Source organism: Equus asinus, chromosome 10 (assembly GCF_041296235.1).
Source record: "Equus asinus isolate D_3611 breed Donkey chromosome 10, EquAss-T2T_v2, whole genome shotgun sequence".
Lineage (NCBI taxonomy): Eukaryota > Metazoa > Chordata > Mammalia > Perissodactyla > Equidae > Equus > Equus asinus.
The window spans coordinates 67305907-67444268 of record NC_091799.1 but is presented as its reverse complement, the minus strand read 5'-3'; the positions used below and the strand labels follow the sequence as shown (position 1 = coordinate 67444268).

The 138362-nt window shown below is 41.2% G+C and overlaps 1 protein-coding gene across 2 annotated transcripts; it reads right to left on the bottom strand.

Moving 5' to 3' along the window:
- Window positions 1-28427: 28427 nt before the first annotated feature.
- On the bottom strand, window positions 28428-125296 carry ANKRD55 (ankyrin repeat domain 55). Of its 2 annotated transcripts, XM_070519643.1 has the most exons (12): window positions 125176-125296; window positions 124787-124877; window positions 96821-96943; window positions 91273-91403; window positions 87159-87268; window positions 77164-77224; window positions 65649-65777; window positions 48115-48299; window positions 42467-42634; window positions 38658-39319; window positions 31120-31212; window positions 28428-28906 (listed from the first exon to the last, which is right to left on the bottom strand). In XM_070519643.1, the coding sequence occupies exons 2-12, from the start codon at window positions 124842-124844 to the stop codon at window positions 28785-28787; spliced, it is 1842 nt and encodes a 613-aa protein (XP_070375744.1). In that variant the 5' UTR covers window positions 124845-124877; window positions 125176-125296; the 3' UTR covers window positions 28428-28784. The 2 variants fall into 2 exon arrangements, with proteins under 2 accessions (XP_070375744.1, XP_014715856.2); XM_014860370.3 differs by lacking the exon at window positions 125176-125296 and having other exon boundaries at window positions 124787-124906.
- Between the last annotated feature and the right edge of the window lie 13066 nt (window positions 125297-138362).

Below are 138362 nucleotides of genomic sequence, written 5' to 3'. Positions count from 1 at the left end.
CCAACACGTGGATTTTGTGTTAAGGACAAAAGAAGAATTCGCTGGTAGTCTTTGGAAGAGTTTAACCAGCAGTTGATCTGGAAAATATGTTAACCAACCTTCAAAAGTATTTCCGTTGCCGGAAGTCTTCACGCTCCCTGTGACTATGCCCTTTGTGACATTTCCACACATGTGACCTTCACACTCACGCCAGCAGAGAAGGCGTGGTCAGGGGTAAGGCTGAGCTTTATAGAGATGTTAAGGTAAGACTTTGAAGCTGCACTACTTTTATCAGTACAGTCTGAAAAACAATCTCTGTGGTTAAGCATGTTAATCCCCCTGTGCTCTCATAGCGGCTTGCTGGAGGTTATCACTACAAGGGCTGGAGCGTGAGTGTGAGATAACCTAGACCAGAGCTCCATCCCTGAAATGAGTTCAAAGGAGCTGCTTACCTCTGCATTTTAGCAGAATCTCATAATCAGATATTATTCTGTGCTTTGTGAAAAATACAGCATATAACAAAGACTATCAAAGGCAAGTGCTAGCAAGGCTTTGAAGCAACTGGAACTTTCATATATTGCTGATGGAAATGCAAAATGGTACAGTCGCTTTGGAAAACAACTTGACAGTTTCTTATAAAGTTAAACATACACTTAGTGTATAACATCATAATCTCACCCCCAGGTATTTATTCAAGGAAAATGAAAACACATATTCCCGGCAGGGAGCAGAGCGTGAAGTGGGAACACAGTATTCAGGCAGAGGAAACAGCAACTCTGAGAGTGTAACAAGTCAGAGGAACCGAGTATATGGAACATGGAGGGCTGGAGGAGGCAACAAAATGAGGTTGGAGACAGCCAGTGCTGGGCTCTGTGGGCCATGGGGAGCATTTTGGTCTTCATTCTGAGATTGATGAGAGACTATCAAAATGTGTTAAGCAAGAGAATGACATAATCAGATATGACCTTTTAAAAAGAGCTGTCTAGCTGCAGTGCAGAGAATGGACTGGAGGGAGACAAGTATGACTGTGGGGAGGCGGTTGAATTGCCTGGGAGAATTCACGATGGGCCTTGAGTTGGGGTTATGGCCTTAGAGATGTTCTCTTTTGTCCCCCCCAAAACCCCTGAGTTGGTTTGCACTGATGTCTTTTGTATAGTAGTAGTTCTAATAGAAACAAGAATGACTAACTGCTTCCTTTAAAATTTGTTTGTTATAAAATATTCCATATATAAAAAAGAATTTATGCAACATTAAGGTAAATTATAGAACATAATAAAAAGTATGTGAACTCGTTTCCCTATTTCAGAACTAGAACATTATGATCATGAAAACCTTCTTAAACAAGACTTTGCTCAATTTTAAAAAGGGATTGAAAACTCTCCTTGGAATGCAGTGATATCAGGACTTTCTAACAATTAGAGCTTTTAAGCAATAGAAGAGGCTGCCTCAGGAGGCTGCGGGAGGCCAAGCTGCAGTCTGTGTAAGAATGTGGATGAAGGATTCCCAGGAGGGCAGGAAGGTTGGGTGGATGTCTACAAAGTTGCCAATCCTAAAATCCTCTGCCACGATGCAACAAAGAGAATAAATATATGTTAAGAGCAAAATTTTCAAGGGGCATTTAAAAACGTGAAGTGTTGGTTTCTTACAGTTAATTGTGGAATTGTAGCTACTTTTTTGACAAGTCCTTTGATTTTTGGAACAAATAAGATGGAACCATGTGCATATATATATTCACATATATAGCAATATATGTGGCTGAAGTGGTTTAAGTTCTTGAGCCCCAGAAGGAGTGGGTTAGGAGCAGGATGGGAAACAGTTACAGCAGCTCTATTTTCTATTCTGTTGCAGAGCTTTTGGGCTAAATGCTGCTTGTTTTTATGTGACCCAAGTGCTAAGAATGGTTTTTACATTTTGTCTGATTGATTGAACTTTTAAATTTGAGATAATTGTAGAATAACATGCAGTTATAAGAAGTAATACAGGAAAAAGTATCTAAATTGGATTCATCAAAATTAAAAACTTTTGTGCATCAAAGGACTCTATCAGGAGAATGAAAAGGCAACCCACAGAATTGGAGAAAATATTTGCAAATCATGTATATAAGGGATTAAATCTAGGATACATGAAGGATTCTTACAACTCAACAACAAAAGAACAAATAACCCTATTAAAAAATGGGCAAAGGATTTGAATAGATGTTTCCCCAAAGAAGATATAAAAATGGACAATAAGCACATGAAGAGATGCTCACTGTCAATAATCAGTAGGGGAATGCAAATCAAAACCACAATGAGATACACTTGACATTCATTAGGATGGCTATTAAAAGTCAGGAAAACAAAACAAATTAGAAAATAACAAGTGTTGTCAATGGTGCAGAGAAATTGGAACCCTTGGGCACCACTGGGGATGTAGAATAGTACAACCGCTGTGGAAAACATTATGATGGCTCTTCAAAAAGTTAAGAACAGAATTACCACGTGATCCAGCAATTCCACTTCTAGGTATAAATCCAAAAGAATTGAAAGCACAGACTTGAACATATAGTTGTACACTCACATTCCTAGCAGCGCTATTCACAATAGTCAAAGGTGGGAACAACGCAAATGTCCATGAGAGGATGAAAAGACAAACAAAATGTGGTACATACAAACAATAAAACATTATTCAGCCTTAGAAAGGAATGGAATTCTGATGCATGCTACAATGTGGATGAACCTTGAAAACATTATACTAAGTGAAATAAACCCCAGACACAAAGAGAGATATTGTATGATTCCTCTTATATGAGGTATCTGGAATGATCAAATTCATAGAGACTGAAAAGAGGTTGTGGGAAGGGAGGAATGAGGAGTTATTTTTTAATGATACAGAGTTTCATTTTGGAAAGCTGGAGAAGTTCTGAAGATGGATAGTGGTGATGGTTGCACAACATTGTAATGTACTTAAAGCCACTAAATTGTGAACTTAAAATTGGTTAAAATGATAAATTTTATGTTATGTATATTTTACCACGACTAAAAAAAAAGTAATACAGAGAGATCCTGTGTTCTCCCCAGTTTCCTCCAATGGTGGAAAGAAAGCTTCATATTTTGTGAGACTTTAAATCAGTTTAAATCATGAGTACAGACGTATTTGTACCAGCAGTTAATCAGCAGAGAAACAAGTCTTTATTGAGCACCTACTATGTGCCAGATGATGGAGATATAGCAGTTAATTAAACAGAAAAACCACCAGCCACCATGCAGCTTAGATTTTAGTAGCAGATTCAATGTGTTAATGTCTAATGTGCCCATTTTCTACAGAGTGAATGTTTGTGTACCTTCCAAATTCATATGTTAAATCCTAATCCCCAATGTGAGGGTATTTGGAGGTGGCACTTTTGGGAGGTGATTAGGTCATGAGGGTGGAGCCCTCATGATGAGATTAGTGCCCTTATAAAACACACTCCAGAGAGCCCCTTGCCCCTTCTGCCACATGAGGACACAGAGAAGATGGCTGTCTATGAACCAGGAAATGAGCTCTCACCAGACACTGAATCAGCCAACACCTTGATCTTGGACTTCCCAGCCTCCAGAACTGTGAGAAACAAATTTTTGTTGTTTTTAAGTCACCCAGTCTCTGGTACTTTGTTGCAGTGGCCCTAAGTGACTAAGACACCACTCAGTGTCTCCTTCCATCTGGGTCTTAAAGAAAGTATTTTTGATTGTTGACTTTCCTTTCTTAAGTGACATAACTCAGTAGTAGTCATCTCCATTTGTGGGTGGAAAGAAAGCACTGAGATCAATTTGGTTCATGCAGAATCTCAAATTTACCCACAGCTAACCTACCCCCTCTTTTTAGGAATAGGAGAAAAAGTCTGAGAAAGGTAACTCTGATTCAAATGGGGAAAAGAGATCACTGGTATCAATGAGAGGGCTTCTAGGAGAGTGAAGTTTGGGGGTGGGGATGCTACAAGAGGGCAGTCTGGGGCCTGACTACTTACATAATAGGGGCAGTTGGGGCAAAAGGAAATTAGAGCTAGAAATTTGGGGTAATGGTGAGCGTCTCCTCTTTAGACTCTCTTCTCATTCTGACCTGGATCTGAACTCCTGAGTGATTTGAAGTTTGAGATGGGGGCTATTAAGGTCAGACTAGTCTAGAGGAAGACTGACCTGACCAGAGTTGACCCTAGCAGAGTTAGCCCCTGTCTCTGCTAAGTAGTGGCTTTCCCCACCTTCAGGCCACCCTGGCACGTCAGTCCTTGCTTTCTTCTTCAAGGAGGTCTAGTGTCTCCACAATGGTAGCTCAAGTCTTGACAAATGTCCAGGGAGGTTGGGCCTCCCCCTTCCATAGTCATATGTCTTTCCTGTCTGAATGATCTGTGATGCCATTCTTAGGGACAGAGTATCTTCACACTCTTTCAGATTCTTGAGAACTTTCTCTGAAACTTCATCTGTATCTGTCTGCCCCGAGTGCATTTGATTGATGTCCTGAGTACACTTTGGATCTTGGTAAGTACCCTCAGAGCATCAGGTAAATTCTGAGTGTGGCAAAGATGGGTTAGAAGTAGATGCCACCATAAGTGTTTCCTGAGATTAAATGACAGAATGCTGGGAGGATGTGCAAGGCACACTTGACACAGTCGGTGAGGAAGCAGCAGTATGAGCGTGAAGAGGGGAAATGGGAAGGAACAAGAAGGATGCTTCATATGTCAATACTTCTCCTTCGAATTTTTTTTTTTGGGTGCAGTAAGTAAAAAATTTTTGCAACAAATCCATACACCTGTGATAAAACTATAACCAGAATGCTTTGGAAAGAATGTTTTATTAATTCAGATTCCTACTCTCTTGAGAAAGGATATATAAAATGCAACAGTATAGAATGAACAATTAGAAATAAAGGAAGAAACACAACATAAAACAGAGCCAGGAATATGACTACAAAAGCATACCATAATTACTAGGCTTGATCTAGCTGCAAATGTAACATTAGGCTTACTAGCAACCAATTCAATGTGGGAAGTGCAGCTGGTTATACAGTTCACACAGTTGATAAGATAAAAAGGCCAGTGGCCCCAAATAACTAAATCATTCTTGGGACTAAGACCAGACATATTCTTTGGAGAGTCTCCCGGAATAGGACAGTCTGAAACGCCAAACAATGGGGCTCAACTGTATCCTTCTAGGAGACCCGATGATAAGCTCCTTCTAACAGCATCCTTCAGTGTAGCAAATTCTCCTCAGGGGCAGGGTGGATGTGGTGGTGGTGGTGGTTTCTTTGAAATATCAATGTGTGCTCATACTTTGAAGAGCCACAAACACATTTCCAGTCTAGGACATTTTGATGTTTCAGTGAGAAAAAAACATAACTGCCCATTTTCTAGAAGAAGGAGAAAGTCCTGCCTTTGGAGCCCTAATATCACTGTTCCCTTCCCCCAGCAAGACATACACATACATACACACACACACTTTCCTCTAAATTCTCATTTCATGGCTTGGCTGAGTGAAGGAAAGTTTATACTATAATAACTGTTTTTAACATTAAAAAGGAGCCACCAATTAAGGAAGCTAGGCAATAAATTATAATGAAAAATGATTCATTCTTCTACAATAGTGGAGCCAGATTTTGTGAGTCCTGAAGCTTATACAATTTTGGGCACTCTCTTTAAGGAAAATAATACAAAATTATGACTATAAAAATTGCATGAAAATAAATATACAGGAAGAGAAAATAAATCATAACAAATTGCTGGAGCCATTGAGATTCGAGTCTTTTTCTTCTGAGAGTAGGCGATTTACCAGAAATGCTTACATAGAAGTGTTTCCTGATTGCAACCTGCTTTCTTTTTCCCACCAACAACAAACCCCCAGCAGTCACAGAGACCTGTGCAAGTGAGGGAGGGGCCCTACAACCTCACCTTCATTAATTCGTGGCTTTATAGAAAAATCTTCTCAGTTCCTGTCACTACATTCATCATCTTTTCCTAGAAAATGAAGCTTCTCCCTTCCTCTGATAATGAAAACTTTGAACTGCTATTGACAAGACCTCAAATAAAATCAACGCCTTTATTTCTTTGGAAATGACTTCATATCCATCTGGAAGAAAGAATAGCTCCCAGTTTTGTTCTTTTTAAAGTGATCGTTGCCCTCACTTCCACGTCGGTCTCTAAATATGGGTATCCTTGGCTGTCACACAAGAGAATTTCCAGAGAAGTGTTTTGGGGCCAAACAGAAGGAATGTGAGATCTATTCTGCTCTGTGAAACAAACAGCAGGAAGCTGGGAAAGTCTGGTATCTCTGAATGTATTCTCTCTACATCTTGTCCTCTATTCAAAGCAATTTGACTTGTATTTCTTGGATGAAGAGCTATAATCAAGTTGCCACCGATATGCTGTGAGAATTTTGACTTCAGCTCTGTAACTAATGAATTAGAAAGTGGAAGAGCCAGATGGAAAAACAATCTCCAATCTGAAAAGTAAAAAGTAAAATTTACTTCTAGAAAAATATGGCATATGACTTGGAGAAAAATTAGAATTATTTAAAAATGAAACCTCCAGCACACAGGTTGTGCTGAGAGTGTTTCCTCTTTGCTTCTTGTAATTTCACTCTGGGATTTAAGCAGTGTTAGCATATTTGCTACACAATAGATTTCCTGTAGTAAGAGGAAAGAGTCATAGCTTGAATTTATCTAAAGGAAGGCAAGGTCCTCTGATGATTAACACAAAATGTAAAGTGGTCAAATTTTTTATCTTTAATTTTTGTTTTTAAAGCTTGGCACCTGAGCTAACAACTGTTGCCAATCTTTTTTTTTTTTTTTCCTGCTTTATCTCCCTAAATCCCCCCTGGTACATAGTTGTATATCTTAGTTGCAGGTCCTTCTAGTTGTAGCACGTGGTACGTCGCCTCAATGTGGCCTGACGAGCGGTGCCATGTCCGCGCCCAGGATCCGAACCAGCAAAACCCTGGGCCGCCGCAGCAGAGCACGTGAACTTAACCACTCAGCCACAGGGCCAGCCCCCAGATTTTTAAAAAGTCAACAATTAGTTGGACACAGGAAGATTCCCCTACGTGGCATGGTGCTTTGGAGAAACTGAGCTCCTGGCAGCTGCTTCATGGCAGTGATTCCCTCCAGGTCCCTGGAAGCTGTATGTGATGGGAAACTTGGTGAGCGTGAGGGCCCAGGGGAGGCAGGGCTCTGAGCCAAGGCTGGAAAGCAAAGCCTGGGATTCTCAGGGCTGACTATTTAACCTCCTGGTCCACGGGTCTCTGGAGAAATTGGGGAAGCCTTTTAGAATTGACGTCTTTGCTTAGGAGGCTGCAGAGCTGCCAATGAGAACACATCGAGCTGATCCACAAATGTGTCTTATAGAAAACTATGTGTGGGAGACGATGCACAGGAAGGAATCAAAAAAGGAAGAAAGAAAGCAGAAATAAGTTCAAGCCCAAAGTATGGAGAAGAAACACTGACAGACTGTTTTGAAACATACAACTACAACGAACCCTCAGTAACTCAGGATAGTGTCAGAGGTCTGATCTGGATCCAAACTTAAACTATACATTAATTTTTAAAGTAAACATAAATTCATTATTTTAAGGCATATTCCTTAACAGTTAAATAGCTGAGGAAACAAGTAGAAATCCTCCTGGGATTGCTTAATTGCCTAAAGGAAAAAAAGATTGTAATTGGGTCAGTTAAATGTTCTTGTCTAAATAGATGCTGTTAAAATTACTATCAGTACTTGAAAACAGTTTGTTTCCTTCAAAAGGATAAACATGATTTCAGCATTTGTTTTGCACATCTTACTCTTCAAAATGTTTCTTTGACAGACTTTGACTATCTCTTGAGATTATTCTGTACTCTTTCTTTTCAGCAGGTTGAGAAAGAATGTAGTCTTATTCTGTCTGGAATATGTTAGTCTATTGTAGCAATAACAATGTAACAATGATTCCCGCTTAGGTTGTAAGGCTCCGTACTGATCTATTTCTGGATTTGCTTTTGAAATTACATTTTTTTAAATTAGTAACCTCCACCAACTAAACAATTTAAAAGAAATTGAAGGGCCTAGAATGAGATGATGTGTATAAGATGTACGTGAGATGTACATAAGATGTCTTCTGTTCTTAATCCCTAATCTTGCCCCAACAGTCCACCACAGCTCACCAGGCTCTTACATCTGCCTTCCAAGCTATTACGCTGAGCATTTAAAATATATGATCTCATTTAATCCTTGCTACAACCTCACGTGGTAACTACTATTACCATCTTTATTAATAGATGAGGAAATTGTAGCACAGGGTGTACTTGACCCAGATCACAAGAAAATAGGAGAACCAGGATCAGAACTCACATTCGTTTCATCACAGCTGAACTTCCTCCCCATTATCTTCACTCCAGATGGCCTCCAAAGCTGGACTCTACTCTCTCTTTCCCCATCTGTGTGTCTAAAGCATACCTATCCTCCAGGGCCCTGCTCAGAACAATAATAATAATAGCATTTACGGAGTGCTTACTATGTGCCAGGCACTTATATACGTGATCTTATTTAATCCCTGTAACAGCCCTATATGGTACGTGCTATTATTATCCTCATTTAACAGAAGTGAAACTGAGCCTTAGAAAGTCACACAGCTAGTAAGCAGCCGAGGCAAGACTCAGCCGCGATGGTCTGATCTGAGGCTCTTGACTCCCATCTCGGACCCACTCATCCTGAAAAGCCGTCCCCCAACCCCCCCCCCCCCCCCCCCCCCCCCCCCCCCCCGCAGCCTGTAGTGATTTCACTCCTCCCGGAGAGCCCGAACACTTCTCCTCACAAACCAAGATGATATCTGCTTGCAAATTGTCCTGTACTATTTCCTGGCAATTCAGCATTCTAGATTCTTCTCTTCCTACTTTGCTGTCTGCTCCTGGAGAGCAAAGATTCTATTTTTAATGCTTGGTAGTAATGCTTAGCAAGTACCTGGTGAATGATAAGTGTGCAATAAACAATTAATTTACTTATTATAAAAAACATTTTAGCTCCACGTGAGCAGTTGTAGAAATCCTAACGAGACCTTACAAAATAGAACAAGAAAATGGACTAATGAAAATTGAACTCTTTAAACTTCTTTCTGGAATTATGTCATCAGCACATTTAACTTTTAAAAAATCAATCATCTGTACACTAGAAAACGTGAAACAGGAAAAAGGGCAACTTAGCACGGTGATTCTGTCTGTCGTTGCTCTCCCAGCGATCCTGCCTCCAGGTGGGCGTATCCCAGAACGCTGGGACTTACCTTCACTGGAGGGGTCTCCATTCTAAGGGCTTCTCAGAGTGATGTACCTGCTCTTTGAATGTGGCTCTGCTGTTTCCTTGTGCTTTTTTTTGGTTTTTGTTTTTTAAATACAACCCAGCCTTTAAATACAAGTTAACTATTTTATCTGGTGTTCAACTGAGGACATTGACCTGGGTTCAATGCTGGAAGATAATTCAACGACATGTCCTACTTTTAGAGAAATTAAGGGATTTTAATTTGAGCATATACAGTTTCTATTTTTGGAACCTAACCCCAATCTGAGATGTGACTACCTTGTACTTACAGTTAAAGGATGGTCCCTAGCCAGAAAATCTTCAGATCCCTCGTTTACACACTAACAATGGGGCAAATAAACTTGAAAACTACTTTCCACAGTGAAAAAAGATCTGTTTGTGAAATGGAGTTGTTTTTGTTTGTTTTTTCTGTCTCCAGTACATGATCTCAACTTGCAAACTAACCCTAATCCTAGGTGTGGCCTCTCCTTCAGAGGAAGACAGCAGCACACTCCGATGATGGGTCAATTTAGCATTAACTTTGAGGTAGGGGGCTCCTGCTGGGTGGAAGATTGAATTAGAAGTTCCCCAACTTTCCTCCCAAACCTCACACTCTATGAAGTATTCCAGCAGCCCTAAGGCCCTGGTTAAAAAGGTCTTTTGAATAATTTATGGCTCTTCTTTCCTTTACCCAGGCACATGAGCTGCTCTCCAGAGGACTGGCTCTTTCGGTCCTTTTGGAAGTGACAGGGTGCTGCATCATTAGCGACACTGGGCTGTGGGGACCACTGCCTGACCCTAACCTGTGAGGACAGACTTAACTTGCTTATTCAGGAGGGGCCCCAGCACTTACTGCTCTTGTCTGCCTCTTGTTAGGTCAATGTATCCACAGGAGTGGATTAGTTAAAGTGAAGGATAGAGTGTTGTTTGAAAATATTTGAACCCTGGAACCCGAAGCAGAGTAAAGATTTACTTTGGAACCCTCTCTGAAAGCAGAACAGACATCTGGAGCTCAAGAACATGGCCTCTTGGTTAAGAAAGCCAGACACCGGGATGGGTGATGAAGATTTGCTGGGGAAGGCTACCAATCCCTGCCTTGACCCTTGGGGCTGCCAGATAGTCTCTGTGTCCCTTTAAAGCTGTCTTTGCCTTGTCACCCATTTTTGACTTTTCTAAGAAACGGCTTTCTTGGCCTGTGACCCCCTACCTAGAGACCCTCGGTTAAACTTTCTCTCCTCTTCTCAGGGGCGTATTAAGCTAGGTTGCCAGGAATGAGCTTAAAAAGCTGTTTCCTCTAACAACCTCTTCCCTACAGCCCCCCTTTCCACTCACTGTTTCAACCTTACCCCCCAAGTCTTAGAGTGCTTCCCCGCTGGAGGAGGAAGTCCAATCCTGCCACTTCTCCACCCAGTAAGCCTTCACAGTTATCAAGCCTCAGCCCAGGTATCATTTCCTTCGGGAAGCACCCCTCCACCCCCTGCCCCAAGACGGTCCACCTGGGACCATACTCCTCCCTTGCTCCCATAGCCCCTGACACATTGCTCTGTTTGGGACACGGTCTGTCTATTTGTCTGCCTTTCACACTGGGCTGTTACCTCAGCAACTGGATTTTATTCATCTTTGCCCGTTCTCCCACAAACAATGTTTCGGAGAATAATTGATCTGCATGAGGAGTTTTCTCTTCCCACCTTCCTAGACTTTTTTATGCTTTTAAACTTTTTAAATCATCCATTTTCATATACTCAGAAAAATGGAATAATACGTAATGAGCACTCATTTGCCCAGAATTACCTAGATTTACTAATTGCTTACATCTTGCCATAGTTACTTCACCTGTTCTTTTTGCCTAACTATTTCAAAGTAAATTTCAGATATAATAACATTTCACCCTCAAATACTCAGGTATGCATCTCTAAAAATAAGGACATTTTCTGACAGAACCATGATACCATTATCAGACCCATATTCATATTAAAAAACCCAATAAAATAAACCATAGTTCCCAAATATCACCATTGATCCCAGAAGGTTTTTTGCAGCTGGTTTATTCAAACTAGAATCCACTCAGGGATCACACCTTGGTTGGTCCCTGACCAGTCAATTGGAGACATTCGGTTGTCATGACTCTAAATCTCTTTGAACTTAAAACAGTCCCTTCCCTGATTTCCCATCTTATTGACTTGAAGAAATCCTGCCAATTCTGCTGGAAGTCCCACTTTCACGGTGCTGTTTGACTTCCTCAGACTTCTGACATGGAGCTGACCTAAGGAAGACCCACAGCCACCACTGAGGGAGTCTCCTCCTCGTGAGGGGCCCTCCACTTCTCGCCTCTTCTTTGTTTGCGTCATCCAAGCACAAATCCTCAGGGCACTAAGACTCAAGACTTGCCCTGTGCTCTCACATCTTCTGCTTGCATATCCCTTTCCTGGCCTTGCCGTCCACGGGTGTGAACTTTCCAGTAAAGCAGGGACTCGCATAGCTCTCCCTACAGCCGCCAGCAACAACCACATGAAGCCCGAGCACCCATAAAACACGCTGGGGAGAAAGGCTTTGAATTTGGTGCTCTGAGTCTTCATTGTGGGTGGCAGCAACCAGCAGCCCCCGTTTTTGAATGAAGTTAAAACTCTGTCCTCCTAACTTCCATGGACTCAATAAACCTCTTAAATTTATCCCAGAAAAACAACCTGTTTTCTAAATGATGTCAGATCCAGCAGTGACACCTTGCCCCAGACATAGGATCTATTTCCAGGCAGAAAATCATTCACATTGGATGGTTCAGCAGGCAAAAAAGAAAAAAAAAAACCAAGATGTTTCCATTGATTTGACTGAGAAATGTGAGGGCTTTGGGCCATAATCTCTGCGGTAATGTCAATAGGGAATTGTCTTGGCTGAGATGCTCCAGCAATCAGCCAGGAAGAGCAGAATCTACTTTTCATTTCAGGAGGAGGGGTGGGAGTGGGCACTGGACAGGGAGAGAGCGGAGTTGGCGGGGAGGTTCAGAACAGCCATGAGTTTAGATTGGAGGCCCTGGGGCAAAGGCAGGCAGAGAACATGAAAATTATGGGCACAGAGAGGATTCCTAAAAGTGTTGGTCCCCCTTTAGGTCAAGAGAGAACTGGAGGAATGGAGTCAGGGCAGCAGCGGGTGTGGGCTGGAAACTCTGAGCGGACAGTCTCCCAGCCTGATATGAACATCTAACTGTTGACTTTGGCTCATTGGATTTCTATTTGTGTTTATTTATTTATTTTTATGAGGAAAAAACTCTCCAACAGCTACATTTCTAGTGGTGGAGTAGGCCCTGTTTTTTTCTTGCTGGACGTGGGAAGATGCTCAGAAGGTAATGAAGGGGAGAAAAGAGAGAACTGTACGATTTTACATGAAATTCTCAATGTACGGGTCAGTTAAACCTTTTCACTTTCTGGCTCTTCCTCTTAATAAGTCTGTTTCCTGTTTTCCCTTTTTTCTGTGATGCTGCCCTCCTTCCCCCACCCACTCCACTCTCTTTCCCTACTTTGATTTAAGCGGCTGGCAAAATCAGAATGTTATTTGGTTTTGAAATAGTCACTGCGGAAGTTTATGAAATCTTGTTCTCCAGAGATTTTACTAACGTAGGTCTTACTGAGCCTCTCTTTTTCACAACAGCTTAAGGAGAGTGTGGCTGTGTTGGGAGTTGGGGTGGGGGTGCTGATGACAGATGGATCCGGTGACCTCTCAAGGACTCCCCTCTTTGTGGTACACAAAACTCCTAGACCGAGTCGGGGCAGAAGGGCGGGGTGTAAGCAGCGTCTGTGTTTCCTCCTCAAGATCCAGTGGGAGGCCTGGCCATTTCAGCAAATAACTTGGCCACCAGTGTGTTATGTGCTTGATTTGGAAAGCAGATTGCTGAGAATGACAAGGAAAGCCAGAACCTTGAAAACTGCTCTTAAGTGAGGGCCCTCCTAAGGCACACTCTGGGATGGGGTCTGGATCACCTTGCATGCAGAGGTACCTACAGCCTTCTGGTGTCAACTATGTGGGGTGGGCATTCCCCTTCCTGTGTAAAGCCACAATGGGAAGTAGAGCCTGGGAGTCTGAAACAGCTTCAGCTTTCTGAGAGTATGTCATGAGGCCAACTAAATAACAGGAAATAATCACTTGGGCTTTAAAGCAGATTAGTGCTTTATTGAAGCCAGTGAATACAGAAACTCGTCTAAAGAATCATAAAACAAACATGCAACTCAGAGAGAGAGAGAGAGGAGATGAGTTAGCATCTTTAAATTCTGGATACCCTGTGGTGGGGGTTTCAGGAAGTTGATTGGGGTCTAAGAGTGGATTCCACTGGCCCTTTCTGGACTTCTACCTTCAGAAGTATCTCTATCTTGTTTCCTTCTCTTTAGCTTTTGCTTTTCTGAGGTCAGCCCCTACATTTTCAATAATCCTTTCCTAGGACCACCAAATCCTCTTGGGCTTCAGAAAGCCCTCTTCTCTGTCCTTCTCAATGTTCCAGTGATTGAAGTCTCACAGCCATCACACCTATGATCTGGGGTGGCGCCCAAGCTTCATCAAAAGCTGTTGTGATCCCCACACTGCTCACTGGAGTTTGGCAAAGGCATCTCCCGGGCCTACAATTGGTGGCTGGGAGTTAACACCTACCTTAAAGGAAGAAAAGAGAATAACTGAATGACAAACTTTGTTTTGTCTTGTTTTCTACTTGTAAGTGAAACCACAATCAGAGAAAACTTGTGACCATAAAATTGGCATCTCTCTCTCACTCTATTTTTAATCAATCTTCCACTAGGGAATTTTTCTTCTACTTTGTAAGAGAAAAAGCCATCGGAGAGAAACTCCCGTCAAATTCTTGCACAAGCTTGCCTGCAGACATGCGCATCCTTTCCTCCTCTCCCTCCATTGTAGTGGAAGAGATTGCTCATTGCCAAGGTCAGCTCTAAGGCTCTGTATTTCTCTTGCAGTCTGATAGACTTTGCTCTGTTGTAGGTCCCTTCTCTCTCCTGCTGCCTCCCTTGATACCACTTCCTTTCATCAACATTTAAACAACCCCAAGTTTCTCTCCTAAAAATAATGCCCTCCCTTGCTTCCACATTCCTTTCCCACATATTAACTATATTTTCATAATTCTGTATTTTTGATGCTCTGGCATTTGAGGCCTTACTCACCAGGGAGGGACTGCCCCTCCCAGGGTTAGCTAATTCCTAGAGATAAGAAACCACTCACCTGAAAGTCTATCTTTCCTCTGTAAACTAACCAGCAGAGCCCAGACCCCATGCACCACTTAATGGCCTCTCACAAGGCTCTTATATTTGGAGCACTGTCCTCTTGCCCTGATTACCCCAAGGCTGGGTCCCAGATAGCTAGAGACAGCCCCTATGCTCCACAGCCTGCTGAAATTATTCCAACTAGCCAATCCCAAGCCTGCTTACTCTGCCTTGCCTTGCCTTCCTGTGAAAACCGCAATAAGGTCTCCTGTCCATGTTTCCCCTCTCTCCCTCTGCCTCCTGAGGGATCATGGCGCTTCCCCCATGTGACCCTGCATGCCCTGGCGTGCCCACTCCTCTGGGGAACTGTGAGTAACAAACTATTTCTTCAATGGCAGTTGTCTCCTGATCTGTTGGCCTCACATTACTAGTGTAATAGTGAAACCTACATTTTAAAACATCCACCCATTTGCTTATCTGGTTCCTTTTGGCTTCAGTCAAGTATATTGAAACAGGTGTCTATATTCACCATCACCACTGCCTTACCCTCCACTCTGAAATTCTCCTGGAAATCTGGTTTCTGTCCCAACATTCCTATGACACTGCTGCTGCCAAGATCACTAATAATGTTGTTGCTAAATTTTAAGGCTGCTTTTCCAGCATTATCTGATTTGAGCTCTAAGCAGTATCTGATACTGGTGATCACTGTCTTTTTGAAATTATCTTCCCTTGGTTTTAGTGATTCCATCTTTTTCACCCCAACTTCTTAGAGTCCTTGGTGGGTTTCATTTCTGTTTATCTGTTCATTGTAGAATCCATAGAAAATTCAATCGTGCACTTGTCATCTCCACATGGATATCCTCCTGGCATTTTAGAATGGGCACTTCCTAAATTGAGCTCATTATCTCTGTCCCCTGAGCCCACTCCCCCGTTGTATTCCGTTGCTCAGTAAAGGGCACCATCATCCCTCTAGGTGTCCTCCTCAGAATCCTGATGTCATCTTTGGCTCCTCCCTCTGCCACATCTAGTCAATCCTCCCTCTGGATTCCCCACATCCAGTCAATCACCAAGACCCATCACTTTTACCTCTTAAATTATTTCAAATTCCTTTGTTTCTCCCTACCCTCGTTGCCCCATGTTAGTTCGAGTTACTGTCGCTCTCACCTGGTTAATGCAACAGCCTCCTAACTAGTCTCCGACTCCATTTTTGTCCTTTTCCGTCCATTCTTCACACTGCAGCCAGTGCTCTTTCTACACAATCACATCAGAACCCTCGGCCCCCTTTCCTCACTTTACACCCCTTTGATGGTGTCTCCTTACCTTTAGGACAAAGTTCAGATTTATCCACATGACCTTCAGGGACTTTCCTCTTGTGTTCTTTGCTTGCCTCTCTGTTCTCTTTTCTCATCACCCCATCCCCACCCCATCATACTGAACTGTTTGCAGTGTCCTGAATGCCCTTTCTCATCTCCTAGTCTTTGTCTGTGCAGTTCCTAGGACTCTCCTCCCTTCTCCTCTTCCTGGATAACTTGAGCTCATTTCTTAGATCCCAGGTGAGAGATATGAATCCTTCCTTAAAGGCTTTTCTGATTTTTAGGTGCTCCCAGAGCCAACGGAGTACCTCCATCAAAAGTCTTACCACACTCTCTTCTCAGTGCCTGCCTCCTCGCTTGTTTTCCTAACAGTTATAAGTCTCTGTAGGGCAGGACTGTGTCTGGTTGACTGTACCATTTCCAACACTTTGCATGGTGCTGGCACAAATAGTTGCTGACTAAATGACTGTGATGCCAACTAAGGCTTGTGGGCAATAGTGGCTCAATGACATGGCCTGTCCTGAGAACACTAAAATGATTGTCTTCATGCTCCTTTTGTCATCAAGAATAGTATTCGTTGAACACTTACTGTGTGTCATGCTATTTTTCCAGGGGGAGGGAAAGAAGCCAAACCACTTCCTTATTTCTTCCATTAAACGCTATTTAAGTAAAATCACTTTCTTGTTTCTTTTCTTTTATTTCAGTGATGATTAACACTGAGATCATTCTTGCAGGGGTTGGTGTATAAAAGCCCCAAAGACTTATCACTGTCTTTAAGCAATGCTGACCTCAGGGTGATAGATTTCCTGGTTATCCATGATATACATTGACCATATGCATCTAGCCATTCATTAGATATCTGGAAATGTTGATGTCAGAACACCACCGCTTAAATATGTACTTGTTTAGGGATTGTTGTTAAACTTGTTAAGCTGGACCACATGTTTCCCAGCTCTGGTAATTAAATGAGTAATAAACTAATGAGCCATCTTTTGGTTTGTTTGTAGGAATGCAATTGCTAATGTGTACTTGGAAAAAGGGGGTCATCATGGGGCACAACAAAGTCATTATTTATGAGTTGGTGGAATTTTTGATGGCTTCCTGAAGCAAACAGACGTTTACATGTCTGAAATTTTGAGCATGTCTGGCAGAGGCTGTAAATAACAATGTATTAACAAATATGACATGTGTAGTTACCATCTCAGGACTCTATGCTCACATTTGTTATAGAGTAGTTTACAAAGACTTAGCAGGAATAGCCAGGCACTCCTGGATTAAAGTAATCCATTTCATCTTCATAGAGAAGTTGTACCATTTAATGCTTCCTTAGACCACCATTCAGACTGGGGAGACAAAGCGTTGTCTTAGTCCCTTCAGGCTGCTGTGACAAGTACCATAGACTGGGTGGCTTATAACAACAGAAATTTGTTTCTCACAGTTCTGAAGGCTGAGAAGTTCAAGATCAAGATGCTGGCAGTTTTGGTGTATGGTAAAGCCCTGCTTCCTGGTCATAGACGGCTGTCTTCTTCCTGTGTCCTCATATGATGGGTGGGGCAAGGGAGCTCTCTGGAGTCTCTTTTATAAGGGCACTAATCCCTTTAATGAGGGCTCCCCCCCCCCGACCTAGTCAAAGGAGACGGTTTTAGTAGGTAGGGCCTTTGGGAGGTGATTAGCGATTAGGTCAGGAGAGTGAAGCCCTCAAGAATGGCTTTAGTGTTCTTATAAAAGAGATCCCACAGAGCTTCCTGGGTCCTTCCATCATGTGAGGACACAATGAGAGGTCTGCAGTCTGCAACTCAGAAGAGGGCCCTCACCCAACCATGCTGGCACCCTGATCTCAGACTTCCATCCTCCATAACTATGAAAAATAAATTTGTTGTTTATAAGCTACCTAGAGTGTGGCATTTTGTTATAGCAGCCCGAACGGACTAAGACAAATGGATCTTGTCCAAGAGAACTGCCTCGAGTAGAGAAAGGACCCCAATAGAAAGATGGGCAGTCAGAATCTCAGGGCTGGTGGGAAGACGTAAGCTGCCGGCCAGAGGAGAGTTGTTCCCTGCAAGGGAGATTGAGGGAGATCAACCCTAAGAAGTCCCACTGGAGAAAGAGGTACCTATGCCACAGCTAGCACTTGGAGGGCAGAGGCCAGAGTGCAACTCTATTAACCTTGGAAGACTGCATCTTTGCTCCTTCATCCCTCTCTCCAGGGGTCTGACTCTGAGGGGTCTAAAACATTTGCCAGGGAGTTGGAAAAGAGGTGGAGAAAGGAGGAGAGTAAAAGCCAACCACACCCAGTTCTCCACTGCAGGCTTCCAAGCCCAAAGCCAACTCAAGCTAGAAGTTTAGATGAGAATCAGGTTGGAGTTTTGAAATTAAACTGTTCTGAACTTTTAAAATGACAGACTGATCTTGGGCCTGGAAACGCTGTGGGACCTGCCTGAGATTTCATCTAGGGCTTGGAAAACCGGTCTATGTTTGCTCTAGAGTGGTGGGCGAGATTAAAATTGCTTTCGTGTTCACACTTTTTTTTTTTTTTGAGGAAGATTAGCCCTGAGCTAACATCTGTTGCCAATCCTCCTCTTTTTGCTAAGGAAGACTGGTCCTGAGCTAACGTCCGTGCCCATCTTCCTTTACTTTATATGTGGGACGCCTACCACAGCATGGCCTGCCAAGTGGTGCCATGTCTACACCCAGGATCCAAACCGGCAAACCCCAGGCCGCCGAAGCAGAATGTGTGCACTTAACCGCTGCGCCACCCGGCCGGCTCCTATGTTCACACTCTTTAGAGACTTACTCTTCGAAAAATGGGTCACTTATACATTTTGGAATGTTTGATAAAAAAAAAAATTCAGCTTGACGCTTAATAACCTCTTTTTGTGTGTATCATATATATATAATTATAGAACTTTAACATTGGAAGAGTATTTAAAGATATTCTCATCTAACATACTTACTTCATAAATGAGGAAAGTTTCTTTAAGATCTCTTCCAGTTCCAAAGTTCTATGATTTTACGGTATTGACAGTTACTGATAGAAGATAGTGAAATAAGTCACACTTTTCTCTTAGGGTTATGCATTAGACTACCTTAAAACAGGGTGCAGGAACCTCTGATGTTGAGGAGGCACTCAAGATATTAGTTGGCTCATTGCTTCTTCAGAAGACACAAGATGATTACTTTTGTTTTCTTTTTTTAAAATTAGACTGGGGATCTGCACTGCAGTACTTAACCAAGAGCCAAGCCTGGGAGGCCGAAGACAGAGTCTAAAAATTGCCCTTGTTTTAGACAAGGTCATTTCTATTCACCTTCAGAGAACATTTGGATCCTATCCTGTCCAGGGATTTGGGCTTGCAGGCTTCCAAGATGTCAGTTTTTCCATAGAACCTTGGCTCTGCATCCCTGAGTTTTTCTCCCCAACCCAACGGCAGAGGCAAATCCAGAAGGATCTTTCAAAGACTTTTAGGCAGGAAAACAGAGGAGTAGGCAATGGCTATACTCCATTAAACTCATTTCCTTCTGAGTTGTCCATTTAACATCACCAAATTGCCTTTCTCTTACGACTCATGAACCACTTATCATGTGTATTATGGTGATCGGCAGAATGTGGGAAGAGAGAGGTATCTCTCTTGCAGCTTGGCGAACATTCCACGGTTGATAGCGTACCAAAGATCCCAATCCCACACCCCTTCTCTTCTTAGGCCCCCAATGCTCTAGAAATGGCAGTAGTGATTGAATGGTTCAAATAACAAGGTAAAGAGGCAATTGTCTAGAGCTGCCAGTGTGTCAGGGCCTTGAATAGTCAGACAAACACTGAAAGCAGTGAGAGAGCGTGTAACTTTCCTGGAGCAATTCCTTGAGTGATATGTAATCCCAGAAGTCCAGTGTCTTAATGACCTGGGAGACTGAAGGAGAAGGAGGCCTGAACACAAACATCTCTGTTTCAGCCTTGGGGCTCCCCCAGCACAGTTTCGGGTTGACTCTACTAAGAGACTCAACTTGTACCGGCTCCGGGCTAATAAACCTCCTTGGCCTCCAGGAGTGCACAGGTTCCCAGTTGCCCAGGTTGCTGGTCACCAAGAATTCTGCAGAAGTGTGAGCTCTACAAGCAAAGTCAATAACTACTTTTGCTGAGACTTTCCTGTATACTTAGTGGCTATTGTTTCTCCTTTCTCTTGCTGTGACTTCAACCACAAATGTTATTTTCTAATGTTCAAGGTCCTCCACTGACCTGTACCTGCTTCTCCTTTTCTGTCCTGTTCTCTTCTTTGCTGCAAGTTGGATGGCTCTTTCTGTTCCTGATTTTTATTTCCCTCTCCATCATGCACCCTCCAGCTATAAAAGTCTTCTTTATTTATGCTCCACCCCGTAGCCTCCAGTTCCCGCCCCACCATCAAATACCTCCTAAAAACTTCCTCCTAATGAAACATTGTCTTTATTGCCCATTTAAAGAATCTATCTATATTAATTGGAATGGTCCCCTCTGGTTTTTTATTTTTTCCTTCTACTATTGCATCAATTCTCACAGGAAATAAAACCCAGAAGAATCAGGGCTATTAGCAGCAGCAATGCCAGTAATTGAGAATCAGATTTTATGGGGTTTCTGCGATATTGATGGGACAGAGTCAGAAAATAGAACCTGAGATAATGAACAGGTTTTTTTTTTTTTTTTTTTGAGGAAGACGAGCCCTGAGCTAACATCTGCCGCCAATTCTCCTCTTTTTGCTGAGGAAGACTGGCCCTGAGCTAACATATGTGCCCGTCTTCCTCGACTTTATATGTGGGACGCCTACCACAGCATGGCTTGACAAATGGTACGTAGGTCTGCACCCGGGATCCGAACCAGAGAACCCCAGGCCACTGAAGCGGAACATGCGAACTTAACCGCTGTGCCATGGGCTGGCCCCTATAGACAGGTTTTGTAATTGCTTTACCTGCATAAATGCAATCTGGAGAATTTGGGTTGGCATCCTTGTAGACAATGAGCTTTATGAGAGTAGGCATTTTGCTTTATTCATAACTGTAGCTCCCTCACCAGGAACAGTGCACATAATGGATGTTCACAACTTTTTTGCTTAAATAATCAATCTTTATCTGGAGAAAGGAGAGTTAGCAGTAAAAGTGAACTGGTAAATGGGAACAAGGGAACATTTATTAAAGACTACTTAGTTTCTTCTGATTTTCTCCACTGCTACTTTTTATGGTTTTTTTTTTTTTTTTTTGGAGGAAGACTAGCCCTGAGCTAACATCTGCTGCTAATCCTCCTCTTTCTGCTGAGGAAGACTGGTCCTGAGCTAACATCCGTGCCCATCTTCCTCGACTTTATATGTGGGACGCCTACCACAGCATGGCTTGTCAAGCAGTGCCGTGTCCGCACCCGGGATCTGAACCAGCGAACCCCGGACCACAGAAGGGGAATGTGTGCACTTAACTGCTGTGCCACCTCCCGCCCCGGTATTTTTAATTAAAGGATTACAGTCATTAATACCAGTATTTTTCTTTGCATTAAAAAGCACACCCGTGGGGCTGGCTGGTGGCGCAGTGGTTACATGAACACATTCCCTCTTTAGCAGCCCTGGGTTTGCCGGTTCAGATCCTGGTGCAGACCTACGCACCACTTGGCAAGCCATGCTGTGGTAGTGTCCCACATATAAAGTAGAGGAGGATGGGCACGCATGTTAGCTCAGGGCCAGTCTTCCTCAAAAAGGGCTAGCATATTTTATAAAAACATGTGTCTTCAGGATCTAAATGATCGTTCTTATTTATCAGATTATTCATTTTCTCTTAAAAATTATCAGGAAGACACATTCTCCGGATTGAGTTTAATTGAAAAAAGACCATTACTCATATGGTCATATTGGTGAAATTTTAAGGTAAAGAAAAATCGGAGCAAAGCATTACTTTTTATTAAATTAATCCTGATTTTAAAATGGTCTGTAAAGTTAACTTTCAAATGCCAAAGATAAGATACACTTAAGATGCTTCTTTATGTTTTGTTTTCAGCTTCCTATAAGAACCAGCATTATGCTGAAAACACAGTAAGAGACTGATTCTTTTTCTCTTGTGCTCGATGTCTGCACGTGCACGTGTTTGGGTCTGCGTTACATGCAGCCAATTCTCCATCGTCGGGGGACAGCTATGAAAGCTGACAGTTCTTCCAGGCCCCTCTCCTTCCCTCTCCGTCTTCTGGAGTTCGTGAGCACCCCCGCACGATGGGTAAGTGGTTAAGAGAAATGGGAACATGGGAATCAGTTTGTTTTGCTTCTTGTGAGCAGTTGTGTTAAAAGGTTTGAGTGAAGAGAGAGAAAGTAGTAGGTAATCCATTAAAACACTGTGCCTCAGGAGTACCATAAACGCCTCTCTACTTTCTGCTGGGGTGATTACCCTGGAGGGAGATTGCTGGATCTTGCTGCTCCTGCCTCTCCACCCTGAGAAACTTAATCTTGGCTCCTGGGCTGGGCTGAGAATGGCTCCCGCTGGGTGTGGGACTGACTGGCTGGTGAAAGGATTAGTTTGCACATCCCTCTTCTTCTCTTCCCCGCTTCCCGCAGAGTCCCCGAGATCAGCTCTCCTCTCCCAAATAGATCTACTGATGAAGAAATGAGGTCAAATTAGCATGAAGTATCACTTTCAGAAAGAAGTAGTCAGTGAGGCCCACACTTTTGAGACCAGGGCAGCTTTGTCAAATAGGTTAAGATTTCCTTTTTGTGTAACCAATAGAGTTACCACTTCATAGAACCAGTCCAGATTTCCCCATACTCTGACCTTGAACCAGCTACAAAAAGACTCTGGCTTAGAGCTTTAGGATCTTTGTTCATGGCTAGAGTCTATTTTTTTTTTAGGCTCTGAGACTGTGACTTTGGGAGTCTGTGGACTTATAATGGAAGGATAAAAGTAGAGAAACAATTTTGAGACTTAATATTTGGTTTTATTAAAAGATAATTTATTGGCTTCAAATCACAAAAAAATAAAGAACCAAACCAGAGTAAATAGCTTAAATAACGACTTTTTTCCTCTAATAAATATAGAAAGTCCTTATCACTTAACCTCATATAAATTTGTTATATCCTTTATACTGTGTATATTCTTTATCCTACAGCACCTACCATAGTGCGAGCAGTCAATAAATGTTTGTTGGAAGAATGAGTGAATGTATAAATGCATTACAATCGTCTGCTGCTGATCCAGAGCAAGCCAAGGCAAGGACAGAAGCAGGTGCCAGAAAAGGAGATAATTTCTAGATCTTGGCATTAGAACTGAATACCTAAGGGGCAGTCCTGCCTATCTGCGTGATGTCTGAGTCCTGGGCCCCGTGCTTTAAACTGACCTTTCTCCTTGGCAACAAATTGTGAAAGGTTATGCATCTAGTTGAATAATTCAGACCCATATACATCCATTTTTGCACAAAATATCTAGACTTTGCCTGGCTTGTAAACGGAAGTAGAACCCTTGTTCGTCTCCTTGATTCTGGGAGAGCTGGCCTAAAGAAAGTTATTGTCATGTCCATTTCCTAACTTTCACCCCTTACCACGAGTTAGTGTTTATTTCTTAGCTCCCAGGGCAGTTAAGGGGGAACATGTGCATTTCCTGAGCGTTATGGGGTGTGAGTGTGGTAACAAGAGCAGACATGAAGTCACAGATAGTGCTGCCTACATTAAAACCGGACTACACATCTTGAAAAGAACTGGCTAATAGGCTCAGAAGGTAACAGGGAAAAACAGTGTTCACCCATGAATACTCATTAAGCTGTGATTTGGCTCATGAGGAGCTCTGAGGGGAGATCCCATTCTGGGTGCAGTCTTGAGGCGTGCAGGCATGCATGCAACCCATACTATGTGCATTTCATTAACCCTTGGATTAAATCATTTCCCATGAAATGTTACAACTTAATACAGTAAAACCTAGGCATGTCATGATTACTCTTGAGACAAGAGTCCTGTTCTCCAGCATCAGTGTTAGCAAAAGCACATTTAAAAGAAAATGTTATTTAATTTAAAGTGTTCTTAATTCTGAAAGACTTCCAAAAAAATTTTATGTATGGTGTTAGCTTGTAAACCAGATCCCAAATAAAAGAAAGCCCTGATTTGTAATGTTTGCCAAATTCCATGGTGTAAATATTTCCACCGTGGCTGATTTCAAGCTACCAATGGTTGAACAACCGGTTCACAAAATTCCTGAATGCTGGATTTAACAATCCATTTTTTCAAGTGGCTAAGAGCTGGTTCCAGCACATCCATGGAAACAAACTATTATTCACTTTATAAGCCTTGACTGGAATAATTCAAGGGGCTCTATGGAAGTTTGAATCTTCATTCTGTGCTGATAGGATGTGGCAAAGAGGAAGTGGTGCTCAATAAACTTCCTGCTGTGGAGATTTGATGGGCTAGATCTCAGGGACTAGAGATTCAAGGGAGGGGAGAGTCCTTAGATATTTTCAATTTGTTTTTTCTTCGTATTTCTGTTTTTTTCTCCTTCAAAGTCACTTGTTCAGAAAACGCTGGGATAGATGTCTTAGAGCGAGCTACTTAGGCACATGAGAACATCGCCTTGGTTTTTAGCTTTTCTCAAATTCAAAGTCTTGCTTGGCTGTCATATGGATCTGAGAAAACTTCTCTAGTAGCCTCCTCCTAACTGTAAAACATAATGCTGATTGGCCTCACCTTCTGTTCATTGTTTTTCTCTTACATACTTTCAGAAACTCTGCTCTTCTCACCTAGCTCAGCAGCTTGAATAAGTTATACTTTCAAATTCAGTTAGTGTTTGGCTCGAAGTGATGCACCTGAAGTCCAATTACGGTCTTGAGCTCCTTTTTGAACTTGAAGGAGCATAATGCTTGTAGCTCTGCCTCTCATCAATAGGCAGGATTCAATTCAATCTAACTCTTGAGCCCTGATGCAGTAAAGAAGTTATGGTTGGTATCATGGGTGAGCCACGTCTCAAGTGTTAGTCATGGAAAATGGTTCTTAGCCTCTTGAGGGTGAGGCCAGGCCTTGATTTGCTCATTGCAGAGGAAAATTCTTTGGGCTTTTAGATGTGCCTTTGCTTCCTCATGATCTGTCTTTTTATTATCAGTGTTTATATAGTCTGTAAATATAGTTGTATTTATATAAATATAAAAAAAGCTTTTAAAAAGCTTTTTGGTGTACCTTTATACGTTAGATGAATACAAATGACAGAGATAATTCCTTCCTTCATTCCTTTATGTTAACCTTAGTGCGCCAAATATTGTTCATGGCCACCTGTTTGTATCTGGGCTCAGTTCTGGGATTCCTGCCCATGTGGGGCCACCCACAGTCTCCTCCACCCTCCACCCCACCTTCCTGTCTTACAGCTGGCTCCACATCTCCAAGTCTCCAAAACTTCAGCTTCTTTTTGTTCAAGTCAACAAGTTAGATTCTACCTTGCCCTCCTAAGGGAACTGTCAGTCTTTGTTTTGCTCTCAGTTTTCCTAGTCTGTGGATTACTAGCAATTGCAAGATGATTTACCATTCACCATTAATAAAATTTTTACTGGAGATTTAATAACGAACAAGTTATTTCCTGTTTTTCACATATCGATGTGAAAACTATCTTTGTCCTTCTGTTGACAACTGTGCTAGTATAACATGCTGACTGGAAACTCAATTTTTGAGACAATTTACTCATTGACTTCCCAGATTTGGCCTCTCAGGATGTCTTGGGACTCATTCAACTGCCCAAAAGACCAAGGTTGGACTAAAACAGTGGTCAGAATGGGAAGACATTTGCTTTGGAAAAACAATAGCTTTGATAGAAACATAGTTTGTTGACAATCCTCATCTACCAGTACTAATATTTCTACGTCAATGTCTAGGAAATATGTGGTTCTGATAAAATTTCCTGATTTTAAAATATCATTTCCCCCCGAAAGCAATAAAGTCTAACTGCTACATGTGAGAGCTGCTATCATGTTCCTTTATTAATTTAGTTTTTGGCTTGAGTGTAAGATTTCATGCTAAGGTCAAATATGTTCCTTCTTAATTACTCCATTTAAGCCAGCGGTGGATTCCAAAGGGTTGTTGTCAAAAGTCCACCTTCAAAATGCAGGATGCACTTGCTTAGAGGTATGCACCAGTAAATTTCAGAGAGTAGGGGCAAAAGCAAAATCAAGGGTTATGTTTGTCTTTTTGGGAGGCACCGTATGTCAAATCAGTGACTTGGTGGGGTTTTCTAAAATCATATTGTGTGTCAAGCTGTGATCTAGTAGAGCTGGAAGGGACAATAACCTGGAGTTACAGAAATCTATTTATATTGGCTTAATTCTAGGAAGATGAGAGCATTGGAGTTCAGTGTTTACTGAAAGAAATAACACCTGTGTTAAACCAGGTGACTACCAAAGGGAACCAAGAACTCTGGGGTGGGAAGACCCTAACTTTCAACAACTCTAACAGGTTTAGCACAAATTACTGGGTTGGTTGACTCTTCTCACAAATATTAATAGTAGTTCCACTTTGCCTGGTTAGTGTATAGGCTGAGTAAATAAATTCAGAAAGGAGGCTTTGCCAAAGGTATACCACACCTATGAAATTTCTGGAACAGGAAAATGATGATTTGGGAATTATGTGTGTGGACTAGGGAACAAGAGGGAGACATCACTTCCAAGCCCTGCTCTGTCGTTTACTAGGTGTGTGACTTTGGGCAAATTATTTAACTTCTCTCTCTACCTTGCATTCCTTGTCTGCACTTGGAGGTTGATGCAACGATCCAAATGAAATAACGTACGCAAGGTTATGATTTTTATATGTGTAAATAAATATATCCTTAGCAATGAAGGGAAACACAAGTGGTAAAATAAGAAATAAAATCCTTTTAGAAGAAAAAGTTGCTTGAAATTTTTGAAAGTTGGTGATTACCTAATATCTGATTTGGTTAGTAAAATATTTGCTGAAGATGAATTTACCCCAATAAGCAACTTTACCTGGTAGCACAAGGACAATTGCTTTATTTAAAGAAGTGGTAGTGGACAGCATATTGCTTCTCCATAGCTAACAAAAGATTCTTAAATCAACTTGGATGGAAAGGCCCAACATTAGAAAATTCTGTATGTGTGTGTGTGTGCGTATAAGTGCAGATGTTGGGGGATGGTGACTTTTTTCCATAGCCGTATACACGTTTTTAAAAAAATTGCTTTGACCTCTTGGCTATCTACTTAGTGGAGGAGCATACCAGTGTACTTAAATGAGCACTTAGGGCCCGAGGTTTGGTTCATGTGATAATCTTTTGGATAATTCATAAATATTCCAATTCTCTCCTTTCCTGACACATGGAAGGATTGCATTTCTCACCTCCTTTGAAGTTAGGCATATCCATGTGAATTGATTTGGCAAATGAAATGTAAGAGGAAGTGATAAGACTCACCTCTCATTTCCTTTGTTTAGGTCACAAAGGAAGTACATGTTGAAATGGAATCTACATTACCAACTCTGCCAGCTGCTGTGGGACATGTATTGTGAACAAGAAAAAAATTGTGTTAGCCAATGAGATTTTGGGGTTGTTTATTATCGAAGCACAGGCTAGCCTATCCTGACTAATCTACTCGCTGTAGGGCCAGGTATTCACTCATGGAGGGACATGGATTCAGAAGTAGCCAGCGACACAACTGAACAGCCCAATTGATGCATACAAAGAATGACTCTTCAAAGACAAAAACAGCCCACAAACAAAACAGAAAAGAAAACCGTTCAGAATCTATACTTCTGAGAGTTCTTCCATTTGTACCAGGATTTGTCCTCCCTCTAGGCTCTGTCTAGCTCAGGAGGTTGATCCATACTATCATGTGGATACTATGATCCATATGATAATCTCTGATTCAGACAAGTATCATTGTCCAAATGAGATTGTGGACTAATAACCTCTTTCATTACCACTTCCTGCATCTCTCTACCATGGAACTTCCTCTCTGCTTCCCTACTTCTTTCCCTTCCTTCTTTTCCTGAAAAAAATTAAATGATTGAGTGCCCATTATGTACCAGGCACTGTAACAAATTTCTAGAAGTGCAAAGCCACTGCTTCTATTTGGTTGATGGCAGAGTCTGACATCATTTAGAGAGCTAAACAATTAATACTGATATAAAATGGTAAATGTTATACTTGAGATATTTACAAAATAACATGCAGGCTTGGAAATAACATGGAGTGACTATGAGCTTATATGGCTAAGCCTTGAACTTTATATCAATCCAAACAACACGCAAACATCTTAGTAAGAAGATCTTTCATTCTTTGCTAAGTCATAAATTTGGGAATGTCTTGAGTAGGCAGAGGCCGTTATTTTGAAACAGGAAAAAGAATGATTACATCCATAGAGTATTTGAGGAATGTGTGAGAAATGTTTATTCTATTCTGTTAGGCCAGGATGTGGACCTTTCCAATTCACATGATCTTCTTACTTTTGGAACAATCAATCGTATCTGAAAATGACAATAGGTGGAAATAATTAAATAACAAGGAAGACAGATAAACACTGTCAAGTGATTTGGGCTGCAGCCAAGAACTGACAATGTTAGAAAGTATTTTGCAGAAGATGGTGCATTTAAAAGCCTTAAACGGTGGCTGATTAAAGGAATTTGTTATTTTCATTTTAATTGTTTCATCAATCCACAGCAGAATTACAATAAATGCGAAGAACAAGTACAGAATGTGCTTTTTTTGTTTTTTATTCAGCAAAACATTTTTTGAAAACACAAAATCATTCAGCCAAAAAAAAAAAAAAAAAGGCAAACGTCCCACAAAGCAAACCAAAGAGCTAAGTTTCCCTGCTGATAACACATTTTGACTTTTTATTTTGGCATGTAGAGGTCACAGAAACTCACAAACTTACAATATATGCACAAAGTTTCTAAGTGCTTATTTGGGCAATATCTTTATTTGGAATACAGAATTTTGAGTTATAAAACTGTGAATGGCTTATAGAATGCAATTTACTAAATTAGTCTTTGTTCTTACAAACCAGAGTAATCTCATCCTTTGACAGTGAAAATATAGATTAAATATATTTCCGCAGTCTGCGACCCATGGTTAATTTTCATCCTTGGTAGGACCGGCAAAGTTGTCACTCTCCTTGGCTGGTGTGCTGTGCCCCCGTTGGCTTGGAATAGCAGGAAGCACTCGGTTTGTCCGTAGAGGTTCTCCTGATAGAACTGGGGAGAAAGAACAGAATGAGAGACTTTCAGGATGTGCTTCTCTCCCAGTCTCACGAATAATGATGGCAGAACTGTGTTATTTCTTAAGGAATGCAGGCATTTCTGAGAAGCTTGTCTCGGTGAGAGCCAGACTGCAGGAGAGAGCAGTGTCCATAAATCTATTCAGGCTTTCCACATGTAGTCAGGGATGTCAAATATGCACGAATGCAAGATTGGGCCAAGTTTGATGAAAACACGATCAGGCTGTGCGTGCCTGGCAGAGCTCTCTCTTCCTTGGGTGGAGTAGCCATTGATGGCTAAGTCAGCACAAGGCTCTAAACAAGTCCCAAGACATTTATACTGTGCTTTTATGCAAACCTCAGAAGGTTATCAGGTTTCTTCTAGGAAAAGCAATGTGTACCTTTCCATTTCTTTTTCATAGAGCTAAAGTTGATCAATGATCTTTATCTTCCCTTCTCTCCTTAACTTTAACTGTGAAAAGCAAAGCTCCTGGGCTCTGCCAAAGAAAATCCTCTCTCTTTGGCTCCCCCCACCCCAGGATGCAAGGCTGAGTGACTCTTTCCTTAACTAGATGTTCTTGTGACTGTGTTTCTGCTTAAAGACAGATCAGGCTTGAATTTCACTCAATGACTAAATTCACACCATCCAAAACTCTCACTTTACACAAATCAGTAGGGGCAGAGGCACTGATCTGTCAAGGAAGAGATCTTGGTTTCTGCTACTAACTCTTTGTGTGACTGAATATCTCTCTCCTCCTCTCTGTTTCCTTATCTGCAAAAAGATGGGGTTATACTAAGACGTCATGGTTCATCATGTTTACCTAAAGAGTTCTAGAACTCTTGGTTGGTCTCCTCCAAACCGCAGCCTGGGGGAGGAAGACATTGGATATTTACTCTGTGCAAGCAGTTGCCAAGAGTTTTACGTACATTATCTCATTTAATCCTCCCACTAATCTTATCAGGCTGGCGCCACTGTTAGATGCAAACTGAGGAAAAGAAGTATAAAAAGGTTAAGGAAGGGGCCGGCCCGGTGGCGCAGTGGTTAACTTTGCACGTTCTGCTTCGGTGGCCCGGGGTTCACTGGTTTGGATCCCAGGTGCGGACATGGCACTGCTTGGCAAGCCATGCTGTGGCAGGTGTCCCACATATAAAGTAGAGAAAGATGGGCATGGATGTTAGCTCAGGGCCAGTCTTCCTCAGCAAAAAGAGGAGGATTGGCAGCAGATGTAAGCTCAGGGCTAATCTTCCTCGAAAAAAAAAAAAGGTTAAGGAACTTGTCTGAAAAAGTTAGGGCTGCTCCTAAATCATCCAACCTGCAGATAAGAGGATGTGGAGGGTATGTGTGTGTGCATGCACACGCATGTGCACATGTTATAAATGTGTGGGGTGGGATAAGAAGAAAAGGAAGGAAGGAAGTTAGAATCCACTTGGTCCTGCTTGTTTCATGAAGCAGTTGACTCAGTATCCTGTAGTTTTGCTCCTGGCTCTGCTACTCACTGCCTAAGTGAGGTCAGGTAAGTCATATGACCTCTCTGAACTCAGTGTTCTCATCTGTACAACAGGAATAATAATAGAACACGCCTCAGAGTACAGATAGGAGGATATACAAATGCCAAATTTCTGGGTGTGGGGCTCAGGAATCTACTTTATAACAAGCATCCCAGGTAATAATGAGGCAGACTCAAACTTGAAGATCACTGGCCAAATAGCATATATTAATATTTTATATTGTGAGAAATTTTTGTATAAAATACAAAGTGAATCAATAATGCCAAAAGTAATACTGATGAACAGCATCGACTTGATTACTCCTTTCTGCTTAGGAATCCACAGCTTGTGAGCACAGAGGTGGCACACATTTCTATCCATCCGACATCATAAGGAAACCAATGTCAAGAGGCCAGTCTTAACAGAAGAATTTTTAAAGCACCTTCTTAAAAACATGAAATAGTACATAGCAAAATAAACTTGTTATTGTTTTTATAGTCCAAGCACAAAAATTCCTCAAAGGGGGGGGCTATTTTTTTAAAAACAAACATTACCAAGTTGGATGAAGCTTTAAAGACTTTCTACTCTATTTTCCTGTAATTTTCAAGTCTTGGTGCCTGATGTTCCCTTCAAAAATGAAAGTAAACTGAAAAAATAACATTTAGTTGTGTCTAGACATGTTAACACTTGCAAAGGAAGCTGAGGAAGATTCCCAATACTTACATTTTTGGTCCGGTAGAGGAGCTAGGTTGTTCCGGGTGAAAGGAAGGTCCCTGATTTTGGGTCTGTTTGGGGAAAGATGCTGAAAACTTTGTCCTGGAGACAAACATATTTGCATCAGTTATTTGAGACTCAAGTGCAAATATAAAATCCAATGGATAAGAGACTCGTAAAAGTCGTTAGAGATTACTAAATTTAAGATACTTACAAGAAAAACAATAATAATAGCTACACATTACTATTATTTCTATTATATGCCAGTCACTGTTTAAATGAAGGAAAAGATTTCAGAAGTCATTTCTTGGATGAACTAGTTTAAATAACATTTTATAAACAAGCACAGTTGGCCACCCACTCTATAAAACATAAAAGTTTGAAAAATTAAAATAGGGCATTAACGCATCACATAGTTGTCAAATCTGTGAGAATGAGCAGGTGATGAATAGGATGTATTCTTGCAGAGCAGTGTTTCTCAATCCTGGCTGCACATAGGAATTATGCGAGGAGTTTAAAAAAAATGCTGCGCTGGCTAAACCCCAGATCAATTAAATGAGGATCTCCAGGGTTGGGATAGGGCATCAGAGTGTTATGAGCTCTCAGGTGATTCTAATATGCAGCCAGGACTGAGAATCAGTGACCCAGAAGATGGGAGCTGGGTGCAAGCACCTGGCAAATTGCCATTGTCTAATTTAGACTATAAGCCTCGCTGTGCTGGAGCCCCGCGTACTGGCCCTTGGGAGCCGTTGGGTTAAATTTTCAGGGGTTTTGTGAGCTGGTTGACAGCACACTGGTGGCTTGACATTGGCCATGGTGGAAGTATCTACACCACGGGAATCAGCAAGCACTGATTTTCTCCTGGGGAGCCAGCTATTAAATATTTACCAACACACTACTGATTACAAGAGATGAATGTTCCAAATATCTGAAAATAAAAGAGAGTACACAAAAGTGAAGTCCATTTAAAAAAGTGATCGAATGGTATAAGGAACAGCTCAGGCTCCGGGATCTGACAGGATTAGGCTCCCGTGATTCTCAGCTCGGGCAAGCAAACCTCAATTTCCTCATATATAAAATGGTGAAAAGAATTGTATCTGTGTTTTTCAGTGGTCATAAAGATTAAATAGGAGAACAAATGTAAAGCATTTAGCTTCCAGGGTAAACACTCAATAAACATTAGCAGTTATAGTTTAATTCTGTGGAGTACTTAACACAATCTCCTGGACATGGGGCAGGTATTCATTTGACCTTTTGCCTAGTCCCCTAGTGGAACCAGAATCACTATAGTAACACTCATTAAGGATTTTAGTCTTCTGTTTGGGCGAAGGAATTCTTAACATAAGGGAAAATTTTCAAAAAGCATTAGCCAAGATCCACCTTCCACCTGCTTAGGCGAGTCCAACGGTAGACTTGTAGGGGCAGCCACCTGAGCAGTGTCATCTGATGAAGCTGGAGCAAAATTTCCAGTCTCCTTGGTGGACATTTTGCCATTATATTTTTATTCCTTTGAACTCTGAAGGTCAAATAACTTCCTGAGCCATTATTGTAAAAGGAAACATTCCTGAGTAGAATGACAGTAAACCTTTATCAGTTCATCCCTTTTTCATCCCTGAATACTTGAGCAAAAATTTGCAAAACTAAGAAATGAGATAATGATATATAATCTCATTGAATCCTAACAATCACCTTCTCTTGTGAATAGATACTGTTATCAGCCCCATTTTACAAATGAGGACACTATGGTTTGGGGGAGTTCTGAAATGTGCTCCAGGTCACATAATGGGAAGCCCGAGAGCCTAGGCTCCCACTTAGGCCTGTTTGACCTTAACACCCATGTTATCCTGCCTCCCTAAGAGCCAAAGCAATATTGATAGGATGAGAGAAGTGGGCCCAGAGGGGCTGTGGCAGTGATTTGGGAGGTGGGAGGAGAGTTAAACTACATTGCACTTTGCTCAGGTTTGAAGGACAGGGTGGAGCTGTGCACAGCTCAAAGCTCTCTTATCTGCGCTGCAGGCACCTTTACAGAGTGTCCAGCCTGTGGGGACAGAGTTGAGGCCCACTCGCCTGGAATAAAAAGGCAGGAAAGGTTTTCACAGTTATAGGAAGGAACCAGAAGTGAATGAAAGATTAATAATAATAATAACAAATAAATAAATTCAGCATTCATCCACTGCATACTCACTGTATTCCTGAGCCTAGGATACAAAGAGGAGGAGGCAAGGGGCTCAGGAGGGGCTCCCAGTATATGTTGGAAAGCAGACAGGTAAACTCGTACTTTTGAAGCTCAAGAGTAGAGCTGTGAGGGCATCACAGAGGAGAGCGGGGTCCAGAGAGGTCAAGGTGTCTTGATTCCCATACACCTCGCTCCAGTGTCTGCTCCACCACTTCCTAACTATCTCTGTGGCCTTAAGTAGGTGGGCTGACCTCTCTAAGCCTCAATTTCTTCATTCTAGAATGGGGATAAAAACTCCTCTCCAGCAGTGTTGTTGAAGGGGAAGTACCTAGTTCACTGCCCTAGGAGAGGCTCAACGGGGTGGAGCTATTCTTTTATGATGAACAGTAGGAAAGAGCCACACCTCCTACAGAGGTCAGAGTGACTTTCACATAGAAGGTAAGTTTTGAGCTGGTTCTTAAAAGCTTGTAGGACAAGCACAGTGGATAGAACACAAATAACATGGGCAAAGGCGTCATAGAGTGAAAAGGTGTGGGGTTGTCAGGGAATTGAGAGCTATTCCAAGAACTGTTTAAAGGGGATGGGGGAAGAGGACTGAACATGGGAGGTGCAGAAACTGAGAATGGGAAGTGAGGCCAGGCCACGCTGAAGAATCCTGCCTTTGTCCCGGAAAGATGCAAAGCCTCTGCTGGGTTTAAATAGAGGGGTCATGGAATCAGACACACACAGGGAGGAGAGGGCATTGTTCCTAGGATAGTCTAGAAAATTCTGGAGAAGTAAGTTCTCTCTTGAGGGAGAGAGGAAGCCAGCACTTTCTTACTTTCCTTGTGATGGCTTGTAAATAACCAGGCTGGTAGAAAACACCACAGAGTTTTCTGTTCCATTTTCTCTGAGAGCTGCTGGCCATGAATTAAGCTGATGTGCTCCAAATTCCCTCATTAGGATAAGTGCCTCACCCCCCCATCTCTCTCCATCTAGCCCACTGACAGGTCTCAATAAATGTTAAGCAATAATCATTATAGCTAAATGTTCAGGGTTGCTGATGCAAGCACAGGATATTGACTGCCAGGAATTCAAACAGTAGCACTGCTAGCCCCTATTATTTCTATTAAACCTAGGGCAGGAAAGCAGAAAATACAGAGTTAAGGGGCTATCTAGGTTCCAGTACGATTGACAGTATTCGATTGCTCTACCACGTTAGCTTTCACGTCAAATATGGAAGCTCAGTGTAGAAATCTGCTGAGTTTCAACCCACTTAGACTAACAACTTAAACCACTTAAAGGAACCTTCCCAACTGTGTCAGAAGCCTCAGAAACTCGAAAAACAATACTTCAAAAAATGTCAACAGAAATAAATCCATAAAGGAGGGCAAATCTTTTTTATTTTTGGAAGGACAATATAGTTTCCAAGAAAATTGCATTGTAGGTAATTGGTAAGCATAGTGACAACTGGACTTTGAGATTTAAAGAGAGAAAGACATTGCCAGGGTGATGCCTTCCTCTTTAGAAGATCTGGATTCAAGTTCTAAATATGTCACTAATTAGCTGGGAGACTTTAAGCAAACCATTTTAACTTTTCTAGGCCACGTGAGCTAGAACTAGAAAAGGGCCCCATGAGACAAAATGGTCCCAGCCTCTGTATCCAGAGGGTGAGAAAACTGTGGCCCAGAGAGATGACATGTTTTGCTTTATCAATCAGGGATGCTCCAGGAAAACAGAGACCTCTCTCAGTCTTTGAAACAGAGGGAATTTCATACAGAAAGTTGCTTATACTGGTGATAGAAAAGCAGAGAGGCCAGAGGACAAGGTAGAAGGACAATTTAGAGACAAGCCACAGCAGGAAGATGAAACCACATCTAGCCTGAAAGGATAAGGGGAAGAGGTGGTAAAACCAAGGCCCAGAAGCTGGTGGGAGCCAGAACCAGAGAGTAGGGGCTGTCTAGGAGGAGCTGGTGCCACTCTTGGAGACTCCACAGGAAGCAGAGGGACATTGTGTAGAACTACACCGTTTCCCTCTTTCTCCTGCCCTTACTCTTCTGTGTGCCTCCTAGTACTTGGCCCAAAGCACCTGGAAGCAGCTGCAAGGGAGCCTGGGAAGTGTAGTTCCCTGAGATTCAGCGTAGAGTGGAGGGAAAAGACTAGGTCTGAGAGCAAACAGGCAGTTGACTAGCACATTTACTTAAATTTCATCATCTTCAAAACAAAGGTCATCTCTAGCTTATCTCTAGGGCATAGGGCCTGGCATAGTTTTAAAAAGAAAACCAATGCGTGTGTGTGTGTTTAGTACGATGTTTAAATCACTGTTCTAAGTAGTTTACCTGTATCAACTCATTTAATCTTAAAAGCAATCCACAGCCCTATGAATTAGGTATTCCCTCCCATTTTTCAGATGAGGAGACAAAGGCTTAGAGAGATTAAGCAACAGCAAGTAAGTGGCGGAGCCAGAATTTAAACCCAGACAGTGGGCTTTAGAACCCATTTCACCCACTGGAGTATGCTGCCTCCTGATAAATTAGGATGACAGACACTCAATAATCATTTAATAAATGAGTGAATGACTAAGGTGCTTTCCATTGAAAAACCCTATGATCTTGTATCTAAACCTGAGAAGAAAATCGATGCAAAGTCAGTTGCACAATCATTTTAGCAAATCCATATCCCTTAAAGCTCCTTTATAGGCTGAAGATTCTTGGGGGAGTTATCTTATCATGACTCAGTTGCCTAGAATGATTCCTAGTTATTATCAGCACTCAAGAACATTGGCCAAAAAAAATAAATGCTTTGATAAAGACACAGCTGATTATTTAAGTTTCCCCATGGAGAATTTTGTTTCTGCTTTTCTGCCCCCCCCAGGACCTTTCAAGTTACTTTTCACTGGAAAAGTGAAGCAAATCTTCAAACCAATTTTATTGAATTTCCTTTTATTTCAAATAATATAGGAAGTTTTAGGTGGCTCATGTGACAGAATCTACTAGTTCTCTATCCAATATCTCTTCTCTCCTCTCTCTTAGAAACAAAAATCCAATTTTGGAGGGACAGCCATGTGCCCAGATAAAAGAGTACAATGCTCAGGCTCCCTTGCAGATAGTCATGACCATGTGACTAAAGTTTTGGCCCATGAGATGTAAGCAGACATACGGGACTTATGGGAGATGACTTCTTAATGAGAGCTGATTCAGCTGAGAGCCATTCATCTCATTCCCTCTCTCCACTTCCTTTCTCCTGCTCTGTCAGCCATTATGGACTGTGAAATAACCTGAAGGATGGAAGCCATATGTTAAGCTGTGAAGCACACAGATGGGAGGAACCTGGCTCTTGGGTGATCATGGGGCCACCAAGCACCCAGGAACCACCTACTTCCGACTTCTTTCATATGAGAGCAATAAACTTCTACATTGCTTAAACCTCTCTTACTTTGGATTTCTGCTACAGGCAGCTGAACCCAATCCTAACTGATAACAGAAATACAGCCAATGGTTGTCTTGGGAACAGAAAAAAACAAGACTTTCAAAAATTTCGAAAGATTTTCAAAAGAGAAGGTATTAGCCAGGACAGGACTAACTCCAGAAAGCAGGCTGGGTCAAGGCCCTGGAGGCCACTAAAGTGACAAAAGATGGCAGACCAATATCTTTCCTTCCTTATCCTTCCGCGGAACAAAAGTGAAAACATTACCCATGCCACCAACGAAATGGTTCAGCGTTTTGTGGAGGAAGTAAAATCTTGAGTGGAGTTTTTCTCAAGCACTAGGAAATAGCCTTCATGTGCTTATCCATATTTATCCTGTGCTTAAATGCATATGAATATGGAGGGAAGCCATACTCTACCTCACAGGTTTGAGACACCAGGCACACATAAGTGAGTGAGGAGAGCCAGACTCGTGCTGCATATTAAACAGGACAGAATGTTTCCTATTTCCAAAGATATATGGCCCTCATCCACTTCTTAAAATACACATAGCCCTCTTCGTCTTTCATTCTTCTACTTTTGGCAGAAATATGAGTTCAAGAAATGTATCATTTTTTCCTCTTAACCCTAGCATAAGGAAAACAACAACACATTGATAAAGAACTGACACTCCACGGAGAGATGCTAGAGAGTGGTATGGACTGGGCTGGATGGGGGATAGTGATGTCTACGTGGTGTCCAAGGGGATAGTGGTCACTCAGATCCGGGCAGTTATTGCCAAGTGGCATTTGGGTCCTGTGGTGCCAGACTTTTCAATTTCTCCAGAGAAGCTGGAATTTTATATTTTTGGGTAAAACTTTATGATTTTTAAATATTAGCAATTAATTCACTTAAAAATAAAGCAAGATACGCAGTAATGAACTTATTTTGGGAGGCTGTTTTGTAGCCTCTGCTTTAGAACAATGGTTTCCAGTCTCTGGTGTGCATCAGAATCACTTGTGCACCATTTAAAAAAATAAAAATAAATTTTTCAGGGTGATGCATTTATTTTAAAAGGGGAGAAATAGATATATATTGCTTGTATGTGTATAAACATATAAATTCTTTAGCGTGATACATCTATCTAAAAGGGGACTATATATACATATGTATACATATTTCATGTATAGATATGTGTATAAAGTATTTTTGGAAGGATAAACAAAAAATCAATGCCATTGGTAGCTTTGGATGAGGGGCACTGGATAGCTGGGGGAAGAGGCAGGAAGGAGAGTTGCCATGTAGCCCTTTGGTGTGTGTGGAGACTTGAATCCTAAATTCTTGGTTGTCTTCTCTTCCTACACGTAGATAGAAGGCATTGCCATTTTCCCTCCTCCCTCACCAAGATTTTGCTTTGGTAGGTCTGGAGTGGAGATTGAACACCTGATTTAAAAACAAACAATAAAACAGACAAATCAACCCTTCGTAGGTAATATTGCCACGCACTCCTGGTTAAGAATCCTTGCTAGTGGAAAAAGTAATATTTCTGCTCTAATCTGCCAGTTATCACACATATTTTCTGGGAAGATAAGGCACATACTTTTACTTGATGATTGCTCTCAGGATGAAAAAGCAGAATGCGTCCATAGCCCGGAAATCTTGAATCCAGTGGATTCAAGGAAAATAGGTGGCCCATTTTGTTCTGGCCCTGTCATCCAGGCTATTGTCACTCCAGGTCCCAACCCAGAACTGTATGAGACTTTTTTCCTGAGGAAGATTAGCCCTGATCTAATATTTATTGTCAATCTTCCTCTTTTTTAGCTTGAAGAATATTAGTCCCGAGCTAACATCTGATCCGAACCTGCGAATTCGGGCTGCTGAAGCAGATGCACCGAACATTACCACTATGCCAGGCCACAAGGCCAGCCAGAGACATTTCTTGTCTGGAGCCTGCCAGGAAAGAGGAAGAAAGAAGCAAGAACATTACCTGATGATGGATTATGTAGATAAGGAAGGTGTGGTGGCCCTGAGACCTCCTGGTGACTGGACCTGCTGGTGAGCAATCTGTCTAGCAGCTTATCAGAAGAAGACACAGTCCAAGTTTTGTAGAGCACCTGATTAGAATCACCTTTCCAGGGGTTATCTGGCAATGCCTGGCAGCCAGTTCTGTTATTCAATAAATCCTGCTCACTTCGACTTTTCTGAGATTGCTGGGCCATATGATGAGTACCAGAGCTCAGGCCGACATGGGAAGTGGCCCCCTGGGAGGTCGTTAGGAAGTTATTGCCCATGGTGATGGGTGGGAGACTCTGCGTTCTGATTGGTGGAAGCCCTTTCCGAGCCAGAGGCTTCTTTTCTGGCAAGAGATATTTTGAATTCTCTGAGGTCCTCTTCTTAAAGTCGACCATAGCCACCTGATTACCAGGCCGTTCTTGGCAGTTGGTATCCACGATGCTGTCAAAGGTGGTGATGATGTCATCAACTTCCGAGGTGTGCTCCCCACTGAGTCGGTCCCTGCTATGATCCTTCTGATAGGCTCTCTGCTCTTCTTTTTTGTTCTTGCAGAAGATTTGGTTGAGCATGCTGAACCGACCCTCCTTCTTCTGGGGTCTACTGTTCTCGGAAGGAAGGGGTTGAGCAGACTCTGTTCTGTGGGAATATAAAATAACAAGGATGCTATGTGAGCATAGGAAGTGGAGACAGCACCATGAACCCAACAAAATACTTCCCTCTACTCCATCTGCTTGAGCAAGTTGTCTTAGATCATCCAAAGACACCCCAAAGCCATCTCAAGTCAAAGGTGATGTGCAAGAACTCGCCACACCCTTGGCAATCCCCTTCCTTGCCATGGTCTGTCTCAGCCCAATAAGAACATTTCTTAGCCGGATTCCTCTTGCTTCCTCAGGAACCGTTCTTTCAAAATTTACCCCTAGATAATGTTTTCAGCAGGGGATAAACTAAGCTGAAAGTAGCTTAAAGCATTACTATTCTGACTTCTTAAGGACAATCAGTAGGAATGTAAACTTTAAGCAAAAGAGATGAAGGCCAAGGGTTGAGTTCAGTAGAAACGGTGGAGGTTGCAGAGGTGGGGGAGTGTGGCTTGAGGCTTTCTCTGAAAGGGATCCCAGGAGCCCCGGGCAGAGCGCTGACATTATCCACCTCAGGAAGCCTGCCACTTTAGGCTTCTTGTGTGTTCGTTGTTTCCTTTTCAGTTTTTACTAAATTTTCTATTGAAAAATATTTTAAAAATAGTATACTAAAGGAAGTCAAGGAAAGAAGCTTTTGTCTGGGCTCGAGCTGCAGAAGAGGAAGTGTGTATGCCAGAGGTCGGGTGTGGCTGCCGAAGAGAAGTGAGCGATGCCCAATGGGCAGGCAAATTCTGAAGGAAGAAAGGTCAGCAGTTGTCCGGCTGGCTCTTCTTTTGTGGAGAGTTTCCCTGAGGCACTAATCTGTTTTTGTTCCTTGGAAAATTCTGTTATTCTCTTTTGAGGCCACAATTGACTTAATGCTTTCTGTGGTATGAGTTAATGATGAAACCTGACCCATGTGTATGCCCTAAAAGCCAGACTGCAGCATTACTCTTTGGCGTGAGATATTGTACTCTGTAATTTGAAAAACATCACCACTTATTTTGGTTTCATATAATGAATGTTTTCTCTGCAGGTCACACAGTGCATAATTGAATCTTTATTCCTACGATGTATTTTTATCTTCCTTCTTTCACCTTCCAATAGGCTTTTTGAAATATTCAACAGAGCTTCTGAACTCCTAATACTACCAGACAGAACCCCTGGGGATCTCGAACATTCTGTCACGTTTCTCTACACAGAATACGCCCCTATGCTAATTCATGCTGCTTCAGCATCTTCTACAATCTATCTTCTGCTCTTGTTATAGGTTGTGATTTAGGCCAGTGGGTCTAAAGTGTGGTCCACTAAATCCCAGGGACAGGGTCCCTGACAGTCTTTCAGGGGTTTCATGAGGTTAAAACTATGTTCATAATAATACCAAGATGTTATTCATCTTTTTTGGTGAGCTGCCTTTTGTACCAAGGTGTGCAATACAGATAGTGGGTGAAACTAGCACCAATCAAGGCAGTAGCATCAATGGACTTGCATTAAAAAATTGTCATTTGACTTAATAATGTCCAATGTTAACTTTATTAAATATTGATCCTCGAATACACATTTTTTTTACAAAATAGGAAGTACTCATAAGCAATTCTACTACATACTGAATTATGATGGTTGTCTTGAGGTAAACCACTTGTGCCAGCTGAACTAGATACTTTTTTTCACAGAACACCATTTTTATGACTTACAGACAGACTATGGTTATTTGGAGTTAGGAATTTGAAGAAATTTTCTCAAAAATGAACTAAGTGAGCCTGTCATTTCAAGGTAAACAATTGACAGTAATTGTTGCCAATGACAAAAGTTTAGCTTTCAAGTAAAAACTAGAATTTTATAGGGGCTGGCCCCGTGGCCGAGTGGTTAAGTTCATGCGCTCCGCTGCAGGCGGCCCAGTGTTTCGTTGGTTCGAATCCTGGGCGCGGACATGGCACTGCTCATCGAACCACGCTGAGGCAGTGTCCCACAGGCCACAACTAGAAGGACCCACAACGAAGAATATACAACTATGTACTGGGGGGCTTTGGGGAGAAAAAGGGAAAAAAAAAAATTTAAAAAAAATTTGAATTTTACAAAGCTCATATGCACACTGTCAGCTTGACAGCTTCCTGATACACAAAGGTTTTTCTGATAAGATCAGTGGTGATATCAACAAATGTGATTTTTTGATATTGTATAATGAAATGTGTCATTTGGAAGATACTCATGACTAACTGAACCAATATTTTCCAAATGAGCAAAGCAAGATGTTACAAAATCATGCATGGATATAAGACCTATTTAAAGTGCAAGATTGACTAATGAATTTTAATGTAACAGAGTCCAAATATTTCATTGATATGGTGACAGAGTCCACATTGTAACTAACCTTTAGGAAACTACTACTTGTTAAGTTTGGTGTAATATCAAAGGAAAAGTATCACAATTTTCTGAAAAGGCTATTGAAATATTCCCTTTTCAACTACATATTTATGTGAGGCCAGATTGTTTTCATATACTTCAATCAGCACAACATATTACAATAGATTGAACTCAGAAGCAGAGGTGGGAATCCCGCTGTATTCTATTAAGCTTCTATTAAGATATCAAAGAGATTTGCAAACAATGTAGAACAATGCTGCTCTTCTCCTTAAATTTCCTTTCGGTTTTGAAGAATAGGTTATTTTTAACTAAAAATATAGTATTTATGTTAACATGTAAACGTAATGGGTTTATTATTAATTTAAATGAATAACTAAAATATTTTATTAAAAATTTCTTAGTTTTAGTTTCTAATGCCGTAAATATTGATGGGTGTAACTCACATGAACAAAAGGAGTTTGGGGTCCTCAATAATTTTCGAGAGTGTGCAAGAGTCCTGAGAAGAAAAAGTTTGAGAACTGCTGGTTTAGGCAAAAAGAAGATTAAGAGAACATGGTATAAAGGAAAGGGGAAAGGGAGAAAAAGGAAAGAAGGATTAAAATCCAGTAACTGTTAGGCTGATGGATTCAGGCTACTGCTATCATTTTGCTCCACAGAGTTGAGAACACATTACTACGTGTTAAATAATGGCAAACACAATTATTAAGTTATTGCTGGTTTTGCACATCAGCAATTAAAAAAATTTCACCCAATTTTATAAATCTCTGAGAGGAAGAAAAAAATGAGTGCCTCCTGGTGCGCTCACCTGCTCTCTTGGGAGAGGAGTTTGACACAGGCTGTGTGGCCGCAGTACAGGGCGTAGGCCAGGGGCGTGCTCTCATTGATGTCGCGCAGGTTGCTGTCGATGCCCAACTCCAGCAGTGACTGCACACAGTCTGCCTTCCCTGCAGCTGCGGCCCAGTGCAGGGGTGTCCTGGGGGACCATGTGGGAACAACACAAGTCTGAGCACATGAATGGTACAGGCTGCTTAGCTGGCAACAGCTCCTGCTCAAAGTCAGGTCATGGCAGGGAAAACTTGTTGCTATTTATAGCATGGAAAGAGTATAGACTAAATGGGGCTTGAGGGTGATGGTGTACATGTCGGGGGGGTCTTTCCTCCAGCTCTGAGTATTCTCTGCCCTGTCGCCTTCTCTGGTCTTTCTGAGAATTTTCTAGAAGAGGAAGTGGTGGTAAAAGGTATGAAAAATTTTAGGTTCTTTATACATAGTGCCAAACCACCTTCTAAGACGATTGACTCCATTCATCGTCCTACCAGCTATGTCCCTATTCCTTTCCTAATATTGAGTGTTATTACCATCTTTAAAAGTCTTTGTCAAGTGGCAGTCAAAATGACACTTCGGTGTTGCTATCTTTTGCATTTCTTTAATTAATAGTGAGGTTGAACTTTTGAAATATATATTTGTTTGACATTTGAGTTTCCTTATTGAAATGACTCTTAATAAAGTGTACTTTCTCCATTTTTCTATTAGACTGATAATTTTTCTTACTAATCTATAGAGCTCTTTATATATTAAAGGTATCAATCTTTTATAGGTTATGTTTACACAAACATTTTCTCTCATTTGTTACTTGACTTTTAATTTTTAGTGATTTTCCATAAAATTAAAAAAATAATCTCATTTAATTCCCACTTCATTTTTTGTTTCTTTCATGATTTTATGCTTACAAAGTTCTTCATCAGCCAGAGGGTAGATAAATATTCATCAGTATTTAAATCTTTATTACACTGTAAAATCAGTATTTTCTTATGAAAATGGAGGAAAAAATATCACCAGAGACTGGGAGAAAATATTTGCAAATTGCATATCAAACAAAGGCCTTATGTTCAGAATATGTAAAATCTTTCAAAATAGAACAATAAGAAAATCAAGCCAACTAAAAAAATTGGCACAAGCTCAGAACATACACTTCATCAAAGAAGATGTATGACTAGTAAATAAGCACATGAAAAGGTGCTCAATAACATTTGTCATCAGGGGAAAGCAAATTGAAACCACACTAAGATAGCACTACATACCTATCAAAGTGGCCAAGACTAAAAAACAAAACAAAGCAAAAATCCTAGCAATATCAAACGCCACTGAGGATAAGGAGCAACTAGAACTTTCATACATGGCTGGTGGGAATGCAAAATGGTATCAGCCACTCTGGAAAACAGTTTATCAGTTCCTTCTATAGTTAAACACATACTTACCATATGACCAAGCAATTTCACTTCTAGATGTTTAACTAGAAAAATGAAAACTTATGTTCACACAAAAAACTGTACATGAATGTTTATAGTAGCATTATTCATAATCACCCCAAAATTGGAAACAATCCAATGCCCTTCAAAAGGTGAGTGAATAAACAAACTGTGGTTCATCCATACAGTGGAATACTACTCAGCAATAAAAAAGAACAGGCTACTGATATGTGGAACAACAGAGATGGATCTCAAATGCACTCTGCTAAGTGAAATAATTCAGCCTCAAAAGATTACACGCTGCATATTTCCATTTCCATGGCATTCTGGAAAAGGCAAAACTGTAGAGAAGAGAACTAATCAGTGGTTGCCAGATCTTAGAGATGGGAAAGTACTGGACTACAAAGGGACAACCTGAGTTGACACCGGAGTTGATAGAATTGTTCTGAATCTTGTTTGTGGTGGTTACATAAATCTACGCACGTGTTAAAACTCATATAATTGTACACCCCCAAAAAGTAAGTTTTACTGAATGAAATAAAAAGAAAACCAGTGTTTTCTTCTAGATTTATTTGCATCAGAAAAAAACCCTGCATGCGGGGCTGGCCCCGTGGCCGAGTGGTTAAGTTTGCGCTCTCCGCTGCAGGCGGCCCAGTGTTTCGTCGGTTCGAATCCTGGGCGCGGACATGGCACTGCTCGTCAGACCACGCTGTGGCAGCGTCCCACATGCCACAACTAGAGGAACCCACAACGAAGAATACACAACTATGTACCGGGGGGCTTTGGGGAGAAAAAGGAAAAAATAAAATCTTTAAAAAAAAAAAAAAAAAAAAAAAAAAAAAAAAAAAAAAAAAAAAAAAAAAAAAAAACCCTGCATGCACATGTGTCTGTATGTGTATTTTGAAGTGTGTGGTGAGCTGTGGAGCCAAGGGGACTGTTTTTCCGATTACATAGCCAACTTTTTCGACACCATTTATTAACGTGGCAGGGCCATATTTTGAAATCCTGACCTATATGCATATTTTTCTGTCCTTCCTCTTTCCCCGTTTAATGAGGCAGCTGACATCGTGCTCAACCTCAGGGCAGTGATGTAGCAGAGCAGGTAAGAGAAATAGTGTTTTTCTGTCTCCGAAGAAAGCCAAGCCCAGAACCGAGAGCAGATTTGGAGCAAAGTAGTCCCCCAACAGTAGAAAGGGGCCCCTCTCAGCTGTCAAGGCAGACAAGATAAGTGGTGATAAAGGAGTAGAGAAGACCACTCGACGCAAGAGCCAAGGGGCCCAGAACTTTGCTTCCTTGGCAGAGCTGCTGGGAAGTGGGAGGCGGGGATGTCTGCATGATGTGTTTAGGCAATGGGACCAGAGGAAGTTAAGGAGGGGCGCAGGGCAAGATGACATACCTATAAATGGGGTTTCCCTTGAAGGGAATGGCTAATCTTCCATAGGATCAACACTGGCGTAGGAAAAGAGGACATGGAGGGCCTCTTCTTGGCCTCTTGCTGAGGCCTGAACCCTAGGAAGAAGGGCATTCCTGAGAGAGCCAAGTGGTCTCTCAGACATGGAGGCCACCTGTGGGATGGACAGAGAAGGGCTCAGTTGGGGCTATCTGTGAAGGAGCTTGGGCCTTAGTATTTGGAGTGGAGCCATGTGCACGATATGGCCAGAGTCCCCATGCCTAGATTGTGTCCTCTGTCAATCCAACCTTCTCCTCCTCATGTTATGCCATATGCAGCAATTTGAGAACACTTAATAGGACCATATATTTTTTTCAATCTAGTGATCAATCATATTGCTTCTTTGAATATGTGGCAGATATGATTTATTCCATCCCACATGAGAGAGGCCTTGCCAGACAATATTTATTATGAAACAAGATGAAGCACCAGCCAGATTATGGCCTCCTGTTGAGAAAATAAATTGCCAATAAATTAAGTAGATGGAGGGTTGGACATCAATCTAGTCAGGGTTACTAACACGTGACAATTCACTTTGGAGCATGGTGAAATACTTCTTTACAACGATTGCTAAGACTGTTTTAGTTCTTCTGACCATCAACATGGAAAAACAGGTCCAGAAGAACGGAGAAAATTTAAATTATCTTGCCAAGGAGCAAGGAGAGCATATGGATAACTTCTAATAACACACATGGAGCCTTTGTGGGCAATCTGTAGAATCCAGTTTCCAGTTACTGAAGCTGTAGTTCTTTTCTTATCTTTAAGCTCAGGATTTTCCTGCAAACACAGCAGACTGGTCTCAGCTATCACAGTGAGGGCTGGAGGGTCACGACCCATGAGCCGGCAGAATTCATCAGAGATGAGCAATGGTCTGAGGAGGTGATCTCTGGATGTCAGGAGATGATGGGTACCAGAATGCAGTGTTGGTTGAGGTATCAGTAGCCGAGGAATGATTTATGAACATGTAAATATTCCCTAGAGAATTCTCAGAAATATTTCGGGAGGAGAACTTGATAAAAGACTGTCCTTCCTGAAGACAAATGAGTTGGGTATTAAAAGAAAGTGTGTCCTCCTAACTGATGAAATTTGAGACATTTAAGCTGTGTAAGCTACTTCTGGGTTATATGTTCCATGCCATCAATCTTAGGCTTGTACCACCATGTTTTAAATACCACAGATTTACGAAGTGTTGTAATATCTAGGAGGATGATGAGTGCCCCCATATTTTCCCTCTCTCTCTCTCTCTCTTTTTTTTTTAGCATTGCCTTATTTTTCTTCCCTTTCTCTCCACTCGGAAAAAGAAGAAGAAAAGGTAAGTCACAATTATTGTAAATGCTTAAAGCACTAAAATCTATGAAAATTTTGAAAAATTCTACTATAAACACAAGCTTATAGTCTCAACATGAAGGTACAGTTGCATAATGCAGAAAATATGAAACAAAATAGAGGGCGGGATTTGCTCCATGCCTGAAACATACGGGTTGAGCTTTGGAGCAGGAACTAGACTTTCTGTGAGACTTTGCTTCCCGGTGAACCCTCATAAGATCCTATCTTTTGCACTTTTTTTCTCCCCTTGGGTCTTTCTCCCCTGAGGCCTGGGGAACTGGATTTTCTTCGCTAAGTGTGTGATAATACAAAATGAGAAATATTCTATTCAGAGCTGGTTCTAGAAGTATTCTGAAGCAGGCAAACTTTTCTCCAGGCCTCCTTTCTTAAATGTGTTCCTTTCTTCTCTTTTTGGATCATTTACCTTTTCTCCTCATGTAACCGAAGTCCTTCTACTGTCTTACCTGGTCGGGTAACAACATCTGTTCTTTGGAAAAGGTCTGCTTTCAATGACACACTTCCATTTTAATGAAAGTTATCATTAACTGTCTCCAGCTTCTGAAACTTGTGTGGAACCCAAGAATTTTTTCCCATGTGTTACAATGACTTCAGGCATCAGGGAGTAGGAGATGCTTCTTGGGGTATCTAAAATCGTGAGAAGTGGATGGCTAATTTTGTACTTCAATAGAAGAGGGTGAAAAGACCATACATGGTGTACAAGGCTTATACCTATTCTCATTAGTCTTTGTTGTTATATTATGCCTACATTTCCATTGAGTCAATGCCTAACCCAAGCAAAGGTTAGATAAGCATTGGAATTAAAAAGCTCTCAAAGTTTATTATGGATGAAGGGCATGATATGTGAAAAGCTTGATGTTTGGAAGAAAAGGGTACAAATCTTCCTTTAGTTGCCAACTCCCTCTGAGGTAAGTCTCTTCACCTTTCTGGACCCAGCTTCCTTTTCTATGCCAATACATCTTTAATGATTGAAAAAAACCAAACAAATCGATAAGGTCACATCTAGTTCTGAATACAAAGCCTCTGTTATGCTTTTGTCTGGATAACAAGAACTTGTTGACTTTGTGACATAATCCAGGAATGAAGAAAAAAATAAGACTTACTGTTAAGAACATAAGTGCATATAGCAGGAAGCTGATACACAGAAAGCCTTCTGAGAACCCTGGGGATGTTTAGCAAAAAGTGCAAAATCTGACAGTACTGCACAGTCACAGCGTTTCTCTCTACAACAATGATTTTTCCTGCCCTGACTAAAATAGAGCAGTTTTTATTGTCACAGCACACGTGTAAATATTACTGGCAGTAAGGATATAGTCATATAGGATAACTCCTTAAACATGTTCTTTATTTTGAGATTAACATTTGGAGGAGATATGTGGGAGTTCCCCCCACTTTCTGAGTTGCCATGGATACCTGTCATCCACATCCAGAGCCTGCAGGTTACACTCAGGGACTCTCGCCAGTTCGTTAATAATGTCACAGAAACCTGCTGCCGCGGCGATGTGCACACATGTCTTCCCACTCTCATCATCATAGTTGATTATGGCTGGACCCTGGTGATGGCTCAGAATGATGGAACACAGAATTCTATTTCCACTCTGGAAAACAGGGTCAAAGAAAGCTCATTATGTATAACCCAGTGCTCTCCCCTGTCTATGCATGCTAAGATAAAAATACAAAGTAGAACGATGCAAAAAAAAAAAAGAAAGAAAGAAAAGAAAATACATTCTCTAGAAATGCTCCAACAAATTTCCACTTGTCTCAAGTGCCTGCAGGGATTTCTGTCTCCCATAAGAGCTAAATTGTCTTCTATAATTAGCGAACTAAGGAGGACTTCTATGAAATACAGGTAGAATTGACTGACATCAGAGCCAGCAGGACGCATGAGCCGCCTAGACAACAACTTGCTCATTAAGTCTGTTTGTTCTGTTTCCTCTCTTGCTGAGAAACTGGCAGAGTTCATTTTAACGTTAACAAAATGACTATGATGAGTACTGACCGGTGGTGTGGCAACTAAAATGATCCAATAATGCTCATATTGCTATAAATTGCTTTCAATTTAATCACAGAAAATTCTTTGTGAAAGGAAATGGGTCATAATGAAGTAGCTGATCAATAAAGAGATAAAAAAGTATGAGAAGGAAAGAACTTCAGGCAATCATCTAAGTTGGGTCCATCTGTACAGGTCTACAATAAGCCTTTTTTTTTTTTTTTTTTTTGAGGAAGACTGGCCCTGAGCTAACATCCGTGCCCATCTTCCTCTACTTTGTATGTGGGACGCCTACCACAGCATGGCTTGATAAGTGGTGCCATGTCTGCACCCGGCATCCCATCCAGCGAACCCCGGGCCGCAGAAGCGGAGTGCACAAACTTAACTGCTATGTCACCAGGCTGGCCCCTATAATAAGCTTTTTATCTTATCTTTGAAGGGAGGCTATTTTACACTCTTTTTGGTAACCTGTCCCAGCCTTAAAAGCCACCAGCTCCTCCCTGAGAGTGTCCTACATCTCTTCAGCGTGTATGAATAAGTAAATACAAAGCATATTATTGGTGTTGAATACCTTTCATTGGACTGAAAAATCAAGAAACGCTGCATAAATATTTGGACTTAAGATGACAATCAATCTTCAATGGCCCATAAAAAAAATTCTGCCTTTATATTATACAATGGAAAGCCTTATCTTTCAGATTTCTCCTGCTATCTGTGGAAAGATTAGAAAACAATCCAAATAATTCATTAGCATTTTAATTTTCTCAACTTGTCCATAGAGAGAACTTATAACTCCACGAACATGGTCTTATGGGCAGAAAGGAGGTCCCTAGGAGGCTTGACGAGCAGAGTAAGGAAATAAGAGAGACCCTGTCATTCCGGGAACCAGCAGCTGGGCCATGTGCCAGGCTCAGGGACCCTGGGAAAGAGGAGAGAGCTGGATTTTTAAAAAGCTGCAATTCTGATATACTCCAAATGCTGTTCAAAAGTCACTTCATAATAAATTTTCCTATATCAAACTTCCTGTTGGTATGCTTCCCACTGTGTTGTCTCTGGTTGTTTGAGCCCAGGGCTGTCCTAGAACCTCTGAGTCAGTTTTCATAGTTCTGTGGAACAGCACCTGCTAGCTTTCCCTTTCCCTCTTCCTTTCCCTCCCTGCTGTCTGTTTGCACGTACGGCTCTCCGGATATCTCATTACTCAGCCTGCCACTGGATTCACAATGAACCCTTGCACAGTGAGCCCTCGAGTGTGCTCCTACTGTATCAGGGGACAGCAGCTGACGCCAGTCCTGAAACCTCTTGTGGGACCAAGGGCCAGGGGCATTTGAAGTTCTCAACTTTGAGCCCCGGAAGAATGTTGAGTGGGTGTTAAATGCTAAAACCAGGGCCAGCTACCTAATTTGTGGGGTCCAGGGCAAAATGAAAATGTGGCGCCCCCTGTTCATATGACAGGGAAAGAATTTATTCCTTTTTTCTGTGGTATCTCTCTCGACCTGTCGTGGTGATTTTTATTTGTTATTTAGTGTTGTGCTCCCTTAGGCTGGGGATTCTCACCTTGAACACAAACTCTCACAGGTTCCCAGGGCCCCTTCTTGCAATTTAGTACATGCTTGATCCTGACCCTTTCCCAGTCTGGGCCCAGGCCTCTGCCAGGGTGCAGAGAATCTGTCCCAGGGAGGCAGGGAGGTGGGACTGAGTGAGCTGAGGCTCTAGTGTCCTAACAGACGTCATTTACAAAACACAAACTCAAAGATACAATTATTGAGAATTTCTGGATGGCAGCCATGGAGCATTATACCCCAAGAACAGGGCTCTCTTCTGAGCATGGGACCCTCTGTACCACTACTGGTTGCTTGCTCATAAAGCAGGCCTGCTACAACCTTTTTCCTTCTCTTCTTCTTACCTTCCCACTTAACCTCCCCTTCCTCTCTCTATCCTTCTCTTGTCTAACAATGACTTTTAAATAATCTGGATCAATTGGTTAAGTTCTATGGCATGCCTGTCAGCAGAAGTTGGCCACACTAAACACATCTAAGCTTTCATGCCTGCTTTATCAACTTTTCCAAGATTCTTTCACCTGGTGTTACTTACACATATTTTGAAGGGGGCTAAAACACATTTGAAGCAATTAAGAGACTCCCTCCCTTTTAAAAAGCACTAGCCATTTGAGAAGAAAAACACAAGCAAAAAGAGTGTCAGCTCAATGAATTTATTTACAATTTCCTGGAAGAGTAAAGAAATTCAGGTTGCCAAGGTTATTCAAAGGGCAAAATGCCCTGTCTTGGTTCTCCCTCTGTGGGAAGAAGGAGCATCAAGCACAAATGGAAAAAGTAAAACCCCTCTCCTCACTCTCTCTCTTCCTCCCTCCTCACTTGAGCCTCAGGGGGACCATTTTGGAAGTGGCAAACCGAGATAGGAGCTGCTGCCCAGGACCCCTGAGCCTGCCTCTTCTGGATCCCGACCAGCCAGTCCAAGGGAGCAGTTACCTTGGGAGCTGGAGAATGACACAGCTTCTCTGGATAAATGAAGACACTCCCACCCCTTACACTTTCCCTCCAAAATGCCCTTTGTCCTGAATTTTCCAGACAATTCCTTTGCCTCTATACCTGGTCCTCAATTGTAACATTATCATTGTATCTTATTTTCCTTTCTAAGAAGATTCTCCCAGGAATAATGGTGATAGCTACATCTGCTGAGTGAATGTTCTGTGGCTGGCATCATTCTAAGCATTTCGATGTACTAACTCATTAAATTCTGAGAACAGTCCCAGGAAGTGGGTGTGCTTATCATCCCCATATTGTAGAGGAGAAGAGGGAGGCACAGAGGGATTAAGTAGCTTGCCCAAGATCATAGCCAAGAAGTGGCAGAGTCAGGACTGACCGTCTGCAGAGTCTTTGCATTTCACCTCTACACCAATCTGTCTCTGATAAAAGGAATGGTCTATTTGTTGATCCTGCATGTTCATACTGGGGAATGAAAGTGAAAACTGCCGTTTAGACCTGCAACATCAGTAGCAATGGTGTGTGCCTTGCCAACTGAGACCTTTAGAGTTAAAACATTAGGTGCTTTAAAAGCCTCTCCTGGGGGGTTGCCATGGTCTACTGCCACAAGAATTTGAGAGAGCTCTAGAGAGCACTAGTTTGCAAGCTGAGGCCCCAGCTCAGTGGTCTCTTGGTAACAGCATTCCCTTCTTGGCAAGCTGGGCTGAGTGTCAGCCAAAGGCAGGATCCAGGCCTGGGAGGCCAGGGAGGGTCACAAAGACCAAGAAGCACCAGAGAGAAGAAATGAGATGCTGCCCAGAAGGGCCCTTAGGAAGAATGGAGAGTGGTTTCCGTTTGGTGGGAATATCATTAATATGGGAAGTAAGAACATTGCAAATCCTCTTCTTACAGAGTGACGTCAGCAACATGGTGGAGTGAGCAGTTTTCTCTATCTCTCCCCCTTTGAACTACAACTAATTGGACATTCATCAGTCAACTAAGGATATCCACACGGCATCTCAGGATGCCAGAGAGACCCGCACTGCTATACACTGGAAGGTGGACGGACTTCTCCCTGGGAGGAGGTGGAGATAAGTGAAAACTCTCTGACCCCTGGACAGCCTAGTATCTGCAAGTGACTTTCTACTGGTTGACACACTCATATCACCACGGCACCAAGGGCGGGCGTCTGCGCACATCAGTGGTGCGATGGTAGAAACAGGTGACTACAGCCCTACCTAAGTCCCCCGCGATTGCTCCATATCCCAGTGGGAAAATCCATGGTCCACGGCAGCTGCAGGGAAAGCCTCTACTCAGCATTAGCAGAGGGGCCCCAACCAGCATTCAGAATGCTGGGAGGCCCTGGGGCAAAAGGAGCCCAGCGTGAGCAGCAACCCGACAGCCAGCTGCCTCTAACACTCAAAGTCCTGCTGTAGCCCTGAGGGGGCAAGGGAGACCCAGAGAGACTGTGTGAGTGGGCGGCAGCAGGTTGGAGTCCCACTGAGTGTGCTCCATGGTCCAGGGGGAATATCCATGGCCCCACAGCAACCGCAGGGAAAGCCCCTACTCGGCATTAGTGGAGAGACCCCACCTGGCAATCACAAAGCTGGAAGGCCCTGGGGCAGAAGCAGCACAGCTGGGTGAGCTAGCCACAGACTGCAGTAGATACCCATAGCTCTGCTGTGGCCCATAATGGACAAGTGAGATCTTGACGGCCCTGACGGTGGCAGAGCTGCAAGTCTAGGTGAACCTGCTCCTGGCCACTGTGAAAGCCCATAACACCACTGCAGACCCTAAGGAGGGAGCATGTCTAGGTGGTTTGTGACAGCAGTCACCAGCAACCTGAAGGCCCCCTTGCGATTGTCCCCACAGCTGACAAGAGACCCCACAGGGCCACCGTGATCACGAGGAGGGGCCTAGGTCTGGTCAGCAACAGCTGACAGGGATCCTGGTCAGTGCAGACTACACAGCTGCTGCTCCCCTCGCCTGCCCCAGTAGAAGCAAGTAGAAGTAGTAACTAAACTCTATCTATATGTGGAGGCACAAGTCCACACCATCAAGCACTGTGAAAAAATATATTAAAACTCCAGAACAGAAGGAAAATGACAAGTACCCATAAAACAATCCCAAAGACACTGAAATCTATAACCTAAATGACAATGAATTCAAAATAGCCATCATTAAAGAACTCAATGAGATGAAAGAGAATACAGATAGACAACTCAACGAGTTCAGGAGCTGTGTCACAAAAGAGCTTGATACTATAAAGAAGAACCAATCAGAAATGTTGGAGATGAAGAACACAATGGAAGAGATTAAGAAAAATCTGGACTCTTGGAACAATAGGGTTGATAATATGGAAGACAGAATTAGCAATTTGGAAGATAGGAATATAGAAATGCTGCAGATAGAGGAGGAAAGAGAACTAAGACTAAAAAGAAATGAAGAAACTCTCTGAGAAATATCTGACTCAATTAGGAGATGCAACATAGGGATTATAGGTATCCAAGAGGGGGAAGAGAAGAAGGGGGCAGAAAGCCTGTTCAAATAAAATAATGGCTGAGAAATTCCAAAACCTGGGGAGAGAGATGGAACTCCAGGTGACAGAAGCTAATAGATCTCCAAACTTTATCAATGTAAGAAGACCAACCCCAAGGCATATAGTAGTGAAGCTTGCAAAAGTCAATGACAAAGAGAAAATACTAAGGACAGCAAGGCAGAAGAAAATAACCTATAAAAGAACCCCCATAAAGCTGTCAGCAGATTTCTCAGCAGATACCTTACAGGCTAGAAGCGAGTGGAATGATATATTCAAAACTCTGAAGGACAAAAACTTGCAGCCAAGAATACCCTATCCAGTGAAAATATCCTTCAAATATGATGGAGAAATAGAAACTTTCCCAGATAAACAAAAGTTAAAGGAGTTCATCGCCACAAGACCTCCTCTACAAGAAATGCTCAGGAAGACACTCATCCCTGAAAAAACAAACAAAGGAAAGGAGTTACAAAACCCACAGCAAAGGAAATAAGTAGAAAGACAAAATCAAAAAGTTGCAGTTCTCCATCAGAACAGGTTATCAAAGGCTAAGTATAATATTAAAGATAAAAGGAAAGGAAACACCAAGAATAAATATAATCTTGTCGTTTTAACCACAAACTCACAACACAAGAAGGAAAAAAAAAATCTGACAATAACAACCTAGAAGGGGAAGAGGAAAGGGATGGAATGGCTTAATTAAAGGAAATAAGAGATTATCAGAAAATGGACTATCTCATCTATGAGATGTTTTATGCAAACCACATGGTAGCCACTAAACAAATATCAAGAATAAAGACACAAATTATAAATAAGAAGAAAGCCAATATAGAAAACTACCTACCTGAATTGGTAGTCCAAAAATCATGGGATGAGAAACAAAGGAAATGCAAGTGATAGAACGGCAGCATTAGGCCTCCACATTTCAATAATCACTCTAAATGTAAATGGACTGAACTCTCCAATCAAAAGACACAGAGTAGCAGGATGGATCAAAGAACAAGACCCAACAATATGCTGCCTCCAGGAAACACACCTCAGCCCCAAAGACAAACACAGACTCAGGGTGAAGGGTTGGAAGACAATACTTGAAGCTAATAATGAACATAAGAAAGCAGGTGTCACTATACTTATATCAGACAAAGTAGACTTCAAAGCAAAACAGATAAAGAGAGACAAAGAGGGGCAGTTTATAATGATAAAAGAGACACTCCACTAAGAAGACATAACGCTTATAAATATATATGCACCCAACAGAGGAGCACCAAAGTATTAAAGCAACTATTAACAAAACTAAAAGGAGATATCAACAACAATACAATAATAGCAGGGGACCTCAACACCCCACTAACACCAATGGACAGATCATCCAGACAGAAAGTCAACAAGGAAATTATAGAATTAAATGAAAAACTAGACCAGATGGACTTAATAGATATATTTAGAACACTCCATCCAAAACCAGCAGGTTACACATTCTTCTCAAGTGTGCATGGAACATTCTCAAGGATAGACCATATTTTGGGAAACAAAGCAAGCCTCAACAAATTCAAGAGCGTTGAAATAATATCAAGCATCTTTTCCAACCATTATGCTATGAAACTAGAAATCAACTACAAGAATAAACCTGGGAAAGGGGCAAAAATGTGGAGACTAAACAACATGCTACTGAAGAAACAATGGATCACTGAAGAAATTAAAGAAGAAATCAAATATTATCTGGAGACAAATGAAAATGAAAGCATGCCACACCAACTCATTTGGGACGCAGCAAAAGTGGTCCTAAGAGGGAAATTCATTGCAATACAGGCTCACCTCAATAAACAAGAAAAATCTCAGATAAGTAATCTCAAATGACACCTAACAGAATTAGAAAAAGAAGAACAAACAAAGCCCAAAGTCAGTAGAAGGAGGGAAATAATAAAAATTAGAGCAGAAATAAATGAAACTGAAACAAAATGATAGTAGAAAAGATCAATGAAACAAAGTGTTGGTTCTTTGAAAAAATAAACAAAATTGACAAACCCTTAGCCAGTCTCACTAAGAAAAAAAGAGAGAAGACTCAAATAAATAAAATTAGAAATGAGAGAGGAGAAATCACAATGGATACTGCAAAAATACAAAAGATCATAAGAGAATACTATGAAAAACTACATGCCAACAAATTGGACAACCTAGAAGAAATGGATAAATTCTTAGACTCTTACAAACTCCCAAAACTGAAGCAGGAAGAAATAGAGAATCTGAATAGACCAATAACAAGTAAAGACATCAAAACAGTAATCAAAAACCTCCCCAAAAATAAAAGTCCAGGACCAGACGGTTTCTCTGGAGAATTCTACCAAACATTCAAAGAAGATTAATAGCTATGCTTCTGAAATTATTCCAGAAAATTGAGGAAGATGGAGCACTCCCTAACACATTCTATGAAGCCAACATCACCCTGATCCCAAAACCAGACAAGGACAACACAAAGAAGGAAAACTACAGGCCATTATCACTGATGAACATAGATGCAAAAATCTTCAACAAAATTATAGCAAATTGAATACAGCAATACATTAAAAAGATTATACACCATGATCAAGTGGGATTTATACCAGGGATACAGGGATGGTTCAACATCCACAAGTCAATCAACGTGATACACTACGTTAACAAAATGAGAAACAAAAACCACATGATCATCTCAATAGTTGCAGAGAAAGCATTCAACAAGATCCAACACCTGTTTATGACAAAAACTCTCAATAAAATGGGTATAGAAGGAAAGTACCTCAACATAATAAAGGTCATATACACCAACCCCCAGCCAACATCATACTCAATGGGCAAAAACTGAAAGCCATCCCTCTGAGAACAGGAGCAAGACAAGGGTGCCCACTATCACCACTCTTATTCAACATAGTACTGGAGGTTTTGGCCAGAGCAATTCAGCAGGAAAAAGAAACAAAAGGAATCCAAATAAGCAATGAAGCTCTTGCTGTTTGCAGACAACATGATCTTATATATAGAAAACCCCAAAGAATCCATTGGAAAACTATTAGAAATAATCAACAACTACAGCAAAGTTGCAGGGTATAAAATCAACATACATAAATCAGTAGCATTTCTATACTCTAACAACGAACTAACAGAAAAAGAACTCAAGAACTCAATCCCATTCACCATTGCAACAAAAAGAATGAAATACCTTGGGGTAAATTTAACCAAGGTAAGTGAAAAACCTATACAACGAAAACTACAAGACTGTCCTGAAAGAAATTAATGACGACATAAAGAGACGGAAAGACATTCCATGCACATGGATTGGAAGAATAAACATAGTTAAAATGTCCATACTACCTAAAGTAAGCTACAGATTCAACGCCATCCCAATCAGAATCCCAATGACATTCTTTACAGAAATAGAACAAAGAACCCTAAAATTCACATGGGGCAACAAAAGACCCAGAATTGCTAAAGCAATCCTGAGAAAAAAGAACAAAGCTGCAGGCATCACAATCCCTGACTTCAAAGCATACTACAAAGCTACAGTAATCAAAACAGCATGGTACTGGTACAAAAACAGGTGCACAGATCAATGGAACAGGATTGAAAGCCCAGAAATAAAACCACACATCTATGGACAGGTATTCTTCGACAAAGGAGCTGAGAGCCTACAATGGAGAAAAGAAAGTCTCTTCAACAAATGGTGCTGGGAAAACTGGAAAGCCGCATGTAAAAGAATGAAAATTGACCATTCTTTCTCACTATTCACCAAAATAAACTCAAAATGGATCAAAGACCTAAAGATTAGACCTGAAACCATAAGGCTTCTAGAAGAAAATATAGGCAGTACACACTTTGACATTAGTATCAAAAGGATCTTTTTGGACACAATGTCTTCTCAGACAAGGGAAACAATAGAAGGAATAAACAAATGGGACTTCATCAGACTAAAGAGCTTCTTCAAGGCAAGGGAAAACAGGATTGAAACAAAAAAAACAACCCACTAACTGGGAAAAAATATTTACAAGTTACATATCTGACAAAGGGTTAATCTCCACAATATATAGAGAACTCACACAACTCAACAACAAAAAAATCAAACAACCTTCTCCAAAGAAGATATACAGATGGCCAATAGACACATGAAAAGATACTCATCATCACTAATCATCAGGGAAATGCAAATAAAAACTATACTGAGATATCACCTTACACCTGTTAGAATGGCAAAAATAAACAAAACAAAATGTGACAAATGTTGGAGAGGTTGTGGAGAAAAAGGAACCCTCATACACTGTTGGTGGGAATGCAAACTGGTGCAGTCACTATGGAAAACGGTATGGAGATTTCTCAAAAAATTAAAAATAGGAGTACCATATGACCCAGGCATCCCACTACTGGGTATTTATCCAAAGAGCTTAAAATCAGCAATTCAAAAAGTCCCATGCACCCCTATGTTCATTGCAGCATTATTTACAATAGCCAAGATGTGGAAGCAACCTATGTACCCATCAACTGATGATTGGATAAAGAAGATATTGTATATATATAGAATAGAATACTACTCAGCCATAAAAAAGGATAAAATTGTCCCATTCACAACAACATGGATGGACCTTGAGGGTATTATGTTAAGTGAAATAAGCCAGAGAGAGAAAGACGAACTCTGTATGACTCCACTCATAGGGGGAAGTTAAACATGTAGACAAAGAGAACTGATTGGTGGTTACCAGGGGAAAGGGGGGGTGGGGCGGTGGGCACAAAGGGTAAAGTGGTGCACCTACAACATGGCTAACAATAACATACAACTGAAATTTCACAAGGTTGTAAACTATCATAATCTTAATAAAAATTAAAAAAACAAAAAAACAAAAAAACAACAAATCCTATTCTCTACTGGAGCTCTCAGATTCTGCATTGAGTGGCCAGATGAGGAGTGTGGATTTATCTGTTTCTGTTGTACTTGCTTTGTTCTTGTCACAGGTAATCCCCAAAGTTGCCTTCATGTACTCTGAAAACTTCTGGGAAATACTGAGTCATAGTCATTTTCTCTTTATACCTTGTGAGGAAGAGGAGTTCCTAAGAAGCCTTGCTGAGAAGAAAGTGGGATTAAGTACAGTAATTTTGGTATGGGCAGACTGATAAAAAAATGAGATTCCAATATCTTGGTTGTGGATCCTCTTTATTCTAGGTGACCTTCCACGGAGTCTCAATGGGAGCTTTTGGACTAGTTGGTTATTTGTTAACATATGTCTGGGGTATTAGTTCTGGGGTGGCTTCTTTTTGGAGGGAACTCCAATCTCCCTCCTTCTCTTGGAAGTAGGGGTCTGTTTGCATCACTTGCCCTTTGAAGGTGACTATATAAAGCAGAGGCTAGGGTTTTAGGTCACATGGCCCTCTTAAAGGGCTGGGTGGTTTTGCAACATGAGAAGAAGAGTGACCCATCCGTTCAGCTGGAGCCAGATGTATTATGCTGGAATAGAGCTGGAGGGAAGATCTACCAGTCTACACAGCACGAACACTTGAGGATTGAGAGTTTGGGGCAAGCCAGGAGAGAGAGGTGCCCAATATCCTGGTTTAGAGTCTGGACCATCTTCCTGATTAGTCCCTTTGGACCAGGCTTTCTGCTTAGCCTGACTCCAGAGGCTGCTGTACCCCAAAGCCTGGGCTGACTCCCCTGGAGAGCAAGTGGAAGACAGAAATGGTTGTCGGGGGGCGCAGTGAGGCATGGTGACCCTTAGCTGCTGAACCAGTTCATTTCACGGGTCTTCTAATGTTTATATGAAAAAACAAAACCTTCTTTTCTTGCTGTGTTAGTGTGTAGAAAGGGTGTAGCTTCTGCTTCTAGCTGTCTGGCAAGATGAAGGTCTCCAGGATAACTCTGCCTTGTCCTTACCAAACCTATGACTGGAAATCTTTCTGCTGCAATGGAGCCTAGCAAAGAGTAACTCTTAGTAAATATTTGCTGAACAGTGAATAAATAAATAAATGAGTAAAGCAAGCGTTATGAACTATACACAAAGCCAAACAGAATAGAATTTCACCCATCCCCTTTAGCTTCTCTTTCTTTTTCTCATTATCTTCCTCCTTTCCCTGTCTTTTCACTTCTTTCTTTACTTGTATTTACTCCTTGGTGAGGCGCTGTTTTTCTCTTTCTATTCAACCCCCTTCCTCTCTATAACCAAGCACTGGGAGCTGGGACATGAAGGCCACTTTGACTTAGGTGACCCTTCAAGACTCCAGTTTTCTAAACAGGTCAGTCTTTGCTCCCAGGGTAATGGGGGTTGATGTTGCAAACTTGGCTTTATCTTTGTTTACTTTGGGCTTATGTGGCTTTGTAGCCTTCCTCTTATCAAGCACTGCGAGTCATGTGGCCTGGGTGCCTGCGTGGGCACTGGGTATACTTGGGCAAATGACAACCTCCCTGTGCACTAATTTTCCATCTGTGAACTAAGGGGTTGGACTAAACGACTTACATGGTCCCTTCCAGTTCTAAGCTTCTTTTACCTTGTGAACTGGATCCACTGGTATATGACATTTATAATTATCCTTTGGCATTCTGAATATATTTAGGGCTAAAGTATATTTATATAGTATTTTGACAAAATTCAAATAGTTGACCACAGATCTTGGCCACCACAGGAAGGAAGAGGATTCCATGCTGGACCAAACCAGTCTCAAGTCCTAGGGGCTTGAAGGTTATATTCTAGAGCTCCAAGGGTTTATGTGTGTGTGTGTGTGTTTAATTTCCTTAGTCACATAACCACAGACTGAATGAACAAACATGAATTAGTTGTTTTAAATTAGTTATTAGTTGTTTTAAATTAGTTCAGTTCTTTTCTTTCTTCTCTCCTTTGAAAAATGCACTGATAGAAAAATACTGCTGAGGAAGCTTCCAAATAAAGACATTTTCTAGGAAGAGGAGGAAGGGGGTAGTGGTGAGATTTGAGGGGCAGTAGATACTTGCCCCTCTCACTAACCCGCCATCATATCTATCCTAGAATTCCTTTCATTAGAAAAATATCCTTGGTATTAAGGAATTGCATTCCTAGAAGTCTCAGTTAAGCTGAAAATGGTATGCCACAGAAAGAACTCCATAAACCATAATTCCATTGGCTTGACATGGATGAGTTTATTAGACTGAATTCAGTGAACACCTCTTTGAGGACCTAAGATTCACAAAGATCTGTTCTGGGTCTTGAGAGACATGTAGATGGATAAGGCACATTGCCCTTAAGCATGTAGTCTAGAAGGGAAGACATGGGCATCACACTGACTGTAACACCAGTCCTAGAAACAAGAAAGTGCTAGACGGACACCATGGAGGGAACAATTCTGAAAGAAGGCTCAACAAAGAGGGTGACATTTAGTTGGGCCTAGAGGAACAAGAAAGTATAAGTAGAAATTCTGCAGTTAGAAGGGATGAGGAGGAGATTGAAGAAGAAAGAAGTATTTCACCAAAAAGGAAGAGTGTGACCAAGGGGGGGACAGAATGAATCTCTATGGTGTATTGGGGGGATTATTAATATTCCAGTGTGATTGCAGTAGATCCTATATATGCTGAAGAGGAAAGGTCAGGGAGTCGGGGGGAGGAAGGATGGGGAGTGGTTGTTCAAGCAGTAAGCGTTAGCCCAAGGAGTTTCTTCTTTACCACAAATGGAACTCATTGAAGGTTTATGACCCAAGAACTTACAGTGACCATAATTGCTTTGGTGTAATAACAACTACGTTCATACATTTCTTTGTGATTTGTAGAAGGAGGATTGGTGGCAATGTGAGAATAGATTGGAGAAGAAAAAGGCTGAAAGTAGAAAAGCAGATATGGAACTGTTCAGGTGAGTGATGGTGGGAGGTGAATCTAAGGAAGAGATGGTAGGTGTGCTAAATTGTCTCCATTTGTTCTTCCAGGTTTATTCTCCATCTTTTTCCATCCAGCTCTCCACCCTTTAGGATGGATCAATTGCTTCAAATGGGCTCGCTTGCCCTTTGGCTTCATTGGGTTTGGCCAATGAGTGGCACTGACAGGAGACAATGTGGTAAGAAAGAGAGGTCAGAGTATTTATCCTTCAGTTCTCTCCCTGCTGGGCCACAGTTTGTTTTTTCCATTAAAGGCTACAGTTTCTGTCCTGGGCCCTTTCCTTGAGATATTGTATTTGCTATGTCTCAATAACCACTCCCTCCCATGACATTTTAGTTCCAGATGCTCAAATGACAACTTGCTGTTGTGTGTAAACAGCCTCTTTATGAATCTCTCCTCACTTACTACCATCTGAGTGAGCTGTTTCCTTCTGGGACCCTGACCTGCCCAGTGAGGACAGAAAGGAGGCAACAGAGAAGTGAGACCTGAGGAGGAGGGAGTGTTCATGGACCACATGGAGGTCTTTGGCTTTGGCTACTGGGAGGATGGGAGTTTGATGGGAAGGAGAGACCAAGGATTCAGTTTCAGTTTGAAGTGTCTGTGCAATATGGGAATAAGCCTAGTAGAGCTGGAAATGTGAGTCTAGTGTTCAAGAGAGAGATCAGAGCTGGAGTTATTGAACTGAGAATCTTCAGAGTAGAATGATAGTTGAAGCCCTAGGCATGGACGGGCTTTCTGAGGAAGAGAGAGAGTGAGGAAAAGATTGCTGACTAAACTCCTGCAGTGTTGACGACTGAAAGGGAGATGAGGCCCAGAGAGACAGAGCAAGAACATGCCTCTAAGTGACTGAGATGCCATCGAGGGAGATTGGATGGGGGCAGGGCTCTACTCAGTGTTAGCCCACATAGAGACACACACTGGGGTCTCTTGAGCAGATGGGGGAGGGTAATGAGGGCAATGGCCCACTGGAGGCCACCACCAGCTAACAGGGGACCTGAGAAATGGGAGCAAAATTTGAACTTAGTTTACTTCATGTGCCCAGTATTTCAAATCTTTCCTGCTTTGGTTATGTGGGTCAAATATGGAGGCTTTATGATTTCAAATTCCCATAGCATTTTTTTTTTTTTTAAGATTGGCACCTAAGCTAACAACTGTTGACAATCTTCTTTTTTTTTTTTTTTGCTTTTTCTCTTCAAATCCCCCCAGTACATAGTTGTATATTTTTTAGTTGTGGGTCCTTCTAGTTGTGGCTTGTGGGACGCTGCCTCAACATGGCCTGATGAGCAGTGCTGTGTCTGCACCCAGGATCCCAACCCGCGAAACTCTGGGCGGTGGAAGTGGAGCACGTGAACTTAACCACTTGGCCACAGATGGGGCTGGCCCCCTCGAAGTGCTATAGCTTTAAATGTGGTCTCATATGGTCCAAGAAAAAAGCAGGAAGTTCAGTGAAAGAAATAAATGGCAACGGGAAATATACTTATTCATGTGGAAAAACTCTAAAAGGAGCACAATGCTGGTCCTGTATTATAAATGAGAGAGAAGTCTAAAGGAAGCAAGTGTAATCATGGTTTCAGCTGACATTTGGAATTACCCGTAGTCTTCTTTGTAATGTAAAGGGCAGAACACACCACTTCTGAATTTTACTGCTAACCACAGGCAGGGAGAGTGTGCACAGTTCCCTAGAGTTGTGGTTCTTGACCTTTTGAGGATAGTCACCGATCTTCATTGAAGAATTGAGGAAAGTTGTGGACTCCTTCCTTAGAAAAATGTATACTAACATACACACTTACACATACAACATTACAATTGTAGGGGTTCTAGAAGGGACCTATGTTGTTAATTTTTTTACCCCCCCATGCCAGATACACAGTAGGTGCTCCAGAAATATTTATTAAGCAATTGAGTGAATAAATGAGTGAGACATTATGCTTACTCAAAATCATGGTCAAAATGCAAATATCTTAGGTAGGAGTAGATAAGCTTTTAGCACCCATTAATATGAATTCATTTACCATAGTGGTTTTCAACCCTGGCTGCATACAATCTTCTGGAGGAGGGAAAGCTTTAAAAAATGGTGGTGCCTGGGCCCCACCCAAGAACAATTGGCTGAAAACTTAAGGGTGTGGGGCCTGGATCTCAGTATTGTTTAAAAGCTCTTCAGATGATTCTAATGTGCAGAGAGGACTAAAGGCAATGTAGCAGGTTAAAAGCTGTATCATTTAGAGAGAGAAAGAATATGAAGATGGAGGGTATAGTAACTAAGCTGTCATGGAGGAATCGGGAACCATAATAAAAATGATAATCTCTTGCAATTACACAGTACATTACATCTCGCGTCATATGCACGATCTCATTCATTCCCCAAAGATACACTGACTGTTAAGCCAAGCAGGCACTGGGGACCTTTCTGAGATCAAAGCCAGGTTTGTCTATGCAAACTCAGATTTTCTGAGTTGAGTACATTGTTTTTTTAAATTTTGCCAAACTGCCTCATCGAGAAAGAGAACAGGGGTTCCCACCCGTGAAGAGCACAACGCAGAAGGTCTGGCGTGGGGTCTGGGAGTCTATTCTTTTACAGGCGCTGCTGCTGATTCCATTGCAAGGCCAGGTCTAGAGCAACAGCTCTGAACTGGGGGTGGGGTGGAGGAAGGGGGAGCAGAGGAGGCACCTCAGTGAGAATTACCTGGGGAGATTTTTCAAAAGGGACATACATGAGTCCCACCCCAGACCCATGGGATCAGAAGGCAGGGGTGATGAGAGTGAATACACAGAAAATGCTTGATTCTGATACCACTTTCACCTCCCCTCAGAACCAACACACGTGAAACACTTCTTGGTTGTCCAGCCAGGTTGTCACCGGGGTCATTGCTATGATCGCGACCCTTGACCAGCCAGAGGACTGAGTCCTGCGCAGGGACTGGTATGAGGGGGACAGGGCGTGAGATTAGATACTGAAAGTATGTAGGAGGTTGTTAGGGCAGGTGGAGATGACAAAAACAAGCTTCGCTCGCTTCACAGTTTTGCCCAGGGCTGGCACTGGTACAGAGTTACTAAAGCTAAGCTTGGAGGGACAAAAACAGAGCAGTTTCCAAATCACTTCTGTTTTCCCCTTACCTCAGGCACATATGTCAACCCTGAAAGTGCCAGGTGCCCGTCTCTGCCGTGTGTGGCACGTGAAAACACCTGAGTGAAACCACGGTCAGGGCAGACAGAAACCCCTCTCGCAAGGATGCTGCAGCAGTACAGCAAGGGGGCCCCTATTGAGCTGATGGGAATAAACAGCAGGGATGTCTGTGTTGGGCATCCAAAGACAGAATGGGCCAGCAAGCTTGTGGAAAGGATGCCCAACACCACTCGCCTCTTAAGGACGGAACAGATGGCTCTGAGTTAATCAGTCCCCTTGAAAGGAGAAAGCACCTAATAAATGAGAGCTACAGTCAATATTTCTCCTTCTTCTCAGCCGCCCCCTCTTTAGACGATCGATTTCTGGGGCCCATTCTGATTTCTTTGTCTGTGTGTGCTGATACAGATTCCTTTTTGGGATCGTGAGGTAGGGTCATGAGCCACTATTTTCACTGTTCGGCGCAGAATTCAGGGTCACCTGCAATTACTCTGCTTTGGAGGATTTAGAAGGAAAAAGAGAGTCATGGTCCAGAGACTTTGAAGGGATTTTCCTAGTAAGTCTTTGAAAGTTTATCCTGGTGCACTGTGAGCCCGTAGCAAGCACTGAGATGGAGAGAGAAAGAGAGAGAGGGGGAGAGGTGTGTCTTTGTGTGTGTGTGTGTGTGTGTGTGTGTGACAGCCAAGGCAGGCTCTCCCTGATATTCTATCACTCCTCCCCCTCTTCATCTTGGCAGGGTTTCTTCTCTACAACTAATGCCCCCAAGTCCTCTGAAGTGACAGTTTTCCTGTTGCCCCTGTGGACGTGAACGTAAGGGAGGAGGGCAGAGTGAATCTTACCTGCTCTGTCATACATACAAACCCCTTACCAGTGTGGGGCTGTACCTTTTTTAATCTCTCCCTTCAGGTCTGACATACTCAGAGAATTGTTAACATTGCTTTACACCATTAAAACTTGAGACAAGTCCTCACCTGGACTGCCCAGTGGAGAGCTGTTTTAAAGTCTTTATCCACCAGGGTGGGGTCTGCCCCCTTCTTCAGCAGCATTTGGGTGTGTTGAGGCCGGTTGTGGAAAGCTGCCCAGTGGAGCGGTGTCATCCCCTACAAAACCATAAGCAGAGGGGGTGGAGATGAGCACGGGCTATTAAAAAGGAAAATGCAGCACATACTTTCTCCTCAGGCCCAAGGGCCACCACCAGATACATCAGTTGCTGCGTGTCAGTTCATTTATTTCTCAAGCCATTCATTCAACTGACATTTACTGAGCTTCTGCTTTGTGCCAGAAAACAGGTGTTAAGGATAACATAGTGAGTGAGATAAACCAGATCTTTACCCTCATGGGAATTGCACTGCGGTAGAGGAAGACAGACAATAAATGCTCACAAACGAGCCAAAGGATTTTCCAGATTGCTGAATGCTATAATGAACGCACATGGGTGCTATGAGAAAGTCACCGCCGGGGAGGAACTGTTCCACTTGGGCCTCTGCTAGCCAGGCTGGGGGAAGAGAACAGTAAGTACCAAGTCACAGAGGCAGGCACCTGTGCCTGGAGTCATACCAGGATGCCATCTCCCATCATGAGGGCAGGGACACTGTCTGTTTTAGTGCAGTATCCCCAGTGACTACATCAGAGTCTAGGTAAATAGCTGTTGAATGAATGCATGAATGAATGGACAGAGGAGAGCCATGCCTAAAAGGGTTGTAGAGGGAGGCAGGGCTGATCCTTGGGAATGTGGGATGGGGGATACCGACCCTGCATAAGGCATTTAGATCTTATTCTAAAGTCAATGGAAGGACAGTAAAGGTTTTAAGCAGATGCTGACATGATCTGATTTACACTGTTTAGAGGAAATCACTCTGTGGCAGCTTGGAGAGCAGATCTGGATGAGTCAGCCTGTTGAGTCCCAGCTTCTTTCAGAGCTTAACATCACAAAGTTTAGGCACACTTTCATAACAAAATGAGTTTATGCTGGGAAATGGTAGCCAAAAAGAACTGGTATTATTTGGGAGTTACTGTGAAAAGATGGCCTCCTCTGTTGCCCACACCTCTCAGTTACATGAAATGTATCTAAAATGACTCTGGATTAAGACGCCTGGTAAAGGGGCGAAGGGCATAGGCAGCTTTAAAGCTTCTCTTTTTAGAGTCATCTCTGCAGATAACATAAAGATGGGAGTCACTAGCTTGGCCTTCTCTGCTCCATCCACGATGAGCTGAGTGGAGGAGCAGGGCCTCAGCCTAGTTAGGAGAGCACAGCTAATAACAGCCCAGAGCTAATATTTATTAATCAGGAGAACTTTATCAGTTTTTAAGTGTATTATCTCACTTACTCCTCCAGACAACATTCTGGATTAAGTATTATGAAGAAGTCTGCTATGTGTTCACCAAACTTTATTTCCTCTTCCTCCAGGGCACATAGCTGGCTACATTCCCCAGCCTCCCAGCAGATAGATGTGGCCACGAGACTGAGTCCTGACCACTGCAGCATGGACAGAAAGGACAGAAGGGACGGAAGCCCCCTCCAGGCCACCTAGAAAAGAAAACCTATGTGGTCTACCACATCTTCTCTCTTTGCTCATCTGAAAATGAACGCAGAAGACAAGGCTTAAGAAGGTGCTGGAACCAGCTGATTCAAAGGCCCAGTACCCTGATTCATGAGGTCCAGCATTGGACTATGTTACAGGCAAGAAATAAGCGTCTATTGTGTCAGTCCACTAAGATTTTGAGTTGTCTGCTACGGTAGTTAGTCAACTCTGACAGGTGCCAGTGTCCTTCTCATTTCACAGAAGAGGAAGCTGAGCTCTAGAGAAGTTCCCAAGTCTGTGAGCGAGCATGGAACCGAATCTAGGGTTTGAGGTTTGTGGGGCCCTGGGATTAGAATGCTAAATCCCCTCGACCAGTTCCGTATTCTAAATCACTAAATTACGGTCTGCTTCCAAGTTTCAAGTGTCTTATAACACCGAGCATCCAGAGATATTCTTGAAGATATTTCAAAAAATTGATTCCACATGGAAAAGAATGCTAGTCTAAAAGCAGTGGAACTTCCTATTCTTATTCCAACAGCTGAGTATTTACTTGGGATTCAGAATAGCTCAATGCATTTCAGCGGGTCCTTTTCATTTTGAATTTGACCCACTGGAATTTGACATCTGAACTCAGGGGAATCAGAATCTTTTTATTATGCATGGACTTCCCCATTCTAGTGCTGAGCCCCCTTGGCTTCAGAGTCATTGACTTCATCATGAAGTGCCAACAGTATCCAGGGGTAAAGACATCAAAGACAATTTTGAAGTCACTGGAGTGTAAGCTCCATGAAGGCAGGGCCCTTGTTTGCCTGTCTGAATTCCTGGAGCCTAGAACAGTGCCAGGCATGTTGTAGATGATAAGTAAATACTTGGTGAATAAATGAGTGACTTCTCACTGTTCTTGATTGAATTTTTTTCTTTTGTAAAATTTGGCTTTGCTTTTTAAAATCATACACACAAGAAAGAAAAGCAGAATGTGACTTCTTTATAGAAAATGAACTTGTCTGATACGGTCATTGTTACCAACTTGACAATTGAAACCTGTTAAAATTCTTGATGAGTGCTCCAAATGAGGTAGGTGGCAATCACCATATGCAGAGATGTGATTTAACGATATGATAATTCAGTGTGAAAGTGTAGCTGTGAACTAGACCGTGAGCATGCCATGTTATTCCTTGTCTCCTAAACACAGTTGCTAGGCTTCAGGAGTTATTCTCTTAAAACAAAAACAAGCCTCCCTCCTCCCCCACCAAAAAACACCCTAACACTAGCATGCTTTGGTAAAAGATGGGGTGGGGAGGAGCACTATCATTTTTTGTATACCTACTGGGTGCCAAGAGCTTTATATATGTTACCTTCTCGAATCTTTACAACAATCCTGAGGGGTAGGTATTTTTAGGACCATTTTACAGGTGAGGAAACTGAAACACAGACAGGTTAAGTAATTTGCTTAAGGCCATTGACTGGGGACATGGCAGAGTTGGGAGTCAGATCCAGGTTTCTCCAACTCTGGAGAAAAATGCTCTCCATACATTATGCTGGTAGACTTTCATTTTGGAAATGAGGTCAGGTGCTGGAAAATTCTTTTCTTTGTGATTTTAACTGGATTCAAGGTCTTCTCACTTTCTAGAATGGTGGTTTTCACTAGGGTAAGGGTTGCCACCCTATATTGTTCTTTGTTTCATTTGGCATCACCTCTAGGCTCCTCCTAAAAGCAGAGCTGGCAAGTATTTATTTTTATAAGGTATTGAAATATATGCATTCTCCCTCCTCGACTCCCACCCTGGAGTTTGGAATCACTGTTAGAAATAACTGTTGATCCTCTGAATGACCCCAGATCAAGACTTGAATTGCTCCATTACTTCTCTAAATAATAATATATATTACTCTATATATTACATATAAGTATATCATATATTTATATTACAATATAAACATGTTGCAAACATTCAGTCAAATCAAGGGAAACTTCCTGTTGCTATTTTTCTCAATTGGGCTAATGAGGAATAAAAATAAATTCTCTTAGAGTTAGTAATATGAAAACCAAAGTTTCAAAATCAGCTCAAGTGCAGCTCTTGGTATTGCACAACACACTTAGTTTAGGAACTTTTTCCTGCAACTGCCTCCTTCTCCTTCCTGCGGATTCTGTTGGGCCGGCAGTCATTGTAGTTGTGTTATGTTAAGGCTCGTGTGGCCTCTTAAGGGGCAGACTTCAGGCTTGGCACTGAGAGTTGACAGAGATCATGATTAAGCTGTGATGCACTGAAACACAGAGGCCACGGCTTATTCACTGAGGTATGCCCACTGCGCAGAGCACACAGTAGGCGTTCAAGAAATGTTTACAGGAAGAATTATCTAGTGAATTGCAGGTTGTCAAAGCTCCGTTGGACTCATGGGGAGTATAAAATACCAGAATCTGTCAAATGCAAGCCAGTCCTCTGTGTCCAAACTGTGGTGACCTTTCCTACCAGTTCCTTCTTGAGTTTCATTGAGGGCTCAGTGGGGCCTTCAAAGCATCTTGGGGCTGAAAATCTAGAAGTCACTTGCAGACATATTGCAACAAATATCTAGATGTCCCTGGTGATAGAAGAATTCCCTTTTTTGTTGAAAAACAAGAAGTATTGACTCAAAGACTGAAGTGTAACTCACATTCACTTAAGAACACATCTCTTCAGAATGTTTTGAAGGGAAATGTTTACTTTTAGTTGACTTAGGATCCATTTCTAGACTGCTGATAGGCCCAGCTGTATGTCATAGCTGTTGGGTGCACAGCAGCCTTGCTTTGGAACAGCGCTCTTGTACAGATGAGTAATTCCTTGCCTTGGGCCCGAGCCACCGAAATTTCAGTTAAGGGCTTACAAGTCCTATCAGCATCTCAGAACTTTTTTTCCAAAACCACTGTAACTTTTGTGTTTTATGAACCAGAAATCTGATTAAGTGCTTAGCAGTTTCTGTGTTTCAGACCAGCACTTGTAGCCTAGCTCTAGCAGACCCTGAAAGGCACAGAGAGAGAAATGTGTGATGTGGCTGGGTGGTTGGTGCCTTCTTCGTCTTAGTGCACTGGGGGAGAGAATTATAGCAAGTGGCTGAGAGATCAGCAAAACAATTCTAAATCCTCTGAAGGACCTGGAATTTCACAGAAGTCCAGTTTGGCTCTGGCGGACATTTTAAACATATGACCACCTCTCACAAAAGTTATAGAGGGTCTCCTGCGGACAAAAAATTGGAATAAATGATGGGCTTTAAAAGATTCTTTAAAAAGTAGAACGTATTAGAAGTGCAATAATGAAAGCCATTTTCTTTAATTTTTATTTGGAAAAAATCTTACAGTTATAGATCACGAAGATTAGTAAATTAACTCATTGTCTTTGTTTTGGAGTTTTCTAACCTGGATAAACAGTGCACATCATAATCATAGCCAAAGGTTTTAGTTAAAGACTACGAATCATCTGAGGTTGGATTTTAAGATACTGGGAATGGCTACTAACAACGACCTTCTTTAAATACTCTCACAGTCTCCTTATAATAATGACAAAAATAACGTACTGACAAAAAATTTAGAAGTGGAGATTTTCATAATTTAAATGAGACACTAATGCAAGAAAAACAATATAAATTAACTAGGTCATGGAAGTATGAGAGCAAATTCTAACAAGGACAAATTCATAAAACACAGCCTCTAGAATAGAGGCTGAGGTTGTTACACTTATTTTTCAACAAAACAGAGCATCTATATTCTTCTACACCAAATTGTGAACTCTGCTGTGATCAAGCCTGCAATGAGATATCACAGGTACTTAAGTATTTGTTGAATGAATAAAAGACTGTGCTCCCATTCCAAGCAGATCACCTTGGGAGGCTCTGCAATCATTCCACTTATTACTCAAAATGTGCTTGGAAGGTCTTTTTTGGAATTACCACTACAGCAGGGATTCTCTCTCTAGATAGAAATCAGGCTTTGTGAGCTTAGATTAGAGAAATAAATTATATCTCTATTTCCACTAACTTCTAATTGAAATTTAGCATCTTCTTCAATTATGAATATAGGCAACAATCCACAGTAGTGTCAACCATACCTGTGACTTTGCCAATAATACGAATCGCAGATACTTTTGTATCACATTAGCTATTGCATATATCTCAAAATATCTTTTACATGCATCACAACTTCAAAATTGCAGTAGTCATTGGTCCCACCACTAAATCTTACTTAATGCATTAAAAGAAAAGCTTGCATATTACTATTACCAAGTTGTTCTTTAAAATATTTTGATAACTGTATTGCAATATCATTGGTTTCTTATGCAATCCTATGTATTTTATTTCATGTAATTTCAAACACTTTTCTGAGAAGGGATCCACAGGCGTCCATGTCATAGAAACAGAGAGGACTCCCGCCCTAGAGTCTACAGAACATTTTTAAAAAGAATTTTTTTTGAGGAAGATTAGCCCTAAGCTAACTGCTGCCAATCCTCCTCTTTTCACTGAGAAAGACTGGCCCTGAGCTAACATCCGTGTCCCTCTTCCTCTACTTTATACGTGGGACGCCTGCCCACAGCATGGCTTGACAAGTGGTGCCATGTCCACACCCAGTGTCAGAACTGGTGAACCCCGGGCCCCCGAAGCGGAATGTGCACACTTAACCACTGCACCACCAGGCCAGCCCCTACAGGACATTTTTTGAAGACCTCAAATGATATAAAATCTTAATTTTTGGGGGCTGGCCGCGTGGCTGAGTGGTTAAGTTCGTGCACTCCACTGCAGGCGGCCCAGTGTTTCGTTGGTTTGAATCCTGGGCGCGGACATGGCACTGCTCATCAAACCACGCTGAGGCAGTGTCCCACATGCCACAACTAGAAGGACCCACAACAAAGAATATACAACTATGTACCGGGGGGCTTTGGGGAGAAAAAGGAAAAAAAAATAAAATCCTTTAAAAAAAAATCTTAATTTTTTTGAAAGTAGATTTTGGAAATAATTAAAAGTCACCTGGAGTCAAGTCTGGTAGATAAATGGTAATTGACTTGGGTCAACAAAACAGAGAGAAAGGGCCATGAAATAAAATAATATGACTTTTTCTTGAGTTTAATTAATTCTTTATCTATCTATTAATTATATATGGATATATATTTTGGGGGGCCTCTACTTTGTGCAAGTTAGTGAACTATATTCTAGGGATACAAAGTTGAGAAAGACGTGGTCTGCCTCTAGCAACTGATCGGGAGTGGGGATGGGAGAGAGACTGAAGTGAGGGCACCTAAGTAGTAGAGACTCCATTTTTTCAAGGTGTTTGTTTTTAGGGTAAAAATTCTGGTGCATTTAAAAAAAATTTGCTTTATTATTTTACCTTTTGCTAACTGTAGAGTAAAAAGTCTTCTAGAGTTGGGGACTGTTTCTTTGATTTTGCGTTTATAGTGCAAAATGTCTGCTTGTGGTTATATTTTAGGAATGCTGTGAGTAGATTTAGTGCTGAGAATTATACCCAAAGGATCACAACTATTTCTGCCACTTGGATTTATTTGCTCAGAATGCTGTTATAATGAAAGTTTGGATTGTCAGGCCACTCACAAAAATCCACTTCAATCAGAACATGCCTTAATCTAGGATGAACAATATATCCTAAATACCACGCATAACAGTGCTTCTCTGGATAAATGCATTAGTTCTAACCCAGATGCCAATAGCTCATAGCCCCTCTTGATGGGGCACTCTTCCTGTCAAAGCTAGAATGAGAGCAGGAGAGGTTAGATTCTAGGCGTTTAGCAACTTGTTAACTCCCTGTAGCTGCAAAAGATAAGTCTTTCTCTGTGTCCATGATTCCCCCAAGGTCCAGAAGAACAAAGGCACAAAGGCCAACCTGACCCATCTTGCCTTTCCCACAGTGTTCAACTCTGCAGGGCGGATAGCTTCTAAATAAGTCACTTTATAATTAGGCAGTGGGGTTAATGAAGCAGGAAAACCAACAGATCATTGGAATGGAACAAAGAGTTCAGAAATGAAACCACATATTAAAAAAAAATCTTGTAACAAACTAAAAGAAAATTGAGCAAAATGTAGTTCTGTCCCTGGGAGTAGGGAAGGCCTTTTTTAAGAAGACACCAAAAGCAAAAGCAATAATGGACAAGAATGATCTTTTGACTATACCATATTTTAAATTTTCTGTAAAAGAAAATACGTCACGAACAGTACTAAAATAAGCAAGAGATTGTGAAAAAATATTTGCAATCCAACAGCAGACAGAGGATTAATGTTCAGAATATATAACAAACTCCTCTGAATCCATACAAAAATGACAAGTAATCCAACAGATGAATGGACAAAGGAAGTAAACAGGTAATTCACAAAAGAAGATATAAAAATGAGCATCTACCTATGAAATGGTGCTCAATCTCATTGGTTATCAAGGAAATACAAAGCAAAACAACAAGAAGAAATCCAACTATGGGAAAACAACAAGCACACTTTTATACTGTAGGTAAAGCTATACATTGATGTAGCCATTTTAGAGAACAATCAGGCATGTGTATTAAAAATAAAAATGTACACTCTCTACTACCCAGCAATTCTTCTATAGAAACGCTTGTTTAAAACACAAGGCTTGTACAAGAGCACTCTTTGGAGTAGTGTTTGCGATAGTGAAAAATTGGAGAAAACCTAAAGATCCATTCATAGGGGAATAGAAAATAAATGGAGGTATTTTCACAGTATAGAACACATTGAAACCATTAAAAGGAATGAGGAGCCAGATCTATAAGCATCAACATGGATAGAGCTGTAAGACACTTCTTGAGGGAAAAAACAAAGTTGCAGAACAGCAACATCGAGTGTGACACCTTTTATGTAATACTCCACAGTGTCTATGAATATATATAAAAGATTGGGAAAGAGATACATGAAACAGCGATTGCTTCGGGGTAAAGGGGTGAGGTGGAAGTAATCAGGGACTTCCTGGTATTACTTGTTATATTTATATTTTTAATAATAAATGTGTTCGTTATTACTTACACAAGTAAAAACTAATACAAAAAGATTGTTTTAAGTTACTGAGCTCAGATCAGGACAGCCTCTAAAGTGATATTCACCTCGCTAATAGAAAGCAGTATTACGTTTTGTTTTACTTGAGCAGCTACAGAGAGAATTGTCTTCAGAAATGGACTTTTTTCTTCCTCTCTCCACTCTTTAGTTTCAGTTTATAACCTAATATATCTCTTAATGAAGTTAGATTTCCACTGATTGATCCTTTAGACTTGAACAATTATTGTGGTAAGCTTGGTAAGCCTTCAGTTATTCTTGGAAAATAAGTTCATTCAAACTATGTAGGGGTACACTTTGCTCTTTCTTGTTGTCATTAGGAAATTGAAATGTGCTAACTTTCCTTTTCCCTCTTTTGTCTTTGCTGTTTTTTGCTTCCCGTTATTTAGCAGACTTAGGTTGTGCATGCACCTATGCTTTAACTGTTACCCCCTCATATATAATGGAGACTGCACTTGCTTGGAGCTCACTGGAAAAATGATTGAGGAGGAGCAAGAGTAGGCGATTGCTTGTTCAGAACACTGAGAAGCCAAATGCGGGAACTCCACCAAGGCAATGAATGAAAAAGAAAGCCTGGCTGCTCTTTCCATTTCAGAATTGTCCTTATTTCCCAATGGCAAAGAGCTTCTAGCCCTTGCAAATTTATATGGATTAGCTCACACTAGCAATGATATATATATATATATAAAACAAAAACCACCAGCAAGCATTAGCAGGGGGCTTCAGACAGGTTGCAGGCATGCTGCAACATGGCCCAAAGAGGAAGCTGTGACATTGGGTGGGAATGTCCTGTTCGAGCCCCCTACTCTCTGCACTTAAAAGCCAATGGGTCACAATGCTGCTCTAACAGCAGGAGGAACCTTCTCTGAGAGGTCACTTTGCGTGAGAAGGAACCGGAGACTTTTCCAATATTGACCACATCTCATCTGAAAAGTGTTACACTGACCACTGTGTCTATTTTCATTGTCTCCACCAGCCAGGACCCTCCCAGGGTGAGGAAGAATAGAGAGCCATCACTTTGCTGGGGAATATTCGTTCAGCTGAGGGGTAGACACAGTTGGAGTCTACGAGGGGAATTTAGCTTTAGGGCATGAATGACTGAATTTGCCCCCTTTCTAATAAGCCTGAGTTTGGGGGTAGGAGGTGGAGGTGGAGGAAGTGGTTGGCCACTTGCCCAAAGTCTAGAAGTTCATGATCAGCTGACACGAACTGCAACCACTCAAGCTCCCTGCTTTCACAACATGGGCAGAGTGACAGGAGTGTGCTTTCCAGTCGCCGGTTCTTGTTTTTAAAGCAGAAGTTTGAAACAGTGCAATCCTCTTTCTTCTGGGGTTTTGCTTTACACCACTGAAGACATGGGGAGTGAAAGCAGCGTGTGACCACCAAATCTGGGATGTGTCCAACCTCAGACACAGGCTGCGAAGCAGGGGCTTTTCGGTGTGCTCATCAATGCCAAGCCAGCTGGAAGGAGGCCTTTAATCAGAAGGCTCGAAAAGGACAAGGGTGGGGAACCAGGAGAAAAATGTGGTCCCAGCCCCTGTCAGGCAGCTCCCTCTCACTCCGTTGTCTATGGCCCCCTGGCTTCCTTGAAAACAATGTAATTTAGCATTTTGGGGCATATGCATTTTCAGTGCTATCAGATTTTCTTACAGACATTCTTAGTAGAGTGTAGCCAAACCAAGCATATATTTAGAAAAAATTCCATTAAAAACCAGGTATTAGGGGCCAGCCTGGTTGGCACAGAGGTTAAGTGTGCACATTCTGCTTTGATGGCCTGGGGTTCGCTGGGTTCGGATCCCGGCTGTGGACATGGCACTGCTTGGCAAGCCATGCTGTGGTAGGTGTCCCATGTATAAAGTAGAGGAAGATGGGCATGGATGTTAGCCCAGGGCCAGTCTTCCTCAGCAAAAAAGAAGAGGATTGGCAGTAGTTAGCTCAGGGCTAATCTTCCTCAAAAAAAAAGGACAAAAAAACCCCAGGTATTGAAATTGATGTTAAGAAGTTTGTTAAAGAAATCAGCCTAGGGCCTGCCCCATGGCTGAGTGGTTAAGTTCACACGCTGGGCTTTGGCGGTCCAGGGTTTCACTGGTTTGGATCCTGGGCGCAGACATGGCACCACTCATCAAGCCATGCTGGGGTGGCATCCCACATAGCAGGACTAGAAGACCTACAAGTAGAACATATACAACTATGTACTGGGGAGCTTTGGGGAGAAGAAGAAGAAGAAGAAGAAAAAAAGATTGACAACAGATGTTAGCTCAGATGCCAATCTTTAAAAGAAAGATTCAAGATGGCTTGTGAAAATGTGCTCTGCTTTTCAAAGAGGTAAGTAGATGATACAACGAGACCCTAAGCTACTCGGGGGCAGCTCTGCCTGGGTCTGATCCACCCTCCCTCAGGAATTTTGCTCAAGAGGGCTGCACCGTCTTCTTAGAAGCCTTGGACAGGACAGCATTTGCAACATGAAGGAAATGGCAATTGTCATCATTGGCATTAATAATGTGGCTGCTGGAGGAGGGAGCCTGGCATTATTATCTGTCATCTTTCACTCAAAGAGAGACCGTCGGCAGCCAGAGCTTGCCATTGAAGTTTCTGGGACTCGAGAAGACAGGAAAGAGTAATATTTATTTCTCAATGTCCAGACGGAAATTACAAAATTTCAGCGGTGTGATAAATGCTTAAGTACTTAATGCAACACATCCTTCCCTATTAGAAGCCATCCACAACCACGTGGTGGGTGGCGGGGTGGGGGTTTATAAATTTCTGCCTGAGGATTAATAGTGGAGATTAGTACCTCTTAGGGTAGGAACACAAAAACGTGCTCCATCCCCTCCTTGCACCTTTCTGAGAGGAAGCACAGTGGTTCAGAAAAGCCCTTCCTCGCACCCTAACATGCACAATGGCCAACTCTACCTTGAGAGGGCAAGCTCACCTCATTGTCCTGGTGATTAATCTCGCTGAGATTTGACTGTTGCACCAAAACTGTTAGGAGCCTGTAAAGAAAAACAGGAGAAGTGGCTCAAACGAACAAAATCTGTATGAACACATGTGGTCCGTTGGAGGCTTCCAGATGAAGATGGGTGCTCTCCATCTATCTAGGGGAAAGATCCGTGGAAGGAAACCAGCATGATAAGTAAGAAGGTACCGGGGAGGAGGAGTACCTCTGTCTCCTCTTCTCCCACCTCCTCTCCAGCTTAGTGCTTCTGGAGGAGCCAAAGGGAGTGGAGAAAGTGAATCTTGGCTCATCTTATTCACCAGATCTGTGTTCCTATGCATACTCTTTAAGAACCAAAGTGATTATTTTTTATTCATTTTACATAAACTTTCATTTTACTCATTTTTATTCATTTTTATTCATTTTACATAAGCTTTCAGGCTGCCTCACCACTAGGTACACGAGTCATGCCTTTTAAATGTACAGATTATACCAGGAGGAAGTCAGGATTTACAACTTTGCTTATTCTTTGTAAAACATGCAAATATCTAAACATGAAATGACAGCAATCAGTGTGAAACAACTATCAATGATTCTCAAGTTCAAGTTCTTATCCCACTTGGGTCCCATACTTGGTGGACTGAGGTCAACACTCCATCTGTGGAAGAGAGACAGTTGAGTGTAGTGGTTAGGGGCCTAGACTCTGGAGTCAGATGGCCTGGGTTCACATCCCAGTCCCGCCACTGACCAGCTCTGTGATCGCAGGCAAGTAACTGAACCTCTCTGTACCTAAGCTTCCTCATCTATAAAATAAGGGTAATAAAACGTGCCCACCTTACAGGTCAGTGTGAGGAGTAAACGAGTTACTAGGCATACAGCATTTAAAGCATGCCTGGCACACAGGAAGTGTTATTTCTATAAGACTTAACCTGAGAAGTTTTAACCCTGGCTCTATCTCAGAATGCCCTGGGAGATTTTTTTAAAACCACAGATACCTGGGCACTGTGTTTGGGGTTTCTGACTCAGTAGGTCTGGAGGGAAGCCCAACTTCTATAGTTTAAAAAAGCTGTTCAGCAAATTCTGGTGAACAGTCAGGTTTGGAAACCACTGAGAAACTTAGCGACTGAATTAGTCAATGGGCACTCATTGTTATGGACTGAATTGTGTTCCCCCTCCAAATTCGTATGTTGAAGCTCTAATACGCAGTGTCTCAGAAGGTGACTATATTTGGAGAATGGGCCTCTAAAGAGGTAATTAAGTTACAATGAAGCCTTGAGGGCGGGCCCTAATTCAATTCAACTGGTGCTCTTGTAAGAAAAGGAGATTAGGACATACAGAAACCCCAGGGGTGCGTGCTCACAGAGGAAAGACCACTTGAAGAGGCAGCAAGTGGGTGGCCATCTGCCAGCCAGAGAGGCCTCAGAGGACACCAACCCTGCAGGCACCTTGGTCTTGGACTTTCCAGCCTCTGGAACCATGAAAAAATAATTTCTGTTGTATATGCCGCCCAGTCTGTGGCATTTTGTTATGGCAGCCCCAGCAAACTAACATACTCTTCGAGATGACAAAGGATTGTCTACGGGAAGACAGTGAAGGAAATTTAGAAATTATTTTTGGGAGAGTTATCTGAAAAACGAAATGATTTAGCCTCCTCCCCAATCAGATTTTCATTTCCTCTCAGCTTAGATGACATCTAAAGTCCTAAGTATTAAATTACTACCTGCAATGGAAGAAAAGAAAGAGGAACTAAGCATATTGGGTTAGCGGTAAATGTAATACAAGGGGAGCATAAATGGGCATGGCCTTCTAGTTATTTGCTGTGGAAGTGAAATAACCAGGAAGCCTAGGTTTAACTCTAGGCTTATCACTGCCTTTGGGGAGCCAGGATAATGCTGTGGTTTAATTCTGGCCTCACCGCTGCATGAGCTCTCTGAGCTTCTGTAATGGGGACCATAACAGTGGCAGTGGGGAGGACTGAATAAATATCAGATGTAAAGCTCTTCAAACATGGACTGTAAAGGACCAGTGCCTATAACCGCAAGGGGCACATCTCTTTTGTCCTTTCCGAATTCTAGAGTCCTTCCATCTGGTGGAATGATGCTACAAAAATAATTGCAATTTGGGTGACACTGTTTTTAATATTTAATATTTTCCCTTATAGCTGCTTTATGGGGGAAGGGTAATTGGTGACTGTCTTTCTTCTTTCTCTCTTTCTTCCCCCATGTCATCTTTCTCTCTCTTTCTCTGTCTCTATTTCATTACTGGCCATTGTTTCATCCCTACAGCTCATTTGGTCTGATGTGCTGGGGGAGAGTGGGAGGGAAAGGCAAGAGGTCAGTTGTGGGCCACTCTGGTTATCCTCAGCTAACCCTGAGCAGACTGAGATCATCTGTAGTTAGACAGGATCTTTTGGGGGAGTTCCAGAGCAGAGTGACCACTCTGAGGGATGCCAGGCTCTGACCAGATACAAATAGGGGTGGGGAGAGCAAGACCTCTTGTCACATTCTGAATGGGCCTCCAAAGGTCATGGGATGAGCCCTGTGCAAGATATTTCTCCATTTGTCTCTCAAATCCATTCTCTGCCCTGCAATGTCCTGCTCTGAGGCTGACCTCCAAGAACATCATCACCCAGGCTTCCTGGCCCTCTGACTTCCCATTGGGTTTGGCCAGTGGGAGAACTGGCAGGAGGAAGGAGGGAAGCTACTTTCCTTTCTGACAATGACTTTTTCCTCCACCAAAGGCCTCGGTTCCTGCCAGGTGGCCGTTCTCTGACAGCTACAGCTACAACTACAGCTATCTCCACAGCTCTCAGCAGGTTCCAATAACAGCACCCTCCTTGACCCTTGTGGCCTAGGGGTGGAACACTTTCCTTCTCGTTGGTGAGGGTGCAGGATTATATTACCATCTCTTGTTGGTTAATTTAAAATGGTCTATCATTCAACTTTCTTTAGTTACTTTTTAAAATATTCCATGTCTTCCCTATTATGACCCTAATTGATATATGCCAATCTATGTATTGCTTGATTCCACTTGATTCTTCAGTCTCTAAGACTCATCGATCTTCAAAGCTGGATACAAATTTATACAGAAATATTCCCTCTCTCTTTCTCTCTTATTTTATGACCACATATGACCTGAGGTACTGCATTGCTTGCCAAGGCCATCACACATCGCCTTGGTGGTCCAGCCTGGACTAGCAGTCAGGTGTCTGGTTTCCAACCTGGTCCTCCATGCTATTTTGTCGTTTAGAGGTAATCCACAAGACACTTGTCCCACATCTGTCTTAATTACCAGAGGACTTGCAGACCTCTTAGTTTTGTTTTCTCAGAGTTCTTGTTTTGTGCTAAGGTGGCCCAGGAGTATAGTCATGTGTTGCTTAACGACAGTGCTACGTTCTGAAAACTCGTTAGGTGATTTTGCCATTGTGTGAACATCATAGAGTATACTGAAGGGGAACAAAATTTGTCAGCTCAAAATCTCTCTCTTTAACAAAAGGATTATTTTAGGCTGATTATTTTTAAGAAACAAAAGCCTCAAAAAGCTTTTCTTGTTACCTCCCCTTTAACTCACTAAAAGAATTCAGACAAAAAAAACCTGTCTCAGGAAGTGTCATCACCTTAGCATAACATGAACTAGGTGGTAGACAGGGAGGAACTGAGAAAAGCTTGTCTGTGGGGCTCCCTCTGTGTTCTTCTGTTTCTATGTGGCCAAACACTTGTTTTCCAAACGTTTGTTCCTTTTCACCTACCTGTGAATTGCCTTCCTTCCCTTTGAAGTCCCTGATTCTCCCCATCCCCAACGTTTTCTTTTGTCTTTAGCTGAGGAGGGTATTTAAGGTGAGGGCTTTGGCCATTTTGTTGAGTTACTCAGTTTTCCTGAGTTTATCCCATGTATACATGTTATTAAACTTTTTGTTTTTCTTCTGTTAATCTATCTCATATCAATTTAATTTTTAGACCAGCCAGAAGAACCTAGAAGGGTGAAGGAAAATTTCTTCCTCTCCTACAGTATTTACACAAACTTGGATGGTATAGCCTACTACACACCTAGGCTATATGGTACCAATCTTACAGACCACCACTGTACATGTGGTCTGTTGTTGATGGAAATGTCATCATGTAGTTCATGACTGTATTTCTCTCAAAACCCCAGCCCAATCTCCTATTAGCACCAGTTCAAACCATCCTGCTCTCAGATGCCCAGGCAGCAGCATAAGGCCCACCTCACCCCTGGTCCCAGGACAGTAGGCACAGCAGGAACATTCCTAGACAGGGAGCGTGGTGAATGAGAAGAACACCGATGCTGGGCCGGACTGCCTCCTTTGGAATCTCTGCTCCATCACCAACCAGCCAGTGACCTTGGGCAAGCTATGAAACTCTAAGTACCTACATTTTCTTATCTGCAAAATAGAGATAACAATAACACCTATTTCTTAAAAGATTCATCATGACTTTGAGTCAATGCATCCAAAGCAGTTAGAATGGACTTTATATGCCATAATAAATTCTATATAATGATTTTTTTAAAAGCTCCTACACTTTATATTTTGGGGTCCCCTGATTGCCATTAGGTGATTGGTAGGTCAGAGAGAGAACAGCTAGATGTATCTTGGCGAGCAGCTTATTTCCTTGAGCTTCTCTGCTTAGCTGGCCCCTTGGGCTCACAGCTCTGGAACTGGCCAGCCCAGGGATGAGTAGGAAAAAGGATCCCCAAGCCAGCCTCCTGTCCTCCTATCCCTGAAGCTGCCTGGATGTGAGAGTACGCTGTAGTGAAACATCCACCCACAGGTTAGAACGCATCACCTAATAACTAGAGAACAGGACCGCAGAGAAATGATTTCCTTCCTCCCTCTGGCTGTAGTCTAGGGTGATAAAAAGAGGCAGAGCTGCCGGCACTCTGGCAGGAAAAAAAAAAAATCTGCTGGTAACCATGGAGACCATGAAAAAGACCTTCAGAGAGCCCTGTGGCTGCTTTCAGAGGAAATCGCTGCTTGCCTTCCAACTCTAGCATGTGCAGCGTTGTACAAACACAACTCTGTGCTCTTTGGAGCTTTGTCTTAATGATTATGCCCCCTCTTTCACACGGGCACACTCTGTATGTTCCAGCCAAGGAAGCAAGAAAACCCATGGGGAGCTGAAAGAGAGAAAATTTGGACCTGCTGAGAAGCTGAGGGATCAAAGCAGGAAGGGGAATCGTGAGATGAAACTGCGCTTCTTTACTTTTGTCCATCCAACTTGCCTTCATGTTTATAATTATAAATCCCTCGTCCCTGCAGCAGCTTGCAGCCCCACTGTGCTGCAGCTTAGCCAAGACTGTATATTGGCACTGATTGGTTTGCTATTGAGTTGTTTCCATCAGAGAACAAAATTCCTCTGGAGACAAAGGGCTAACTGAAGTGTCCCTTTGGCTTATTTATAAGCAGCTTCAGTTTGAGGCTTCCCTCTGAATAGGCTCCAGTGAGCACTAATTGGAAGAAGCATGCTGTTTGGAAACCTAAGGGTTAATGGATTTTACAAGGAGTATGAATACCTGAGCAAAAGGCCAAAAAGCGGTCCGGTCCGTACAAGTGCTTACGATTAGGGGGAAATACAGATGTGTGTGCAAAGATAGGGAAGGGAGTTTCAGGGGAACTGAATGGCTGAGTTTGATGTTCACTGGGTTCTAAAGTCTAGCAGTGCTCTATGTCCCAGGGCCAATACAAAAGGAGCACTGCTCATACCCTGACGACCTTTGCAATAAAGGTGTGCGCAGGTCGGTGGGTGCAGGACTACATGTGCAGGCGCCTGTATGTGTGGACACACTTTTTGTGGACCTGTGTGTTCTAAGGTAAAGAAGGCCAGGGTGAGAGCTGGTGGGGTGGCAGTAGCAGGGTTTCATTCTTCAGCGCTGATCTATGGTGTTTCTTTATTTCTCTCTATCTTCCATCGTCATCACCATCAACACTATCACCAACACTTACTGAACACTGACAATTGACAGTGTTCAGTGCTCTCTACACATTTTCTCATTTACTTCTATGTAATTGCCAGTGAGGCAAGTGCTGTATTATCCCTACTTTCTAGAAGAGAGAGCTAGCTGAGCCTTGACATGTTAACTTGCCAAAGACAATAAAGTAGGCAAGAGATGGAGCCAAATTCAAACTCAGTCAGTCTGACTCCTGAGCTGGCACTCATGGCCACCCTTTATCACAATCCAAAAGGGATTTTAGGTAGTTTTCAGATACATATAGTAAAACAAGATTACAAGTGAAGAACCTAGGTAAAAAGAAAACAAGGGCAAGGTAAAGAAGGTGTAATCGTGGTCCTACATGTATGCTGGAGGTGGGACACAATTTGTGCTTTGAGTTTTCTAAACACACAAAGAAAGAAACACAATCATATGCCACACTGTCCACATAGTAAAAATGAAAAATAACTTCTTAGGAGAAGCACAGCATGCCTCCTTTAGAAGTTTTTCTTGTGGTTTCTCATAAAGGATTTTTGGATGCTGTAATGAACAAAATATTTCCTGACAATGAGACAATAAGGAGTTTTGTAAGGCTGTTTCTCATAAGGCCTCTCAGTGTAGGCCAAGGGCTTAATGACAAAATGTAGCCATTAAAATAAATTCTGTGAGGTCCACAATGGTGAGAGCACAGCAGACCCATTGGGCAAGTTACTTATCTTCACACATGTATTAGGCAATTAATTATCTTCCTGGTGCCTCCATCTCCTCATCTATAAAATGGAGATAGAAATATTACCTACCACATGGAGGCGTGGTCAGGATTAGATGAGACAGTACATGGAAAGCATGCAGAACACGGTAAATAATCAGCACCGTTTGTCATCATGATTATTTTTGTAAGTGTAGACCTACATGCTTTAGTGGTCAGCAAAGCTGGCCGAAAATTGCGTCCACTTAGGAAAATGAAGCAGTCAAATAGGTTTGCATGGCCTAATAGAGAGTCACTCCCTTCTGCATTGTGGTTGTAGGATTAGGAAGTACCCACAAGTGGGACCAAGATTTTTTTCCCCAGAAAACAATTCTGAGTTCATGCTGACACACAAACCAATGGGCGACTGAAGCCCAACGTCTCTGCTACAGAGTACGACTTGGCTAGTTTCTGCTTGAAACAGTGAATGCAGATGTCATCAAAGTCTGCCATGGCCATAAACCTTCTCAATCAGGCAATGATAAAATCCCTAATTTTAAGCACTGCAATTCCATAGGGAATCCTTTAAGGTAAGCCAGTTTTGAAATGTTCTCTAAGTAACCAAACCAGATGATTTGCTATATGGTTATTAAGGTTTAACCAATTCACTTTTGGAGAACATTTATCAGAACCAATGATTTTGGTTTTGGAACAGTTAATCTTAACCTTTGGGTTTTACTAGTTACAGCAGCTTGCATTACCGTAACTAAAGCACGATTTTGTCTTCCAGAATCAGCTAGGTCAATAAAATGATAGCATCAGCACACAGAAGGATGTTTATTTTTCTGGCTCCAGCTCTTCCGAAGGTGGTGTCTGGGTCATTACATACAATTTCTAGAGAAGGAGAAGCCACAACTCTGTTATCTCAGTTACAGTGATGTAATGTAGACACTAGTCTAGTGGCACTGCTGGGCATAATAAGAAATAGACTAAGTCCACAAGAGGGGAAGTACACTTGGATTGGTTTTCAATTTACTACTGCATTGATTTCAGATGATGAGCCTAAGTGACTGACTAAATTGACCTTCAGTGTGATTTTGACTGACAAGGCTTAGTTCACCTTTCAGGTGCAATGGCTTGTTGACAAAGTCAGTTTTCACCAAATTCATGCCCCTCTTTCTTGGATTAGATTCATTGCTAGGAGGCGAATTCTTGGTCATGGACTATATTCCCTAGCGCTCCTTATACCCAAGTGTGGCCAAATGACTAGTGCTTTTTATGGAATGTGAGCAGAAGTGAATTTTGTCATTTGCAGGCTGAGATTTTAAAGAAATAAGTGGGCTTCTCTACACTCTTTCCCCATCTGCAGGCTGAACAAAGAGGATTCTGTGATCCTAGAGGATGGTGGAACCATAATACAGAAGAAGCTTGGGTCCATGAATCACCATATGGAGCAGAGTTCCCATCCAGGACCACCTACATTGGACTAAACTTCTAATGTGTTCAAACATTGAAGTTTTGGGTTTTAATTGTTTTTTTCGGGGGGAAGATTAGCCCTGAGATAACTACTGCCAGTCCTCCTCTTTTTGCTGAGGAAGCCTGGCCCTGAGCTAACATCCATGCCCATCTTCCTCTACTTTATATGTGGGACGCCTACCACAGCATGGCGTGCCAAGCAGTGCCATGTCTGCACCCAGGATCCGAACTGGCAAACTGTGGGCCACCGAGAAGTGGAACGTGCGCATTTAACCACTGCGCCACCAGGTCGGCTCCAAGGGTTTTAATTGTTACAACAGCTATAATTACCCTAGTAACTACAGCAGGCATTTATATTCCAGAATCAGGTAGACTTTGAAATGACCACTGAGGCAGGTAAATCAAGGGAGAATAGTCCTAAAAGGCACATTTTAAACATATTTTCTAAAGATTACTCTTGGGAAACCAGTATGATTTTGTGACTAAATATTTTTGTGGGCTATCTAGAAAAGTCATTCTTTTTTTCCCCTAATACGTCAAAAGAGAGTCATCGCTTTATGATGTCTATTGATTGTTAGCTCTGGGCTTGCTGTTTCTTCTCTAAACTTCCTTGTTTTGTTGGGCTTTGAGTAAATCCTAGCTTTCTATTATTCCTGGATAGGATCCAATGATAATAAGAGGCCACACTCAGCTGGGAACAGTCCTGGAATTTCCCAAGCCCTTTTCTTTTAGTCTGAAACAGACTGAAATGAAGAAACCCTGTTACCTGTCAACCTGAAAGAGGCCCTGGTCTCCTCCAACCCCACAGATCTTTAGTTTTGTCCTGGATGCAGGGTATAGAGGACGAGGGACAAGAATGCACCTCCTGTGGTGCCGGCCTGCAGCCTGGCCCTGGGGAATGCTAAATTCCTGTCCAAGGCATGTTCTGGCCTGGCCCTGGGGAATGCTAAATTCCTGTCCAAGGCATGTTCTGGCCTGGCCCTGGGGAATACTAAATTCCTGTCTGAGGCATGTTCTGTGCAGCAGAGGTTAAGGAAGGGTCCAGAATGTTGCTGATTCCACAGTGGGAAATGCTGTTATCAGTTGCTCTGAGGGGTTTTCAAAAGATTGGAGACTGAGGCCATTTAGACACAGACGCTTGGTCTGGGCAAAACTTTTTCCTTTGTTGCTCAATGGTCTTACAAAAATGTGACCTTCTTGATCATCCAACTTATTTGAATATACTTCTTCCCATTGCTTCTTGCAGCACACAGTCCCGGTTTTCCTTCAAACCCACTGGTCTCTCTGTCTCAGTCTTCTTGGTTTGGTCTTTTGCCTCTTTCCAACCCATAAATGTTGGCATGACTCTAGTTCAGACATTAACCATTCTGCCTACTCAGTGGTCTTTTACCTTGTTTGATTTTTCTTCACAGCAATCATCACTCTTTGGAATCATCCAGTTTATTTGTTCACTCGTGTGCCACTTAACTCCTTCACTAGAGTGTTAGCTCTGGGAGGTCAGAGATGCTGTCTTGCTTACTGTTGAACTGCCAGGGCCGAAAACAGTGCTTGGTCCATAATAAACACTCAATAAACAGTTATTGAATTAATAATTGACTGACTAATTGAATGAATGAATATATGAATTTAGATGACAAACAGCATTTCTTCTTAAATCAGAGACTAAGAGAAAACGGTTTTATCAAAGTAGGAAGGGAAAGAGATTAGAGTTTAAGATTCTTCCAGGATATTTTGATTTACTGAGATATGGTCCTGTCTGCTGCAACTTCAAAAAAAATGGATGGGTTTTGTTTTTATTTGCCACCGAGGCTTGGATTAGATGACCTTCTAATCCAAGTTGGGTTCCTCCCCATTTGAGCGTCGTGTGAACCTGGCTCCTTACCTCACATCGGGCTCAGCAGTGGCGGCGTGCAGTGGCAGACGGCCATTTTTATCTGGGATATTGTGCTTGGCACCATTTCTGAGCAGACTCACACAGCCTTCCAGCCAACCCTGAAATACAAGAGCAACTGCGTCATTATGTAACACAAGCTCGTATAACACAGTCCAATAAACTTTCTCCAATTTTCTTTCCCTTTCTTCTTTGGTTTGGCTAAAAACATGTTTTATTTGCCTTGAAATGATTAAGGACCACAACTCCAATTTAGACGCCTCAACAGAGGGTGAAGGTCTTGAGGGGTGGATTCCTGAGTTTTTTCGGGGACATTTACCACGTCCAACGCAGGCTAATTCCTAGACTTTCTCTTCTGCTTCTCCCCCTCCCCATGTCTAGGGCCACTTGCTGGTATTCCAGTATCATACTCAGTTCCTAGGGACAAATGTGGCAAATGATAGGGGGTGATTAACAAGCTTTAGCCTCTCATTCTGTGGGTTTTGCTCCAATTCATGCTTGTCAATGGTCTGACCTAGATGCTGTGGTCCAATTTAAAAAATTGGGCTCCTATGTCACTCTTGAGTCTCAGCCTCCATTCTATGCCTCAGTTTATCTATATCTGATAACCAAAGCCTCATCCTCTTTTTCAAGTTCCCTTTCTAGTAACCACAAGGACAACATCCGGCTTATTCTAGTCAGCCCCCCTCCCAATGCCTAGAATCCTAACCTAAGCCCTACTCCAATGGCTGGGACCCTGCCACCTTGTTGACTTATTTTTCTGATGTTGAATATGAGGTATCACTAGCACCCTCTAAGGGTTCTCCATGGCTGTGTTTTACCCACCTATGAATTCCCCAAGAAACTTTGTGTGGCCTCCCTGCTGTCTAGTAACTCTCCAGATTGAGACTGATATTGCCACATCTCACGTGTGTCCACTCCTTGGTTAACACTTACAGCTGGGTCATTTCTCCCACTCCTTCTCTCATTTCAAAGGGCAGTTACAATTGAAGACTGGTTCTCCCTTTCTGTTCTATATTACTTTAAATAACTGACCCAACCATACTGATAACCACGACGAGAAGAATACCTCCTACATTCATCCAGAACCACTTAAGTTACTCACTCAGTTATAAGTAGACTTATAAATAGATGAAACTAGTATTATGAAGAATATATAACTCTCTCTCCTACCTTCCTCCATTCCTGTATAGGCAAGCCTCAAGATTACTCAGTAAGATGAGAAAGAAGACTGAAGATTTTCCCTCACAATATTGGAACACGGTAAAAATCAAAATGTTACTCAATGCATGCAGAAGAAGAAAGATAATGACAAGAAAAGAACCTTTTGGTCTGAACAGTCTGGAAAAAAATCTTTCAACAAAAGGACAACAAAATTCATAGGTTATAATATTGAATGTGGTTTTGTAGACTTGACCAATAATATCTAAGTCTTAAGTAAAAGGAATTATTTTTCAATCTTGAGCCATAGTTTACTAACGTATTAAATCTAGTTTTAGTTGCTAATAGCTTAGTCATCAAGTTCTCTGATTAAAAGGAAAAATATGACCAGGAGACCCAAAAGTAAGCTATGCTGGACAAATTTCAGAAATGCCAAAGTTTTTACAGTTTTGCAAAAACATATCTTCTGATGGGGGAGGGTTTGAAACATTTTTATCATTTTGCAACATTTCCTGGAACTCTGTGTGTATGTGGTTTTCTTTTTTTCTTCAGAAAAGAAATTGGCAAACCATTGAATACATCTGGAGCCCGTGGTCACTATTCAGAACCAACGAACACATTTTGTACCTACTAAGTGCTGGGTAATTCCTACTGTGTGCTCTTCTTCTCCTTCAATTGTGATGAACTTAGGGTATTATTTTTATTACATTTTACAAATGAGGAAAGAGGCACAAAGTGGTGAAGAGATTTTCCTAAGTCACACATCTATGGTAAGTTTGTTCATATGAGTTTAGAGCTATGACTGAGACTTAATTTCAAAGTGCTCTCTTTGCCAAGTTTCTCTTTAATACTTGAATTCAGACATTGCCAGAAGGGAGTGGTGGACTTCACAGTGCAATCTCTAGGACACCCTTGCCCCACCCTTCCCAGGGAGACTGGGTGAGCCAGGGAGGGGTGCTGCCTTGGATTGCCACACAGAGGTGGCTCATCACTAAGAGGGTGATGCCACATGCTGTCATGGAGGTGTACTTTCCTCATGTAGCCCCCCAGAATGTGTCCTAGAAAGAGCTGTCTGCAAAAATGGCACATCTCCAGGCTCACTATTCACTGCGGTCCAGAGGAGTACTTCCTCCCAGCCCCTCACGCAGCTGTCTAGCCCAAGAAATGTGAAATTGTGAATTTTAGATTTTTTTTCTTTTTGCATTTTAGAATGCCTCCTTTGTTCCAGGCACTGTGTTAGGCATCAAGGCTACAAATGTTTTGGGGTTTTTTTGGTAAAGATTGGCACCTGAGCTAATATTGTTGCCAATCTTCCTCTTTTTTCCCCCTCCTTCTCCCCAAAGCCCCCCAGTACCTAGTCATATATTCTAGTTGTAGGTCCTTCTGGTTGTGGCATGTGGGATGCCGCCTCAGCGTGGCTTAACAAGCGGCGCCAGGTCTGCGCCCAGGATCTGAACCGGCGAAAACCTGGGTCACCAAAGCGGAGCATGCGAACTTAACCACTTGGCCATGGTGCCGGCCCCTTGAATTTTAGAGTTTTGAAAGAAATACAGCTTGGTTTTACTTTATTCTGCATGCTAGTAGCAGTCAATTTTAGAAATTATCTCTACTCCCCTCCTCCATCTCCTAATCCATATTTTTCTCTTTTCTGCAGCTCAGACACCAAAAAACTCCATAGCAAGAGCACTTATCAGGGCATGTGCTAGAAAGGAGGGGGCCTGGGAGGGTCCTGTGTCTCTCTGAGATATTGGACTTCATCGAATACGCATGGACCAGTGGTTTTCAAACTGGAGTGGGGCATAAGAATTGCTGGGGAGGTTGGTTTAACACGCAGACACATCCCCCCTCCCACACCACCCCGGCCCTGCTCCAGCATCTGATTCAGGAGGTCTAGGGTGTACTCCCGGAACCCGCATTTAAAACAAGCACTCCAACACTTGGAAAAATTCTTCCCAGATTCAGCTGTGAGTCCCAGAGAAAGAGAGCATGCAAATAGAAATGAAAAAGTAGCTTCTAAAGAAAATCTCTGTGAGAATTGGGCAATGCCCCATTGCAATCTATGCTAGATCTTGGCAGGAAGGTGTGGTGTTTGGGGGAGGGAAGTGTTCTAATTCATGAAGGCAGCTTCAGGTCGCCCGGGGGCCAGCCCAGCGTGAATCCACCACTGTCAATAGGCAGCAACAGCAAATGTGAGCAGCTGCATTGGCAGCAACGGTGGTTATAGTGAAGATTTCCAGGAGCCTCATTGGAGAGGAAAGAGAATGATGACCCTTACATGGCACTAAGGAGGACTTGTTTGACACGGATGCACGGGAGCCGTGGGGTCTCCCAGAAGGGTTGCAGGGAGGATTTGAGAGAAGAGAGGCTTGGAGATTTTCAGTAAGGCCTACCAAACTTGCTCTAATGCTGGGAAATGTGATGAGGTCTGGATGTACACAATTTTTAAACTGAGCACTGATTGTGGGTTGAATCTTATGCTTGGTGGTGTCCCTTAAGAGCCTGGTATTTCTCCCCTACTCCCTAGCCTCCACTCTTTCCAGTTCTCATCATTCCCCACCTTCCTCATCCTCCAGCTTCTACTCAACTAATCCTACCCCGTGTTAACCGCAGCTTCAAGTGCTATTACCTGCTCAGGGTGTTAATGGAGGGCATTCCTAGAAGGAGTATCAAGTGTGTCCAGAAATGTCGCAAGGAAAATTCTGATGCAGTTGAGATAGAAAAGAATATTTCTCTAATGGTGATATCACCTCTATCTTAGAGAATTGTCAGGAAGAGCCAAATGACTTAAATCCATGAAACCAACTCTAAGTGGTGGCAAAGCTTCCAGTTCTATTTCCACTGGATGGCTGCATAAATCCAAGAACACTCCTCTGCAAGTGAGACCACATAATGATACATTTAGCCCACCCCACTCCCTAATGCCCATGACAGACGCAATTGGTACCAGATAGGTTGCCAGGCATAGACTTGTGCGGCCATATGCATCCTGCATGTTAATATTGGCTCCCATCTTCAACAGCAGCTTCACGGTGTCCACTTGACGCCCAGAAACCGCATGCATCAAGGGTGTACATCCTGGAATGAGATATTTCAACAGTCTTTAAAAATGTTTGACTTGTGAAATTTGTGAGCAGACTTTATTTCCCTGTTCATTTATTACGCTTTTCGCAGATAAATGAACTGCCCTCAACACAAACCCAGCTGTTGAGTTCTACGGGACTGAAGAGAGATGAAGATGATCCTTGCTACAGTTATATAAACTATGTATTTTGCTGGCCAGGTTACATCTTCTGTAATTTTGCAGTAATTGGTTGATTAAAACATTTTGTACTGCTGATAAAAATTGCTTATTACTACTTTGGGAATCAGCATAATTTGGGACACAACAGGCAGGTTTATCCTGACTTGGCTTGAACAATGAAGAATCTAGAAGGGTCTTTGGAAAGCAACTCCAGCCAGGCAGTCAGGTCCAGCACACTTTCATTGGAGGTGGTGGGTGATATAGGGCAGTGGTAGTAGCTCAGCCTTGGGTTGCACAAATTCTTGCTAAAAGGAACTAACTTGGCTGAAATACTTCTCTGTTTTTGGAACCAATCTAGGCCAAGGCATTTGGTTTTTCGTGTGTTTTCTTCCTGAATAAAAATGGAGATGAAATTACACAATCTGATTAACTTTGCAGAGCTTTTGGAACAAGCCAGCCTGGTGAGGTGGAATCCAGGGGCTTCACACTCCTTCAGGTGAAGAAACCAAACCTCAGACACGACCCCTTGCCCAGCTGAGACTTGTTAAGACGTCTTTTGATTGGAAATTCACATTGAGATTGTGATTCTTCTCCAAGTGAACTGAAGCTATGACTCTCAGAGATCCCTGAGAACGAATAAATTCCAGGGCTGCTGTTCTCACTGAAAGATTGCAGCCAGTGATCCAGTTTCTTGCCAAATTTCTCCTTTCTATTACTCTTTCAGACATCTGTACTGGATAAAAGAAACAATGAAGTGCTATGTCCAAAATAGTGGCAACATTTCCTTTTTTCTTTCTCCCTCTCTCTCTCTATCTTCTCCTTGCTTCCTTCCTCCTTCCTCCCTTCCTCCCTCCCTCTCCCTCTTCCTACCTTCCTTCCCTTTTTCTTCCCTTCTTCCTTCCCTCCCTCCCACACTCTCACTCTCTCTCTTTCTTTGTTTTTTGCTTTTGGGCGTTGAATTGCTCCAGCACTTTGTTGAAGAGGCTTTCTTTCACTGAGTTACATTCACACCTTTGTCAAAGATAGTTGAGCATATTCATGAGAGTCTATTTCTGAGTTCTCTGTTCTTTTCCATTGATCTGTGTGTCCATAATCCCTCAGCCAACACACATAGTCTTGATTTCTGTAGCTATATAGTAAGTTTTGAAATTGGGTAGACTGATTCCTCCTACTTCATTCTTCTTTTTCAAAATTGTTTTTAACTATCTTAGTTCCTTTGCCTTTCTATATAAATTTTAGATAATAATCATCTATATCTACAAAAAAATCTTGCTGGGATATGATAGAAATTGCATTAAATTGTATGTGAATTTGGGGAGCATTGCATATTTACTATATTGAGTCTTCTAATCCATGAACATGGTATGTCTCTCTATTTAGATCTTCTTTGATTTCTTTCACCAGCATTTTATAGCTTTCAGTGTACAAGTCTTGTACATATTTTGTCATATTCACACCTATTTTTTTATTGAGTGATTTTAAATAGCATTGTGGTTTCAATTTTGTTGATCATGTGTTTATTTCTAGTATATAGAAACACAATTTGTTTTTCTGGATTGATCTTGTACACTGTGACCTTGCTGAACTCACTTAGTTGTAGGAGTTTTTTGGTGGTTTTCATAGGATTTTCTATGTAGATAATCAAGCTGTGCAAAACGGGACAGTTTTATTTTTTTCTTTTCAGTAGTATGATTTTTCTTTCTTTTTTTTCTTTTTTTGCCTTTTTGCACTGGCTAGAACTTTCAGCACTATGCTGAATATGAGTGAGAGTGGACATCTTTGCTTTGTTCCTGATCCTGGGGGCAAAGCATTCAGTCTTTCACCATTAAGTAAAATGTTAGCTCTAGGCTCCTTTTTTTTTTTCCTCCTAGGGTCTTTTAAAATAGATACTCTTTATCAAACTGAGAAAGTTCCCCTCTATTCCTTTTTTTTTTTTTTGAGAGTTTTTAATAATGAATCTGTGTAAAATTTTGTCAGATGTTTTTTCGGCATCAGTTGATATGATCATGCAATTTTTTCTTTAGCTGTTCAATATAATGGATTACATTGATTGATTTTCAAATATTGAACCACATTTACATTCTTAGAACAAACTCCATTTGGTCATGGTGTATAATTCTTTTTATATATTATTGAATTCTATTTGTTAATATTTTGCTAAGGTTTTCTGTATCTATATTCTATATTCGAGGAGTATTGTCTGTAGGTTTATTTTTTTATATCATCTTTTTCTGGTTTTGATATCAGAGTAACACTAGCTTCCTAAACATAACTGATAAGAGTTTTCTTCTCTTATCTTTTATGGAAGAGATTATATAGAATTGATTTTAATTATTATTTAAAAGTTTATAGAAGTCTCCAGTAAAACCTTCTAGGCCTGAAGAGTTCTTTTTCTGGGAATTTTAAAATTATGAATTTAGTTTCCTTAATGGTTATAGGACTATTCAGATAATCTATTTCCTTTTGGATGAATTATGATAGTTTCTCTTTTTTGAGGAATTGATTCATTTTATGTAAACAGTCGAATTTGTGTGTGTAGAGTTGTTTGTTGTATTTCCTTATCATGTTTTAGATGTCTGCAGGGTCTACAGTGATATCTTCAGTTTCATTCCTGATAGTGGTAATTTGTGACTTCTTTCATTTTCTGTCACTAGTGCTAGAAGTTTGTCAATTTTATTTATCTTTTCAAAGAATCAGTTCCTTGCTTCATTGATTTTCTCTATTGCTTTTCTGTTCTCGATTTCATTGATTTCTACTCTTCTCTTTATTATTTCTTTCCTTCTGTTTGCCTTGGGTTTATTTTGCTATTCTTTTTCTAGGTTCTTGAGGTAAGAACTTAGATTATTGACTGATACTTTACCTCTTTTCTAATGAATATCTTTAGTGCTATACATTTCCCTCAGTGTTGCTTTAGCTGTGTCCCACAGATTTTGGTATGCTGTATCTTCATTTCCATTCACAGTCAGTCAGTACAAACCAGAATTGAACCCAATCCGTCTGAATCTTTCTTGTGCTTATCACGCAAGTGGTGTTTAACCATTGACTCCCCTCATTTTCCTTTCCAGCCTCAAGGCAGATGTACAAGTAAATCTGCCTTATTTAATTAATTTATTTATTTTTGAGGAAGATCAGCCCTGGGCTAACTGCTGCCAATCCTCCTCTTTTTGCTGAGGAAGACTGGCCCTGAGCTAACATCCGCGCCCATCTTCCTCCACTTTATACGTGGGACGCCTACCACAGAATGGCGTGCCAAGTGGTGCCATGTCTGCACCCGGGATCCAAACTGGCTAACCCTGGGCCGCCGAAGCGCAAGGTGCGCACTTAAGCACTGCGCCACTGGGCCGACCCTAAATCTGCTTTAAAAACAAACAAACAAACATAGTACATGGATAAATTAGGGAGCAACTACTCACTTCACAAAACATTTTGTAAACATTTACAAAATACTTTGTTGTCATGATAAGGGAATCTCAAGCTCTTCTTGGGACAGGTCGAGTAGTTAAAAATCATTAACGACTTCCAAGAAATACTGGGACAGAGAAACCAGTGAGAGATCTTTTGTTATAGTCCCATAGGTCCCTGAGTCTGTTTTAGCTTTTTTTTTTAGAGCCTATTTTTTTTCAATTGTTCAGACTGGCTCATTTCTATTGTTCTATTTTCAAGTTCGTTGATCCTTTCCTCTGCTTCCTCATTCTGCTGCTGAGCTTATCCACTGAGTTTTTAATTATGATTCTTGTATTTTTCAGTTTTAATATTTTCCATTTTGGGTCTGGCCCAGTGGTGTAGTGGTTAAGTTCACGTGCTCCACTTCAGCAGTCTGGAGTTCACAATTTTGGACCTGCACACCACTCATCAAGTCATGCTGTGGCAGTGTCCCACGTACAAAAAACAGAGGAAGTCTGGCACAGATGTTAGCTCAGTGACAGTCTTCCTCACCAAAAAAAAAAAAAAAAAAATTCCATTTGGTTCTTCTTTATATCTCTATTGGTTTGCTGGGGTTTTCTACTTTTCATTTGTTTCAAGCATGTTTATAATTACTCATTGAAGCATTTTTTTTTCCTGGCTACTTAAAAATATTTGTCAGATAATTCTAACATCTATCTTCTCGGTGTTTGCATCTATTGGTTGACTTTTTTCATTCAATTTGGTTGACTGTTTCTTGGTATGACAAGTGATTTTTCTATTGAAACTTGGACATTTGGGGGTTGTGTTATGAGTTGCCTAATCTTACTTCGACCTTCCATTTTAGCTGGTTTCCTCTGACACTGCTCCACAGGGGAAGTGGGGGGATGCCACCTCTTTATCGCCAGACGGGATTAGAAGTCCAGGATCCCTACATGGCCTCCATTCACATCTGAGGGAGAAGACTCTTCATCATTGGGTGGTGGTGAAAGTCCTAATTCTCAAGAAGGCCTCCTCTGACGCTACCCCAACAGGTAGGGGGAGGGGGCCTCGTTACCAGATGGGGGTGGAGGTCCAGAGTCTCCACTTGGTCCTTGCTGGAATGGGGGGTGCTGGGGACCTAGTATTTTTTGTGGTATTTGGCTGGAGTAGATTCTTCATTGTCTAACAGTTTTCTGTCTTATGTGGTCCCTTTCCTGGTTCTTTGGCTAGAAGGCAGGCTTTTGTTGGGGCTTTTTTTGGTCTGTGCCTGTTGAACTCCGATTCTGGGATATGCAAGGCAAGAAGAATACCCAGGGAATGGCTGCCATGTCATTCCTTGGGTCCCAAGGCCCTAGCCAGTCTGTCCTTTTCTCTCCACCTTCCAGAGTATTCTTATGTTTATTTTACATACAATGTCAGAAGTTTTAGTTGTATTTAGCAGAAGGAATAGAGAAAGAAGCCCGCCTACTCCATCTTCCCAGAAGCAGAAGTCCTTGCTCTCTGGCTTTAACAGTCACACTTTCTCAATATCCATTGCTACCAAAAATAGCCTCCTCTTTCCATACCCTTTTTCTAACTACTTAATCTCTCTACTTAGTCATTCCTACAAAGAAGTTGAAAACAAACCCAAACCAACTGCTTCATTATAAGAGGTGATGTAAAAGAATTTGAATATTTGTCTTCAAGAACCTCATGTAGAGAAATACTGAGGGACCTGCACACAGTCACAGGCAGGGTATTCCTTGTCTGTCCAGTATCAAAGTGACCTGTCAGATACAATTTTGTTAACATCGCTCCCCTCTGAAGACCATCTCTAAAAGGATAGAGCAAAACATTCTGCAGGATTCAGAGTGCACAAATAGCTCACCTTCACTGTCACAGCATTCTAGGATGGAGGGGTCTTCCCGAATCACTGAAGTCAGAGCATTGACATCTCCATTAGATGCTGCCTGATAAACCATGGTCAGATCAACTTCCTCTGATGAGTCACCTTCATGAATCAAACAGAGACACACTTAGTGTGTGGAGCAAATTCACTGAGCAAATAGCACTCAAAGCGTCACTCACATACAAGTGAGTCATGAAAAGCTGTCTTGTGAATCCAGGCAGAAGGCTGAGTCATCCTGATCACGTGCACTCTCAGCACTTCTGAAGAAAGGTGGACCACTGTGGGCCATGTTGTAATGTCGCCATATACGTAATGTCCACCCTTATCTGGGGGGATACATTCCAAGACCCCCAAGGGATGCCTGAAACCATGAATAGTACAAAACCCTATATATAATGTTTTTTCCTTTACATACATACCTATGATGGAGTTTAATTTATAAATTAGGCACAGTAAGAGATTAACAACAATAACTAATAATAAAATAGAACAATTAATACACTGTAATAAAAGTTAACGTAGATCTTAGTAACCTCAGCATACGATTTTTTTCTTATTAAGTAGAGAACTTTCACCTTTTCACTTAAAAGAAGCACTTTACAACTTCTCTTTGGCATATCTGAATTTACAGCGTCACCACTCTTGTGCTCTGGGGCCATTGTTAAGTAAAATAAGGGTTACTTGACCACAAGCACTGTGATACTGCACGACAGTCGATCTGATAACCAAGTTGGCTATTAAGTGACTAACAGGCTGGTAGCATATACAGCGTGGATTCGCTGGGCAAACGGATGATTCACACCCCAGGCAGGATGGAGCAGGACGGCAGGAGATTTCATCACGCTCCTCAGAACAGTGTGCAATTTAAAACTTATGAATTATTTCTGGAACTTTCCATTTAATATTTTCAGACCGCAGTTGACCCTGGGTAACTGAAACCATGGAAAGCGAAACTGTGGATAAGGGCTAATTACTGTATAGGGAAGGAGCCTGAGGGATTAGATGTCTTCTAAGATTTTATGATTCTCTCCAGGCATTAGGCTTCTCGAAATCAGTGAGACTAGAGAGGGGAGTGGGGCCCTCATGTTGGCTCTGGGTTTCCCTTTTTGATCTGAAACATGTTACTTTTCCTTTCAATGACCCAGTTTACCCCCCTTCGAAAGAGACATTGTGCTCCTCATTTTCTGTCCTCCAGATGCACTCTTCACCCTTTTCCCCTCTGCTCTGTACCCTGAAGGCCAACCCTTGCTGACTGCATCTCCCAGGCCGCCTTGTTCTCTGGTTGGGCTGTGGGAGGCACTGACAGGAGACTGGTGGGAAGAAGAGAGAGATGGGCATTTCTTCTTGCCTTCCCCTGGTGCCGTATCTAGCAGTAGATGCTTCTCTCCCACCAGCAGGTTCCTCTTTGCCAACACCAGTTCTCACTGGGCTCCCTTTGGTAATAAACATTGTTCTTTCAACGCTGCCACATCTCTGTAGGTAGTCTCTTCTGAAAGCCCCTTGATTTGAACCATCTGGGGTTTCATAACATGTTGCTTCCAGAAGGAACGGAGCTGTATGCAACTCCTTTGAGTTTGGTAGCACCATGTATTATACCTCTGTGTGTGATTGAACCCACTAACAGTATTCCTAAAGGTGACAATAACACTTTGGGTCAAGTGAGCCCAGGGGAGCACTGGAAATGCTGGGAGGCAAGTTCTGTTTACAGGGGGGCCCACTGTGAGACACTGTGCCGAGCCCCTCTACCTATACAAATGCTTCAACGCGTGTTTTTTCCCTAAGCATAGCAAGCCATTGTTTAGGGAAAATATATGGATGTAAGAAAAGTTTTTGAAGTTGTGTTTTGCTACTGATGTGGACATTATGCCCGAGATACTTTACAGTTCTAATTAATCTGTGGTTGGCAGTGGTCCTAACACTTTGGCTTGGTTTATGTGTCCCAGTATTTCTGGGAAATCATTAATGATTTTTTAACCAGTTGACCTGTCCCAGAAGAAACTTGTTATTGAAAATGATTCACTTATGACAACAAACTGCTTTGTAAAGTGAGTGGTTGCTCCCTGATTTATTCTCGGTAGGTTTGTTGTTGTTTCCAACACATACTCACCGGTACATTGTCCTGAGGGCTGGAAGTGGGAGGTGAGGGACAACAAGGTCAAATGCCACTTCTGTGGAAGTGCAAGGACTCTGGAGCTGTACCCCTTGGGTTCAAGTCCTGGTTTGTATTAACCAGCTGTATAAATTTGGGCCAGTGAGCCCCTCTGGGCCTTAGTTTCCTTGTCTTTAAAATGGAGATGATGCTGATTATGACAGCCACCTCTCTCATAATTTATTGTGAGTAATAAATGAGTTAATATTTTATCCTATGTGCCCTTAGAACAGGGCAAAGCACATAGTAAAGCCTGTATATACTTTGCTACTACTCCTGTTGCTTCTTTTTTTTTGCATGGTTAGAGAGCATTTGAAATCTGGGGCATGTAGAGAAAAAGGTTTCTCTGATGATGGCCAGATAAAGAATCCACACTTTGAATAGAGCACTAACTCTCTATTAGAAACCTTCCCAGGAGTCTAGACATTTTGTTACAATTGCTCACAAAATCTTTGGGCACAAGAAATAGGGCCCAGGCTCAAGGACAAAGATGGGCCTGGTACGTGGCTGTATGACCCCATCCAAAGATGCTGGTGGTGTCATCTTAGAAGGAAGATGCTGGTGGATGGCTGAGGAACTCTGTGTTTATAGCCTGTTTATATCTTATATAACCTGTTTATATATGTTATATGTATATAATATATAACATATATATGTTATATAAACATGTTTATAACCTGTCATCACTGGGTGCAATAAAATCTGTAAGGCACATTCATCATACTGTTGAGTACATGCAGCTGAGAGAAACAAGGAATACTGCCTGATAGAATTAGGATCCCCAAATAACTTTGTCAGAAGGATTCTAGTAAGAGTGTGTTTAATAGGGATAAACGTAGGGTAATGTCTCTTAGTCCATAAAATACCCAGTTGAACTAATTAAAGGGTGTTGAACCTGTAGTTTTTGTTGCCTAACATCCCCTCACCCTGCTGGGATCTTAACCTGATTATTCCGTAGGGAACGCCTCCTCTCCACTTTCAGCCTATGGGCTGAATTCAGTGGAGTTGACTACATCCCTGCTCAGGAGCAGAACATGTGACCTAGAACTAAGCCACCCAGCACTAGCGTTATCCTGGCCACAGAGATTGATTCAGGGATGTGCCCCAATCAGAGCCCATGAAAGGTAATGATACTTTGACTGGGATTGCTGAGAGCAATATTCTTTCTTTGTTCTACACCCACGAACTGGGAGCTACTAGGAGACATCTTATGGAGCCTAGGAATGAAGACAATACAAGGAGAAGCAGAGCTGGGCTATGAGAAGGAAATAACTGATACCTGCAGACATCATTTGAACTCCTGAATCAAGCCACACCTTAAACCAGCACCATCTCTAGAATATTTACATGAGCCATTTAATTCCTTTTTTGCTTAAGTCAGTTTACATAGATTTTATGTGTTTGTTTTTCTTTTTAATCACTGAAAAAGTTCTAATTGATAAAAATTTTTAGCAGTGGCACGTTAGGAAAGAACTCAGGATTTTAGTTGGGCAGTTAGCTCTACAGGAATTAACAGTGTGACAATAAACTAGTAGGAACTCTGGCTGTATTAATAACAGTCTAGTAACCAGATTGAGGGAAGTAATAGATCTGTTCCAATGTTAACTGATCAGGGTCATGTTGAGGTCTATGGCCCATGAATTAAATGGGCTATAGGTGGCTGGAGAACATTTAGAGGAGAGTGACCAGAATGGGGTATGAATGGACTTCATTCATGTCACATGAGCAACAGTTGAAGGAAATAGATGTTTACTCTCGAAGTTATTACTTGGGGTTATGACAGTAGCCTTCAGATATTTGAAGATTTTTTTTAATTAAAAAATGTGGTAAAATATATATAAAATTTGCATTTCAACCATTTCTAAGCATACAGTTCAGTGGCATTATCTGTATTCACATTGTTATGCAACCATCACCATCAATCATCTCCAGAACTCTTTTCAGCCTTCAAAACTCAAACTCTGACCCATTAAACAATAACTCCCCATTCATCCCTCCCCCCAGACCCTGGAAACCCCCATTCCACTTTCTGTCTCTATGAATCTGACTACTCTCCGAATCTCATATAAGTGGAATCAACAGTATTTATGCTTTTGTGAGTGGTTTATTTCACTTAGCATAACGTCCTAAAAGGCTCATCCATGTTGTAGCATGTGTCAGAATTTTCTTCTTTTTTAAGGGTGAATAACATTCCATTATATGTATTTACCATATTTTGTTCATCTTTTCATCCAGTGATGAAGACTTGGGTTGTTTCCACCTTTTGGCTATTATGAATAATGCCGCCATGAACATGGGTGTACAAATATCTCTTCCAGATCCTGCTCTCAATTGTTTTGTTGAGAAGAAGAAGTAGTTCTTCTATGTGAGCCACCACCACAGCATGGCTACTGACAGACCAGAGGTGTGGCTCCACGCCCAGGAACTGAACTGGGGCTGCTGAAGCGGAGAGCACTGAACTTTAACCACTAGGCCATCAGGGCTGCCTCTGTGTGTTTGTCTTTTTAATAGTAGCTAGCCTAATGGGTGTGAAGTGAAATCTCATGGTTATTATTTACATTTCTTATAAGTAGTGATGCTGAGCATCTTTTCATATGCTTATTGGCCATTTGTATATATTCTTTGTAGAAATGTCTATTTAGGTCCTTTGCCCATTTTTTAATTGAGTTGTTTGTTTTTTTGTTGTTAAGTTGTAGGAATTCTTTATATACTCTGAATATTAACCCTTTACCACATAGATAATTTGCACATATATTCTCCCATTCTGTGGGTTGCCTTTCACTCTGTTGATAGTATTCTTTGATGCACAAAGCTTTTAACTTCAATGTAGTTCAATTTGTCTATTTTTTCTTTTGTTGTCTGTGCTTTTGTCATCATATCCAAGAAATCATTGCCAAATTCAATATTGTAAAGGTTTCTCCCTATGGTTTCTTCTAAGAGTTTTATAGTTTTTGGTCTTATGTTCAGATCTTTGATCCATTTTGAGTTAATTTTTGTATATCATGTTAGGGTAAGGGTCTGAGTTCATTCTTTTGTGTGTGGCTGTCCAGTTGTTCCAGCACTATTTGTTGAAAGGACAATTCTTCCTCTCTGAATATTTTGGCACCTTTGTTGAAAATCAGTTGACCATAAATATATGGGATTATTTCTAGACTCTCAGCTCTATCTCATGGATCCATAAGTCTGTCTTTATGCCAGTACTACACTGTTTTGTTTACTGTAGCTTTATATTTTGAAATCAGGAAGTGTGAGACCTCTGACTTTGTTCTTCTTTTGTAAGATCGTTTTGGCTCACAGGGGTACCTTGAAATTTCATAAGAATTTTAGGATGAATTTTTATATTTCTGCAAAAACATCATTGGAATTTTGATGGGGATTGCATTGAATCTGTAGATTTCTTTAGGTAGTATTAACATCTTAACAATATTTTCTTCTACTCCATGAAACGCAAGATGTCTTTCCATTTATTGGTGTCTTTAATTTTTTTTCAGCAGCATTTTGTAATTTTCAGTGTACAAGTCTTTTGCCTCCTTGGTTAAGTTTATTCCTAAGTATTTTATTCTTTTTGACACAACTGAAAACAGAATTGTTTTTTGAAGAACTTTTAAGCAGACCATTTGATGGTTAAATTGTTCTGTGAAACCCCAGCTGTTAGAAGCAGCAGTGGGTGAGAGCAACAGAGAGACAGGTATTTGAATTGTTAGAACACTGTAAAAATGTCTGGGTCACCTCAAGAGGTAGTGAGCTTCCTGTTACTGAAGATGGCCAATCCTTGTTGGGTGGCCACCAAAGAAGTGTATCATAAAAGGAATTCAGACACAAAGTGAAGCACAAGGTAGCGGGAAGGGAAGATGTGTGAGGCAGAACAGAGTGTATTTCAGAGCTTCTCCCTGCCCTGAGATACCCTACTAAACTACAGAGCCACTAGGAAACAGAAAACATGAAGGGGTTTCTGTAGAAGTTGTGTAGAAACAGCCCATTTAAGTTATGGTCAATGCAAATAACTAGGCCTAAACTTAAGACTACACAAAGAATTTCCATGGAAATGAGGAAGAGGGATGTAGAAACAACAGCTCCAGGAGGGTGACTGATGGTCCCTGCGGAATCTAAAATGAGGTAAGAAAAATTTTGTCTACCAAAGCTCACAGAACCATTTAAGATATGTGGAAGATCTACATAAACAAACAATACACAAATGTTTCCTTCTCTCCTTCCTTCTTTCCTTATGCATCTATCTGTCTGTCTGTCTATCTACATATCTATCTAGTATCATCTATATACTTACCATCTATCTATTTACCACCTATCTATCTTTCTTTCCATTCAGCTTAGGGGAGGATCAAGGTTTGAATGGTTCTTGCCTCTCTAACTTTGTGAAAATTAAACAGACTTATGTATAAGCACATAAAGAAAAATTCCAGAATTTACACAAGGGAAAAAGACTGAAAGTAGAGAAAATGGAAAAGAGACATAAAGAAATAGGAAGAAAGAAGCATGTGAACAGAGGTAGATTATATTTTATAAAAATCATGTATGTATATGTATATATATGAGATATGTATAAGACTAGAAGAACATGCATGAAAAAGTCAATAGAGATGATCTCTGATTTTTTTAGAACTTTCAATATTTTCAAAATCCTCTACAATGAATTAATATTTTTTTATAACCATCAAAGTAAACTGTTTTTTTTTCCTTCAGTGGTGAGAGAGGAGTGTGTCTCACTAGCCTTACATTAATATGCTATTACTAAAAGGATAGAGAGCTTAGTGTGCTCCTAACTGAGAAAACAAGTCCTTAATATTTGACAGAGTTCTGAAAAAGAAAAAATATATTTTTCTAATTCTGACTTTTATAAATAACCTAGATTTTTTTTAAAAAGCTACAATATTTTAAATTTTTAATTACTTTTTACCTAAAAATTAGAAGGATAGACATTCTTGAAATCATCTATTTGCCTTATTTTTCATGGTTAAAACCCCTAGCAGATGTCTGGATGTGTCATAAATTATCTACCTAATCCCGAGGGCCTAGCTCTTTAATAGTAGGATTTCAGACGTATGACACGAAACTAGAAATGCTTTGGAGTAGAAGACCTTCCTCAGAGCTTCTCACATTTTATACAAATGCAGGTTCCTCTTCTAGGGTTTCATATAGTCACTCTATCCTCGGGTTATTTTCTAGGGAAAGCCCTTGACTGCATCAGTTCCTGGGACCACTTTGTTGAAGTTACCCAGAGGTCAGCTTGACGCTTGTTCTGCTTAAGCTGCGACTGCCTTGTGGAAGGGCCAGGTCAATGTAAGGATAGATCATATTGCAGTTGCCAGAGCCCGGACCATCATGGTCTTGAGAGGCTTTCTCTGGTTCATTCTATTCTGACGATCCTTGGCTGGCTGAACCCACCCTAGAGTCAGTCCCCCATGAAGTCTGGATTCAGTTTGGTCAACTACAGAGGGCTCTGCAGATCTTTCTTACATTGTTCCACGGCGTGGGACTGACTGCCTCTGAGGAACTGAAATTTAACTACTCATCCATTTACTCAACATCTCCCACAGGCGACTGAAATTGCAAGTATAAAGGCTATAGAGTTTCTGTCCCTAAGAAAGACACGCCTTAGCAGGAAGTCACATGTGTAATTTATGACTGAGCTATACTAGGGATATTGTGGCAGGACAGAGGAAGAATCACTTCGAGGAATCATTTCCTGGGTGTTCTCCTGATTCAGATTCCTCTCGATTCTGGCAGTATGATCCTGGATGCTTTGCGGATGGTAGAGAAATTGCATTTTGGGGGTTGCCTGGAATGACCTATCCATAAGGCAGCCTTTCCACTTTTACGGAGGGTGCCAGACCTTCACTGTACCCCAACGGCTCCATGTAACAATATTGCCACCCACTGGTGATAAAGAGTCTCTGTGGGCCTTGACCTCGGCCCTGAACCAGGATGGTGCCAGTTCTGCCGGGTAGAACTAAAAGCCAGTCTGGAACACTCTGGCTGTGCAGGAACAAGTTTAAGTTCATTGATACAGATGGCTGGTCTTGAAACAAAATTAGTTTCATGTGACTCATCACATACATCGTGTGACACATAGCATTCACACAGGGAGGCAATATAGAAAAATGGTAAGCGCATAGGCACAGAGACCCAGCCTCCAGAGTTTGATTGCTGGCACTACCACTTACCTGCTAGCTGTGTGACTTGGGCGAGTTGCTTAACCTCTCTATTCTCATTCTTCACTTGTCAAATGGGATAAGAATAGTATTTACCTCCTAGGGCTGTTGAGAGCTAAATGAATTGATCCATGTAAAGTGCTTAGAGCAATGCCCGGCACAAAGTATTCAGAGCATGTCAGTTATCAATATCACTACTGTGACATAGGTGGGACCCTCTGTCTTCTTTTCCATAATGAGACCCTCTGCCTTGCTCAGCAGGCTGTAGAGGTTTTGTGAGCTCAAACGTTTTGCTATCACTCCTATTTTCCCCTCTAGTCCCTTAGGGTGTATTGGCTGAGGCTTTAAGAGTGTTTTATAACGTGCCAGTCATACGGGAGGAGGAAAAAGTTTTCCTCCTAACATTTTAAAGAGAAAAATAGATTCAAGATTTCTGCATGTACCAGCTGAGAGAATAAATACTCAAAGTCTCCTTCATGCTGTAGGAGTGGAAAAGAAGGGATTTCATTCTGTGGGGAGGAAGTCTTGCAACAATATTATCTCAGGAGTAAATATCTCACCACAATCAGATCTTTCTTCATAACCAGAATTGTGATGCAACACATGTTGCATTTCTTTGAATCTCAGCATTACTGTGTTCCTCAGGGGTGAGTCTTCTGACCCGAGTGCCATTTCATGATTAGCATCTCTATTGGCTAGGGGTTCGGGGAGGTGGGGGTGGTGCTGGGAAAGGGAATTTGCTGTTTTAAGCAGCATGTCTGTGTTGAACTGCAGTAATGATGCCTCTCTAGAAGGCATTTTCGCAGAATGTACTTTCATTTTAATACTACTAATTCTTAAAAAGTAAGATCTCAATCTTTAATGCATAGGGCCTTTAGTATGTGTGTCATAAATGGATTGACTGATGTAGCATGCGTATTCAATGGGTTTTCTCACCCATTGGAATCTTGTGGAAATTTCCTTGATATTAAAATATTGTGTCAAGAATTTCCTTGGCAATTAGGCAGGTATAAATCTTACGTGGATTTTATGAAGGATTGTGCTGGCCTACCTGGTCTTTGGAAGTTGAAAAGCAAGCCAAGTATTGTTATTTTGACCACCTTTCCTCCAATCTCCCTTGCTTTCTTCTGAATCAAATGTTTTACTCCACTCGCCTCTTTCATTTTCCAGAAATGACAAGTTGTTTGCAGTTTATTTGCCATTTTGTTGGGACTCCAGAAGGTAAGGAATATGTAAAGAAGCAGAGTTTGTTTAGTTTGGAGAAGAGCAAACTCAGTGGGACATGACAGCTGTTTTCAAATATTGGGAAAGTTAGAAGTGAGTTTCGACTTCTTTTCTGTAGTTCCAGAGGGCAGCACTCATTCTGATGGGCAGAAATTGGAATAAATAAAACTTTTAAATGACTAGAGCTATTCCAAACTAGAAGGGGTTACCTTGCGAGCCAGTGTGCTCTTCATCACTACCCATGTTTAAACAGGTTCTGACCAAACATATCTCAGCATGCTCTTGAGGAGATAACCTGTACTGAGTAGAAGGTTGACCTCTAAGGTTTCTTTCATGATTGATAGTCTATGTGTCTTTCTCATGTCTCTGGAGAACCAAATAATGAATCAACTATTGTTGATGAACAATGGCTATTGGGCTGGAGGAATTTGGAGAAGGGGGTCTTTCTTGGGTTCTTTAAAAGACATCGTCCTTGTGGCCCTCTACTGTGGCCACTCGTAAAACTGCCCATTACTAATGCCTTGATCTTCTGAAAATAGTTTAAGGAAATAAATGTAATTGGGGTGGTTGGTTGAGGCATCAGAGACTGATTGAGTCTATCTTTGTGTGGTCCTTTAGCTTTTCATTGCTCCTGAAGCCCTGTTGCTGTCACAATCTGCCAGCTGCCCTTCCGTGGATGTCCTTGCTGTCTTGACTTTGCTTTCTCTCTATCAATAATTCATTCCCAGATTGGACATAATCTCTTCTTTCTTTAACTTTTCTTTAAAATTGCACTGATCCTGAAATGTGTCCATGTGTGCTTTCTGTTCACAGTCACAGATTGACAGCAGTTCATAAATGACTGTCTCATGGGTTCCTAAATATGCTTGAAGGCAACTGGGGTTGTTGCTGGGTTCCTGCCTTGGCTTCGTTGTTGCTTTATAAACGGTACAGAATAAAACCCAACCTAGTGAATAATCACCCTTCACGTGACCCCACTAGAATTTTGGCAGTATGGCTTTGCTTTTTTACAGAACAAACCCCAAAACCCTGAACATCAGATAGTAGAAGCTAGAGTAGTGTTAGATATGTTGTAGATACTTGACAAATATGTTTATTGATTTAATTAACATATTCTTATCCAATTGGCAAATTGAAGAGGTTTCTTCTCCATAATCCTTGGGAAAAGTGTTAGGAGAAGTAATGGAAGAAGGAGTCATCTGGAATTTTTTTTTTTTAAAAGATTGTCACCTCAGCTAACAACTGTTGCCAATATTCTTTTTTTTTTCTGCCTTTTCTCCCCAAATCCCCCAAGTACATAGTTGCATATTTTAGTTGTGGGTCCTTCTAGTTGTGGCATGTGGGACGCCGCTTCAGTGTGTCCTCATGAGTGGTGCCATGTTCGTGCCCAGGATCGGAACTGGCGAAACCCTGGGCCGCTGAAGCGGAGCGCGTGAGCTTAACCACTTGGCTACGGGGCCGGCCCCGTCTTCTGGAATTTTATGAGGCATATCACTAGCATTTTAAGCAGAGTTGAAGCAAGTGAACAGCTTCTCTCAACTCTCATATGTTATGGATATATGATTTAAGTAAGGCTGATTTAAACCACCTGATCAGGGCTCTGGGCATGTAATATTGTGAGGTCTAAAAGAGTGACAATAGAAATGACTAAGAGATTTGACTTCTCAGTTAAATCTGAATCTCATAAAGAACTCACTTTTTGAACAACAAACATATTGGCCCAGAGCGTTACTGTGAACCACTCTGGGTTCAGCTGTCTATTTTGTAAAATGAGAGGTTGACTACATCCCTGCATCTCAACACCGGCTATGCATTAGCATCACCTTGGGAGCTTAAAACAACTGATGCCTGAGTGCTATCCCCAGATGTTGTGATTCAATTCATCTGTCATTTTATATGTTATTTTACTTATAATACTCACGAATTATAAAAATTATGACAATACAGATAAGAAGAAGAAAATATATACTCAAAGGTAATCACCATTAAAATGTTGGTGTGTTGTGTGTACTTGATTTCTGAGGCTGGATGGGCTTGCTTCCCACCCAGCTTCTTTCCTGGAGCCTCCGTTTCCCCTCCGCCGGCTGTATAACGGAATGCGGGAGTGGGGAGAAGCGCTGGCAGGAGGTGAGGCTTGGAAGCCTGAAGGATCCGGTTGCCTCGGAGTGTGCAGTCATGAGCCTCTGCCCTTTCCGTCTTCCTGCTCAAAATCTGAACTGTCTCCTGCACCCAAAATGGACATGGTGGAATTCGTGATAACTCAACACACTCTCCGTATAATAGAGAAGGTATGTTCCCAAGAGCAAGGAAAGAGGTTAAAAAGTCCAAACAGCCTCAAGGCTAGGAGGCAAAGAACAGGCAGGGGAAAATTCTGGAAGGTGCTACAGCCTGAGGTGGGTAGCACCCTCAGGGATTACGACAGAGGCCTCATGCCTGTGGCTGAAGCTTGGGGGCAGTGGCTGCTGCGGGGGCAGGACTAGCTGACCCAGCTAGTGATACAAATCCCGGATTGCCCACATTGTGGTCTTTCTATGGATTGGAATACAGTGATGGAAGCTGAAGAGGGTGACTAAAATTTTCTGAGATCTAGTATGAGTTTGGCTAACACTAAAGCCATTTTATTGCTCACTTATTAAGCGGATCTTTGTCCCACTCCCCACTCCAAATTCCCCGTCCACAGTAAAGGACCAAGTCAAGGATAACACTAAAACGATCCAACAACTGGCTTGTCAAGGCCCCCATCAGAATGGAGGCAGACCTAACAACAGCTGGAGTGGGGTGGAAAACTTTTGAGCTGCTAGATTGTGGGTAGCGTGTGTGTTCCTGGAGAATGGTCTGTGCAGCAAGGATGGGGTAATCCCTACTGATCTGAAGGTATAGAGATGTTTTAAGATTGTAACAGCCAAGGCTAATAGTTCTGAGCATAGCACTGGAGTTATACATATATATTTGTTCTTTACAAAAATAAGATCATGCTATATATATAATTTTGATTTTTGCTCCTTTTCACTTAGTATTAGATCATAAATATTTTCCCATATCATAAGGTAAGATCTAAAAATGTTGTTTATAAAATGCGGCATTAAGTCCTATTGACTAAACTTAACAGAACTAATTTCATCAATTTTTGTATTATTGGACATTTAAATCATTTCTCTTTTTGGGGGAATTAGAAGATCTGTTGTTATTCCAACTATTGCTATAAGATTCTTGCATATATGTCTTTTGTGTATCTTTGATTATTTCCTTTGGGCACATTCCTAGAAGTGAACTTGGGAATCAATGGATTTGACTCTGTCAAATCGCCCTCCAGAAAGGTTGAACCAAGACATCTGCCCCAAGCAGGGCTGGAGAGCAAACATTTCACCCTATTCTTAATGACACTGTGATTATTGTTTTTAAAAAATTAATGCTGGGCCAGCCCCAGTTGCCTAGTGGTTAAATTCGGTGCACACCGCTCCAGCAGACTGGGTTTGGTTCCAGGGTGTGGACCTACACCACTCATCTGTCAGTGGCCATGCTGTGGCAGCAGCTCACATACAAAAAGAGGAAGACTGGCAACAGATGTTAGCTCAGGGCAAATCTTCCTCAGGAAAAAAAAAAAATTAATGCTGATGTGAAAGAAGGTGAATAGCATATCGTTTCCAATGGCCATTTCTTTTATTGTTCCTGAGAGAGAACTTTTTTCATACGTTTATGGCCATTTTATGAATCATTTATGAGTTTCTTTTATATCTTATTAGTGAAGGTCTTTTTCTTATCTAACTGATTTAAAAGAGCTCTATATGCAGTACGCACACTTAACTTTTCATCTGTTATCTATGCTGCAGCGACTTTTCTCTCCTGGCCACTTCAGTTCTCAGTTTGTTTTTGGAAAATACATTTTTAGTGTTCGTATAGTCAAATCTATAGATATTGCATTTAAAAAATTTATTTCATTGTTTTTATGACTAGAAAAGTCATCCCTGTGGAACCTTATACTTATTTATTTGTTAACATTTAACTATAACTAATATGGAATTTTTCTTTTTATTAATGTTATGATAGATTACAACCTTGTGAGATTTCAGTTGTACATTTTGGTTAGTCATGTTGTGGGTACACCACTTCCCCCTTTGTGCCCTCCCCCCACCCCCCCTTTTCCCTGGTAACCACCGATCAGATCTCCTTGTCAATATACTAACTTCCACCTATGAGTGGAGTCATATAGAGTTCGTCTTTCTCTGTCTGGCTTATTTCGCTTAACATAATACCCTCAAGGTCCATCCACGTTGCTGTGAATGGGCCAATTTTGTCTTTTTTTATGGCTGAGTAGTATTCCATTGTGTATATATACCATATCTTCTTTATCCAGTCATCAGTTTCTGGGCATGTAGGTTGGTTCCTCGTCTTGGCTATTGTAAATAATGCTGCGATGAACATAGAGGTGCTAGGGACTCTTGGGATTTCTGATTTCAGGTTCTTAGGATAGATACCCAGTAATGGGATGGCTGAGTCATAGGGTATTTCTATTTTTAACTTTTTGAGAAATCTCCATACTGTTTTCCATAGTGGCTGTACCAGTTTGCATTCCCACCAACAGTGTATGAGGGTTCCTTTTTCTCCACAACCTCTCCAACATTTGTTGCTCTTGGTTTTGGATGTTTTTGCCAATCTAACGGGTGTAAGGTGATATCTTAGTGTAGTTTTGATTTGCATTTCCCTGATGATTAGCGATGATGAACATCTTTTCATGTGTCTATTGGCCATATTCATATCTTCTTTCGAGAAATGTCTGTTCATGTCCTCTGCCCATTTTTTGATCGGGTTGTTTGTTTGTTTGTTGTTAAGCCGTGTGAGTTCTTTGTATATTATGGAGATTAACCCTTTGTCGGATAAGTGGCTTGTAAATATTTTTTCCCAATTAGTGAGCTGTTTTTTTGTTTCAATCCTGTTTTCCCTTGCCTTAAAGAAGCTCTTTAGTCTGATGAAGTCCCATTTGTTTATTCTTTCTATTGTTTCCCTCAACTGAGGAGTTATAGTGTCCGAAAAGATTCTTTTGAAACTGATGTCAAAGAGTGTACTGCCTATATTCTCTTCCAGAAGACTTATTGTTTCAGGCCTAATCTTTAGGTCTTTGATCCATTTTGAGTTTATTTTGGTGTGTGGTGAAAAAGAATGGTCAATTTTCAATCTTTTGCATGTGGCTGTCCAGTTTTCCCAGCACCATTTGTTGAAGAGACTTTCTTTTCTCCATTGTAGGCCCTCTGCTCCTTTGTTGAAGATTAGCTGTCCATAACATGGAATTTTTAAACTTAGTTTTGTATCCACAATTTTTTTCAAAATAGCCCATTGCTAATTTTCAATGGCAACCTCATCATATACTAAATCATTATGAACACTATAGGGGTGGCTCCTCCTACAACCCGTTCCCTGACACTGTGGCTTGAGGAGCAGGGACCCCAGAACTACCCTCTCTGCAGTGGTGTACTCATGAACTTGCGGATGCAGCCAAAGGGCACCTCAGTCACATTCCAGAGAGTCTTGTGGTCAGTCCACAGTCAAGGTCCTTAGCTTTTTGGTGTCTCCTGCACACTTTCAACTTCTGGAATTTTTAGTAGCACATTTGAAGGAATTAAAAGGCTCAGAACAACCCTAAAGTTAGCAAAAACTGCCACACAATCACTTCCACGGCACCACAGTGTCTCCCAGCAGCTATGAAAGTGTCCACTGTTACTGCATGGTTTATGGGGGTCTCTTCAGCCCCATGTCACTGTCTGAATAACAATCGGTATGATAATCAACACTTAACATCATGCTTACTATGCACTGGGCACTGTGCTAAGCCCTTCCATAAATCAACTCATTTAATTCTATCAGGTAGGTTCTAGAATTATTCCTATCTTAGGGATGGGGAAACTGAGGGCGAGAAAGTGAGCTTACCCAAACTCACATGGGCAGTAAGTGGTGAAACTCAGATAAGGCTGCAGGCCGTAGGCCTCAGAGTCCCCGCTCTGACCAGGTGTACTGTTGTCTATAACTACCTGTTCGCTCTGGGAGCAAAGCCCTCACCTATTCCAGTGAACCTGTGACCTTTCTTTGGTGCTGGACGGACATTCCACATTCCATTCTCTCTTACTCACAGCAGCCTGTACCCCACTCTCCACTCTGTTGCACAAGCTGTGTGACTCAGCATTCTGCCTGACAGACATCACTGTGTGAGAGTTTATACTCATTTGTAGCAAAAACAAAATTTACACACGAATCCAAAATTGGAAACACATCTGTGAAGAGTTGGTTGTACTCCAGGCAGAATTAAAGTCAGTGGTAATAGCATAAAGATTCTAAAGGGAGGTGGAGTGAATTCTTTAAAAATGTTCTTTAAAAAGCATGGGAAAAGAGTGAAGTTTTTCTAAATTATTTTCAAAGGCTAGCATAAATTGTAAAGACACACACACATACACACACAGAGGGACCTATAGACATGTTCAATTTGTGAACACAGAATTCTAAGTTTTAAATGAAACGCACCAGGTCACAAGGATGTTTTGATTTGGGGATATCCATTAATAAAATATATCACGACAATAGAACAAAGGGGATATATATGATTATACGAGAAAAGAATAGAAAGACATTTGATAAAATTTGATATCCATTCCTAAAAAAATGCTTAACACCTAATAATAAAAAATTATACTTTTAATATGATTAAGTAAATTTATTTCTAATCAATTGCAAACATCACACCTAGTAGTGGAACAATAGAGAAAGAAATAAGACAAACTTTATCTAATGTAATAAGATTTGAAGCAAAAAAGAAATGAGAGAATAATCATAAAGAAAGAGCAAAATTATCATAATTTAATAATAGTTAACTTTTACAGGTGACATGTTCTTGCACTGTCCTAACAGTTTCATTTGAATTAGGCTATTTATTTTATGAAGTAGGTAGTATCTTTATCCTTATTTATAGATGAGGAAACTGAAGCACAGAGAGGTTTAATAATTTCCAAAAAGCTGCACAGCTATTAAGTGGCAGAGCAGGATTTGAAACTAGTTCATCTGACCAGGAGGGTACAAGAGAATTAACCACAGAACCATTAGAATTAATAAGATTTGATTAACTTAGTCTGATTTAAAAATAAATATAAAATTAGTTCTTTTATGTTAAATAGTATAAGGAGGAAAATGACATTATAAGGAAAATATAAAATACTCAAGAATAAATATTCAGAATCTAAATGAGGAAAGCTAAAGCACTTTACTGAGGCATATAACAGAAGAGTTGAAATCAGCAAGATACATACCATGTTTCCAGATAGGAAGACTAAATAGTATAACCAATTTATGTTACTACATAGATTAATTTCTAAGTTGAATGTCATTTCAATCAAAGTTCCAACAATTTTTGAGGGGGAGGGGGTTTCTCAGGAAAATTATATTAACTTTCATTTGTAAAAAGAATGTATAACTTTATACTTTAAAGAAGAAAAAGAGAATATATTTAAGTATTTGCTTATCTATACATAGACTGTCTCTGGAAGAATGCATAAGAAATTGCTTAAGCAGTTTTGTTTCCAGCGATGGGAACTGGGTGGCTGGAAGGGGTGAGGGGAGAGAGTTTTCATTGTACAGTGTTTTACACCGTGAAAGTGTGTGAATATATTATCACTCCAAAAGCAGAAACAAACAAGAAGAGGAAACAAAGAATGGGTAAGAATATCCAGTAAAATTTTTTTAAAAAAAGGAGTATTGAAGGAGGTTTCCTTTCTCCATAGTAAAACATTATGAAACTATAATAATTTTAAAAGTGAGGTTCTGCCTCAAAACTAGGTAGATTCCTAGAACAGCGTGGAGAGGCCAGAAGCCTGCCTGGTACCGGCTAGGAAAGTGGAAGCTAACAGGTAGGCTGGCTTTTGAGCAAAGAAAAGAGTTTTATCTAGAAGGCAAGTCGCAGACTCGGGTTAGCGCACAGAAACGGAGGAAAGGGAAAGTAGACGCGCTCCAGGCCTAGGAGCTTCCCTGGACAATTCACTCCCTTCCAATGTGCTTTTCCTGCTCAGGTAAATTCTGCCCTTTCCAGTTTCCAAATAAAACCGTGGTGCCATGACAAGAATTCATAACAGAGGAGGAGCCAGCTCGAGCGGCAGGTGTTCCCTTGACCTGGGAAGACCAGCTGTCCTTGTGAGCTTAGGTAGTCATTTATAGACTCACTAGCACTTGCTAAGTCAGGCATGGTTCCAACTGCTTTGTATGGATCACTTCATTAAATCTTTATAACAATCCTCTGAAGATTGGTGTAACCATCTTTATAACAATCCTGTAACCACCACTAGCACTATGGGTCAGGTGCTTTGTATGTATTCATTAATTCAGTCCTTATAAGCGATCCTTTGTGGTAGCACCATCTTAATTTACAAGGCAGGGAAGTGAGGTATAGAGATGGTAAGCAGCTGGGCCACACAGTAAGTAGCGGCACTGGGACTTGAACCGTAAAGTTCATTATACCACACCACTGCCACGCCCTCTGTTTCAGTTCTCACATAGAAAAAGTGAGGGAGTTGGGTTACATATTCACTGAGCTTCCTTCCAATTCTAAAAGTATTACTATTCTAAGGCAAAACACTTCCAGGATCCATCCTTAAATTGGTTTCTGCTGTGACCAGCTGAAACCAGACACCTACGGGTCCGTCTGGATTCCCCTTTATATTCAGTGGTCATGGAGTCAGCTGAGTTGTGGCCAAAACTCTAGGACACCATTTTTGAATAGCACTAAGTAATCAGAAAGGTAAGTGTCAATTGAGATGAATTTCAGGTGTTCTGTTCCTGGTTCTTAAAAATAAGATTTTTTTTTAAACACTTAGTGATTATTTATGTATTTATTTATTTTCAACTATTTTATTGAGGTCATATTGGTTTCTAACACTGTATAATTTCAGGTGTATATTATTACATATCAGTTTCTATATAGACGGCATCGTGCTCACCACCAATAGTCTAGTTTTTATCCATCATCATGCATGTGAGTCCCTTTACCCCTTTTGCCCACCCCCCACACCTTCCCCTCTAGTAACCACTAATCTACTCTCTTTATCTATGTGTCTGATTATCTTCCACATGAGTGAAATCATATAGTGTTTGTCTTTCTCTGGCTTCTTTTGCTTAACATAATGCCCTGAAGGTCCATCCATGCTGTTGCAAATAGGACGATTTTCTCTTTCTTTATAGCTGAGTAGTATTCCATTGTATATATATATATACACCACATCTTTATCTAACCATCAGTAGATGGGTACTTGGCTTGCTTCCATGTCTTGGCTATCGTGAATAATGCTGCAATGAACATAGGAGTGCATAAATCTCAATCTCTTTGTGTTGTTTGTTTTTTTAAAGATTTTATTTTTCCGTTTTCTCTCCAAAGCCACCGGTATGTAGTTGTATATTTTTAGTTGTGGGTTCTTCCAGTTGTGGCATGTGGGATGCCACCTCAGCTTGGCTTGATGAGTGGTGCCATGTCCATGCCCAGGATTCGAACAGGTGAAACCCTGGGCCGCCGAAGTGGAGCGCATGAACTTAACCATTCAGCCTCGGGGCTAGCCCTCAAAACATTTTTTTTCTTTTTTTGAGGAAGATTAGCCCTGAGCTAACATCTGCTGCCGATCCTCCTCTCTTTTTGTGCCGAGGAAGACTGGCCCTGAACTAACATCTGTGCCCATCCTCCTCTACTTTATATGTGGGATGCCTGCCACAACATGGCTTGACAAGTGGTGCCATGTCCGCACCAGGGATCTGAACTGGTGAATCCTGGGCTGCCGAAGTGGAACATGTGAATTTAACTGCTGCGCCATGGGGCTGGCCCCTGAATTGTTCATTTCACGTTTTTTGGATAAATACCCAGTAGTGGGATAGCTGGATCATATGGTATTTCTATTTAAAAATAAGATTTTTTTTTTTAAAGATTTTTATTTTTTCCTTTTTCTCCCCAAAGCCCCCCAGTACATAGTTGTATATTCTTCGTTGTGGGTCCTTCTAGTTGTGGCATATGGGACGCTGCCTCAGCGTGGTTTGATGAGCAGTGCCATGTCCGCGCCCAGGATTCGAACCAACGAAACACTGGGCCGCCTGCAGCGGAGCGCGCGAACTTAACCACTCAGCCACGGGGCCAGCCCCCTAAAAATAAGATTTTTAAAAATAGCAGTCTGTGTGCTGATTTATGGTGGTGAGTTACAGAGCAAAGAAATGATCTCAAAGTTACCCACAATCAAAGCATAGGATGTCAAGGTTAAAATAATTATTTTTTCTTCTTATCCACTGCTGTTTATGTGTGACCTTGTTTACAAGAGCTTTCTGAACTGCCTCTTGGAGAAACATCAACCTGTTGCTGCACAGAACAGATGGGCTGAGTAGGAAAATGATAAGGAACCTGGCTTCAGAAGCTTCTGTGATGGAACCCAAGCTCTGACCTTGCAAATCACCAGTTTCCATCACATCAGTTCCACAGGTCACATTCCAGCGTGACCCCCTTTAGCCTCTTCCTCCTCTTCTTAGGATGCTGGTGACTTCTTTGCTCCAAAGGCAGGCAAGCTGCCATGGAGACTGGATCCATCCCTACACTGGCAGAGGTTGGGCTGTCACACTGAGTTGAGCCCACTGGGCAGAGCTCATTGCAAATGGAAGTACAGCCCAGGGAGCCACTGTGGTTGGTGGCTGTTGGCTCCTGCTGGCCTAGCTTGAGCAAATCTAAGCACTATTGCCTTTCTTATCCTTCTCGTGCTGGGGGTCACGAAGGGGTGGATGGGGTGGGCTGTCAGAATTCAGAAAGTATAACTTCGTGTTAAAAGGGAGTGTGAGGAGGACATGGGGCCAGAAGCTAAAGTTAAAATGGCAGCTTTGCCCTTGGACTGTGTGGCTTTGAGCAAGTTGCGTAATCTCAGATGGACTTGAAATGGAACACATCTCTCAAGTTGTGTTGAGGTTCAAGCGAGATAATAGGAATAAAGAGTTTAGCACAGTCCCTGGCACATAGGAACTGCTTAATAAGCCAGAGCTATTGCTCGTCTTCTGATTGGTGCTGGTTAATATTCTTGGCCCTGTCTCCTCTGTTTTACTTCCGAAGCTACTCCCCAGGCTCAGGACGGAGGGTGAGTTGACATGGGTCCGTCCGGGTGGCTGAGAAGCTGAGAACAGGCTGGGGCTAAGAGACTGAGGAACAGAGACCTTGCTAGTTAAGGGAATACAACACTTTCTATACTGAATTCATTTTTGTATTGCTTGACTATTTTGAAGAAGGTGGTATTAATTTTACAATTAGGAAAAAATCTCAGTATTTTAAAAACTCTGTGAGAACCAGTTGCTATCTAATAGTGCAACACTTGTAACCTCAAATTACCATTTAAAGGATTTAACAACCTCGTGATAACCTGAAATGGATACACCACCCATGTGATATGCTGGCTGGGAATGCACAATCTAAGTCTAGTCGTGAGGGAGCGTCAGACAAACCCAAAAGGAGGAACTCGGTATTACAAAGAGAGAGACTATAATTTCAAAAATGTCAATGTCATAAAAGAAAAAGAAAGTAACAGAAATGTTCCAGATTAAAAGAGACTAAAGAGACAGGAGAGTTAAATGTAATACCTAATCCTAGACTAGATCAAGTACTAGGGGGAAAACAGGCTGAAAGACATTATTGGGTCAATGAACAAAATTGGAATGCAGACAGATTAGATAAAAGTACACACATGCACATATACGCATATACAGAGAGACAGAGAGACACAGAAAGATAGACAACGAGAGACAGACACGGTGAAAGTGCTAACAATAAGGCAAATGGGGCAAAATGTTAACATTAGGTCAATCTGGGTAAAAAATATACAAGTGTTCTTTATGCTATTCTTACAACATTTCTCTAAGTTTGAAATTATTTTCAAACTAAAAGTTAAAAAAGGATGAGTATGCTATTAAACATTATATACGTATATTTTAAAATTCTGAGGACATGTTTAGAAATGGAAATACTTCCTGTGTAGACCGGAATGCCTTCCCTTTTCGTCTTCACCCAATCGAACAAGAATAGCCTCACCCATGAGCAAGTGACATTTTAAAGTTTTACAAAGAGAAAAACGAAGGGCTCTTATTAAACACAAAAACTTATTTTTAGTTGAAAGTTAATATTAGGTAAAACCATCATGATTTTAAGAGATAAATCAGAAAATATGAGATATAGATCATTCATGATATAAGTGAATTCTCAGAATCAGCAAAGACTTTGCATTGAATGATTGACAGGCTTCCTGAGCAGTACAAGTGTGCTAAACACAGGACTCCTGGAGGGATGTGGACAGTGTCTAGCCCATACACATCTTCTACACCAGCCTTAGACCTCAGTGCATCCAGATCCTCACCTTCCCGCCTTGTCCCGTATTTGAGGACGAGCGAGACGTTTGTTTCCTACTTGTTTGGTAATAAAAACAGCTAGCGGTTTAGTGATTTTTCTTTAGGCTCCATTAAAATATCCTTGCATCGAAATGTTGTATCAAAGGGAAAAGCTATGGATATCAGTTACCCACACAGTTTCTTAATAATTGTTAAGGAAATTGAACATTAATAGAGATGGTAGCATAAATCTCAGTCTAGTGACCCAGCTGATTTTTGGACCAGGGGCTGAGTTGAGGGTTTGCCTCCTGAAATTCATCTGGCTAAGCCATGGGACACAATCTCAGGGTTGATTCAGGAGATCTGGCTGACCAGGTGGACCTTCATTCCCCCTGGATACTACTCCGGGATCCTCCTTCTTGGGATACATACGTGGGCAAGAGGCCCCATTCCCCAGGACAGTAGGGCTGTCCTGTGGCAGAGAATACTGACAATGAGACCACTCCCCTACCCCCCAACCCACTGAATCACTTGCACTTTCATGGCTTTCTAAGACCGTGAATGGTAATTTGGATAAAATCAGTCAAAGGCTTCCCTTCCCTCTAGCTAGGCCCATAGAAGGGGCCAGGAGTGGACTGGTCTGTCGCAACCTTTCCCAGGAGGTGGTTGATGGGAGGGAGGTTCCTGTGTGTGGAAAGGAGAACAAAGAAGGAGGTAGAGAAGGGAGGCGGGTAGGCTTCCAGCAAACATGTTTGCCTCGGCTTGGTCCTGAGTGTGCCAGAACATTGGAAAAAGAACTCTTTTCCTATCTCTTTTTCCCTCTGCTCCTCTTTCCTGACCAAGAGGGAGAAGGCTGAGCATTTTCCCAGAGGCAACAGACAATCTGCTTCTAAACGTGTGGGTTGTTCATTTGCCAGCTAATCTTCCTTTATCTGGACCATCAATCTGAGAATCAGCACAGAATTCTCCTCAATCTTCCTGGGTTTCATTCCAGGCACTCATTCAAGGTCTGTCAGCCTAAAATCATCAACTGACCCCAAATCATTCCCTGTCTTTCCTGTCTCCTTTGCCTGCCTTTTCTCTGCTCTCATCCCAAACCCCTTTCAAAATTTGCTTATTCTTCCTTTGGAGGCATCTGGTTGTCACATCAGAATTTTAACTTCTGCTTTTTCAGCAAAGTGCAAATCTGTGCACTCTAAATTCTTTTGTTTAGCTTTCCTATTTTGGATGAGAAGTTGGAAATAAAAACTAGCACATCTGCATTGGGCGGGGACGTTTCAAAATCCACCACACAATGAGACAACAGCCTGACTATAAAAATATACGCTTCGTTCATTTGAATTTTCATTAATGTCTTATTTCTTCATTAAAATTTATGGTTGATCCAGGAAGAGTACTGTAGTAGAAAGAATCTGGGTTTTGAAGTCAAGCAGGTTTAGGCTAGAATCTTTGCTTTGCCATTTTGTCTTGAAGTAACTTTGGGTAAGTCACAACCTTTTCGAGATTCCTCATCTGTACAGGGGCGAAAATAATCGTGGGGCTGACGTGAAGATTAAAGGAGCTAATCTAGGTACAGTCCTTGGCACAGAGCCCGGCTTGGCTAAGAGCTCAGTAAACATTTGCCCTTATCCAGATGTAATCTACGCAGGGCGTCTGCACAGAGTCTACACCAAACAGATGCCCTTTCCACCCACCTCCCAAAGGTCAAATTTCCCTTTAGCTTAAATGAGAATGGATTTTACCAAAAACCCGGGCACGAGGCTGCATACTTCCTGAGAAAGGACTTAGGATTTGATATCTTCTCATGGCCCTGAAGATAGATCCACGTCCTAATCCCCAGAAACTGTGAATATTACCTTATGTGGCAAAAGACTGGATATCACCTTAAATGTCAAAAGATGAGATTAAGTTAAGGATCTTGAGAGTAGACGTTTAGCCTGGATTATCTGGATGGGCCCTAAATGTAATCACATGTATCTTATAAGAGAGAGGCAGAGGGAATTCCGAGACGGACGCACAGCAGAGAGACACACGTAAGGAGGCGGTGACGGGACGACGAGGCAGAGATTGGAAGGATGAGGCCGCAAGCAGCCGGAAACTGGAAGAGGCAAGCAAAGGTTCTTCCCCTGACACACCCCCTGCTGACATCTTAATTTCCTGCTCTGGTCTCCAGAACTGAGAGAATGTGTTTCTGTTGTTTAAAGCCACCCGGCTTGTGGTAATTTGTTTTGGCAGCCCTAGGCCACCAAGGCCCCGTATTGATCTGGGCAGGAGGGCTGAGGCCCTCCTCTCATTCTCTCAGCAGCTCTACCAGAGGAAAACCTGAGAAGGTGGGCCACAGCACCCACAGGTGCCCACAGACACACTGCTCAGCCTCACCCAATACATTTCCTCACAGAACCTGGGCAGGGCCCGGCGTGGGTAAGGCTCCTGGGACCACACTTCTTGCTCCCATTCTCTCTCTGAGGCCTGGGTTCCTCCTTCAGGGATAGCAAAGCTTTCCTTTCCACAATTAGAAATAAAGCTTAAAATGCAAACATCTTCAGTTACATAATCTCTCAACTTCAATAGGAAACTCTGTGTTCTGTAGTAAATGATTCTACTATGGGTCCTTTCTGCTCTGAGAGGGAAGACAGCCAGGAAGAACACATGGGACGGAAGAGAGGTTGCTATGGTGAAATGGAAAAGCACAAAACAGGAGTGGGGAGCTCCGAAGACCCGGGCTTCCTCCCTCACAATTTCACGAAGCAGGCCAGAGACGTGGCCCTAATCTCCTTGGCCACTCACATAACCCCATCTTTAGGCCTCGCAGCAACCCCATGAATATATAGTATCATCCACCTTTTACAGATGAGGAGATCAATCAGTTTGTCCAAGTTCATGCAACTGGGAAGAGGACTGAGACAGGACATGAGCAAATGTCCCTCTGTCCCCAAGTCCCTACCACAGGGATGTCTTGTTACCTCTACTAAAGAGAAATGGAGAAAAATGCAGTTGGAGGTCAGACTCACCAAATCCACCTCATCTGAGCTCTGAAGGTCATCATGCATCGTATTTTTCAAGTGCACAATGCTAACCATTCTCTGGGTAAGCTTAAGGCAGAGCTGCTTGAGCCCTACCCTCACCCAGAGTAGCTGTTAGGGCCAGAGATTGCCCGTGAGAAGAGGCTGCCTGTTGTTGCTTCGGGATAGAGAACACCTGGGTCTCAGTCGCCTCTATTACTAATTAGCTGTGTGTTATTATTATAAAAAGGACCCATTTTTTAACCTCTCTGTGCTTCCCTTTTCCCACCTGAGGTGTTAGGGGGATGGATTGGATGAGTAGTTTTCAATCTTTGTGCTACATTAGAACTTCCTGGCGAGCTTTTGTCAGGCTATACTCCACACCAATTAAACTGAAATCTCCAAGGGTAAAATGGAGGGATCAGCATTTTCAAAAGCTGTCCAGGGCATTCTTATATGTGGCCAAGTTTGAGAACCAGTGCGTTATGTGACTTCTAAGATCCTTCCAGATGTAATGTCTTTTGTCAACATCTACATATAAAAAGCCAGTGGCCACTAGAGTTTCGATTCCCCAGAAATTGGAATTCATGGAAAACCCTCTACTACAGCCTCACATTCAACTTTTCCAGAGGGAGCCATCTTGTGGTTTGCCCAACAATATCGTATTCAAAAATCTACATAATGGTCTAAACCTATTATGGCCCTTCATGCTTTTAAGAAGGTGGAAGGGTTAGTGAGATAATAGAGCCATTCAGATAACATTTAGTTAATAATTATTCTAGGGGTTGGTCTAAATGGTACCTTGGAGTCTTGAAAAATAATGTTATCCAGTCAACCAGCATTAACTAAACGCTCATTTATTCTGAGGACTGCTAAGTGCAAGCTGGAGATAGACAGGTGAATAGTCTTTCACATTTGAGGAACTTACAGTCCAGGGTGGTAATAATTATAAGAGCAATAACAATAGCAAAATCAGGCACAATTTGAAAGTACTCATTGCACATAAGGCAATGTGGCAGGTGCTTTTTATATATTATTTTGGATCCTCACAACAACCTTGCTAGGCAAGCATCATTTCCTCCATTTTATTGCTGAGGAAACTAAGGCCCAGAAAGGCTGGGTAACTTGCTACGGTCACACAGCTAAGAAGTAGTTGATCTGCCATTCCAACCTATGTTGCCCATGCTATTTCCACTAAACCACCTCTAGAGAGAAAGGATTGAGAAATAGAGATAGAGTTGGCAGGGAGAGAGTTAACTTACAGGAGGGAGCATCAGGCCTAGCGTGGAGGAACTGCTGTGAATTGCTCACGTGAAAGGTGCTATCAGAAAATAAATATTTTCCGTCTTTCTTTTTTTTTTTTTTTTTTGGTGAGGAAGAGCGGCCCTGAGCTAACATCTGTGCCCATCTTCCTCCATTTTATATGTGGGATGCTGCCAGAGCATGGCTTGATGAGCCGTGTGTAGGTCTGCGCCCAGGATCTGAACCCACGAACCCCTGGCTGCTGAAGTGGAGCCTGCAAACTTAACCACTACACCACCAGGCCGGTCCCAAAAATCAATATTATAAATTAATATTTTAACTATGTTTTGGGCTCAGTCCTGTTAGGATACGACACTGGAACAGATGAATTCATTATGAAGGGCTAGTTCTCTGCAGTCAGTTCCAGCTCCCTCAGATTAGTCTTAAAAAATAAACTCATCATGTTCCTCTTTGGAGTGCACAGCTCAACAATATGAGGTCTTTGGATGTAAGCATATTTTCGCTTTTGCTGATTGCCATCAGTGATACAAAATGTACAAAGGGGAGGGGACGGTGGTGAGCACAGCTGTAGCAATCACTTTCTCTATGGTGTTCATATCCAAACGCAGCATGAACCAGCACATACACACACACTTCAAAACGAGTTAGGACGTGGATATCAAACTACATATATATGCGCAAGTACACATAGCTATTCAGAAATCTAAACGTCAATCTATTATTTGAGAAAGCACTGAGCTAAGAGAATTCCCCCATGAAACCAGATGTAGCCTGAAGGGTGGTAAACACACTGTGGCCTAGAGCAGGAAAAGGGAAAAAAAAAGAAGCAATGAATTTTCTTAATGAGGCTTTCACACACCACCATTTTTACATTGTAGCCAAAACAAGTAAATGACCAAAGGATTTTAGGATTCTGAAGAAAATTCAGAGACTAGAAAGACTATAGAAAGTGGTTTAGATGTCAGATATTTAAAAAAAAATCCTAAAAAAAATATTTATTACATTTCCAAAGTGGGAAATTTCCTAAGCATACATAGAAAAGATGCCTAATTACACTTAGGTATTCCGTGTACATATATATACACACTTCATAAACAAAATGGACACACATAGACCGTATGGCCGAATAAGTGTTTTTAATGAGGATGGGTTGTTTTCATAGCAATCTTTTCATGTGGAAAATTACCTCCGCTCTGGAAATTATGAGTAAGAAAGATATATCCTGTCACTGCAAATAATAACATAGTGAGAAGTCATTACACAACCTCTGGTGACATAGTCTATCAACGACAGCGTAAATGTGGGCAACATCTATTCCTGAAGGGAATCCAAACATATTTATGAAACTATAGCAATGACACATTGAGTTAATAGATAGTTAATAGATGGAGTTAATAGGTAGAAAAGAGACACATGATTTGTTCTTTTATATTACTTACTCCAATACATGTTTTTAAAGATTTGAAAAAAAATTAATGAGAATAAAGATGATACTACGTGCAATTGCTGGTGTGCTTGAAACAGTTTTTAAAATTTGTATGTAGGAGCACTTTAACAAGACAAGCGGACCATAAGCTTATTTTCCCCTTCCAAATGCTTATCAAATTAGAAGTGAACATTTAGAACAGGTTTGTTTTCTATGTGAAATCCTCTTTCCACATCACACACACACACACACACACACACACACTACTCTCTTTCCCATTAGAACTGCAAATCCCTGCTGTTGGACTGAAGATGCAAAGAACGAAAGGATGCAGTAAAGCAGCGTTTTTACCTTTTTGCTGATCAAAGACAGATGGAGTGCTGAAATCCATGGTTGCCTGTCTCATCATTTACCATCAGAATGGCAAAAAGCATCCAGGGCCCTAGAGAAGAGAAAACACCATCTCACACGTTACAGTCAACACAAAAGTCAGATACAGCGTCATTTGCCAAGACCTCCGTTTGAGAATGAAGCATGCATTAGAGCTGCAGGTTGTTGTCAAGGCAAATAATGGAAGTAGGTAAATGTTATTCCTGTAATACCTGCCAGGAAAAGAGTTACTTCTTATGGCCTCATGCATCAGCTATACTTGTGTGTAAGTATTATACATCCTCCACCCCCAAACAAATACACAGAAAAGCTCAAACCCTAAGAAACAGTATTTGTGGGGGGCCACCTGCCTTGGATCTGGACCAGGAAAACACTGGAGGTCGCGGAGCTTCTGCAGCTGGAATGTTGCTTTAAACCCAAAGAAATCTCAATGGGTGAGTGAGGATTCACAGGGCCAGACGGAGCATGTGCAAAGCTGCCAATGCAGTGTGGATTCGGCTGTGTTCCTGATGGAGTGAGAACTGCATTTGGGTCATGTGAGCAGAGAGTGCCATCTCAATGGAATAGGACGTAAATATTGTAGCAGGAGGCTGCTGGCCATGTGCTGTATGGAGTAATTATTGGCTTTCACAGCTCATCTTCAGTCTCCCTTCAGCTCCGTTCTCCAAAAGACAGGGAGGATGAGGGGAAGGCAGTGGCATTTGAAAGGTTATATTTCAAGGCTCAGCTATCCATGATGAGAAAATTAAAACAGTCTGCAGTCACAAGGGTGTTTAGTGCAGTATGATAGGTGGTGGCAAAAACCTGAAAATCGCCAGAATGTACATCATTTGGGGAGCAGTTGAACAAATGGTAGTAAATTCATACTCTAGATTTAAAAATCTGAGGTAAATCTATGTATATTTATCTGGTGGAATGTTTCTAATCTATTGTTAAATGAAAAAAAATGTTATATATTTCATTTGTTCACATTTTTATAAAACCAGCAACCACCCACTGTATATGTGAATATATTTGCATATGTTCATAAGAATGCTGAGGCAGATGTAGAAAGATACACACTAAACTGTTAATATTGGTTCTCAGGGGATTGCAATTAAAGTAAGAGATTTCTAACTTGTTCTTTATCTACCTCTGTATTTTTAGGCTTATTATAACACGTGTCTATTATTTTATATTTGTCACTAAAAATCTGATATAATAAATTCAAAACAAACTAGCAGAGCTCTTCATTCAAGACACAATCAGATTTTTAGAAAGTCAAACAGCCATATAGCAGATGCTCTCATAAATGCTATTGATAATGGTAATAACTGTTTTCTTTTTAAATTTAATTAGTGTGTGAATGTGGAAACGAAAGCAGAAATCATTTTTCTTCATCTATGACCACATGTGTTTTAATATGGACTGATATAATTTATAATTTGTGTTCTTCAGTAGGCAAGCTTCTCTCTTATCTCTTGCCTCTCATTTTCTCGGTGCATCATCATTTATTTTCCATCAGCACATTGTCTGGCCTCAGTTCCCTGTGACAACACTACTACTCACTTACCTTCCCCTCGTCAGCCCCTCCCCACAAGATGCCCTGTGTTCTTTTTATTTAAAACACAGGCAGAACCTACTTCTTATAAATCATTACCCAAAATGTGCTTCATAGGTAAATCTCAAATTTCCCAAGGCTGGATTTTTGCATTAACCGTGAAAGCCACACTGAGGGGCTGAGAGTGGATTGGTGAAGAAACTTCAATTGACACCAGCAGAGACTCAACTGACGAGAGACGGCTCGAGCTCACCCAACTGACCGAGGTAAAAAAAGAGTCGTGGCCACTCGGTCCCAAACAAGAAAAAAACAAAGGATTTAGGTTAACTTCCTTTTCATTCATTTGTTCATTAATTCATCAACTGCTTGGAAGGATTACTATGCTCCAGTCATTTCTACGGGCAGTGATGATGCCACTGTGAGAAGACGGAAAAGTCCTCCCCACTCAATGAACTTAGACTCCTGGGTGCAACTTCTGCTCCTGGCTACGAAGGAGTAATGGGAACTGGATCAACCCTCCTGCTTAAATAACTAGAAATCTGGGCAAAATGTCTGAAACAATGGTTTTCAGACAGCAGGCAAGTGCAGGCCAGTGGCCTCTGGGAGAAAAGAAATGGACGAACTCAGCCTGACAAGTGTCCAGCTTACAGCCTGGGGAGAGTTTCCAGGCCGAAGCACAGGGAAGGTGGAGGGGCTTGATGGTGGTCCCCAAAAAGATGCATCCACCTTCTAATCTTCAGAACCTGTGAATGTGATCTTATTTGGAAAAGGGGTCTTGGCATGTGTAATTAAGGATCTTGAGTTGAAATCATCCCGGATTATCTGAGTGGGCCCTAAATCCAATGACAAGTGTCCTTATAAGAGACAAACTTAGAGAAGTGGAGGCCACGTGACCCAAGATTGGAATGATGCAGCCATGAGCCACGGAGCACTTGGAGCCACTAGAAGCTGGAAGAGGCAAGCAACAGATTGTCCCCTAGAGCCTTCGCAGGGAGTGTGGCATTGTCGACTCCTTGATTTTGAACTTCTGGTCTCCAGAACTGTGAGAGAATAAATTTTTGTATTTTCAGCCACCAAGTTTGTGCTAATTTGCTACAGTGGCTTCAAGAAACTAAGACAGAGGAGGAATTCTCAAAATAAATGCAAAGTCTCTATAATTGTTACATTTTTGTGCCCATTTGTATCATTACTAAAACCAAATTAAAATGTAGAAAATTTCAGGTTTGTAAAAGGGCTGTTTTGGGCTCATTTTGAAGAAAGGCAGTCAAATAGAGTGGAAAGGACATAAGCTTGAGTTTATTTCTTGTTAGCCATGTGATTTGGGCAAGTTACATAACATTTTGAGCTTCAAAGTCTTAATCTGTGGCATGGGAACCCCACTCCCTAAATTCTTGTGAGAGTTATTATTGTCCACTTCCTGGGCTGCAAACATAGAGATAATTCTTTCTATACAACCAAAGCCAAATGTGAGATAACATTTGGTTGTTTCTTCAAGCACATTTTGAATAAAGCCCTTATTCAGACATATTCACACACTTGTTTATACATATCGGGTGCCTGTGGTTCTTGACTCTTATCTACAATGTGGGAGGGGAAGAGAGGAAGTCTGTAACACTGTGTAAAATCTGGCTCTTTGCTTCCTCTCCAGCTCATCTCTCACCCCTCTCCCTCCATTCTCATATCTGGCCACACTGGTCTCCTTTCTGTTCCCGGAACATGCCATGCCCTCCCCCAGTCTCCCCAAACTTTGTTATTCTTCCCTCCACTTGGAGTGCTCTATCCCCCACCCAAACGTCACCATGTCAGAGGGGTTACCCTGACCACATTATCTAAAATAGGCCCCCACTCCTTCACCCCATCATCCCTTCTCCAGAATGCCACTTTGTGGATTTACAAGGAAAAATACCCCAGCCAGGGAGACAGGGCCTTTGTCCATGTTATGACATCTGTCTAGCTCAGTGCTTCTCAGACTGTCTGTGGTGAAGGACCAGGTTTTTAAATGTCTAAAACATCATGGACTGATACATTAATAAAATATGATAAAAATTAATAGAAAAAAAGAAAAAAGAAGATTTACAGAATGAAAGCCCCAATTTTTATTATTAAATTCAGCAGGCATAAAGTTACATGTCAATAAATGTAAGCAAAACAAACATAGAATAAAAAAATTATAAAAAATGTACACATTGTTCATTTAGTACATTCAGGTGATAATATGCTGTGCTGTCCAATATGGTAGCCACTATCCACATATGGCTATTTAAATTTCATTAAAATTAAATAAAATTAAAAATTTATTTCCTCAATCACAATAGCTACTGTGATTTTATTTTGTCGTAATTAAAAACTTTTGCTCTTTGAGAGATGCTGGTAAGAAAATGGAAAGACAAACCACAGCAGAAAGAAAATATTTGAAAACACATCTTATAAAGGACTTGTATCCAGAATACCCAAAGAATTCTCAAAACTTAGTAAGTAAAAAATAACTCAATTTTAAAAAGGGCAAAGATTTGAACAGAAATGCCATCAAAGAAGCGATCTGGATGGCAAATAAGCATATGACAAAATGCTCAGCATTATTAATCATTAGGAAAGTGTAAATTAAAATCACAATGAAATACCACTACACACCTATTGGAATGGTTTTTAAAAAGCTAAGAACAAAGTGCATGCTGGTGAGGATGCTAGAACTCTGACACATTGCTAATGGGAATGCAAAATGACACCGCCATTTTGGAAAAGAGTTTGGCAGTTTCTTATAAAGTTAAACATGAATATGGCCCAGCAAACCAACTCCCTGGCATTTACTTAAGAGAAATGAAAACATCTGTTTTCACACATACCTGTATGTGAATGTTTATAGCACCTTTATTATGACCCAAAACTGGAAACAACCCAAATGTTCATCAACTAGTGAATGAATTAACAAACTGGTCCATCTATGCAAGGGAATACTACTCAGCAATAAAAAGGAATGAAGTACTGATGCATGCAACAAATGGGTGAATCTTAAATGCGTTATGCTCAGTGAAAGAAGCCAGACACGAAGACCACATACCGCATGATTCCATGTGTAAGGCATTCTGGCAGAAAATACAGAGACAGAAGTTGGAGGAGTGCTTTCCAGGGGAGAAAATGGACTACAGAGGGGCCAGAGAGAATTTTCCATAGAAATACTCTAAGTCATGGTCGTGGTGATGGTTAGTGTATTCATTTGTCAACCTCATAGAACTAAACACCTCAAAAGGGTGAATATTACTGCATGTAAATCACATCTCAATAAACCTGAAAGAAGAAACAATACAAATTTTACCTCTATAATTTAACTAATAATGTAATCCTAAATTTTAAAATGAAAATGATTGAAAATAGCAAGTTTTAAAAATAAGTGCCTACTTTCCTCGGATTTTTAGATTATAGTTGACAAACCAGACTTAAAATGTCATATATTTAACACTATCCTGCTGTGCACGACTTTCCATGCAGGTTTGATAACACCCAAACTGGTCTACAACACATGCAAGGAGACAAGCTGGTCACTACAGGCTAGGAGGTTGTGGCAATGTCAAATTGCTGTAGCCATTTCTAAATGGTTACATTTAGAAATACTCTCAATTTTTGTGCTTACCTTGTCTCAAATGGGTCACAAGCAGCTCCTGGACTGGCCCCAGCTGTGGCCCGCATTTTGCACATGGCGGGTCTAAGTCTTCCCTTGACGCTCACCATGGAGGGCCTTTTACCATCCTCACCCGACCTCCCTACTCCACCTAAGCAGCAGCCGCCTCCCTGCCCAATCCCAATTACAGTTAATCAAATGTCCTCATTTTTTCCTTCTTCTGGTTGTCATTCTCTGTAATTAACTTGTACTTCACTACATCTTCATTATCTGTCTCCCTGTAGCCAATGCTGTCAGTCCCCAGAGTTTTCAATCCGCTGCAGCTGTCTTTCAATGCCCATATCTGTATTTTGGTCTGAGGGCATTTTTCCAGGATGCAGAAGGCCACTTTGCCACCTCTGGGGGTAGGCCAGAAGCGCAGGGGATGAATTGCCTCCTGTCTCAACCCACAGCAGCCCTCAGCCAGTGACTCTTGGGCGATTGTCTATAGACACCAGCTGCCTTGCCTTTGGATGTAATGGTTCTGAAGCATGCTGTTTTTTTATACCGTTTCCTAGATTTTCCCTTTCAGGATTCAGCTCCAATACTACCTGCAATAACTGGTTTAACAACAAACTTTTTATGGGCTGCGTTCCCTCTGCATGACTTCCACCCTTTCCTACTGGTATCTCCTGCACTTCTCAATAAGCTACCTGCATTGGAATCATTGTCCCAGAGTCTGCTTCTGGGGAAACCCAAATTCACACACTTCTCCAGTGGAGGGTAAACCTCATAAGGGCAGAGCCCTTGTCTGCTTTGTCCACTCTGTGTCCCTACAGTCTAGCACAGTGCGAGGCACAAAGGAGGTGCTCATAAATATTTAGTGAATGAAGGGCTTCATTAATATTTTGTGAATGAAGGACATCATTGAAGGACTTTCCTTGCCAAAGCTGATGACTTGTTCATTGACAATGTTACATTAGAACCAAATTAACCATCGCTCATTGGGGTAATTCCATATTAAGAACTTTCTGGTAAGAACTTTCGAGAACCTTGAAATCTTCCCATGTAAACAAGAAACCCTATATTTGAGCATTTCAGATGTGCTGCCACGTTTTGATGATATTCTGATTGTGTTGTAAACCAAGGGTGAACTCACAGAAAGATTTTAGCTAGTCCTACATTTTATTCAGGTGAAACCAGAGCTTTCACAGAAATGTGCTCCAATGAAGGAAGCGAGAGCTCTGATGGCGGCAGTGTAGTGGCAAAGGACCGGGCCACGAAACAGCAGGAAGTTCAAGCGTCAGCTCAAGTACAATTCTAGCTTTGTTATATTGAGCAAATTGCTTAACCACAGTTATAAATGAGCATAAAAAATACTTATCTCATAGAATTGTTGTAAGAATTAAAACCCAATAATGTATTGTGGGAAATTGACATTACGCATTGGTTTTAAAGAAATCTGTTGAAGTCACTTATCTATTTTACTGAAAAATGCTGTTAGGTTTGTTTCTGATTTTAGAAGTATATGCATAGTCTTTTTTCCTGGCTGGTTAATTAAAAACAGACCAAAGAAATCAGTTAGGTTAATTATTCATATGATTCATGAGAAAAATCAATCTCTTAAACAGGGTTACGACTTTAAGTGAACAAATATAGTTCTCTACCACAAAACTTTCTAAAACTTGTAAATTCTTGTAACAAACAAAAGGTTGTAAAGCCAAAAGTCCTTGGAGCTATTAAAACAAAACTCAATATTATATCTCTTTTCCCCCTTTACTAAGCAGACTCAACTTTATAGTGCCAAGATGACACATAAGTGTAGATTAAACTTATGTTTTATGGTAACTGGCACATAATTTTTTTTGAACCTTCTTATTTTAAAATCTACTTCAAGGGTAATAACTAACAAGCACTTCGCGTTCTCAAAGTACTTTGGTCAACACCTTCTTTATATAAAACTTTCCACTGAGATTCATGATGCATATTTTCAACTATAATTTTAATCGATACTGACTTAAATAATTCAGGTTTTCTCATAATTATTTCCACAGTGCTTCCTATAGACTGAATGTTTGTGTCACCCTAAAATTCATATGTTGAAGCTTAATCCCCAATGTGATGGTATTAGGAGGTGGGGCCTTTGGGAGATGACTAGGTCATGAGGGTGGAGCCCTCATGAATAGGATCAGTGCTCTTATAAAGACATTTTTTTTTGAGACTTTAATTGGATCCTTGTAAGTTGTCATTTAAGAGCTTCTGGAGCTGTACTGGTCAACATGGTAGCTATCAGTTAATATATGTGGCTACTGAGCATTTGAAATGTGGCTAGTCCAAATTGAGATGTGCTGGAAGTATAAAATACATACTCAATTTTGAAGACTTAGTATGAAAAAATAATAAAACATCTTAATAAATTTTATATTAATTATATGTTGTGATAACATTTTAGACATATTGGGTTAAATACAAAATATCATTAAGATTGGTTTCACCTGTTTCTTTTTACTTATTTTTTTTTATTGAGGTCATAATAGTTTATGAGTGTGAAATTTCAGGTGTACATTATTATTTATCAGTCACAATATATATCTGCCCCTTTACCCCTTTTCCCCTCCCCTAACCCCCTTTCCCTCTGGTCAGTACTAACCTGTTCTCTTTGTCCATGTGTTTGTTTATCTTCCACATATGAGTGAAATCATGTGGTGTTTGTCTGTCTCTGTCTGGCTTATTTCACTTAACACAATACCCTCAAGGTCCATCCATGTTATTGCAAATGTTAAGATTCTGTCTTTTTTATGGCTGAGTAGTATTTCATTGTATATATATACCACATCTTCTTTATCCATTCATCAGTTGATGGGCACTTGGGTTACTTCCATGTCTAGGCTATTGTGAATAATGCTGCAATGAACATAGGGGTGCATAAGTTTCTTTGAATTGTTGATTTCACGTTCTTTGGATAAATACCCAGTAGTGGGACAGTTGGGCAATATGGTATTTCTATTTTTAATTTTCAGAGAAATCTGCACACTGCTTTCCAAAGTGGCTGCACCAGTTTGCATTCCCACCAGCAGTGTATGAGGGTACCCTTTTCTCCACATCCTCTCCAACATTTGTTATTTTTTGTCTTGGAAATTATAGCCATTCTAATAGGTGTGAGGTGATATCTCATTGTAGTTTTGATTTGTATTTCCCTAATGATTAGTGATGTTGAACATCTTTTCATGTGCCTATTGGCCATCTGTATATCTTCTTTGGAAAAATGTCTGTTTATATCCTCTGTCCATTTTCTGATCGGGCTGTTTGTTTTTTTGTTGTTGAGTCGCATGTATTCTTTATATATTTTAGAGATTAACCCCTGGTTGGATATATGATTTGCAAATATTTTCTGGTGGGTTGTCTTTTTGTTTTGTTCATGGTTTCCTTTGCTTTGCAGAAGTAGACACGGTATTTGAAAAGATTCTGCTAAGACTGATATCAAAGAGTGTACTGCCTATATATTCTTCTAGGAGTTTTATGGTTTCACGTCTTACCTTGAGCTCTTTAATCCATTTTGAGTTAACTTTTGTGTATAGTGTAAGATAATGGCTACTTTCACTCTTGTGCATGTGGCTGTCCAGTTTTCCCAATACCATTTATTGACGAGACTTTCCTTTCTCCATTGTATGTTCTTGACTCATTTGTCAAAGATTAGCTGTCCATAGATGTGTGGTTTTATTTCTGGGATTTCAATTCTGTTCAATTGATCCAAGTGTCTGTTTTTGTACCAGTACCATGCTGTTTGGATTACTATAGCTTTGTAGTATATTTTGAAGTCAGGGATTGTGATGTCTCCAGGTTTGTTCTCTTTTCTCAGGGTTACTTTACCTACTCGAGGTCTTTTGTTGTTCCATATGAATGTTAGGATTCTTTGTTCTATTTCTGTGAAGAATGTCATTGGGACTCTAACTGGGGTTGCATTGAATCTGTAGATTACTTTAGGTAGTATGGACATTTTAACGATGTTTATTCTTCCAATCCATGTGCATGGGATATCTTCCCATTTATTTACATCATCATTGATTTCTTTCAACAATGTCTTATGGTTTTCATTGTATGGGTCTTTCACCTCCTTGGTTAAATTTATTCCTAGATATTTTATTCTTTTTGTTGAAATTGTAAATGGGATTGTATTCTTGAGTTCTCTTTCTGTTAGTTCCTTATTAGAGTATAGAAATGGAACTGATTTTTGCAGGTTGGTTTTATAACCTGCAACTTTGCTGTAGTTGTTGATTATTTCTAATAGTTTTATGATGGGTTCTTTAGGGTTTTCTATATTTAGAATCATGTCATCTGCAAACAGAGTTTCACTTCTTCCTTACCAATTTGGATAATTTTTATTTCTTTTCCTTGCCTAATTCCTCTGGCCCAAACTTCCCATACTATGTTGAAGAAGAGTGGTGAAAGTGGGCACCCTTGTCTTTTTTCTGTTCTCAGAGTTATGGCTTTCAGGTTTTCACCACTGAGTATGATGTTGGCTGTGGGTTTGTTGTATATGGCCTTTATTTATTTTATTTTATTTTTGTGAGGAAGATTGGCCCTGAGCTAACATCCATTGCCAATCTTCTTCATTTTGCTTGAGGAAGAATGTCACTGAGCTAACGTCTGTGCCAATCTTCCTCTATTTTATGTGGGATGCCGCCACAGCATGGCTTGATGAGTGGTGCTAGGTCCACACCTGGGATCCGAACCTGTGGACCTGGGCCTCCGAAGTAGAGGGCGCAAACTTAACCACTATGCCACCGGGCCGGCTCCCTATATGGCCTTTATTATATTGAGGTAGTTTCCTTCTATACCCATTTTATTGAGAGTTTTTATCACAAATGGATGTTGTATCTTGTCAACTGCTTTCCCTTTATCTTTTGAGATGATTATGTGATTTTTATTCCTCATTTTGTTAATATGGTGTACCACATTGATTGATTTGTGGATGTTGAACCATCCCTGCCTGCCTGGTGTAAATCCCACTTGATCATGGTATATAATCCTTTTAATGTATTGCTGTATTGGGTTTGCCAATATTTTGTTATGGATTTTTGCATCTACATTCATCAGCAATATTAGGATGTAATTTTCCTGCTTTGTGTTGTCCTTGTCTGGCTTTGGGATCAGTGTGATGTTGGCCTCATAGAATGAGTTAGGAAGCGTTCTGTCTTAAAGTTTTTGGACTAGTTTGAGACAGATAGGTATTAAATCTTCTTTGAATGTTTGATAGAATTCTCCAGAGAAGCCATCTGGTCCTGGACTTTTATTTTTTGAGAGGCTTTTGATTACTCTTTCTCAATATCTTTGCTTGTGATTGGTCTATTCAGATTCTCTATTTCTTTTTGATTCAGTTTTGGGAGGTTGTATGAGCCTAAGAATTTATCCATTTCATCTGGATTTTCCAATTTGTTGGCATATAGTTTTTCACAGTATTCTATTATAATCCTTTGTATTTTTGTGGTACCTGTTGTAATTTCTCCTCTTTAATTTCTAATTTTATTTATTTGAGTCTTTTCTCTTTTTTTCTTAGTGAGTCTGGCTTAGGGTTTGTCAATTTTGTTTATCTTCTCAAAGAACCAGCTTTTAGTTTCATTGATCCTTTCTATTGTTTTTTTAGTTTCTATTTCTGCTCTAATTTTTATTATTTCCCTCCTGCTGACTTTGGGCTTCTTTTTGTTTGTTCTTCTTTTTCTAGTTCTGTTAGGTGTAGTTTAAGATTACTTATTTGAGATTTTTCTTGTTTGTTAAGGTGGGTCTGTATTGCTATGAATTTCTCTCTTAGGACTGCTTTTGCTGCATCTCATATGAGTTGGTATGATGTATTTTCATTTCATTTGTCTCCAGATATTTTTTATTTCTCCTTTAATTTCTTCATTGATTCATTGGTTGTTCAGTAGCATGTTGTTTAGTCACCACATATTTGTGACTTTTCCAGCTTTTTTCTTGTAGTTGATTTCTCATTTCATAGCATTATGGTTAGAAAAGATGCTTGATATAGTTTGAATCTTCTTAAATTTATTGAGGCTTGCCTTGTTTCCCAGCATATGGTCTATCTTTGAGAATGTTCCACGTGCACTTTAGAAGAACGTGTATTCTTCTATTTTTGGATGGAGTGTTCTATATATATATCTTAAGTCCATTTAGTCTAGTTTTTTGTTTAAATCCTCTATTTCCTTGTTGACTTTCTGTCTGAATGATCTATCCACTAATGTAAGTAGGATGTTGAGGTCCTCTATTATTATTGTGTTGCTGTTAATTTGTCTCTTTAGGTCTGTTAATAGTTGCTTTCTGTACTTTGGCACTCCTGTGTTAGGTGCATATATGTTCCTAAGTGTTATGTCCTCTTGGTGGAATGTCCCTTTTTTAAAAAAAAAGACTGGCACCTGAGCTAACAACTGTTGCCAATCTTCTTTTTTTTCCTGGTTTTTCACCCCAAATCCCTCCCTCCAGTACATAGTTGTATATTTTAGTTGTGGGTCCTTCTAGTTGTGGCATGTGGGATGCCACCTCAACATGGCCTAATGAGAAGTGCCATGTCTGCACCCAGGATCCAAACCAGTGAAACCCTGGGCCGCTGAAGTGGAGCACGTGAACTTAATTACTCAGCCACAGGGCCAGCCCCTGGAATGTCCCTTTTATCATTATATTATCATTATATGCTGCCCCTCTTTTTCTCTCATTGCCTTTTTTAATCTTGAAGTCTACTTTGACTGATACAAGTATGGCAACACCTGCTTTCTTTTATTTGCTATTTGCTTGGTGTTTCATCCCTTCACTCTGAGCCTGTTTTTGTCTTTAGAGCTGAGATGTATTTCCTGGGGGCAGCATATTGTTGGGTCTTGTTTTTTAATCTATCCAGCCACTCTGTGTCTTTTGGTTGGGGAATTCAATCCATTTACATTTAGAGTGATTATGCATATATGAGGGCTTAATACTTCCACTTTATCCCTTGTTTTCCAGTTGTTCTGTATTTCCTTTGTTTCTTGTCCCATGTATTTCTGACTGCCATTGCATTTTGGTGATTTCTATGATGGTATTCTCCATTTTCTCTTTAGTTATTATTTGTCTCTGTTCTGATTTGTTGTTTAGTGGTTACCATGAGGTTTGTATAAAAGATCTCATAGAAGAGGTAGTCCATTTTCTGATAGCCTCTTATATCCTTTGCCTAAGCAGTTTCCACTCCCTCCTCTTCCCCTTCTAAGTTATTGTTATCACAACTTATTCCATTTTGTATCGTGAGTTTGTGACTAAAATGAAGTGATTATTGTCATTTTTGGTGCTTTTAGTCCTCTTATCTTTAATGTTATAATTAAGTGTTTGCTAACCTGTTCTGATAGAGAGCTGAAATTCTCTGATTTTGTCTGTCCATTTATCACCTTGCTCAAGACTTTGTAAACCCTTTTTTTTCAGGTATGAGGGCCTTCTTGATAATTTCTTGTAGAATGGGGTCTTGTGGTGACGAACTCCCTCAGCTTTTGTTTATCTGGGAAAGTTTTTATTTCTTCATTGTATCTGAAGGATAGTTTCCCTGGATAGAGTATTCTTGTCTGAAAGTTTTTGTCTTTCAGTATTTTGAATATATCATTCCACTCTCTCCCAGCCTGCAAAGTTTCTGCTGAGAAATCCACTGAAAACTTGATATGAGTTTCTTTGTAGGTTATTTTCTCTACCTTGCTGCCATTAATATTTTTTCTTTGTCATTGACTTTTGCCAGTTTTGCTAATATGTGCCTTGGAGAAGGTCTTTTTACATTGATAAAATTAGGAGTTCTGTTAGCTTCATTTATTTGTAATTCCAGCTCCTTCCCCAGGTTTGAGAAGTTTCAGCTATTATTTCTTTGAACAAGCTCTGTGCTCCTTTCTCTCTCTCTTCTCCCTCTGGAATCCCTATAATCTTTATTTTGCATTTCTTAATTGAGTTGGATATTTCTCCGAGAATTTCTTCATTTCTTTTTAGTCTTAGTTCTCTCTCCTGCTTCACCTGAAGCATTTCTATATTTTTGTCCTCTAAATTACTAATTCTGTCCTCCATAATTTCAGCTCTGTTTTTTAAGGAGTCTAGATTGGTTTTTTAATCTCGTACATTGTGTCCTTCACCTCCACCACTTCTGTTTGTTTTTTGGGTTTTTTTTAGAGTTTCAATCTCTTTTATGAAGAATTCCCTCTGCTCAGTAATTTTATTCCTGAGTTCATTGAACTTTCTGAGTTTTCTTGTAACTCATTGAGTTTCTTTATGATAACTATTTTGAATTCTCTATCATTTAGAGTGTAAATTTCTGTGACTTCAGAATTAGTTTCTGGACATTTGTCATTATCCTTCCGGTCTGGAGTGTTAATGTATTTCTTCATGCTGTTTGATGGGGTGGACCTTTACTG

Bases quoted from the DNA above. Each gene is read 5' to 3' on its own strand.
- ANKRD55 (XM_070519643.1), bottom strand. From the start codon at position 124,844: ATGATGAGACAGGCAACCATGGATTTCAGCACTCCATCTGTCTTTGAT. The intron at 42,635-48,114 runs GTATCCATGGCA...ATGGTCCCCCAG, and splicing joins GCTCTGGATGTGGATGACAG to GACACCCCTGCACTGGGCCG. The intron at 28,907-31,119 runs GTAAGTATTGGG...CTTTCTCCCCAG, and splicing joins TCCTCTACCGGACCAAAAAT to TTCTATCAGGAGAACCTCTA.